At 50.2% G+C, this 135,929-nt stretch overlaps 2 protein-coding genes across 6 annotated transcripts; one reads left to right on the top strand and one right to left on the bottom strand.

Annotated features, from left to right (window-relative positions):
- The first annotated feature begins 29,453 nt into the window (after positions 1-29,453).
- MYH14 (myosin heavy chain 14) lies at positions 29,454-119,880 on the top strand. Of its 3 annotated transcripts, none has more exons than XM_060084631.1 (42): positions 29,454-29,495; positions 34,790-35,200; positions 39,922-40,078; positions 42,337-42,364; positions 42,492-42,594; positions 43,284-43,307; positions 45,092-45,184; positions 45,554-45,617; positions 48,260-48,358; positions 49,315-49,455; positions 59,953-60,048; positions 62,311-62,429; positions 63,659-63,811; positions 64,004-64,177; positions 64,488-64,661; positions 66,669-66,783; positions 70,153-70,340; positions 73,223-73,344; positions 76,095-76,164; positions 76,302-76,462; positions 77,561-77,669; positions 80,443-80,574; positions 81,412-81,618; positions 84,185-84,322; positions 86,153-86,276; positions 86,859-87,030; positions 88,959-89,171; positions 89,746-89,890; positions 90,548-90,754; positions 95,541-95,645; positions 95,733-95,885; positions 97,116-97,364; positions 102,167-102,379; positions 103,276-103,488; positions 104,665-104,826; positions 107,279-107,407; positions 107,997-108,085; positions 108,170-108,293; positions 114,963-115,171; positions 116,909-117,017; positions 118,696-118,868; positions 119,028-119,880. In XM_060084631.1, the coding sequence occupies exons 2-42, from the start codon at positions 34,793-34,795 to the stop codon at positions 119,185-119,187; spliced, it is 6,024 nt and encodes a 2,007-aa protein (XP_059940614.1). In that variant the 5' UTR covers positions 29,454-29,495; positions 34,790-34,792; the 3' UTR covers positions 119,188-119,880. The 3 variants fall into 3 exon arrangements, with proteins under 3 accessions (XP_059940614.1, XP_059940613.1, XP_059940615.1); XM_060084630.1 differs by lacking the exon at positions 29,454-29,495 and adding an exon at positions 31,690-31,712; XM_060084632.1 differs by lacking the exons at positions 29,454-29,495; positions 43,284-43,307 and adding an exon at positions 31,690-31,712.
- Positions 119,881-123,670: 3,790 nt separating this feature from the next.
- Positions 123,671-135,426, bottom strand: KCNC3 (potassium voltage-gated channel subfamily C member 3). Of its 3 annotated transcripts, XM_060084389.1 has the most exons (5): positions 134,536-135,426; positions 129,321-130,428; positions 128,776-128,778; positions 127,944-128,135; positions 123,671-123,807 (listed from the first exon to the last, which is right to left on the bottom strand). In XM_060084389.1, exons 1-5 carry the CDS (start codon positions 135,424-135,426, stop codon positions 123,671-123,673), a joined length of 2,331 nt encoding a protein of 776 aa, XP_059940372.1. The 3 variants fall into 3 exon arrangements, with proteins under 3 accessions (XP_059940372.1, XP_059940370.1, XP_059940371.1); XM_060084387.1 differs by lacking the exon at positions 128,776-128,778; XM_060084388.1 differs by lacking the exons at positions 123,671-123,807; positions 128,776-128,778 and adding an exon at positions 126,937-127,714.
- Positions 135,427-135,929: the final 503 nt, after the last annotated feature.

Genomic DNA, 135,929 nt, shown 5'->3' with positions numbered 1-135,929 from the left:
ACTCTCTCTCTCTATCTCTTTCTCTCTATGTATATATTATACAGAGATTGTTAATTTCGATTAAAAATGGGCAAAGGATTTGAATAGATATTTCTCCAAAGAAGATATAAGAATGGCTAATAAGTATGTGAAAAGATGTTCAACATCACTGAGCATTAGGAGAATGCAAGTCAAAACTACAGTGAGCTACCACCTCACACCCATGAACATGGCTACTACCTAAAAAACAGAAAATAATGTGTTGGCAAAGATGTGGAGAAATTGGAAACCTTGTGCACTGTTGGTGGAAATGTAAAATGGTACTGCTGCTATGGAAAACAATTTGGACATTCCTCAAATAATTAAAAGTAGAATTACTATATGATGAAGCAATTCCACTTCTGGATATACATCCAAAAGAACTGAAAGCAGGGACTGGAAGAGATCTTTGCACACCCATGTTCTTAGCAGCGTTATTCACAAAAACTGAAATGTGGAAGCAACCTATCAATTAACAAATCGGTAAACAAAATGTGGTATATACATGCAATGGGATATTATTCAGTCTTAAAAAGGAAGGAAATTCTGACATACGCGACAACATGGATGAACCTTGAGGTCATTATGCTAAGTGGAATAAAGCCAGTCACAAAAGGTAAATACTGTATGATTCCACTTATATGAGGTATTGAGAGTACCTAGAGTAGTTAAATTCACATTCGGGATATTTAACATTGGCTTGATCGGTTCAACCATATTCAGACTTTCGTAAATGCCTCCTGTCTCTTCTCTGCTTCTATATCACCTCCTCTGAGAAGTCCTCCCAGATTACCCCCTCCCTGTAAAGCATGCCTGCCTCTTTATTCTCTAGTTTAGGGATCAGCAAACACTTTCTGTAAGGAGCCAGGTTGTAAATATTTTCGGCTTTGTGGTCCATAGTTCTCTTGCTACTGTAACAGGAAAGCAGCCACCGACAATATGGAAATGAATAGATGCAGCTGTGTTCCAATAAAACTTTATTTATAGACACTGAAATTCGAATTGCATATAATTTTCACGTGTCACAAAATATTTTGACTTTTCAACCCTTTAGAGATGTAAAAGCCATTTTCAGCTGAGGAGTCATGGTTTGCCATTAACACTAATTATCCTGTTAGTTTCTGCCGTAGCTTTAATTACAATTTATAAACTTTTTTTTTTCTTTCTCCTATGTCATCCAATAAACCCCTTGAGGCAAGGAACCCCATGTATCTTGTTCACCAGTATGTCCCCAACGCCTAGGAGGGAATTTGTAATAGATTTAAACTTAGATTTTAAAAAATGGAGCTCAGTTCAGTTACTGGGAACCCTTTAAAGATGTTTGGAACAACTGAATTATGGGAATCTACCTCTTCTACTGTAAATGTTGTGAAATCTAAGTAGAGATCAAATGTTTTTAGTGAAAAAATTAGTGTCCGCATTGACCTGGGCTGTCCTGAGAACATTTTGAAGGCTTAGTACAATAAAAGGTAAAAAATCTCAATAATTTTTATATTGGTTGCACGTTGAAGTGATAGTTTTTTGGTCCTATTGAGTTAAAGAAAAATATTATAATTAGTGTCACCTGTTTCTTTTTACCTTTTTAATTTGGCAGAAAGCTTGAAATCACATGTGGGGCTCGAATTATATTTAAATTGGACATCGCTGGTCTAGCACATAGATGGTGCCTAATAGGTATCATTTGAATTGAATTAGGTGTGATTAAAGTAACGGGTTAATGGGGAGAATCACTCAAGTTGTAATGGGGAGATTATACCACAAGGGGGTGCTCACACCACAGTGAAATTCTCTTTTTCCCACTTGAGAAATCTCACTCTTGGCTTCCTGCTGCCCTCGTCTACCTTTCCCAGGATTAGCCACTTTTAATAATAGCTAATGCGCTGCAGATGATACTTTGAGATTCGAACCGAGATATGAACTTGCCCGTCCTCTCCCCTTCCCCCATTACCATGCCGCAGGCAGGCAGTGAGTCAAGGGGCTATTTGCCCTAAGGTAAGGAGTTGTCAGAATGGGTCCGAAAATAAATGTGGGGGAACAAAGGATGCAAATTCCTCCGCTTCTAAGCCCCAAAGCCTCAGGTCCACGTGGGAGGCAGGAAGAATCTGGAAGCAGAACCGGTTTTGTTTCTCTGATGATGTAGCCACGCTACAGGGCCATTTGGTAAAACTTCATTAACTTGATTACCTGCGGATTTCACAACCTGGCAATTCCACTGTCTTTGGTGAAGAGGCTGAAGAAGTCCTCACACTCGCCCATCCGGGGCAAAGATGTTTATCCCAGTGCTGTTTATAGTGGGGGCGGGGGGGAGAGGGTGAAAGGCAAGCTGGTGTCCATCACTGGGGAGGAGGAGGTGCAGGGGAGGGTGGGGGTCCCGGACGGAGGAGTCTGTGGGTGCAAAGCAACAGACCAGGCCGTGCACACAGCAAGAATGCATCTGAGTGAAAATAGTAAGAAACAACCCAATACTGTTGATATAAATGTAAAATTCATATGTCCCAAACAAAAATACACAATGTGTAAGAGCACCTACAAACGAAAGAACCACAATAAACATGATAAAATAGTGACTCTGGCTGGGAAGGAAAAGGAAGCAGGTGGTGAGGGCAAAATGGAGTAAATGAATAAGAAATAAATAAAACTAACACTGGCTTTTGTGTGAACCAGGTGGTTAAGTGTGCCTCTGAGGTCCGACTGCCCACTTTAATTAATTAATTAAAATTAAGCTCTGCCTCTTAATTACTGGGGCCCTCCGTGAAATTAGGTAATTTCTCTGTGCCTCAGCTTCCTCATCCATAAAATGGGACAACAGGAGTCCTGACGTTACATGACGGGGTCATCCCGACAAGAATGAAATAACATAAAATGGGGGCCTCCCTGGTGGCGCAGTGGTTGAGAGTCCGCCTGCCAATGCAGGGGATGCGGGTTCGTGCCCCGGTCTGGGAGGATCCCATATGCCGCGGAGCGGCTGGGCCCGTGAGCCATGGCCGCTGGGCCTGCGCATCCGGAGCCTGTGCTCCGCAACGGGAGAGGCCACAACAGTGAGAGGCCCACATACCGCAAAAAGAAAAAAAAATAATAATAATAACATAAAATGTATAAAGAGTTTACATAGTACATAGCAAGTGCTATTAACTGCTGGCTATTTTTTATACATTTTATGAACTGAAGATTATTTACTTAATTTTCTGCACCTGAGGTTGTTAGAAATGTAAGGGAAAAGGGAGGCCCTCTGAGCTGGAGGGGAGAGAGATGCGAGAAAGAGAGAAAATAAAAAATTTGGATGTGAATGCCTTCTGAGTCTGGCAGAGGTGAGATGACGTGAAAGATGCATGCTGTGTTAGTCACTGTGGGCTGGGTTATGCTGCTGTAACAAATAGCACAAATATCTCAGTGGCTTAAGACAACAAACTTATTTTTTTGCTGTGTCATTACGGTCGGCTGGTCAGAACTCTGGGGCGGGGAAAAAAGAGAACGCACAGCTGTTCTGAAATGCTTCCACCCTCAAATGACACCTGCTTGTTGGCCAAATTGAGTCACAAGGCCACATCACACTTCACAAGAGTGAGGAAGAATGATCTTTTATGGGCCCAGAAGGATTGAGAGTTGGAATATTTGTGAGCAGCTTGAATGATCAGCTCAAAACCCTCTTTAAACTTAGGGACCTGAGAGCTGAGAAAACTCATCCTGAAAGTCTGGGGCTTGCTCAGAAAGAAGACAAACCTGTCAGAGAAGTTCCCTCATGCCATCAGGGTGGGGTAGTGTAATAGTCACCTACTGCTGTAAAATAGTACCGCCCCCCTCCAAAGAAAAAAACACTGCCTAAAAACAACAATAAGCATTTGTTATCTCACAGTTTCTGTGGGTCAGGAATTAGGAAGTGGCTTAGCTGGACTGTTCTGGCTCAGTGTCTCATGACGTCAGCTTGGGCTGCAGTCATCCATCAGAAGGCAAGACTGAGGCTGGAGAATCTGCTTTGAAGATGGCTTACTGGCAAGTTGGCCCTGGCTCTTGGCAGAAAACCTTGTGCCCTTGTTATGTGGGCCTCCCCACAGGCTTCTCAAAGGTCCACAGTATAGTATCTGGCTTCCCCCAGAGTGAACATTCCAAGAGAAAGCCAGGAGGAAGTAGTCATGTCTTTTGTGACCTAGCCTCTGAAGTCACACACCATTACTTCTAGTATATTCTTTTTTTTTTTTTTTTTTCTTTTTTTGCGGTATGCGGGCCTCTCACTGTTGCGGCCTCTCCCGTTGCGGAGCACAGGCTCCGGACGCGCAGGCCCAGCGGCCATGGCTCACGGGCCCAGCCGCTCTGTGGCATATGGGATCCTCCCAGACCGGGGCACGAACCCGTATCCCCTGCATCGGCAGGCGGACTCCCAACCACTGCGCCACCAGGGAGGCCCTCTTCTAGTATATTCTGTTAGAAGCAAGCCATTGAGTCTGGCTCACATTCAAAGGAAGGGGAATCAGTCTCCACCCTTTGAAGGGATGAGGGTCAAAGAATTTGTGGATATATTCTAAAATGACCGCTGGCAGCCGTATGGTGGAATAGTGGTGTATGCATTTGGCCATCAGAAGGCTCCATAAATGTCCTATAGGCTCAGGGGCACAAAGGAAATGGGGTGGAGACTGCTGGTTGCCACCAAAATCTGATCTCCCCTTGAGCATGCGTTAAGTACCACACATCTTCCTAGCTACTCATATATGTTAATTGAAGTCATTCTCATGACAGCCACACGAGGTCATAGAACAATACCTTACCTTTATTGAGCCCTTACTAAGTGTCAGGCACAGTCCTAAGTGCTTTACATGTATCAACTCATTTAATCTCATGACTCAGTGAGACAGGTACTGTTTTGACTCCCATTCATAAATAGGAAACTGGATCAGAGAGGTTAAGTAACTATTCTAAGGGGGCACAGCTAGTTAGTGGGAGGGCTGGGCTTTGAACCTCGGCAGTCCGGTTCCAGAGCCCAGGCTCTAGAACACAACTCTGTATTATAAAGAAAAGACTTTATGCTTCATGCTCACACTGTGATTGTAAAAGGTGGTGCCTGCTGCTCAGATATTTTCAGAGGTTTTACTGTGCTCCATGAACCTTGTAAAGTAATTGACATAAAATAGTGTATTGCCCCAATGAAGGCATGACTTAGCACATTTAATGGGCATGCCTCTTTTTTTAAAAAAATCACCATTTGACAGATGTGGAAACTGAGGCTTAGCAGGATCAAGCCACTTGTGCTGGGTCGCGCAGGTAGAGACAGAAGCAGGAGTTGGACCGGGCAACCAGGATGGGGTCCTGACCATGAGCCCCGCTGGGCAACACTAATGACCCTGTTTGGCGTTGGCTGAGGCAGGCAGAAAAGAATGCCAGGGAAACGGTTGGAGGGATTTGGCTTTGAGCCCGGTGGAGGAGGAGGTGGAATTAGAAGAGGCGGTGCCAGCGCCTGGGGTGGGGATGGGGGAGGGGGGCTGTTTCCCACCATCCACTGTCCGTGCCCAGCCCCCTCCCCAGTCCACATCGCGTGGCTGCAGAAAGAGTGGCCTGTTCCCTAGCGCTGCCGCAGGAGGAGAAATTGGGACAAGCTCTTTGGAAACCTGGCAGGATCTACAAGAGCTGGCCGTCCGAGTGTCCCCTCTGTGTGTACCGGTGAGAAATGGGTGCATGAGGCTGCCAGGGGACACGAATGCCCACAGTCCCCACTCTGTGAGGATCCCAAGCTGGAAACCTCCCAAATGTCCGCCAACAGGAGACTCACTAGATAAACCCACTGTGGTTTTTTGTATGGATAGATTAAAGTGCATTCCTGTTTTCATGGGGTTTTTTTCCCTTTAAAACTAATAAGTGCTTCCCTTCGTTTTCTAGTAACTAGGTGTAAAAATCAGGTGTTGCAGCTATACTGTTTTTGAAAATATATTTTTTTAATTGAAAAATTTTAATTTTATTATTTTTTCATTGACATTGTCTTTATAAAATATTTTAGATACCGTATTCTTTTTTTTTTTTTTTTTTTTTTGCGGTATGCGGGCCTCTCACTGTTGTGGCCTCTCCCGGTTCGGAGCACAGGCTCCGGACGCGCAGGCTCAGCGGCCATGGCTCACGGGCCCAGCTGCTCCGCGGCATGTGGGACCCTCGCGGACCGGGGCACGAACCCGTGTCTCCTGCATCGGCAGGCGGACTCTCAACCACTGCGCCACCAGGGAAGCCCCATTTTCAGCATTTTTAAGTGTACAATGTGGTGGCATCTAGTACATTCACGTTGTTATGCAGTCATCACCACCATCTGTCTCCAGAACTTTTTTCATCTTGCAAAACTGAAACTCAGTACCCATTAAACACTAACTCCATTTTCCCCCTCCCCTCAACCGCTGGTATCCAATATTCTACTTTCTGTCTCTATGAATTTAACTACTCTAAGTATCTAAGATAAGTGGAATCATGCAATACTTGCATTTCTGGGACGGGCTTATTTCACTAATGCCCTCAAGGTTCATCCACGTTGTAGTATGTGTCAGAATTTCCTTCCTTTTTTTTCTTTTTTCTTTTGTGGCTGTGCCCAGCAGCATGTGGGATCTTAGTTCCCCGACCGGGGATCAAACCCATGTCCCTTGCAGTGGAAGCGTGGAGTCTTAACCACTGGACCGCCAGGGAAGTCCCTTCTTCCTTTTTAAGGCTGATTAATATTACATTGGTTGGATAGACCACATTTTGTGCATCCAGTCATCCATCAGCAAACATGTGGATCGCTTTGACGTTATGTGTTATGTCCTTTTCTGGATGTGTGTTGTATTTCACAATAAAAAAACTTCATAAATAAATAATGTGCATCATAAAACTAAAAGTAGAGTTGCCATATGATCCAGCAATCCCAATCCTGGACATATATCCAGACTAAAGTACAATGAAAAAAATACATGCACCCCTATGTTCATAGCAGCATTGTTCACAGTAGCCAAGACATGGAAACAACCTAAATGTCCATCAGCAGATGAATGGATAAAGAAGATGTGGCATATATATATGGATATAACTGAGCCATAAAAAAGAATGAAACGATGCCATTTGCAGCAACATGGATGGACCTAGAGATTATCACATTAAGTGAAGTATGTCAGACAGAGAAAGACAAATATCATATGATATCATTTATATGTGGAATCTAAAATATGACACAAATGAACTTATCTATGAAACAGAAACAGACTCACAGACATAGAGAACAGACTTGTGGTTGGCAAGGCGGAGGGGGGTGGGGGAAGGAAGGATTGGGAGTTGAGGATTAGCTGATGCAAGCCATCGTATACACAAGGGATAAACAACAAGGTCCTACTGTATAGCACAGGGAGCACTATTCAATATCCTGTGATAAACTATAGTGGAAAAGAATATGAAAAAGAGTGTATACATGTATATGTAAAACTGAATTACTTTGTTGTACAGTAGAAATTAACACATTATAAATCAACTGATCTGCAATTTTAAAATTAAAATTAATGTGCAGTGCTATTTGCTGAATTAATAGTGCACACACTGTCTCTCTCTCTCTCTCTCTCTCTCTCACACACACACACACACACACACACACACACACCCTGGCCTGGGCCTTGGTGTTGCACCGAGGTAGAGCTGGGGCCCATCACCTGGGGCATCTCTGGGGGCACTTCTGCCCTTGTTCAGTGAGTCTCACACCCACGGGGTGGGGCACTGTTACACCCACAAGCTACTGTTACACCCACAAGCTTCAGGCTCCAAATACTGTCACACCCACTGTCCAGGTTCCTCTCAACTCTTGTCACCCAGGCTGGGTGAGGGGCTATGACATTTCTGTTCGGACTTTGGCTCCGAGGCTGCTCCTGGGGCCAGAGCGCCCCACACCCTCCCCAGGTCCTTCCTGTTCTTCAAGCTCTGTCCCTCACTCTGTTTTTCTCTCTTTTTGTCTTTCCCTGTCCTCCATCTCTGGATCGCCATCTTCCTGTGTCTCTCCTTTTTCTTGGCTTACTTTTTCTTTTCTTTCCTTCCTGCCATCCTTTAACCTCTGTTCGGGGAGCCACCCACTTGCTGTGTGACCTTGAGCAAGCGCCTTTGCCTCTCTGTGCCTCAGTTTCTCATCTGTACCACGGCATTTGCAGGGCTGATGTGAAGCTGGAGGGAGTTTCCATGTGTCCCAAGGGCATCTGGGATATAGCTGGTGCTCAGTCAAGATCACAGCCAACATTGGCAACTCTGCTCCAAGCCCTGGGCTAAGATTTAAGACATAATGACTCATTTACCCCTCACAGTATCCCTATAAAGGAGGTAAGGTATTGCCCCCACTTTACAGATGAGGAGACTGAGGTTTACAGGCTAGACTTGCCCAAAGTCAAATAGTGAGTAAGTGGTGGGGCCAGAATTTGAATGCAGGTCACCTGGCCCGACCCCTAACCCTGAGCTGAGACTTCTATAGTATTAACTGTTATGTTTATCAATAAATACCAGAATTTCTGAGGTACTACTGACATTTGGGGCTGTATGATTCATCTTGTGGGGGCCGTCCGTGCACTGTAGGATGTTCAGCTGCATCTCTGGTTTCCATCCACGAGATGCAAGTATCACCCCCATAGACATAAGCTGAAAGCAGCAGGCGAGGTATTCCACTGATCTATTCAGAAATTCTGATTGGGGAGGACTCAGACTCTGTCCACTCCCCTAGCCTCCTCCCTGGCCTCCCTGCCTCCATTCTCCCCAACCAGCCCATTCCCTCCAGGACCCCAGAGCTGATCCTGCCCCTCCTTTGCTCACAGCCCTCTCATAACTCCCCAGTGGCCACAGGACAGCGCCCAGCCCTTCATTGGAGACACCTGGCATCACCCTCTCTTGCACGTCTACATCACCTATGCCCACGAGATGCGGGCACTCAGGGATAGTCTGACTCACATCTCCAGGCTTTGTCCAGGCAGGTCCCTCTGCCCAGAATGCCCTCCCCATTCTCTCCTTCCCCACCTGCCCAGTGGACTCAACTCCATGCCCGAGTCACAGCCTGGCATGTGCCCTTTGACCAGCTACTCCAGTCTAGGAGTTCAGCCTTCAGATAACAGTCACACATGAACTTGAAGAACCAAGCACATGGATATTCACCTCAGCACTGCTAATCCTAGCAGATTAGAGGGGAAATAACCTAAATGTTCATCAGGAGGGGACTTCAGATAGATCCCAGGAGGAGGCTGTAAAATAAACAAATTTGATAGCTGCCCACAATTACGAACAGAATCCTCTTCAAATACGTTACTAAGGGAAAAACACAAGGTGCAAAATCAAGCATACTCTGTGCTCTGCCGCTCCCTTGCTTGCTGTGTGGGCTTGGGAAAATCACCTCGCCTCTCTGGACCTCCATTTCCTCGTCTATAAAATGGGATATTCATAATCTCAAAGGTTGAGGTGAAGATTACATAACAAAACGTGAGGGGGAGAACCATATATATAAATATAAATATTCAGAAAATGTGAACTTTTAACGTTAGGGCAGAGGTTGGCCAACTTTTTTTGTAAAGGGTCAGTTAGTAAATATTTTTTGCTTTGCAGACTATATGGTCTCTCTTGCAATGACTCAACTCTGTTATCATTGTGCAAAAGCACCATGCGTCAAAGAATGGACGAGGCTGTGTTCCAATAAAACTTTATTTAATATAACAGACAGCTGGCCCATGGGTCATAGTTGACCCACGTATTAGCATTGAAGAAGAGGCAACTGTTTATTTTTGCAGGCTTTGTATGCCCCTCCAGCCTCCAAACTCGTTTCCCTCACAGTCTTTATCAGACAATATTGTGGTATTGGTTTCTCTTTCCCTTTAGGGGTCAGCCCTCCCCACGCCCAGACCTTGAACTCCTTGAACTCAGGAGCCTTATCTGAGCTCTGTGGGTCTCCAGAACCAGCCTCCACCCTTTTGCTAGGAGCACAGCAGAAATATTTGTTGAATTCATCCATTCATTCATTCGTTCATAGCGACAGGCATGCCAGGCACTGTTCTAGACACTGAGGCTATAACAGTGACCAACACAGACACAAACCCCTGGAGCTTATGTTCTAAAGGGGGAGACAGACCCTAAATAAAATAAACACTTAAAACATGTAACCTATTAGATGCTCTTATGCACCACAGAGAAGTAAATAAAGCAGGAAAAGAGAATGAGAGTGGGGGGGGGTGTTGATAATTTCCATAGTTCTGCCAGGGGAGGCCTCATTGATGAAGGTGAAGTCTGGATGGAGATGAGGGAGTGAGTCATGGGGATATCCCAGGAGAAAGCTTTCTGGGCAGCGGGAACAGCAAGTGCAAAGGCCCTGGGGTGCGAATGTGCCCGGCATTTTCAATGAACAGTAAAGAGACCAGTGTGATAGCAACTGAGTGCATGATGGAAAGAGGGGAAGATCTGAGACAGCGTCAGAGGGGAGATGGGGTGGGTTGTACAAGCCTTATGGTGAGAAGTTTGCTTTTACTCTGAGTGAGGTAGGAGCCGGGTGGTATCTTAGTCTGCTCAGTCCGCCATAAAAAATACCATAGACTGGGTGGCTCCAACAACAGGAATTTATTTCTCACAGTCTGGAGGCTGGGAAGTCCAAGATCAAGGTGTCAGCAGATACTTTCCCCAGTAAAAACTGTCTCCCTGGCTTGCAGACGGTGGCTTCTCCCTCTGTCCTACGGCAGAGAGAACACGAGCTCTGGTTTCTCTTCCTCTCCTTATAGGGCCACAACACGAATCCCATCCTGGGGGCTCCAGCCTCATGAACTCAGCTAAACCTAATTATCTCCAAAGACCCCACCTCCTAATGCTGTCACACTGGGGGTTTGGGGGCTTCAACAGATGTGTTTTGGAGAGACACAAACATTCAGTCCATATTGGGAGAATTTTGAGCAGAGGAGGGATGAGATCTGTTTGAGGTTTTAACAGGATTCTTCCGGCTGCCAGGTGGGGAATAGGCTGTGGATGGAAGCGAAGAGCCCAGCAAGGAGGTAATAGATACATCAGGAGGTGATGCTCGGCTGGACCAGGGTGGTGGCAGATGGGTAATGGGGAGTGGTGGAAACTGGAACATATTTTTGAAGGTACAGGCTACAGAATCTGTTGACAAGTTGGTTATGAGATGTGAGAGAAAGTGAGGAATCCAGGATGACTCCTGAGGTTTTGGCCTGGAAGGATGGATCTTCCTCCCCCTGAGACAGGGAGACAGAGAGGAGGAGGTCTAAGGATGGTGGGGTAGGCTGAATAATGACACGCCCCCCCATTAGGCCAGGGCCTAATCCCCAGAATCTGTGGGTATGTGACTTTACATGGTAAAAGGGACTTTGCAGTGGTGAATTACATGAAGGATCTTGAGGCGGGAAGATGATTCTGGATGACCTGAATGGTCCCAGTATCATCACAAGCGTTCTTATAAGAGGGACACAGGAGGACCAAAGACAGTAGTATGAGATGTAACCATGGAAACAGAGGTTGCAATGGGCCATGAGCCAAGGTACACAGGCAGCCTCTAGAAACTGGGAAAAGGCCAGGAGACAGATTCTCCCCTCAGAGCCTTCAGAGGAACCAGCCAACAAGCCGTCGACACCTTGATTTTAGCCCAGTGAGACTGATGACAGACTTCTGGCTTCCAGAACTGGAAGAAAATACATTTGTGTTGTTTGAAGCCACGAAATGTGTGAGAATCGGTTACAGCGGCAACAGGGAACGAAGACAGAGGGGGAGAGGTTAGGAGCTCGGTTTGGGACAGGATGAAATGTCTGTTTGACACCCATGGGGAAATGTCAGGTGGACAGGGGGGTAAGTGAGCCTGGGGTTTAGAGGAGAGGTCTTGTTGTGAACAAATGAATGAATGAAGTCATCTCGGTCACTCCAGAGTGATCAACGGCTCCCTATCTGCTCTCCCTACCCTGTCCCCCCCAGTCCAGTCTCCATTCTTTGTCGTAGGGACCCTTGTGATACAAAATCCCATCCTGTCCTCTCTGCTTAAAGTGTCCGGAGGCTCCCTGTGAGCTCAGGATTTAGTCCACATTCCTCACCCCTGAGCCGTGCCCACATCTCCAGCCTCACCTCACACTCCGTCCTGCTTGCTTCTCTCCAGCTGCACTGACCTTTCTGTTTTCTGCGTGAACCTTGTATCTTCCTGCTACAGGACCGTTGCCTATGCTGTTCCTTCTGCCTGGACCGCCTTTCCCTCCCATTCTACCTAACAACTCCTACTCACTCTTCAAGTCAAAGCTCAGTCAGGACACCTCCTCAGGGAAGCACTCTGGATGGTCCCAACAAGGTCAGATCCCTCTGTTATATATTCTCAGAGCATCATGCATTTTTCCATGGAAGCCCTCGGCAGGGAGGGGATTTTACATAAGAAGGAAGCCCTAAGAGGACAAGAACTTCCTGCCTGCTGTACCCCCAGCATCTAGACCAGCACCTGGTACACAGTAGGTGCTCAATAAATATTTGTTGGATGAATGAATGAATGAGCAAATGTATGAATGACAAAAATAACAAGGATGCATACTGACAGCCACGGACTCAGAGAGGAAGGGATAAATGTAAACCCTTTGGCAAAGGAAGTATGGGTTGGGGATGGTGTGAGGGGAGAGAAGGAGACGGATTTGGAGAGAAAGAATGATAACCTTGGCCGAGAGAAGGAAATCCAGCCAAGAGCGTGGAAGCTTAGTCCAGACCTAAAAGGACTCCACTTTTTTTTTTTTTAAAGAAGATGTTGGGGGTAGGGGGTTATTAATTAATTTATTTATTTTTGTGGTGTTGGGTCTTCGTTTCTGTGCGAGGGCTTTCTCTAGTTGTGGCAAGTGGGGCCACTCTTCATCGCAGTGCGTGGGCCTCTCACTATCGCGACCTCTCTTGTTGCGGAGCACAGGCTCCAGACGCGCAGGCTCAGTAGTTGTGGCTCACGGGCCTAGTTGCTCCGCGGCATATGGGATCCTCCCAGACCAGGGCTCGAACCCGTGTCCCCTGCATTAGCAGGCAGATTCTCAACCACTGCACCACCAGGGAAGCCCCAGGACTCCACTTTTAAGCTGCATTGTCCAATGTGGCAGCCAGTTGCTACCTCTCACTCTTCTTTTTTTTTTTTAATTTATTATTTTTTATTTATTTACTTTTGGCTGTATGGAGTCTTCGTTGCTGTGCGCAGGCTTTCTCTAGTTGCAGCGAGCAGGGGCTGCTCTTCATTGCGGTGCGCGGGCTTCTCACTGCGGTGGCTTCTCTTGTTGCAGAGCATGGGCTCTAGGTGCGCGGGCTTCAGTAGTTGTGGCTCGCGGGCTCTAGAGCACAGGCTCGATAGTTGTGGCACTGGGGCTTAGTTGCTCCGCGGCATGCGGGATCTTCCCAGACCAGGGCTCGAACCCATGTCCTCTGCATTGGCAGGTGGATTCTTAACCACTGTGCCACCAGGGAAGTCCTGCTACCTGTCACTCTTGAGCACTTGAAACGCAGCTGGTCTGAGTTGAGGTGGATTGTGAGTGTAAGGAACACGCCAAATTTCGAAGACATAGCGTGAAAAAAAAAGTGTCAAATATCTCATTATAATTGGTTATACTGATCACATGTTGTAATGGGAATGCTTTGGTTGTACCCAGTTAAATAAAATATATTACTGAAATGAATGGCACTTGTTTCCTTTTACTTATTTTTTAGTGTGGCTACTAGAAAATTTGAAATCATATATGGGGCTTGCATTCTGTATCTTCCGGACGCTGCAGCTCTAGGCAAAGGCAGGGGCAAGATAAGGAAAGGCACACCATGCAGGTGAGGCAGGAGATAGACGGGCTGCAGGCTGAGCCACTGGAATTTGTCCCCTGTGGACAGATACTCCAAGATGAAGACAATAACAGGAGAGCGGAGCTGAGCCCTGCCCAGATAAGAGATAAGGAGACCACATCTTTCTCATTCTCAAGGTCAAAGAGACCTTCCCAACTATACATGTACAGAAAGGCTCCTCAGAGGTCAAAAAGGGAGGGGGAGCCTTCCCATAGTAGGTGATGTCAACCTACCCATAGGCCTCTTTGCTAGAATCCATCTCGGCTAAGAGATGTGCGCGCACGCAGGGGAGGACCCTGAGATATACGAAATACGGTCTCAGAGCCAGGCAAAGCAAGATGATTGACCAAGGAAACCCAGAAGAATTGCCCCATATAAGTGATTCAAAACTACCACGAGGGCGCGACTCCCTCTCTGAGCCCACACATTTGAGTCTATTCACACTGTATCCTTTTTCCTCCTAATAAAAAATTTACTTGTTTCACTACTTTCCATCTCTTTGTGGGAATTCATTTCTACAAAGCTGATGGGCCAGGGCCTTGTCACTGGCCACTGGTCCCTGGTGGTCTAGTGGCTAGGACTCAGCATTCTCACTGCCATGGCTTGACTTCAATCTCTGGCTGGGGAACCAAAATCCTGCTTCAAGCCTCTGCAGGCTGAGGCCACCTGGGATCACAGGGACTTCTGTTTTGTTCAGTGCTGTATCCCCAGCGCCTGACACACAATAGATACCCAGTATATATATTTATTGGATGAATGATGAATGAATGCATGAAAGAATGAGTAAGTGCAGGAATGGAGTAACCAGGACATGTGCTTGTCTTCTGAAGATAGGAATGGAGGGTTAGAATCCTGGCTGTGTGGCTTCAGTCAGGGAACATCAGCTTCTTGGGTCCTGGTAGCCAAGGGGAAGAGAATTTGGGTAGATGGAAAACCTGTTTATAATGATCTGACCCTGGAACTTAACTCTGTTTTGCCCATAAACACAAAATACTTCTTGCTCAGTTTGAGTTATACCAACTGTTCCAGGGGTGTGGCTGGCATGTAAATTGAGAGATTTTGCTCCATTCTACTGGGATCATCAGAAGAGTTGACCGCCATTTTGGAAAAAATCCCACGTCTGACAGCAAAGTATCTCCTGGTTTTTGACTTCATACATATCCCCATGTCAGGCTGGGTTTATAGCTGTTGCTTTCATGTTGCTTTCATGTTGATTGTTATCCGTACATTGTTATCCATGCAAGCCCTGGCTATTTCTTTATGTAGGCTGAGTCTCAAACTTTAATGAACATATAATTCCTCTGGGGGGAGGTTGTTCAAAGGCAGATTCTGATTTACAAGGTCTGGGATGGGGCTGGAGAGTCTACATTTTTAACAAGCTTCTCAGATTTGCTATGCGGCCGGTCCATGGATTGTACTTCCAGAGTAAGGTTCTGGGGTGGGGTTTCTCAGCCTCTGCACTACTGACATTTGGGGCCAATGATTCTTCATTGTGGGGCAGCCCTGTGCATTGTAGGATGTATCAGCATCCCTGGGCTCTACCCAGCAGCTCTCCTTACCAGTCATGACAATTGTCTTAGTCTGTCCGGACTGCTATAACAAAATACCATAGACAGCTAGCTTATAAACAGCAGATATTTATTTATCACAGTTCTGGAGGCTTAAAGTTGAAGATCAGAGTATCAACACGGTTGGGTGAGGGTCACAGACTTCTCATTGTATCCAAACATGGTTGTAAGGGTAAGGGGGTTCTTGGGGTCCCTTTTAGAAGGGCACTAATCCCGATTGTGAAGGCTCCATCTTCATGACTTAATCATCGCCCCAAAGTCCCACCTCCAGATACCATCCCTTGGGGATTAGGATTTCAACATATGAATTTTGGAGGTACACAAACATTCAGACCTTAGCAACAAACAAAATGGTCTTCAGACATTGTCAAGTGTCTCCTGAGTGACCCAATTGCTCCCTGTGGAGAATCACTGATCTAATTAGAAAAAGATCAGAAAAAGTTTGACAGCTCTTGTTCTAGAATGTTATTAGCAGCCTTATTGTAATACCCCCAACTAGAAATTACACAAATACCCATTCACAGTTGGATGAATAAATAGAGTGTTGTATTCGTACAATGGAATGTCATCCAGCAGGGGCTGACAAACTTTTTCTGTTGAGGACCAAATAGTAAATATTTTCAGCTTTCTGGGCCGTATGGGCTCTGGCACAGCCATTGAGGCATGCAAGCAGCTATTGACAACAGTAGATGAATGGGAGTGACTGTGTTCCAATAAAACTTTATTTATACAAACAGTCAACAAGCTGGCTCTGACCCCCAGGCTGTAGTTTGCCAACACCCACCATAGAGCAATGAGAATAAACAATCCACAACATAGAACCTTGATACATTATGTTAAATGAAAGGGGTACAGACTGTCCAATTCCACTTATATGAAATTCAAGAACAGGAAGAACTGAAAGAAAAAAAAAAGAGAGAGATGAAAAGAGAAAAAGAACAGGAGGAACTAATCTATGGCAATAGAAGTGAGGACAAAGGTGACCCCTGAGGGAAGGAGCACAAGGAGGGCTATCCTGACTTTTTAATCTGGCTTCCTGGACATGCTCGCTTTGTGATAATTCATTGAGCTGTACACCTATGGAGTGAGCCCCCCTTTTGTGCGCATATTATTGTAAATAAAGCTGGCAGGGGCGTTGGCTGGGATACAGAAGCTGGGACTCACTAGAGGCCCCCTGACCTCTCAGTGGAATAGGGATCTGACGGCTTCACAGCCTCACAGCTGTTGGGGTTTCTCAGAACCGCTGACAGAGTGAATTCGACACGGTGTAAAAATTCTCAGATTCTTAGGAGAACCACACCCCCATGTGTCTACTCCCTCTTAATCTCACCAGTTTCAGACCAGGAAATGAGCAGGAAAAAAACAAATTAAACACCTCCAAGATACCAAGGAAAATGTCATAAACACCAGGCGGTGAAATGTATATTTGTTACTCATAGGAGAACACAGTCAACTCCTCTCCTTCAGGCTATGTATGACTCGAGTGACAGAGAGACCTTCCCAGACCACTCTATCTAAGGGAGCAGCCCCTCACCCCACCACTTCCTGTCCCCCTTCTCTGTTTGTGTTTTGCCTTAGTATGTGTGAGGAGTTGAACTGTGTGCCCCTCAAAAGGGTATGTTGTAGTCCTAGCTTCCAGTAGGTCAGAATGCGACCTTATTTGGAAATAGGGTCATTGCAGATGTAATTAGTTAAAATGAGCTCATACTGGAGCAGGGTGGACCCCAATCCAATGTGATCGGTGTCCTTATAAAGAGAACACCATGTAGAGACAGAGATGCACAGGGATAATGCCATGTGACAACAAACTTAGAGACTGGAGGGGCGCAACTGCAAGCCAAGGAGTGCCAAAGATTGCTGACAGCCATCAGAGGCTAGGAAGAGACAAGGAAGAATTCTTTCCTACAGGTTTCAGAGGGAACATGCCCCTGCTGACAATTTGATCTCAGGCTTCTGGCCTCCAGAACCATGAGACAGTAGATTTCTTCTTTTTAAAAAAAAAAATTTATTTAGGCTGCATCAGGCCTTGGTTGTGGCATGTGAAGTCTTAGCTGTGGCATGCATGAGGGATCTAGTTCCCTGACCAGGGATCGAACCCGGGCCCCCTGCAAAGTCTTACTCACTGGACTACCGGTGAAGTCCTGAGACGGTAAATTTCTATTGTTCTAAGCCATCCAGTTTGTGGTACTTTTATTTATTTTTTAATATTATTTATTTAAATTATTTATTTATTGGCCACTCACATGGCATGTGAGATCTTAGTTCCCCAACCAGGGATCAAACTCACGCCCCCTGCAGTGGAAGCACAGAGTCTTAACCACTGGACCACCAGGGAAGTCCCTGTGGTCCTTTTTTTAATGGCCATACCAGAAAACAAATAGAGTGTGCATTACCATCTGACTTATTTACCTTGTTTATTCTCTCCCCACTGAGATGTAAAATCCATGAAGGTAAGGATTTTTGTTTGTCTTGTCCACTCCTGCATCACCATGGACTAGCACAGAGATTGTCATTAGTAGGTGCTCAATAAATATTTGTTGAATCAATTAATTCATTGACTTTGAAAACGTAGAGTGAGCACTTTCTTTATATCAATGCACTGCGTGGACAGAGCGGGTGTCTAAGGCATTGATGCTGCCCTTGGTGAGCTCCCATCCTAAGAGGACAATTACAACATACAGACAAAAATAACTAGACAAGTCTGCATGAAATGAGTCTGGAGGACAAGGCGCTGGAGATTTAGGAGATAGAGTAGTGAGGGTTAGGCGATGAGGGAACACTTTAAGGAGGAATCTGGATTTCAGCTGAGCCTTGACAGGTTGAATTATGTCCCCGCCCCACCAAAGATGTTGGAGTCCGGACTCCAGGGACCTGTAAATGTGATCTTATTTGGAAATAGGATCTTTGCAGACGCTCAAGTTAAGTTGTGATCATTAGAGTGGACATTAATCCAATATGACTGATATCTTTATAAAAAAAAGGGAAACTTGGACACAGACACATACAGAGGGCAGATGATGTAAAGACATGGAGAACATCATCTACAAGGCAAGGAATGCATGAGACTACAAGAAGCTAGGAGAGAGGCCTGGGACAGATCCTCATAGCCCTCACAAGGAACCAACCCAACCTACACCTTGATTTTGAACTCCTACATTCCAGAACTGTGGGACAATACATCTGTTGTTTAAGCCACTCAGTTTGTAGAACTTGTTATTTGTCAGCCCTAGCAAACTACTACAGATGGGTGAAATTCAGGTATGTGGAAGAGAGAGTTTGGGCATTCAAGGTGAGGGAGCAGACTGGAGAAAGGTAAGGAGGCAGGAAACCACTGGGCTTACACAGAGAAGAAAGCACAGGTTAGTTTTATGGGCCTGTGGCATGCAGTATTATAGGGTGCTGCATCTCTAGGACACCTAACCCAGACATCTTAACCTTGCATCTCTAGGACACTTAACCTCCTTCTCAGTTCCAGACACATATCTCTTCTCCTGGAAGAGGGGATATTTGAGTTAAGTGTTAAAGGATGAATAGGAGTTCACCAGGGAGAGAGGGGGAGGGAATTCTGGGTAAAGGGGGCAGTGCTCGTGCAGAGATGAAAATTGAAGGGCTGGGATGTTGTCCTAGAAGCACTGGGGAGCCCTGGGAGGACTGAGCAGAGGATGAGTTCTGGGTGTAGAAAGACCTGGGACCACATGGGGGACAGGCCAGAGGGGAAATCTGGAGGCCTGGGAGGAGGATGGGGTAAGAGCCTGAACTGAGGCTGTAGCCATGGGGATGGAGAGAAAGGCTTGGGCAGAGATGGGGGCCAGAGGGCCCAGCTGTGGGAGAGGTGCAAGGAGAGAGGCAGTGATGATGGTGCCTCTGTTATCTAACCTAGACAACTGGATGTATGGAGAAGCCATTTACCAAGAAAGAAAATGCAGGTATTAGAGCAGGTTTGGCAGGAAAGATAATGAGTCTTGTTTTAGGGCAAGTGCACAGAACATTTATGAGACACTTCCTTCCAGAATGTCTGGCATCAAGAGATGTGGAATTTAAAGAGTTAATCCCTCTGCTATTTGGAAAAGAAAGGGCTTGGCTGGAGTGTCTTTCTCTCTTGCCCCTCCTTTATGTCTCTAGGAATAAACATATGTCAGGTAACCTAGTCAAGAAAGCACCTGGCACTCAGTAAATAATCATTAGATGGTAATTAAGTGTGTATTTTTTTTTAATGTAATGAGTGCTTATAAAGTGCCAGACAATGATTATTATGGTTGGATTTTCTTCTCATTCTTGCCACTTCTTTATTTCTTCTTCTCTTCACCCACAGTGGGAAGGCAGTTGTCTGGCATAATAACACATTTGTGTATTCTTAAGAAAGGCAGTCACTTCTGCAAGAGACAGACTGATTTCCCTGTAGATACTTCTAGAACTTTCCACAAAAGGGAAATGTTGCACGTCTGTGCCAACATGGTAGCAACCAGCCTCATGTGGCTGTTGAGCATTTGAAATATGGCTAGCAGGACTGAGGAACTGAATTTTCAAACTTATTTAATTTTAATTCATTTAAACTTAAACAGACTTATGTGGCTAGTGGCGACCATGTTGGGCAAAGTGGTCCTAGAACTAAACCTACTCCCCAAGAAGTGTAAAAATATACCCTGCTTTCCTCAAAGACACAGAAAGCCTCAAGGACTTCTGAGGTGGCAGTGGAGGGGAGATAAGAAAGATAGAAGAATAAAAAAGACGGACAAATTGGGAACTTTCTATGTGGATGACAGGAGTGTGAATTGAATCAGTCAAATAAAAAAGGCACACATCCCTCCTGGAACTCAGAAAGAAAAAGACAAAAAAACCCAATTCAAATATGGGCAAAAGATCTGAACAGACACTTCATGAAGGAGAAAATACAAATGGCCAATAAGCTCATGGAAAAATGGTCAACATCATTTGTCATCAGGGAAGTGCCAATTGAAACTGTAATGAGACACAACCCATCTGCCATGATGGTTGATATTAAAATAACTGACAGTGTTAAATGTTGATGAGGAGGTGGAGCAACCAGAGTGCTCATTCACTGATGGTGGAAATGTAAACGGCAGGCAGAGTAATATCCCCCGAAGATGTCCACATCCTAATCCCCAGAACCTGTGAACGTTACCTTACGTGGCAAAAGGGACTTGGCAGATATGGTTAAATTCAGGATCTTGAGTTGGGGGGATTATCCTGGATTATCCAGGTGGGTCCTGAATGTCATCACAAGGGTCTTAGTAAGAGGGAGGCAGGAGCGTCAGGGTCAGAGAGGAAGATGGAAGCAGAGGTTGGAGTGATGAGGCCAGGAGCCAAGGAATAAAGGCAGCCTTGAGAAGGGTTGGAAATTAAAGTTCCAGATCTGTGCTGCTGACATGGTAGCCACAAGCCTTGTGTGGCCATTGAGCATTTGCAATATGGTTAGCGACACTAAGGAACTGAATTTTCAATCTTATTTAATTTTAATTCATTTAAACTTAAACAGACTCATGTGACTAGTGGGCCACCATACTGGGCGGTATGATCCTAAAACTCAGTCTAAGGGATGGATTAGAGCCTCCAGAAGAGACACATTTCCGCTGACACCTTGATTTTAGACCTGTAAGACCCATTTCAGACATCTGACCTCCAGAACTATATAAGTTGTGCTGTTTTAAGCTACTAAGATTGTGGCAATTTGTTATAGCAGCAATAGGAAGCTAATACAGCCACCTCAGGAAAATGTGTGGCATTTTCTTAGACATTAAACCCACATCCACTCTGTGACTAAGAAATTCCACTCTAGAGAAATAAAAACATGTACCCACAGAAAAGACTGGTAAAAGAATATTTTTTGGGGGTAAATTTTATAATAATTTAATTTATTTTTTTATGGGTATCTTTTTTTTAACATCTTTATTGGCGTATAATTGCTTTACAATGGTGTGTTAGTTTCTGCTTTATAACAAAGCGAATCAGCTATACATATACCTCTATCCCCATATCTCTTCCCTCTTGCGTCTCCCTCCCACCCTCCCTATCCCACCCCTCTAGGTGGTCACAAAGCACTGAGCTGATCTCCCTGTGCTATGCAGCTGTATTGATAGCAGCTTTATTCATAATAACCCCAAACTGGAAATATGTGTCCAATAGCAGGAGAAGGGATCAACAAATGTGTACGTCCATACAATGGGATACCACCCAGTGATAAAAAGGAAGAGACTACGGATTCATACAACAACATGGATGAATATCAAAAGCACTTTTCGGAGTGAAAGAAACCAGACACAAAGTATTACCAACTGTAGGTTTCTGTTTATGAAAAGGTCTAGAACAGATAAAACTTAATCTATGGTGATAAAAATCAGAACAGTAGTTGCCTGGGGTTGGGTGAGGGGCGGGGTGGAGTCAGGGATTGACAGGGAAGGAGCATGAGGTAACTTTCTGGGGCATGAAAATGTTCTCTATATTTTCATAGTTGGGTATATATTTGTCAAAACGTATCAAACGGTATCCTTAGGACTTGTGCATTTTGCTGTATATACATTTTACCTCAAAGAAAGAACCATTGAAGAAATAACAAACTCTAGCTGATAATGTGTGTGATGACGTGTGTAGGATGAACTGGACTGATGTCTGCACATTATTTTAGCCAATGGGCAGACTGCCATGTTTCTCAACTTCAGCATTATTAACATTTGGGGCCAGAGAATGCTTTGTTGTGGGGGACCGTCCTGTAGGTTGAAGGATGCTAATAAGATTCTCTCCCACACACACAGGTTGCAACAATAAAAAAAGGCTTCCAGACAATGCCAGATGTCCCCCCAGGAGCAAATTTGTTCCTGGTTCAGAACCACTGAGATAGAGCGAAGGAAAAAGGGATACATTTGTGATAAAGCACACACAGTAAAATGGTACAACTGTGGGATCTAACTGTGTGTTCATTGCATACTTGTTTTCAATGTTTCTATGTGCTTGAAATGTTTCATAATAAAAATTAGGGAACAATGCACGTGCCCTACAATCTACCAGTAGTAGTACAAGTACTAGTATCCACTAGGGAGAAACAATTGCTCTGTATTCATAAGGAGACATATATGAGAACGTTCACCATTCCCCCATTTCCTTATTTATGATAGCAAAACGCTGGAAACGATCTAAGGATGTCTATCAATGTAAATGTCCATCAACCCCATCAACTGGGGATTGTGTAAAATAAGCCGTGATGCGTTTGTGTTATGGAATTCTGTGCTGCTTTTTTTTTTTTGAATGAGAAAGACATGAATGGACTGACACAGAGAAATTTTTAGGACCTATGATCAAATGTAGCGCTGCCTGTAGAACTAGGCAACAGAAACTACAAAAGGGGCAAGGGAATTTCAGGGGTGATGGATCTGCACTGTATTTTGATCGCAGCAGTGGTTACACCACTGTCAGCATTTGTCAAAACTTCACAGACTGCACACTAGGAAGAATGAATTTTACCTAGGAAAATTATACATATATCTATGATATGATTAAACATTTGTCTATAAATTATACCTTATAAACCCAACTTAATTATTCTGAGTAAGAGTTCGTAGGTTTTATCAGATGCTGAAGGGATCCACGACAAAGGAAGGCTTGTGTGGTGTGCAAAGGTGAGCTCACGTGGGTGAGGTGTGGGCATTGCCTGAATCACCTGTCACAGTGGGAATGGAAGAAGGGAAAAGAAAGACATTCCAAGGAGAGGTCCTTGCATGGGCTCAGGCTGGGGCTCAGAGGTGGGTCCTGGGACAGGTGTGCCCCCAGGAGGCTGGAATGCAGGGGAGGGGGAGACGAGGAGGCAGGAGGCAAGTTGAAACCAGATGGGGACTCTTGGCATATATGGTTTCCACCCTGTCACCAGGCTATTATCATATACAGTCTGCTATGTATTCGTTAATGATACACCTGCCTTATCTGCCCTCCCAGCCTGCATTTCGCTCAGGTTGGCAGACGGTTCTGGAGGCCCGAGGGACACCGGCCGCTATGTCGGGCTCTGAGGAACCCGAGGGGAACCGACCCTGGTCCCTGCCCTTGAGGAGTTTCCAGCCCCGCGGGGGAGATAGAAAGGTGAGTGCCCTCACCTGGGGAAGAGGCTACACTGGAAGGCCCCCAGGCGCTGGATGACAAAGCAGGAATTGCCCCTTGATCTGGGGCAAGTTGCTTCACCTCTCTGAGCCTAATACCCAAGACAGTTTTATCCTGCTGCATAACAAAAAAATTTAGTGACTTCAAATAACACATATTTATCATTTCATAGTTTCTGTGGGTCAGGAAACTCATAAAATTACACAGTAAACTTTTTGTGAATACAGACCAAAATATTACCAGGGGTACATCTGGCTAGGGAAATGAGATGGAGGATGCTGGTCTATAAAGGTACCTGCAGACATTATTCCAATCCAGTGTGATCAGAGCATCATCAAGAGAGTGAGCAAACTCTTGTGGGGCATAGGGTGGAGTGAGACCAGGAAGCTCTCTACACACTCTGAGCACAGAGGGGGGCCTTGAGAAGTTGACCTGGAGTTTCCTGGGGTGAAGAGATGGAGAGGAGGAGAAATGAGCAGAAGGCACAGCATGTGCAAATGTACGGAGGCATGAAAGATCCTTATCCATCCAACCATTCATCCGTCCATCCGTCCATCCATCCATCCATCCATCCATCCGTCAGTCCTTCCGTCCATTTGTCCAGCTGTTCCATCATTTATGCATTAATTGATTCTTCCATCCATCTGCCCACTTATTTATTCATTGTGTATACCTCCATGCATTCATTTATTAATCCATCCACTCAAACAAACATCTATGCCTTCATTCTTTCATTTATTCCCCCAGTTACGCATCCATCCATTCATGTGTTTATTCATCAGTATCCACGGTCATATGATCTTTCCACTCCAAACGTCACCTCCTCAGGGAGCCTTTCCTGACCCCCTTTCTGAAAGAACATACCCAACCCCTTCCCTCTCTTACCTTCCGTTGCTATTTCTTTGTAGCACTTACCCTGACTTGTCACTCTGCTCTGTAATTATGTGTTCACTTTGTTTGGTGTCTGTGTCCACCACCCAGAAAGTATTTGTTGAGGATCTACTGAGTGCCAGGCTCTGTTGTAGGCACTGGGAACACAGCAGGGGACAAGACAGACAAAAATCCCCACCCACACAGAGCTGACAGTCTAGTCAGGGGCTTCAGATAATAAACAATAAGTGTAATAAGTAAATTACTGGCAGGTTGGAGAATGCTGAGTGCTGTGGTCAAAGAAAATGCAGAACAGGTGAGGGGTGTCAGGGGTCCAAAGGAGAAGTTGCTCAGAGAAGTCCTCATGGAGGAGGTGGTATTTGAGTAAAAACTGGAAGGAGATGAAGGGGCCAAGGGAAGCGCATTCCAGTAGAGAGAGAATGGCGTGTGCAAAAGTCCTGAGGCAGGGCTGAGCCCTGTGTGTTTGAGAAGCATTGAGGAGGCCAGCATGGCTGGAGCAAAGTAATCAAGGGGGAGAGGGTGGGAGCTGTGGGTAGAGAGGGGACAAAGAGGGCCTGTGGGACCTGCTGAGGACTTTGCTTTAACTTTGAGACTGGACCCAGAGGTGGACCCTGTGCAGAGGAGGGACAAGATCTCACTTAGATGTGAACAGCTTTCCTCTGCCTGCCATATAGGAGTAGGTTAATATCTGAATTCTCTGAGGGCTGAGACTACATCATTGTTCACTCCATCTCCTCGGCTTCCAGAACAGGGGTCTGCAAACTACAGCCCACAGGCTAAATGCTCCCACTTCCTGTTTGTATAAATAAAGTTTTATTGAAACAAACCCACACCCATTCATTTACATATTATCTATGGCTGCTTTCCTTCTCTGCCACTAAGTAGAGTAGTTATAGCAGAGACCATCTGGCTCTCAAAGCTGAAAATATTTACTGTTTGGCTTTTACAGAAAAAGTGTGCAGACCCCTGGTCCGGAACAAGCCCTGGCACATAGTAGGCATTCAGTAAATATTTGTTGTCGCATAACTGAGCCTGTCACTCATCTGTGATCCACACAAGGCTGCCAGATTACTCTTGTCTCAAAGCCAGTTCCAGTCACATGAAGGAAAACAACAACCCAGGGACCAAAAATAAAATACTGGAACCAATCACATCTTTGCCACAGAGGAATTGCCCAGGCAGGAATACAGTCAGGACCCACAGAGAAATTTAACACACTCTTTGTCTCTTTCTTTTTCTCTATTAAGACTTGGGGCTCCTTAACCCCTGCCAGGCATGGAAACTGCTCCCCCATTTTTTTCTCACTTAAAAAATCCCCTAACCCTCTTCCATAGAGAAGCCCCCTCCCTGACTCTCATGTCTCCTCCCGTCTCAGCTCCAACGTTTCGTTTCTGTACATGAACTTAGCTCCCTGCTGGGTTTTGCCCCACACTTGTGCTGCCCATTACTAAGATTCTGCATAGTTATGAGGTAGTTATGAGTTACGAATAATGGGGCTGTTCCAGCTGGCAGGAATCCCTCTGGGAACTGAGAAAGCTCCCACACTCCTATTTCCTTTTCTTCTTATACACATTTATCCCAGTATTCTATCCATCCCCATTTTCCGAGATCCCTCTCTACTGCAGTTTATCCTGCACCCTCGGGACCCAGAGAGGAATCAGACCTGGGCCCTCATAGCCAAGGACTCACAATTTAGTGGAGACAATCCCAGTGCCTGGGGTGAAGAGATGGATGCATGGTGGGGATGCCTTGACCGTCAAGGGAATGAGTTTGAAGTTTTATCCTGAGGACCCTCTCTGGTAGACTTGGATGGAGGCCAGATGGAGGGCTCTGAGGGAGCAGAGTGTCTCCTTCTGACCTGGTTTCCTGGGTCTCAGCTACATTCTGGTGGTTTCACATAGGGATCCACAGCCCAAGCTCTGGGGCCAGACTGCTTGGGTTCAAATCCAGGCTCTCATGCTTTCTAGCTGTGCAGTCTTGGGCAGTTTTCCCTCGGTGTCCTCACCTATAAAATGAGTATGACACTAGTACCTACCATTTAGAGTTATTGGGAGGATTATGGGACTTAATACATATGAAGAGCTGAGAACGGTGCCTGGCACACAGTAGGCACTCAGTAAATATCAGCAACTATTAATGTGCTTAGTACAGGCATCCAGCTCATAGAAAACCTTCAGCAAAAGGAAGCTCAATATTATCCTTTGGTGATGTCATCAGTTACCCATATAGATTGAGCAGAATGAATAACATCTCCAGTTTAGACCCTCGGTGGGAATGATGACATCACTAGTTGCCGGGTAGATTTAATCCCAGAGGGTGTTGATGACATCACCAGTTACAAGGCAGAAAATGGTTAGAATGTGCATGCCAGGGGCTTCCTTCCTGTTTGAACTTCTGTTGTGTCCCAGGCCACACTCATCCCTGGGGCACATGAGATTTTCATCTATTTGAGCCTCAGTTTTCTATCAGTCAAATGCGGATAATAAAAGTATCAATCTCGTAGGATTGTTGAGAGAATCCAATGAGTGAAATACCTACGAAGGGCACAATGTCAAGCACACAGTCGGCACTCAGTAAACAGCAGCTCCTGTTAGCCTCACGGCAGGAGGCTTCCATGGTGGACACTCTGGCCAGAGTTACAGGTGCTCTCCTCTCTGTCTTGGTTAACATCACAGACTCAGGAGCCTGACCTACTGCAGTCTGAGCCCAGATCTGCCATCAGGGGCAGGTGGGAGACCCTGGGCACATTGCCGGACTGTAAAGTGAGGTAATGACAGTGCCAACTCATAGGACTGGCATGAGGAGGCATTGACATGACAGTCATGTTCCCAGCACACAGTCAAGCTTCATACCCGTGAGCTGTGTTATCACTGAGGATGTCCTTGGAAAGGTCCTCCCCTCCTTGGAACTCAGTTTCCCTGTCTGCAAAGAAATGGGCAGTGGCCATGGCAATCTCCAAGCTTCTTGCCTACAAGGACTCGCCTTTGCCATTGCTGAGCAAATGCGTTGGGAGTTGGATGCTCTCACTTGTGTCTGCTCTCAGCCCAACTCCAGCTCTCTCCTTCGGTCTCTTCATTTCCCACCTCTTACCTGTCTATTTTCCCCTTTCCCTGGCATCTTTCCCTTGTTCTGGACTTTCTCTCTCTTGTTTCTCTCCTGCATGCTGTCAGAAGGCCATTTGTAGAGCAATAAATAACAACAGTAATCATAATCATAATCTGTTTATTTAGTCTTTCCCCGAGGCCAGGACTGCTCTAAGCGCTTTGCATGTATTAACTCATTTAATTCACCCAATACAAGGACTTGTTACTATTGATTCAACAAACACTTATTGAGCGCCTACTGTGTGCCAGGCCCAGAGGAGCCAGCATAGAGCAAAACAAAGATCCTCACCCTTGTGGGGCTTACGTTCTAGTGGGGAGACAGAAGATAAACAGGTAAACAAGTAGAAAAAAAAAACAACCAAACAAACCTCTACTAGTGCTATGAGGAAAAAAATCAAAGCAAAGTCAAAGGGAGAGAGAGTGATGAGGGGAAATGTTTTCTACAGACTGGTTAGGAAACGCCTCCTGAAGGAGGTGACATTGGATCTGACCTGATGACGTGAGAGGGGGGCAGCCATGCAAAACCTGGGGGAAGAAAGATGCCTGGTGAAAGGAACAGCCAGTGCAAAGGCTCTGAGGTAGCACCATGCCTGGGGAATGTTTGAGGAATTGAGGAACAGCCAGAAGGCCTGTATCACTGGAGCTGAATGAAGGGGAAACAGTATCACACAGGGCCCCTGGGGACCACATCATGCAGGGCTTTGTGGGCCATAGTGAGAACTTTCGCTTTTACTCTGAGAAGGAGCCATGAAAGGTTTGGAGCACAGGAGGGGCACAGTCTGAATAAAGTTTGACAGGATCCCATGGGCAATAGGCTGTGGGGGGAGGGGGAGAGGGAGGTGAAGGTAGAGGCAGAGAGACCATCCTCCCCATTTTACAGATGCAGAAATAAATGGACCCTCACAAAAGTCCAGCAAAGCGGGCTCAAGCCCACACAGCTGTTGAGCAGCAGAGCCAGGCTGGCAGGCTGGCTGGGACTTGAGTCCCAAGCAGCCACCCCCACTGCCAGCCCAGCTGCTCACTCCTCCTGGAGCCTCAATGTACACCTGTAAAATGGGGGCACAGCTCAGTGGTGCAGGGCTCTCCAGCAACATGCTAGCTTCGGACGTGGACACCACCTCGGGGTTCAGTGGAGCCTTCACTCTGTGACCTTGGGAAGGTGCCTACCTCTCCTGAGCTTCAGTTTTTCCATCTGTAATTTGGGAAGCATTAACTAACGTCTGGGTGTAGCCTGGTGGTTAAGAGCGCAAGTTCTAGCGTCAGATTTGGCGGGACCTGAGTCCTTGCTCTGCCACTTGCCATCTCCATGACATTCCGCAATTAAACACCTTCTTTCTAAGCTTCGGTTTATCTCACCTGGAAGATGAAGCTCTTAGCACCAATTCCAAGGAGTCGTTGTAAGGATTAAATGAGATCATGCAGGTAAAGCGCTTAGCATAGCTTCTGGCATACATCGGGCACTCAGTAAATGATCATTATTACTGACAGTAATGCCCACACCTCTGGGTGGGTGAGAGCCTGGGAGAGTGCCTGGTGGTACGCGGTCGGCGTTCGACAAAAGTGAATTCTCTCTCCCTTCCCTCATGCCCGCCGGCTCCCGGGGGACCCAGGCATTCCGGCCTCCGGCCGCCCCCCCACGCCGACCCTTACAAAGGCCCTCATTCATGCCTCGCGCACAAAGCGGCCCATTCACCCGGGTCCCTTGGGCCTCCCGCCCCTGGCCGCCCCCCGAGTCTCGCCATTGGTCTCACCCCTTGCCTGTCAGACTTCGGGTCCCGCCTATGACCGCACTGCCTAGCTCCACGCTCCGGCGCCGTTCTTTTCCCACGGCTGGCACACTCCGGCAACTTCTGATTGGCCCCGTCCGCCAGCCGCTCCTCTTGATTGGCGGGCGCGTCCCTCGTGGGCGGGTCCATAGCTTGTCGCAGCGGGCGCCGATTGGCCCCTGCTGCGCTTGTGTGGGCGGGGCTTTCCTGACTGACCCGCCTCTCTTTCTCCTCAGGCCGAAGCCTCTGGACGGCCCTGGAAGCCGGTGAGTGCCCGGGGCTCAATACCCGCCTGAGGCGGCGAAGTGGGACTGGGCCCGGGGAGGCTGGAGCTTCGGGGCTCCGGTCGGGGCTCCGGAGGCCGGCGCGAGCCGTGGGGGAGGGGCGGTGACGCGGACACACCTCGGGCGAGCAGCCGGACGGCAGCGGGGGTCGAAGGGAGGGGGGTGGGGCGGGGCGCCTACACTCCCCCAACTCGAACTCCTACTATGTGCGAGGCCGGGTCGGGGTCCTCGCCGGAGCCCCAAGCCTACTCCGCAGATGGGGAAGCTGAGGCTCGCTTTGGGACCTTGGACGCTTTAATACCTGAGTCATTGCCTTCAATCCCCCACTCCCAGATGACAGTGTTTCTATTTTCACGGGTAAAAATTGCGGACCAGAGACAGGGATCATCATGACTGGCGGAACAGAGGGGTGGGGAAAGACATCTTTGAGCCCCCACGGTGTACTTGGGCGCTTTTATTTTTATAACTAAATAATTACCTTTAATTATATTAACTCGAGATGGGTTATATTGTACCCATTTTACAGGGAGGGTAAAACAGGCTAGACAGAGGCGGAGACTGCAGGGGGACAGGGTTGAGAACAACACTTCAGAGACCAACTGTGTGCTGGGTTCCTTAACCTTTTTAATCCCACAGTAGTCCCCCAAGGAAGGCTGTAGTCTCTAATAGATGGGGAAGCAGGCTGAGAGAATTACCAGTTGGGAGGAGGAAATTGACATCTTTGAGGACCTACTACATGTTGCTCTCAAATCCCCTCTTTAGAATGACAGAAAATGGTCTGGGCTTGAATCCCATTTCTCCCTTTTACTGACTGTAAGACCTTGAGCAGTTTACTTCGTTCACCTCTCCATGCCTCAGTTTCCCCATCAGAGAAGTGGAGATGCTGACTGTCCCTATCTTACTGGTTTTTGAGATCATTCTATGAATTTGGACAGCTGTTCTAAAAGCAGGAAAACACCCGGCACATAGTAGGTGCGCTTACCACTATTTAGTCCTCAGTTCACTCCTGAGAGAACTGAACTGAAGCTCCAGAGCCTAGAAAAACATTTTGTCGTCTTCTTTAGTACTCCTAGTGCTCTCTGTGGATTGTGTGGTCCCATTTCCAGGGTCGGGAAACTGAAGTTCAGCGAGATTAAATGGTGTCGTGAGGCATTACTTGTTTAAGCGCTGGGCTGGGCACTTTCTCCCACATCTTATTCATTTCATTGGCCTCATTTCGCGGAGAGGAAAGCCGATGCCCAGAAAGCTTGAGCGGGATTTGAACCCCCGGAGTCCTCAGCCCTCTCTGACGCGGGTCCTTGACCTTTGCTCGCCAGAAGAAGGAGGGGTCCCTGGCGCTGCTGCTGCCGCCGCTGCCGCCCACCTGGCAACAGGCTTATCCCCGCCTCCCGCCATCCCCCTGTCTAGAACCTTGCAGCTCCAGGACCCGCCCCCTTCCCAAGCCGGGCAGGTGCTGGGTGACATCAGAGCCGGGCTCCCTCCCGGTGACGTGACGTGGCCCCGCCCCGCGCTGGACCGCGGAGGTAGCCGCACCTGAGAGCTCGGAAGAGGACGGGGGATTCCCGTGCCTCCTCCCCATCTTCCCGCTTCCTGTACCAAGCCGGCGCCCCCAAGGTAGCCCCGAGGATCCGCGGGTTGAGGGGACAGCTACACTTGGGTCTCAGGGAGATGGGAGTTGGGTGCTGGGATTCCGAGATCTGAGGAGAGGGGCTGGGGGCCAGGAATCGCAGGTCTGATTAAGGACTGCTCTGGGACTCTGGGCTCCTAGATCTGGAGTGAGGAAGGCACTGGCGCCAGGACTCTGTGTCTGGGAGCCTGAATTTGTGGGTCTTGAAGGAGGAAGGGGCTGGGAACCTGGACTCCTGGGTCTGGGGGCCCATATTTCCGAGTCTGGGGGCAGAGTGGACCCCTGAATCCTAGCACTAGACTTAGGTCAGAGGGCCAGATGCCAAGGGCCCCAACCCCTGCCCCAGGGGCGGATCCCTGGCTCCTTTTCCTTTCCAGCTCAGCAGTCTCTGCCCCTCCCAGGGCAGGTGCTTTCACCTGCGCTGGTGACAGAAATGAGCCCTGGCAAAGGTGTTCCTGCAGGCTAAGGAGGGTGGGGCTGCCAAAGGGGCAGGCCCACCTCATCAGAGCTGTTATCAGCCCTCAGAATCTGGATGTGCCAGGCGTCCTCAGCTCTAGCCCGCCTGCAGTAAGGTGAGGGGGCTCGGACTCATGGGTCCAAGGGAGGAGGGACTGGGGGCCCAGATTCCTGGCTCTAGGGAGGGGAACCATAGGGCTGGGTGATTGCAAAAAAACTCCCAAACCCTTCCTGGTCAAAGGCCGAAGGCTGGAGAGGAAGTGGGTGGGGTGAGGGTGGGGGTAAAGTCCCAGGGATGGGACTTGGCTGTGAATGGATCAGGGCCGCACGGGAGGCCTGGGGTGAGCCTGGGCAACTTGGGGCCTGGGAAGTGGAGAAGTGGTATCCAACGGTGGGAGAAGCCTGCTGTTTGACTGCAGGGGCCTTGGGTTTGAGGCCCGAGAGCATCAGGACCAAACGTCACGGGGTGGGCTGGGGGCCTGGGACTGCTGGTGGTGAGGAGAGGGTCTGGGGGGAAGAGGGACATGTGGCCTGGAGCTGAGTTTCTGGGTGAGGGAAAGACAAGAGCCTGATGGGACCAGATTTCGGGAGGCCCCAAGAGGAGCTGGGTGTCTGGAGGGACTTCTCCAGGGATATGTCGGAGGTCGGGGGGCCTGGAGGGCAGAGTCAGAAGCACCGAGGTGGGAGAGACAACATCGGGGGGTTCCTGTGACAGGGGTGGCGGAGGCCAGGCAGTGATGTGGCCGTTTGAGGAGAGAATAGAGGCCGACTTTTTCCCTGACCTGTGCTTAGACTGCTGTAGAATTGCCGTGCTCTCTTCACTACTGGTCTGCAGCCCCTTTAAGGGCGGGGAGGGGTCTAGCACAGGCTGGCTCCCCCAGTGCCTCTGCTATCAGCTCACAGCTCATCTTGGGTTCTGACTGTCTGAGACTAGAACTGTCCGAGACTAGATCACCCCCAGACCAGGAGCTCCTCAAAGCAGGGCCCTGTCTGACTCATCTCTGGGTCCCCAGACTCACTCTGGGCAGAACCTGGTGCTTGAGTAGCCTCAGGGAATGTTGAGTGAATGCAGACGTGAATGAATGGGGCCAGTCTCCCCATTATAAAGAGCAGGAAGTCAGGTCACAGGGAAGGAAGCCACTAACGGAGGGATGAGATTCAGGTCTGTTCCGGGGTACACCAGAGGCGGTCAGGGAACCTGAGTTACAGGAATCAGATTGACACCCTCCTAGGGCTCACATCGATGAGATCAAGGTCCTCATCACAACACAATCTGACCCCTTTGGTCCCTAATCTTGCCTTACCTACCACCCTCTCCGCCTGGATCACCTGGCACCAGCCACACTGGCCTCTCACAGTGCCACAGACATACAGGCACACACCTGCCCCAGGGCCTTTGCAGGGAGCTATTTTCCCAGCCTGGAATGCTTTTCCTCCTGACGTTCCCATGGCCTGCTTCCTTCATCTCCCTCAGATCTTTATTCTGATGCCACATCAAAGAGGCTTTCCCTGGCCACCCCAATTAAAACTTCAGCTCCCCTCAACTCTAACATCTCCTGTTCCCTGCTTCATTTTTCTCCTTGGCACGTATCATCATTTAACATACTATATAATTTACTTATTTATCTTTGAATCCATCTCCTGGCATTAGAGCAGTGCGAACTCATACAAATACAATGCAAGCCAAATGTGTCATTTAAAAATTTCTAGCCACTTTAAAAATAAAAAAGTAAAAAGGAACAAGTGACATGAATGTTAATGATATATTTTATTTAACCCAATATATCCAAAATATTATCAGTGCAATATGTCATCAAATGTAAAAAACACGAATGAGCTTTTTGCTGTACTGTCTTTGAAACTGGGTGTGTGTCTTATGCTCAGAACCCACCTCAGTTTGGATTCTCCATTTCAACTTTCCAGTAGCCATACAGGGCCATGGCTCCCGAAATAGCCAGAGCAGGGCTAGAATGTAAACACCTTAGGAAGGCAGGGATCTTTTTCTGGCTTGTTTTTGGCTATATGGCTGATACCTTGAATAGTGCCTGGCTCACAGCTTGGCTTATTAAAGAATTAATTCTTTTTTTTTCTTTTCTTTTCTTTTTTTTTTTTGCTGTACGCGGGCCTCTCACTCTTGTGACCTCTCCCGTTGCGGAACACAGTCTCTGGACGCGCAGGTCCAGCGGCCATGGCTTACGGGCCCAGCCGCTCCGCGGCACGTGGGATCCTCCCGGACCGGGGCACGAACCCGTGTCCCCTGCATCAGCAGGCGGACTCTCAACCACTGCGCCACCAGGGAAGCCCTAAAGAATTAATTCTTAAAAATTTATTTTATTGAAGTATAGTTGGTTTACAATGTGGTGTCAATTTCTGCTGTACAGCAAAGTGATTCAGTTATACGTATATATATTCTTTTTCATATTCTTTTCCATTATGGTTTATCACAGGATATTGAATATAGGTCCCTGTGCTATACAGGAGGACCTTGTGGTTTATCCATTCTATATATAATAGTTGGCATCTGCTCATCCCAAACTCCCAATCCTTCCCTCCCTCATCCCCCACCCCTTGGCAACCACAAATCTGTTCTCTATGTCTGTGAGTCTGTTTCAGTTTTGTAGATAAGTTCGTTTGTGTCATATTTTAGATTCCACATATAAGTGATATCATATGATATTTGTCTTTGTCTGACTTACTTCACTTAGTATGATAATCTCTAGGTCCATCCATATTGCTGCCAGTGGCATTATTTCGTTCCTTTTTTAATGGCTGAGGAGCATTCCACTGTATATATGTACCACATCTTTGTCCATTCATCTGTTGATGGACATTTAGGTTGTTATTAAAGAATTATTGAATCAGGGATTCCCTGGGGGTCCAGTGGTTACGACTCGGAGCTTTCACTGCTGTGGCCAGGGTTCAATCCTTGGTCAGGGAATTAATATCCAACAAGCCACGTAGTGTGGCCGCACACACACACACACACACACACACACACACAAACAGAATTATTTAATGAATGAATGGATAGAGAGGTGAATGGATGGAATGAGTAAAGAAAGATCTGTGGATCCGTTTTGCAGACGTGTAAATCGAGGTATGGTGGAGAAAGGCAGTGGCCACTGCCTGGGGGATCTGGGGTGGGGATGGAGCCCCCCCTCCCTGACCCTCGCCCTCTGCTCTCTCCCTGCAGACCATGGCAGCAGTGACCGTGTCGGTGCCCGGGCGAAAGGCACCCCCCAGGCCGGGCCCAGTGCCCGAGGCGGCCCAGCCGTTCCTGTTCGCGCCCCGTGGGCCGGGCGTGGGGAGTGTGCCCGGGGGCTCGGCCATGTCCCCGCAGGTGGAGTGGACAGCACGGCGCCTGGTGTGGGTGCCTTCGGAGTTGCACGGCTTCGAGGCGGCGGCCCTGCGGGACGAGGGCGAGGAGGAAGCCGAGGTGGAGCTGGCAGAGAGCGGGCGGCGGCTGCGGCTGCCGCGGGACCAGATCCAGCGCATGAACCCACCCAAGTTCAGTAAGGCCGAGGACATGGCTGAGCTGACCTGCCTCAATGAGGCCTCCGTGCTGCACAACCTCCGCGAGCGATACTACTCCGGCCTCATCTATGTGAGTGGCCTCCTTCCCCGGGAGGGCATTGCCCGGGGTGCGGGTCTGGGTGTCAGCACCACAACTTGAACCAACCTGAGGCTATTTATAATCTTCATCCCATGTCGTATGACTCTGCCTACGCTTACTTGCCAAATGATAAACTGTTGCATATCAAGAGTGCCGCAGACCCCATTGGGGGCGTCCTGTAATATTATAGGGTAGATGCTCCTTATTATTTTCCTTAAGTTAAAAAAATTCTGAATCCTCAAATATAACACATCCAAAGGTTTTGAGAAAGGGATATGGATCTGTAGTGATAATTAATGGGAGCCACTGAGTATGGAAAACTTCATGCCTGCCTCTGTGCATTTGTTTCCTTTCATCTTGCAAATAGTAGAGTGTTTTATACCTAAAAGGAAACTGAGGCCCAGAGAGATTTAATAACAATAAAAACTAACATTTATTAAGCATATACTAGGCACTCTAAAATATATTGTTTCAATACATTTGCACAATTATAAAGCATTTTGTCCCCATTTTACAGATAAAGAAACTGAGGCACAGAAAGGTCAAGTTCCTTGACCAAGGTCACCCAGTTGGACTTGGCAGACGTGGGTAGTCTGGCTCCAGGCCCCACCACTTTGCTATGACGCCTCTTGGGATTAAGACGGGATTGACGATAGTGAGGTCGACTATGGTCTAGTCTCTGTTAAGCATTCACTGTCTAACATTAAAAGCAAACAGGTGGAGTAGGGCAGCAGTTCTTAACTCTGCCTTCAGGTTAGAATCATGTTAGGAATTTAAAAAAAATACCAACACTCAAGCCCCGCCTCACCTCATTTAAATCAGGCTCTCTGAGGGTGTGACTGGTCTTTTTAATAAGCTTCCAGGGTGGTTCTAAGGAACAGCCAAAGCGTTATTCAGAGCAAACAAGATTAGAGAGAGTGACAGGGAATATGGACAATAATAATGAGAAATAATGATCATGGGTGGCTAGCAAATATTTATCAAGCACTTGTGATGTGCCAAATACTGTTCTAAGTGTGGGTTATCAGCTCACTTCTGGGGTGGATCTTGTTCTTATCACCTGATGTTTCAGGAATGTTAAGTGACTTGGGTCCCAGGTCACATGGACATGAAGGATTTGAACCCAGGCAGCTGACCCCAGAGTCATGCTCCGAACACCAGCTTAGAGTGCTGGGGCCTCACTACCTTACTCATTTCAACTGACCCCACAAGAAAAACTACAAAATACCTTGCTAAAACCCTAAAAGGAAAAGTGCTAGTTTTATATATTTTTAAAAACCACAAAACTTTAATGAGAGTAATAAAAGAATATTTCAATAAATGATGAGATGTGTCAAAAATAAAGATAAATAAACTGGCCCCAGTATCCACCCCATTAAGGGTCACAAGCACAAGATTAGAATATTTTTTATGAAATCTGATTCCTGTTTGGGGAGGAGACTGAAGTTGTGAGAGGGCCAGTGGCTGGCTCAGGGACCCTCAGCTTTTGGTGGCAGGGGTGGGATTTGAACTGAGGACTGTCTGGCCCTGGATGGAGGTGGCAGCTTCTCCAGGCTGTACTGGGCCCTTATGATTCCTCACTAACCTTTGCAAGTCCTGGGAAAGAGACCTCTATCCAGGCCACTCCCCTGGACCTCACCAAAGACAGGGGATCAGAGGGGCACCCAAAACACTGAGCCACCCTTTTCCTGTTAATAAACGCTCTGAACCCTCACGGCAACTTTGTAAGGTATTTCCTATCATCCCCATTGTGCAGCTGGGGACACTGAGCCTCAGAGAAGGGCCAGGATTTGGACAAAGCCCCACCAGCTACAAACCAGCCTAACTAGGATTTGAACCCAGGCCATCTGACTCCAGACCCTACATCCTATCCACTGCATTAGGAAGATTATTGGGAAAGTTCAGGGGAAAAAATGGTAAGGCCTGAGCTAAGGCTATGGCCCGAGAGCCAGAGAATTGGGACCTGACAAAGTGAGATGGAAGATTCCAGAAGCCCAGACAGGAAGCAAATAGGGCCTTAACAATAATCATTAGCAATTAATGAGGGCCTGCTTCCTCCATCAGGAGCTGTTCTAAACTTCTTTCCAACATGATCTGTTGACCCCCGTCTCCACATAAGGCTGTGAGGTAGGGGTTATCACCTCCTTTGTCCACGGCTTGGAGAGGAGAAGCCATTAGCCCAGGAGTAGCTAACAGCTAACATATTAAACACACACAGGGAGCTCGCTGGAGGTCCAGTGGTTAAGACTGCAGTGGCAGCGCGGGTTTGATCCCTGGTAGGAGAAGTAAGATCCTCGCGTGCCGTGCGTAAATAGATAGATAGATAGATAGAGAGAGAGATAGATAGCATGCACAGGGCTCCAGGGCCCACGCTGAGCTCTGTACTTGCAATGGGAACTTGTGGATGGCTCCCAGCAGCCCTCTGTGGAAGCACTGTTCCCGTCCCTGTGTGATGAGAAAATGGGACCCAGAAAAGTTAAGGTGCTTGCTCAGGCCACGCAGCTAGAAGATTCAAGCTCCACCTTGTTCGTCCTCGGGCCCTGCTTAATAAATACTAACTGGCCAACTGGTGATGGGGAAGACGGCGCTTCCCAGTGCAAGGAGTGGGGGCCGTCCGGGGTTCTAGAAACCCAGTTTCTGTCGCTAATAGACTATTTGGCCTTGAGTGGCTCACGGTCTCGGTCCCTTCACTGGGATGCTCAGGGCAGGAAGGGAACCCATCTGCCGGACAGTGGCCACGTTCTCTGCTCCGTGAGGCACTGGAAGATGCATGGTGGCGTGCCACTCTCAGAATCCTTCTAGACTGTGGGGGGGTTACAGCTCCATTTTACCAGGACTGGCAACTGAGGCTCAGAGAGGGCGAGCCCCTTGTGCTAAGTCACACAGGGCTCGAAACCCAGGATGACGTGGCGTCCGAATCTGATTGAACTCTTAGCTTTCAGGTGGGATGGGAACGTGAGCGTCTTGGGACCCATGACTGGAGTGCCTTTTATGGGGCCCCGCCTTGGGCTGGCTGGTTTTTATTCATTATCATCCTTAATCCCCACAGCCTCTGTAATGAGATGGGGAGGGTTTCTCAGGGAGAAAACCGAGACTGTGGGGAGAGTCACGGGGCTGAGGAGAGGGGGAGGCAGGGAGTTGCACCCGGTGGGTCTGCCTTCAGAACCCCGAGGGCTGGAGCAGCCACCCCAGACCCTTCCAGCCAGGTTTTCCGCAGCTGTGCCCTGGCCACTCAGGTGTCCCCGACCCTCTCTAGGCACACCAGCCTCTGCCCTTTGCCCCCTGGCCTTGGCAGCCAGCTCAGGTTCCATCTGGGGTGTCGCCCTGGCCACAAAGTATGGTTGGCAGGAGGGGGCTGAGATGGGAAGTGGCACGGGTCGGGGAGGCTCCTCTGTCAGCCAGGAGTGGGGGCCTGGGCGCCAGCAGCCATGAGATACCCTCCCTGGGAATGTGGTCCGGCCGCCCTGCCCTGGAGAGCTCCTGGGAGCTGCTGGCAGGGAGGGCAGACACCCAGCAAACCGGTTGTCCTGCTCCGGACTGGCCACCCACCCTCCCATCCTTAAAAGCTTGGCACCTGGGAACCAGGCAGCCTGTGGTGGCCACACCCTCGCTCTGCTTGAGAAACTCTAGCCATCTGAGAGCTTAAAGCAGTTCTGCTACCAACCAACAAGTAACCGGCTAGCCATTTAACTAGCTAAGTAGCTAACTAGCTGGCCAAGTAGCTAACTGGTTTCATAGTTAACTAGCTAAGCCCCTAAGCAGCTAACTCTCTGCTGGATTAGCTAGCTTAGTTCAGCTAACTTAGCTCGTTAGCTCTCTGGGTTGGTTTAGCTAGGTGATCGGTTAGCTCTCTAGCTGTCTTAAGTGCCTCTATCCATCCTAAGTGCATCTTGTCTACCCGAGGCTCTGTCCGAGCTGGAACACTTCTTAAACCATTACAGGGTCCTGCACTCAGGCCCAACAGCTGTGTGGACAAATTCAGGGTGTCCATGAACTTGGATGCAAAAAAAAAAAAATTACATCTTTATTTTCACTCACCTTGAGAACCTGTTTAGCATTTCCTCCAATAAGAAGGAACCACCAAGACGGTTGTGGAAGCAGGTCCTGTGAGTCTGTTATGAACAGAAACTGCAGACAAGCTCTGTGTTTCAGTTGCTACAGATACTGGGAGCACCCTTCCAGAAATATTCTGTGTGTATTCAAGCAAATTCATAAAAATATTATTCTTGCACCCCTTTCAATGCAAACAGTTCTTACCTTGTCTCCTTTCCGTGATAATGTTTTGGAGATAGTTCTCCACCTGTATACAGTACACCAGAAACATCATAGGAATCCATGGTATGACCGTGCATCCAGATTGTCTCCAGTCTTTTGCTGTTTTAAAAATGATGCTACAGATGAACTTGCACATGGTCCTTTCACGCATGTGCGAGTCCAAGCAGTGACAGGGCTACAGAGCCTACATTCTCTCTGTGTGTGTGAATCCTCATCTGTACAGCACCTTTGTGCAATTTGGAAAGCTTCTTTTCAACCATCAGCCTGAAACTGTAACAAATGTTCAAATCTACATTGTCACGGTGTGAATGGCAGCCCCTTTGTCAGATGTCCTTGTGCAGTGCACAACCTGCCCAGCTGTACACGGCAGCCCCATACTGCCCTCTGGGCCACAGGCAGGCAGCTAGCTGAGGCCCTCTCCTTCTTGCCCACTGCAGACCTACTCCGGCCTTTTCTGTGTGGTCATCAACCCGTACAAGCAGCTTCCCATCTATACGGAGGCAATTGTGGAGATGTACCGGGGCAAAAAGCGCCACGAAGTGCCGCCCCACGTGTACGCAGTGACTGAGGGGGCCTACCGAAGCATGCTCCAGGGTGAGTGTGGGGCTTGGGCTGCTGGAGGCGCCTCTTCAGTGGGGACTGGGCTGGGGGGTCAGGATCGGATGACAGGTCAAGGATTTCAGACACTGTGAGGCTTCTTCGTGGGGCAGGAGGTAACACAAGTGGAAGGCTGAGTGGGCAAGGCTCTGGGTCCTACCGGACAGGCCCCTTTTCATCTGTCTCTCTGTTCGCCCCTTCCCTCAACAAGTCTCATTTGGGACCTCACTGTTGCCAGCTCTTGCAAAATTCCTCTTGAAACAGTGATTCTTAAGACTGTTGATTCATTCAGCATTTATATTGTTGACACGATCTACATTGTCATGGGTGAATGGCTGCCCCTTAGACGATGGGCAGCGTGGGGTCGCTGTGTACAGCTGGGCAGGCTGAGCACTGCGCAAGGATGTTCGTCAGAGGGGCTGCCATTCACCCCATGACAATGTCGATCAGTTCTGACAAAATTCCATAATTCCCGTGTAGTATTCATACTATACTCATTAGGTATTTATTATGTATACATACATACATATATATATATATATAATACCTGCAAATACCTGCATTATGCACTCAAAAATATTTATATATAATGTTTTTATAGTCACATTATAAATTTGTATTTAGTCAGAGGTAACATTTTATTTGGTTATATAATCTAATTTGTTACATACTTTTTATACTAGTTAATATAACTTAGGAATAAATGTTCAAGAAAATAAGAGTGAGCGCCTACTCTGGGTCAAGCACTTTTCAGGGATGAACACATTTAACGTCACAGCCACCTTATGAAGGAGGTGTGCTCGTTATCCCTGGTTGCCAGATGGGGAAACTGAGGCATAGAGCAGCACAGTCACTGCCCACCATCCCACTGGTGGGTCAGTGGCTGAGGTAGGATTCGAACCCAGGGCCCCCAGCTGCTGCTTGCATGTAGGTCGTACTGTGTATCATGTCCTCGTCCTGGGCTGGGCACTGTTGAGTTTTGACATGTGACCCTCCTGGATTCTAATACCTGACCCCGACTCAGCCTCTTGCTTGCTGTGTAACCCTGGGAAAGTGGCTATCCCTCTCTGAGCCTCAGTGTCTTTTTTATCTTTTTTTGGGCCACACCATGAGGCTTTGCAGGATCTTAGTTCCCCGACCAGGAATTGAACGTGGGCCCCAGCAGTGAAAGTGCCGAGTCCTAACCACTGGACCACCAAGGAATTCCCCCAAAGCTTCAGTTTCCTTGACCTGTAAAATGGAGACAATAAACTCCAACTGAACAGAATGTGATTCAAGAAACTTCAATTTGAACCCCTACCATGTTCCTCCTTTTGCTGAGCATGTGAAATTCAAAGACGTGAGAGCAAGATTCTGGATCCCAGGTTCAGCCCTGGATACAAAACAGGCCACAAAACTGTATTATATACTAGCTGGTATATTATAAAAAAAATTGTTTTTGAAGATTCTCTCTGAGTTCTGACTATGGCCCTGTGAGGTAGGGGCTGTTTTGAGCCCCATTTTTCATCTCCGAGATTCTTTTCTTTTCTGGCCACGTGGTGCAGCTTGCGGGGATCTCAGTTCCCAGACCAGGGAGTGAACCCAGGCCACGGCAGTGAAAGCCCAGAGTCCTAATCACTAGGCCACCAGGGAACTCCCCTAGTTTATGTGCTTTTATCCCCCACTCAAGCAGATGCTCCATGAGGGCAGGGACCTTGCAAATTCCCACTGCCCTCAGTGTCTGACACTTAGTAGGTGGTCAGTGTGCATTTGTTGAAGGGTTGTATCAAGCCCAGGGTGAGCGCAGGAGGAGATGGTGGGGACTGAGCTGTGCTCTCTGCCCTCAAGTTGGGCAGATGACCCACCAATGGGCCACCAGTCACCATAACTACGATTCTGTGGCCTGTTTTCTATTAGAGGCTGAGCCTGGGGTCCAGGATCTCACTCTCATGTCTTTGAATTTCACACACTCAGCACAAGGCAGCACATGGTAGGGACTCAAATTGAAGTTTGTTGAATGAATCACATTCTGTTCAGTTGGAGTTTGTTGTCTCCATTTTACAGGTGAGGACACAGGCTCAGAGAGGGGTAGCTGCTTTCCCAGGGTCACACAGCAAATAAGAGGTTGAGTTAGGGTTAGGTATTAGAATCCAGGAGGGTCACATGTCAAAATCCAAGCTTTTCCTTAGCCCTTGGGAAGGATTTTGAAAAGAGGGTGGCCAGTGTCTCGCTGGAGAAATCCTCCCAGGTGACACATCCCCCTCTGTCCCCTACAGATCGCGAGGATCAATCCATTCTCTGCACGTGAGTAATCCTGAAGGACTTTCTGGAGGAAGTGGGGTCCCGGCTGGGCGTGGCTCTGCTTGGAATGGGCGGGGCTTACCTCGGAACATTGCTGACCCTTTTTGTTTCCCTTTGTGCCCCCCCTTAGCGGGGAGTCTGGGGCTGGGAAGACAGAAAACACGAAGAAAGTCATCCAGTACCTCGCCCACGTGGCATCATCACCAAAGGGCAGGAAGGAGCCGGGTGTCCCGGTAAGTGACCTGCCTTGGGACATACTCTGGACCCTGCCACCAGTAAGTCCCCCTCCATCTCAGGTTCTGCTTCCCCCCATAACTAACTCCCTGCCTCCCTCATGGAGGGACACAGTTGTGGGTCTTCTTCTGGCTGCCCATGCCCCCCTGTGTCCCTACTGTGTGCCTGATACAGTGCTGGGAGCAGAGGCAGGGTAGACACAAAAATGTGAAGGCCAGTCCTTGGCCTCATTGGCCCTTGGAACAGCACCTGGCCCACAGTAGGTGCTAACATTCCAGAGCATCCACTATGTGTCAGGCCTGTTTAGGTTCCGGCAATGCCCAGGTTTGCTCTATAAGTGAGCATTTATATAGTGCTGGTCCCTTTGCTTCTATTACTGTAACACTCCAGTGAGGTGGGTGTGGTCTTCCTGCGTTAAAGACAGGAAACCAAAGTCACAGCTGGGGTGAATTGGTTGTCCGAGGCCGCACACCCAGGAAGGGCCAGCCTGGATTCAAACCCCAGGTGCTGTGGGTACCCCCCCGATGCCACCCCACTCCACATGGCTAGTTTCCCCAGCCCCTCGTCTCTCCACCTCACCCCACCCACCACCTGAGACCACCAGTTCACCTGTGTGTCTGTCCACGTTCCATGTGCTGTGTCCTGGTCCGTGTCCTGGTCCGTGTCTCGTGTCCTGTGACTTCCTCAGGCCTCCACCAGCACCGTGTCTTATGTGAGTAGTGGGGAATTACCTCGAGTCCTGTCACCCCTAATACCACCTGGGTCACCCCAAACCACAGTCTTCCTGGCAGACAGGGCCCCCTCAGGCACTGATGGTCACCCCTGCCAGGAAGCCACGTTACCACTTAAGACAGTCCTGCTGTGTGCATGCCCAGCCCCACACTGTCATTTCACACAACCCTACTGTGTGCACACAGGCCCTCCCCACCCCGCTGTTGCTTATGGCAGCCCTACTGCATGCACACACCTAGGGCCCATGCTGCCATTTAGTGTGGTCCTACCGCACATGTGCAGACCCCAACCACACAGCCGTTTCTGTTAGCCCTACTGTGTCTGTGCAGACTGGCCACAGATCCCACCGTGAAACAACCCAGAGGCCAAAACTACCATTTATTGTTGATCTGCTAAATATATGCAGACAGAGCCCACAGACACCACGAGTTCACACAACCCACAGACCCACACTGACAGTTATGGTAGGCTTAATGTGTACACCCAGCTCAGGCTAGTGTCTGAGGGCTCACAGGGCATTTAAAGAAATAGTTGGTGTCTTTGAGAGCCTGGCTAGGAAAGAGGGGAAGGGGATTGCTGTTGACTGAGCACCTACTATGTTCCTGGCTCTGACACTGAGGTGGCTGTAGGGAAGTTCAGAATAAGATCCCTACCCATGGGGGTGGGGGGAGGGATAAATTGGGAGTAGGGGATGAATAGATGCACATTACCATATATAAAATAGATAAACAGGGCTTCCCTGGTGGCGCAGTGGTTGAGAGTCCGCCTGCCGATGCAGGGGACGCGGGTTCGTGCCCCGGTCTGGGAAGATCCCACATGCCGCGGAGCGGCTGGGCCCGTGAGTCATGGCCGTTGAGCCTGCGCATCCGGAGCCTGTGCTCCGCAACGGGAGAGGCCACAACAGTGAGAGGCCCACATACAGAAAAAAAAAAAAAAAAAAAAAAGATAAACAACAAGGATTTACTGTATAGAACAGGGAACTATATTTAGTATCTTGTAATGAACTATAATGGATAAGAATCGGAAAAAGAATATAGGTATATACATATATATGTAAACCATATCATTTTGCTGTATACCTGAAACTAACACAATATTATAAATCAACTATACTCCGATTTTAAAAAAAGGTTCCTGTCTTAAAAAAATAAAAAAATAAAAAATCCCTACTCATGGATCAGCCTGACTGGGGGAGGAAACTACCAAACTGCCAAACAGTTTGAAGCACTTTACATAGATGGTATAGATTTTTCTTTAATTCTACAAGTGATACATGAGTACATATTCACCGTAACAACAACAACAGCAACAAAAATCAGATAAAGTGAAATTCCCCTTTCCTTCTCTCAGTCCTCCTTCCTTGGAGTGTCTTATGCTGTTGACAGTTTGGTGTGTATCCTTGCAGACCTTTCTCTAAATGTTTACAGACATGTGTCTATCCTTATAGAAATAGGAGTCCTGTTTTGTGGTGTGCTTTTCCCTCAATTTATTTTTTATTAATGGGATCACACTGTAGGTATTTTCCTGCAACTTGCTTTTTGTTTTGTTTTGTTTCCACTAACAATGTATCCTGGAGATGTTTCCTTGTTCCCTTCACAGTAGACTGAAGGGCAAGACCCAGATGCGGGAAAGAGGGCACACACCCGGACACACAAAGGCCCCTCACACACAGACACTCAGCCAGCTGTGACACAGACCCACCCCCCTTACAGCTGGGCCAACCCCCCTCCCCCCACTGACGGGTCATCCCCCGCGCCCCTGCAGGGTGAGCTGGAGCGGCAGCTTCTTCAGGCGAACCCCATCCTGGAGGCCTTTGGCAATGCCAAGACAGTAAAGAATGACAACTCCTCCCGATTTGTGAGTGCTGGGGGAGGGCGGTGCCTGGGCCTGAGTCAGTGAAACAGGAGCTGGGAGTTGAGGAGGATGGTGGAGGGGAGGCAGGATGTGTGGGTCTGTTGAAGGAGGAGGGGCCTGGGGCCCGTGGCTCCTAGGGCTGAGGGATGAAGGAGCTGGGGACCTGGGTCCCGAGGAAAGAAGTCAAAGGGGCCTGGACCTTGAATTCCCCTGGGAACCGTCCCCCGAACGGGAACCTCACGACTGGAGTGGGGTCCAGTGGAGGGAGAAAGCAGGAGGCGGCCCTGGCTCTGGGAGGGGTGAGTGGGGGTGGCGGTGCTCCCTGGGCCCACGGGATCCTTGGCTAAGTCCCTCCACCCGCTTCCCTCGCAGGGCAAATTCATCCGCATCAACTTCGACGTTGCCGGGTACATCGTGGGCGCCAACATCGAGACTTGTATCCTCTCACCGCCCGGAGGGGTGCCTGGTGGGGGGACGAGGGGTGGCAGCCAAGGAGGGTGGCTCTTGGGGTCTCACCGCGTACGGAAAACAGGCGTCCACACTCTCTGGGAAACCTGGCTCCCTGCAGCTCAGAAACTGTGCCTCAGTTTCCCCCTCTGCAGAAGGGGAAGGATCCTAGAACCTCAGGAAGGGGCAGAGGCGGCATCTCCACGCGAAGGGGGGAGGGCGGGGCCTCCCGGACCGTTTAGGAGGCCAGCCCAGCCTCGCTATGGGGCGGGGTGGGGGGGGGGCGCGGTGGTCGGCTATGACTTAACCATAGAGGAACGTCGCGAGCGCAGGCAGCAACAGGGGAAGGCGTGTGGGGCTGAGTGGGGGGAGCGGACAGCGCCAGCTTCCAGAGCCTTGCCCCGTGGAGGCACGTGGGACGTGCTTAATTCCCAGGTATGCCAACACGTGTGAAATGTTTTCTACCAGGCACGCTCATCAGAGACTCCGCGCCCAGGGTTTTTACTGGGGGCTGATCACATAGGCACCCTCTCTCTGGCACGTACCCAAATTCCAGAGTCCCCGAAGGAAAGCGGGTGTTCAGAAGAAACCATGTCGTTTTGCACAAACAGTTTAGGTGCAGGGAGCCCCTCCTATCAGCCAAGGAAGGCTGGGAACCCTCCCGAAATCCAGATTCCCAGACACCAGCCAGAGGCGGGCCTTGCAAGCCGGCTGACTCAGGCCAGCTGTGTCAAACCTTTCCCGTGCAAACCTTTCGGTAGGAATTTAAAAGATAAAACCCAGAAGCTCCAGGAGTGCAGAGCTTAAGAGAACAGAGCGAAGAAATCACACCCACCCGCGTTCGAATCCCAGCTCTGACACTTTGAGGCTCTTGAGCACGTGACTTGACCTCTCCGGGCTTCTTTTTCCCCCTCTATGGAAGGGGACGGATCATTGAACCTACCCTGGAAGGGTCTGAAGTGAGGCAGGTTCTTAGCATGACCCCTGCCACATCGTAAGCACTCAAGCATGAGCTGTCTGGGAATTCCCTGGCAGTCCAGCGGTTAGGACTCAGGGCTTTCACTGCCGAGGGCCCGGGTTCAATCCCTGCCTGGTCGGGGAACTGAGATCCCACAAGCCGTGTGGCACGGTCCAAAAAAAAAAAAAAAAAAGAGCTATCATTATTAGAAATGATTAAATTAGCAGTGTCCTTATAATGTTAATATTTTTAATAATTATTCATTGCAATGTGGTTGATATTCATAACAAATTATATCCCCATCCCCGCGGTATCTAAGCTCACTGTCCACGCCCCCCCCACCCGGTAATCTGGGGGAGGGTTGAGAAGCAGTGTGTTGGTGAAGGTTTTTCCTAAGAGGGCTTAGGGAGCAAGGAAACAGGGATCTCGCGGTCAAGCAGCTGGGCCCCATGGACTCTGCTACCGCCTGGTAACTTCTTCCTTGGGCTCAAAGCCTCATGTCCCCTTCTGCCACCAGCTTCTGGTCCTCACAGTTCCTGCGGCCCATCACCCCTCTGCATCACGGTTCCTGCTCACACAACTTCTTAGAGCTCACGGCTCTCCCTGCCCCATCCATCCTGCCATCCCAGGCCTCCACGTGCCCTGGCATCTTCTCTGCGTGCTTCCAAACGCTAACTTTCTCCCATCCACACTCCCCATCCAGTTGGGGCTGCCCCCACCGGGCACGGCTCTCCTGCCTGGCTGTCTCTGCCTTGGGGCCAATGACCAGCCTGTGGTCATTGGTGCTCGCGGGGCAGGTGCCACCCCCGGGGTCAAACAGATGGATCCCGGGCTTGGTCTGACCCCTCACACCAGCATCAGCATGTCCAACATTTCTTGAGGGTTTACTGCGTGCCTGGCAGTGTCTTGAGAACTCTCCATATGTTAACTCAGTTCCTCGTCTCTGTAACCCTGTGAGGCAGATGCTGTTATCATCCCATTTCACAGAAGAGGAAATAGAGGCTCGGGGCTGTCATCACTCAGAGTCTCACAGGTCGTGCATGCTCCCTTCACCCCACCTTGCCCTGTGGGACCTCCTCCCATGGGTCCTCCCTGTCTCACCCGAGCAGGTTAGCGCCCCAGGGTTTTGGGTCAATGGTTTGCAGTCCATCTTGGACGAGGCTCCCCAAGGCAGGTCCTGCATTATGGCCGTTGTGCAAAATATGTGCTCGGTGGTCCATGAGTGTAGGACACAGACGGCTACACCAATTATCAGGTGTTTTATTTTCCTTTAAGGCATCTCACCAATTTTCAGTATGTAAACGTGCCATGTGGCTTTCCCAGAGGGAGAAGCTGAGAGCCCCAGTAGTCATATGGGGAAACTGAGGCTGAGAGGGTCATGATAGCAGGAGGTATTCTTATCCTTGGTAACAAAAAACCAGGCACAGCTCCAGTGTTTGACACATAATAACTCACTTACCCCGACAGCACCTCATAGACTCATGGACGGGTGTTAGTATCGGGCCCCTTGCACAGATGAGGAAACTAAGGCTTGAGGCTTAAGTGACACATGTCCAAAGCCACTGGTTCAGTTAGCGACCAGGTCGCCGGCCGGGGCTATGAGTGACTCCACTGCTCCACGAGATAGCAGGGGCGTCCTCTCCATGCAGCACCTTGACTCACCCCCCACCCAGACCTGCTGGAGAAGTCGAGGGCCATCCGCCAGGCCAAGGACGAATGCAGCTTCCACATCTTCTACCAGCTGCTGGGAGGCGCCGGGGAGCAGCTCAAGGGTTAGTGTCCAATGGCTCCCCACACCTCCCCGGGGTCTGGGTGGTAGCCGCGTGTGGACCCCCTGGGGTGGAGGACATGGGAGGCACTAACCTTTGTCAAGCACCTGCTTTGTGTCAGGCTCCTGCTGGGTGGTGGATTCTCTCGCCTCCCGGATCCCACCGCCCCTGGTTTCTGCCGCCTCTCGACTCCTGCCACCCCCAGACTCTGCTGCCCTCTGGTTCCCGCTGTCTCCCGGGTCTTGCTCATGCCAGCTACGTGGCCACGTGTCTCCTGCCCACACTCACTTCTCTCCTGAAACTCCGGGGCTCTGCTTACTCCAGCGGGTGCTGTAACAACTCCAGCTTTGCCATCTCGTGGTTCCTGAAGATTGTGGTTTGCGTGGCTTGTAGGTTCCTGCTGCTTCATGGCTCCTGCCTGAGACTCCTTCTGTCTCCTGCTCTGCGCTCCTCCAGCCCTCTGGCTGTGGAAACGCCCCAAGGCTGTCTCCTCTACAGTGGCCCCGCTGCCCTGTGGCTCCCTGTCATTCTGGCTTCTTCCACCCCGTAGCTTGGGCCACCTCCCGGCCCCTCCGCACCCAGCCTCCTGCTCACGGTGGCTTCCGAACCCTCTGCCACCGACCCCTCCTGTCCCATGGCTTCTGCTAACTCAGGCACCTGCAGCCCTGTTGCTTCTGCTAGTGGGCGGCTCCTGCCTTCTCTGGGCAGCTCTGCGACTTGAGAATCATTATGGAAGGAGGGAAGAGGAAAGGTCTAGTATGTGCTAAGTACCCACTTCACGCCCGGCCCTTCCCACCAAACCCTTGAAGAATGGATCCCCACTCGTTTGACAGAGAAGGAGACCGAGGTTCCTAGTGGGGAAGTGATGCTCTTCCTGGGGTGGCTACTGAGGAAGCCGGGACTTGAGTCTGACTCTACAGCTCATTCTTGACCTTGGCCTCCGCCCGTTACTCCTACAGCCGACCTCCTCCTGGAGCCGTTCTCCCACTACCGCTTCCTGACCAACGGGCCATCATCCTCTCCGGGCCAGGAACGCGAGCTCTTCCAGGAGACACTGGAGTCCCTGCGGGTCCTGGGATTCACCCACGAGGAAATCACCTGTGAGTGAGCCATGAGCCCAGAGCCCCCCATGAAGGATGGGGGTGGACACCTGGCCATTCATTGCTTGGTTTGAAAACTAAAACAGGGAACGGAGGAAGGAGGAAGCTTTAAATAGGGGATCGGGAAGGACACAGTGAGATGGTGATGTTTGTGGAAAGGCCTGGAGAGCCAAAGGTGTGAGCCTTGGTGCTATCTGGGAAGAGCGGTCTAGGCAGGGGGAAACAGCGTGTGCAAAAGCCCTGAGGCAGGAAAGGCGTGGCATGTTTGAGGAATTGAAACTTCTCAAATGGATTCAATTAGTGGGTGACCCAGGGGAGTGGGGAGATGGAGCCACAGAGGCAGGTGGGGGTCTCAAATGCCAGCCTGAGGGGCTGGGATTTGTCCTGAGGGCACTGGGGAGCCATGGGAGGGCTGGGAGCCATGGAGGAGCAGCTCTGGGCCGTGTGGAGGATGGACTGGAGGGCAGGAGGAGGCTGAAGCAAGGGTGCAGGGAAGACCCTGCCCCTGGCCCAGGGTCTTCCTTGGTTGGTCTGGGCTTGGGGTCACTGGGATGAAATACTCAGCTCATTATCCGTGTTCTGCTGCTTTGCCCCCCACCTTTCTCACCAAACAGTACATCTTGACAGTAGTCCCGTTGCAGTACTGTATTCGTGTGGCAGGGCTGCCATCACAAAGCACCATAAACCGAGTGCCTTAAACAAGTGAATTGATCATCTCCCAGGTCTGGAGGCCAGAAGTCTGAGATCAAGGTGTTGGTGGGGTTGGTTGGTCCTGGGAGAATCTGTTCCCTTCCCCTCCCATAACTTCTGGTGGTTTCCTTGTTAGAAACATCACCTGATCTCTGCCTTCAGCTTCATGGGGTGTGCCCGCCTCCTTGCCCAAGCATCTGTATGCAAATCTCCCCTTTTATGGGACACCCGTCATTTCGGATTAGGGGCCACCGCACTCCTGTGTGATCTCATCTTAACTTAAATAATTACAGCTGCAACAACCCAATACCCAAATCAGGTCACATTCTGAGAGGTCCCAGGCATTATGATTTTAATGTATTTTTGGAGGGAGGAGGGGGACACGATTCAACCCATTACACGCACATAGAGGGGAAACCTCAGTCTTTTTTCTGGCTACCTGGCATTTCATTGTCTGGATGAATTGTGATTCCTTTCACCAGTCCCGTGGAGACCCTGATTTCCAGTTCTGAGCGGGGCCGGGGCTGGGTCTCATTCTCCTCTGGTCTCCAGGGCTGTGGAAGGCCTCGGGAGCCACTGTGGGCTCCGGGGCCAATGGGGAGGGCTGGAGACCCAGTGCCAGGTTGGCTGTCCACCCAGGCAGTGAACAGGCCAGCGTCCTCAGGCATATTGACACAGGGACCCAGGCCTCCCTGCTAGATTTCCCAACCACGGGTTGCGTAACTGCCCTGCTCCTCCCTGGGCAGCTGACAAACAAATTCAGATGGAGGCCACAGTGGGGGCCTGAGCCCCTCAGGTACCACCTGCCCTCCTGACACAGGTCACCTCAAGTAACCCTCCTGCCGTGTGGTGGGCGTGGGTAGCAGCTCCGGTTTTTCCAGTCCCGAAACAAAAATTTTGCAGCACCGTCGGCATGTAGTGACATAATCTGAATATGATCAAAGGTCATCATGTGAAAACTGAGTCGCCCCAGGCCCCTCTGAGCCCAGTTTTCCACTGTTAAGCTTCCTGCATCTCCTGCCAGAAATATTTCAGACATGTAAGAAAAGACACACATTATTCTCCAGCTCCAGGGCTGATGTTCAGCTGTAATGTTGATCAAAATGTTACCGTATTTCTGGGACTTCCCTGGCGGTCCAGTGGTTAAGACTCTGCGCTTCCACTGCAGGGGGCATGGGTTCAATCCCTGGTGGGAGAACTGAGATCCTGCATGCCACCCGCCCCCCGCCCCCAAAATGTTACTGTATTTCTCTCCTGATTTAAAAATTCCTGCGTAGTGGTTGACCCAGATGGGCCTCACCTCCCTGACCTTCCTCCCAGGACCGGCTCAGAGGCACCAAATAACGATGAAAACACCTGGCATATCAGGCCCCACACCCTGGCCTGGGTCCTGGGCGGCACTGGGGTAAAGCACTCAGCTCATCGCCCCCGTGCTAGCATGTGCTTTGTCCCCTACTTTTCCCACCAAACAGCATGTTTTGACAGTTATTCTGGTTTTGTAGGTATAGGTGAATTTCAGGTTTTTTTGTGGTTGCAGAAGGTTTCACTGTTTAGATGAACTGTGATTCTTGTAACCTGTCAGTCCCTTGCAGACACACCCTTCGGGTGACTGCATCCTATTGCCGTTGGAATCAAAAAGTGCCAAGAATATCCTTATAAGTAGATCTTGGTGCTCATGGGTGAACAGAACTGCAGGATCAGTTCTTAAGCCACAAAATGCTGAGTCCAGGGAGAGGTGCAATTTTTGGTTTTATCCAGCTTTAACGGAAATTTAACAGCTTTATTGAGATATCATTCACATACCAAAACATTTACCTATTTAAAGTATATGTCAGGGAATTCCCTGGCGGTCCAGTGGTTAGGACTCCGCACTTTCACTGCCAAGGGCCCAGGTTCGATCCCTGGTCGGGGAACTAAGATCCCGCAGGCCGTGTGGCGTGGCCAAATACAAGCCAGTGGCTTTTAGTACCTTCAGAGCTGTGCAGCCATCCCCACAATCAATTTTGGAACATTTTCAGTGACCCAAGAAAATAACTTGCGCCCCTTTGCGGTCGTCTGCCGGTTTTCCAATGCCAGCCCCTGGCAACCACAGATCTGCTTCCTGTGTCTATGGATTTTCTTATCCGGGACCTTTCATATAGATGGACTCATACAATATATCCTTTGTGGCTGGCTTCCTTCCCTCGGCATGATGGTTTGAAGTTTCATCCATGTGGTCGTATGTATCCGTGCTTCCTTCCTTTTTACTGCTGAATAATTTTGCTTTTTACCTTTTTCTTACGGAACCTTTCAAACAGGTATGCAAGTAGAGAGCAGAGGGTCGTGAACCCCCCACCCCTCCCCCCTCCCCCAGGAACCTGGCACCAGATCCAGCAGTTACGGGCTCATGACTTCTTGGCTTTCAGCTCTTAACCCCCAGCCCCTTTCCCTTGCCCCAACCCCACTCTGTTTTTTTAAGTTGTACTGAATCGACCTCACCGCTGTCCAGAAGGTGGCGCTAGTTTCCAGTTTCTTCCACCCTGTCTCTGGAGCACCTGTTCCCCCGACGACGTGGTTGCCAGCACCCACTGTTGTCAGCTTTTTTGCTTTTGCTGGTGTGGCAGGTGGATGGGGTCTCATAACAGTGTGATTTTGTGTCTCACTTCTAAGGAGTGGAGCCAGCCGGTCACCTTTTTTCTAGACTCTCCTTTGGAAGAAAGAGGAGACAGAGATGAGGAGTTCCCTGGAGGTCCAGTGGTTAGGACTCGTAGGTTAGGGATGGCCCTGGGTTTGATCCCTGGTTGGGAAACTAAGCTCCCACAAGCCTCATGGCGCGGCCAAAAAGAAAAAGGACACAGAGGTCCAGGGAGGTGGGGTGTCTGCCCTATAGGACTCACTGCCTTTGATGAGGTGGTGGTGGAACCCGGGTCTGACTCCAAAGTCAGCCCGTGATCCATTTCCAGAGAGGCAGGTGGGCGCCTCTGGGTTGCCCATGGGAAGCCCAGGGCAGAGAGCGTTCGGGGCCAGTGGAAGCAGGACCTCCACCCCCCTCCTCACTTTCCATCCACGTTGGCGCCGTAAATGCCACCAGGGAGGTGGAACAGGCAGCCTAGCATGCAGGGAGGTGAGCTCCTGCTCACGTGAGGCCGTCGTAGCCTCTCCAGCCCCACGCCTCCACCCACGCAGGTCGGGGCTTGCTGGGTTGAAGTCACCAGCCAGAGCTGACGCCAGCCCCTCAGGCGTCAGGTTCACCGGGTGCTCGGAACCCACACAGGTTCCGAAGCCAACCATAATAGGCCATTTTAAAGGCCACCAGGGGAACTCGAGTCTGGGTCAGGTCTGAGCTGATGTTAAGGATGAATAATCATCCAGTTTGTTAGGGGTGATGATGCCCTTGTGAGTCTATCAGGAAATGTGCTCATTTATTTATCTTTTGGGAGGTGCCTCGCTGCCCTGCCGCAAAACCTCCCAGCGTTTCTGGGACTCAGGGCTGTTCCCGACACCCCAGCCCCCTGACCTCCCGCCCAGCCCCTCCCACTGCCCAGCAGGGGAAACCCAGGCCCAGGAGGCCACTGGCTTGCCCCAGGTCACGCCTCAGTAATGCACCCCCCACTAGTTAACTCTTGGCCATTTGTTCATTCGTATATGGGTTCATTCAACACATGATGGAGTCTGCGGGCCAGACCCCTGCAGACGCTGGGAGAAATGAACCGTGACCAAGACAGAACAAGCCCCTGCCCCCTGGAGCGCTGAGACCCAGGGAGCATCAAATCACACAAGTGGATTAAAGTTGATCCCCTGGAAGAGTGATGGCTGGAAGGTGCATGGAGCAGTGACTGTGGGTCACGGGGGTGGGGGGTGGGGTCTCGGAAGGGGCGGGGCAGCCCCTGGAGGAGGCGGCGCTTGGCTGAGCCCTGATGGTCAGGCAGGAATTAAGCAGGTGTAGGTGGTCCTGGACCGCCTCTATGGGGAGGGAACTCCCAGGGCAAAAGCCTGGGGGCAAGAGAGAGTGTCAGGTGTTGGCGGGGATGAAAGAGGTTGGCCTGGCTGGTTGGAGTAACTGAGGGGACCCGGGGCTGGAGCAGGTAGGAGGATTGGGGACAGGGTGCCAAAGACCTTGATAAGGGATAAGATTGAATCCCAAAAGTAGTGGGGACTGTGGAAGGAATTCTTCCCCCCAAAGTGGCAAGCTGAAGTTCATTCATGAACACATTTATGGAGTGCTTACTGTATGCAGAGGATACAGTTAGAAGGTGAATAAGGAACAGATACTTTCCACAAGGAGTTACGATCCTGATGGAGATGGAGAAGAAAAATTCAGATTTGTTGCACACCCCGGCGTGCCCCGAAAACTATACCAAAACCTTTTTTCTCTGGGGGACTAGAATTCATGGACTGTAAAATTCGCCATTGTCAAGTATACAGTTCAGTATTTGTAATATAGTCACAAGGTGGTGTGAATCATCACTGCAATTTCACTGTCTAATTCCAGAAACTGAGTCTTTTTCAGCAGTGGTCTTTTTTTTTGACTACATTTCAAAGGGTATGAAATTCAAAAAGAACTAAAAGTCTATGATCATTCCAGTGTCCCGGGCTCCCAGGAGGCCACCTCTGTTAGCTGTTTCTTTTTTTTTTTCTGCGGTACGCGGGCCTCTCACCGCTGCGGCCTCTCCCGCTGCGGAGCACAGGCCCCGGACACACAGGCTCAGCAGCCATGGCCCACGGGCCCAGCCGCTCCGCGGCATGTGGGATCCTCCCGGACCGGGGCACGAACCCGTGTCCCCTACATCGGCAGGCGGACCCCCAACCACTGCGCCACCAGGGAAGCCCTGTTAGCTGTTTCTTATGTGTCCTTCAGAGTAAGGCTTCTTGAAGCTGTCAGGCCAGTGACCAACACCCCCCCCTCCTGTTTTCAGGGATTTTTTTAACCTCTTTTTTTTAAAAAAAAATTTATTTGGCTATGCTGGGTCTTAGTTGTGGCATGCGGGATCTTCGTTGCAGGATGTGAGATCTTTTTAGTTGTGGCATGCAGGATCTTTTAGTTGTGGCATGGGGAACCTTTAGTTGCGGGATGCAAACTCTTAGTTGCAGCATGTGGGATCCAGTTCCCTGACCAGGGGTTGAACCTGGGCCCCCTGCATTAGGAGCCCGAGTCTCAACCACTGGACCACCAGGGAAGTCCCTAACCCCTTTATTTTGAATAATTTCAGATCTACAGAAAAGTTGTAGAGTACACAAAATCGCTGCATACCTTCTCCCAGATTCCTCAAGCGTTACCATCTTGCCACATCTGCTTTATCCTTGTCTGTCTTTCTAATTACTTGTTCTGAGCTGTTCGAGAGTAGGGGTGTAGCCCAGGGTGTTCACCCTTTGTATTTCCGATGACCACTGTCACAAATGACCACAAATGTAGTGGTTTATGACAACACACATTTATTCCTTCACAGTTCTGGAGGTCAGAAGTTAAAAATCAGTCTGGTTAAAGTCAGGGTGTCAGCAGAGCTGGTCCCTTCTGGAGGCTCCGGGAAGAATTCGTTTCCTTGCCTTTTTCAGCTTCCAGAGGCCACCCGTATGCCTTAGCTCATGGCCCTTTTCTCCGTCTTCAAAATGCATCACTCTAGGGACTCCCCTGGAGGTCCAGTGGTTAGGACTCTGCGCTTTCACTGCCAGGGCCTGGGTTCGATCCCTGGTTGGGGAACTAAGATCCCGAAAGGTATGCGACGTGGCCAAAAAAATTGAAAAAAAACCCAAAATGCATCACTCTAACCTCTGCTCATGTGGCCTTCCCCCTCTGCCTCCCTCTTATAAGGACGCTTATGATTACGTTTCGGACCCACCTGGATAATGCAAGATTAATCTCCCGTTTTAAGATCCTTAATTTCATCACATCGGTAAAGTCTATTTTTCCCTGCAAGGTAACATTCACAGGATTCAGTCCGTGGACATTTTGCGGAGAGGGGGCATTACTCATCTTACCGCCCACCCCCCCGAATCTGCCTGTGCTTATTTCCTAAGAACATTCTATGACACAAACACAGTACAGTATCATCATTAGGAATTTAACATTGGCACTATTAGTACTATTATGTAATCCACAGACCTTATGCCAACTGTCCCAATAATGTCCTTTATAGCAAAAAAAAATTTTTTTTAAGTTAAACAAACACACACACACACACACACACACTTCCCCAGTCCAGGATCACACACGTTGCATCTAGTCATCACACTTTACTCTCCATCCATCTGGAACCGGTCCTGAGTCTTTATCGTTCGTGACCTTGACACTTGGGGAGATTACAGACCAGTTGTTTTGTCAACGTGCGTGTGTTTCCTCGTGATTAGATTCGGGTTACGCATTTTTGGCATGGGTCTCCCAGAAGGGCTCCCCGTGCACCTTCCGCCACTCCCTTTTCCTAAGTAAACTTTGTGCAGAAGCTTACGCGTAGTAGCATAGACACCAGAAAATGAGCACGGCGCCAAAGCACCCAGCTCGGGAATTTCTGCAAGTGACAGCCCGTACCACCAGCACCTCGAAGCCCCTTCCCCTCACCGCAACCCCCATCACCATTATGTTGGCATCTAACAACATGGAGTTGTTTCGCTCGCTCTTGAATTTGGAACAAACAGACCCATACAGTCCGTGCACTTTTGAACCAGGCTTCTTCCTTGCAATCCTGTGAGTGTGAAATCTGTCCAAGTTCAGTGAGTGGCCGGAAGGGGGCTTCTGAGGGGCTGGCCCACTGGTGTGTTCATTTTGTAAAATCTCACCGAGCTGGATGGAGGTGATCTGTGTGCTCTTCTGTGTGTGTGCTCTACGTTCGTACGAACATGCGAATTTTATGCTAAAAGTTGGACGAAAAGGGCTGCACGGCTGTTAAGAATACGGACCCCAGGGTCAGACCGCCGGGGGTGTCTCAGCCATGCCGCTTAGGAGCTGGATGATCTTGGGTAAGTTGATGACCCGGATGTGCCTCGGTTTCCCTGTCTGTCAAATGGGGGTTTTACTGTTTCCCATCGCAAGATGCGATTGCAGGATTTGGCTCAGTGAGTTGTTCCAAAGGTGACATGAGGTCATTTGTGAGCGTTTGGAACAGGACCTGGCACGGAGTAAGTGAAAATAGGTCAGTGTCCTTTTCAATCCGTAAATCGTGAAGACTCTTCTAGGAGGAACGTGGATGAGGTAGCTGGGTGTTGGCGCTGGTCTGAAGCATCACCACGAAAGCAGCAGACACAAGCCCAGCCTGATGTAGGCGTGTTATAGGGTCCACTCCAAGCCGAGGGCAGCTTTGCAGGTGGAGACAAGGAGGCTTTGACACGATGACCAAATCTTGATAAAGTTCTGAACAAAACCAAGACCAGCCTTCCCTCGGATTCCTCAGTGACAACCCACCTGGAAAATGCACTGTGTATTAAAACCAAGCACAAAACACTTTTGTGTGTATACATAAAACAGCTGGGATTAGTCTCAGTGCATTCCAAACCATGATTTCACAGACGTGAATGTCCACTGGGAAGTTTCGCAGTCAAACGGAATGTGGGCAACTCTGTGATACAGAAGGGCATCTCCTCTGGTCCCCACCTGCCCAGTCTCTGTGGCATCCAGAAACGTTGCCAGGGTGGCCCCCATCATTATGCTAACCAACCCCTGCACGTTCCCGAGACGTCCTCTAGGGGGCAGCATTGCCCACTCATGGCGAGATTTCTAGCCGCTTTGCGCAGACGTGCAAATATTAATACAATCGATCTTCTTTTACGGTGTCTGAGTTGGAGAATTCACCTACACACGACATTTATTCGTAACCCCCAAACCAGCAATCCTGGTGCTTTCGTGGTCATTGCGGTCATTCATAGAGGAGTGAAAGTTTTGAGTTGCCCAGTGTGCACCCAACTGAAGTCTCACGGGGTGACATTCTGCCTTCTTGTTCCAGCCCATACTGTAAACCACTGTCCTTTCTACAGTCTGTTGAGTGCCACGCTTTTCACGTTTGGGGTGCTTTTTGGTTGGTGATTTCACTGTCTGAAATGTCCCCTAAATGTAGTACTTAATGCTGTCCGGTGTCCCTAAGAGCAGGAAGGCTGTGATGTGCTTTACAGAGAAAATACGTGTGTGAGAAGAGCTTCCTTCAGACTCCAGTTATAGTGAATGTTGGTTGTGAGTTCAATGTGAATCAATGCTATATATCAGATAAGATGTCTTTTTAAAAAATTTTATTGAAGTATAGTTGATTTACAATGTTGTGTTAATTTCTGCTGTATACCAAAGTGACTCGGTTATGTATATATATGTGTGTGTGTGTGTGTGTGTATTCTTCTTCATATTCCTTTCCATTATGGTTTATCACAGGATATTGAAGAGGGTTCCCTGTGCTCTACAGTAGGACCTTGTTGTTTATCCATCCTATATACACTAGTTTGCATCTGCTAATCCCAAACTCCCACTCCTTCCCTCGCCTACCCCCCTACCCCTTGGCAACCACAAGTCTGTTCTCCGTGTCTGTGAGTCTGTTTCAATTTCATTGATATGCTCATTTGTGTCATAGTTTAGATTCCACATATAAGTGATATCATATGATATTGGTCTTTCTCTTTCTGACCTACTTCGCTTAGTATGGTAATCTCTAGGTCCATCCATGTTGCTGCAAATGGCATTATTTCGTTCTTTTTTATGGCTGAGTAGTATTCCATTGTATATATGTACCACATTTTCTTTATCCAGTCATCTGTCAATGGACATTTAGGTTGCTTCCATGTCTTGGCTGTTGTAAATAGTGCTGCTGTGAACATAGGGGTGCTTGTATTTTTTCAAATTAGAATTTTGTCTGGGTATATGCCCAGGAGTGGGATTGCTGCAATTCTATTTTTAGTTTTTTGAGGAACCTCCATATTGTTTTAGGTAGTGAAGCACCAGTTTACATTCCCATCAGATAAGGTATCTTTAAACAGAAACACACATAAACCAAGGTGATGCATTGATCAGTTGATGAAAATGTGACCAGAGCCTCCCAGGAACCAAACCTGTATTCCCCCATAGGAGCATTTGTTCACATTTGATAATTCAGTGTTTCAGGTGACCCTGTAGAACATAATTACCAAGAATAAGGCAAATTGACTGACCTTGACATTTTCTGCCTTTTTTTTTTTGCATAGATAGTGGTTGCCATATATACCATTCTGCACCTCGAATTTTTTACTCGATATTCTAGGAATCTTTCCATATTGCTAAAGATCTTCATTCATTTCTCTAAGTCCTTTTAAATCTTCTATGCATTGCTCTATAAAATGGACATGAGCAGACACGAAATGGCGATAAAGCAAACTTTGAATATAAAATACAGAATTCAGGGACTTCCCTGGAGGTCCAGTGGTTACAACTCCGCTCTTCCACTGCAGGGGGTGTGGGTTCAATCCCTGGTCTGGGAACTGAGATCTCTCATGCCACACAGTGTGGCCAAAAAATAAAATACAGAATTCACTTATCCATTCATGTATTTAAGACCTGCTTGGTGTCAGGTGGTGGTATAATTTGACATAAGGTTTTTAAGCTAGATTTCTTTTTTTATTATTTTAGTTTTTAATTTAAGTATAGTTAATGTACAATGTTGTGTTAGTTTCAGGTGTACAGCAAAGTGATTCAGTTATACATATATATACATATATCTGTTCTTTTTCTGATTCTTTTCCATTATAGGTTATTACAAGATATCGAGTATAGTTCCCTGTGCTATACAGTAGGTCCTTGTTTAAGCTAGATTTCTGAGGGGCTATAGTTCAGACCACATGTCAGGACCCTGAGCCTCGCTGATCTGTGTCTCTGCTGCCCCTTAGCCATGCTGCGGATGGTCTCAGCCGTTCTCCAGTTTGGCAACATTGTCCTGAAGAGAGAACGGAACACCGATCAAGCCTCCATGCCTGACAACACAGGTATCACCACAGGGCCTGCTACCCACCCACGTACAGAGCATCCTCCCTCCCCAGCCAGACCCGCCTCCCACCCAGGACCACCCTGATTTCCTGCCCTTTGCTGAATCTTTACCAAAATAACACCGTCCACTCTTTTCTTGATTATAAAAAGTGTAAGCTCTGCTGAAAATTTGAACAACAGCAGTGTGCCAAGGTGGAAGGGCGTGCAGACAGCAGGGTCCTCCATCATCCCAGCCCCTCCCGGAAAACCACCATTAGCACTGGGCGTATCTCCTCCTGGCCTCTGTGCTCTGCATATATATATATATTTTTAAATTTTTCCTTTCAGTAGAAGTATAGTTGATCCTCCTTTGTTTGTCGAAATGGAAATAGCTCTGCTTCTTTATTATTATAAAATAATACACTCTGAATGGGGAAGAAAATATGGCAAGACAGGGAAGTATAAAGGCAGCGAAATTACCCATAATTACTGCTAACATTTTGGGGGGCATTTCTCTCTGGGCTTTGTTCTACGTCTGTATCAATGTGGAAATCACAGAAATGGAATCTTGCTTTACACCGCCTTCCCCTCGAGATGGGAAGAGCTTTCTGTCCTGACTATGAAACCCTATGGGCTATTTTCAAAAGCTGTACAACACAGAACATATGAAGGAAGGGGCATCTCTCATGATGTCACTGATCTGAGCTATCCCTGTGACATCTGGGGGCCAGGTTCACACACCCAGCAGGTGTGCCATACATACTCATTCATTTGATTGACAAAATTGGGGTCAGACCTTATAAACTGTTTTGAAACCTGCTTCCCCCCCCGCTTAATGCAATGGGGGTAACTTTTCAAGGTTATTAACTAGAACTCTACTGGTTTCTTCACCTGGGTTCTGTGAGGAGAACTGTATGTCAGTATAATTAATCTCCTTTGGAATCCCTTGTATTTCATTTTCTGCATTTGCAAACATTAATTGGAGAAGCAGCCCCCAGGCTCCACCGGCTGGCAAAGTACACACCAAGGGCTTAGAACCCTGTTAAGTCACCCTGTTACTGGCAGCATAGTACTCCATGCTGTTTTTTCAGTTTTTAAATATTCCCATATAATGCAAAATCACTGTAGAAGAATTAGAAATTGCAATTGCATCAGAGGGAGGGAGAGAGAGAGAGAGAGATTGATTTAAATCCTCATCACCTCTCAGAAATAACCACTGTTGACATTTTAATGTGTCTCCTCCTCAGTGTTTTTCTCTTTTGCTGGAGCTGAGTATTTGTAGTAACTATCTTCCTGTGACGCAAGTGATAGAGGCTCAAAAACACTTCTTAATGATCATTTTAATTCAGAGGCGAAAGAAGAAATACACCTGCCCACACAGCCCTTCCTCCATCTTCTGCCAAAACAGCTATTAACATTTTGGCAATTTTTTTTTCTACAAAAATAGGGAAGAGCAATGAATTTTTAAAGATGTTTTTTAGGTTTGGCCACCTCACTGAACTCTTATTCCAAGAGTTTTCCCCTAGCATTTTATTGAGACATTTTCCAACATACAGAAAAGTTCAAAAAATTTTATACCGAACACCCAGATCCACTACCAAGATTCTACCACTGACATTTTACTACACTTGCTTTATCGAGTATCTTTCCATCCTCTGTTCGTGCATCTGCTTTCCTGGCGCATTTCAAAATCGCAGATATTGGTATAGACCCTTCAGCCTGTATATCATTTACTGGCGTCCAATATTTGTTTACAGTTCTTTCATGGACTTGAAGTGAAACATACAAATCATGAAATGTACACATCTTAAGTGTACCGTGTAATAATTTATAATAATCATTATTTATTTATTAAATAATTATTTATAATGCTTATATTATTAATTAGTAATAATAATGTTATAAATAATAATTATTTATAATAATAATATTTAGTGACTGCAGAACATTTGTTCAAATGGATGCACCCTGACTCTCTAACCAATCCCTAGCTGTTGGACATTCAGGTTGCTTCCTGGTTTTCTCCATTGTAAACAATGCTGTGATGAACATCCTCCTAGTCCAGCTTTTGCCCACATCCAGAATTATTTTTGCCAACTTAGGGTTCCAGGAGGAGAATTATTGGGCTGGAGAATACACACACCTTTAGGACCCGTAATGCCTCTAGCGGGAAAGGCTGGTGTTCCACCAACAGTTGGGGGGTGGCACCCTCTCCCCCTCCCCCACTCTGCACTGTCCCCACCTCCCAGTGCTGATCACATCTTGGTGCCTCTCGCCCTCAGCTGCGCAGAAGCTCTGCCGCCTCCTGGGCCTGGGGGTGACAGATTTCTCCCGCGCCCTGCTCACCCCCCGCATCAAAGTTGGCCGGGACTACGTGCAGAAAGCACAGACCAAGGAACAGGTGGGCAAGGCTGGTGGCAGGTGGGCGCAGGGAGGGCCCTGGATTTTCAAGCAGCTTATGCCAGTTTTTTCTCCCTCACTCAACAAACTTTTGCTGAGTGTCTGTTCAGTTACAGACTCTGGTCTAGGTGCTAGAATAAAGGCAGTCACGGAAACAAAGACCACGCCTTCAGGGATCTCAGGCTGTAGTAGGGAATCAGATAATAAAGGAAGAAACGGGTGCTTTCTTCAAAGGAGAGGATTGAGGTTCTCGGGAAAGTCTTCTCAGAAGAGGTGACATTTGAGTTGAGATTTGGATGGTTCAAGACAAAGGGAATATAGCATGTGTAAAGGCCCTGGGGCTGGAACAAGCTTGGCAAGTTGGGAACATTAAGGAGATCAGTGAGACTAGACAGTGGGGGAGAGGGTGGTAGAAGCTGCAGTCAGAGAGGTTGGAAGGGGACAGATCACACGAGGTCTTAGGAGCCACAATAAGGAGGTGAGTTTTATGCAGAGTGCAGCAGGAGGCCAGTGAGGATTTAAGCCAGGGAATAACTTGGTTCAGTTTGTCTTTATAAAGATTCCCTTGTCCAGTGTGTGGAGAATTGGGTCCAGGGGGCCCCAGTGGAAGCAATGAGACACAAGGAGGCCGCTGTCATAGTCCAGGCGAGCGATGACAGCAGCACAGATAAGGCTGGTGGCAGTGGGGGTGGGGAGAGGTGAACACAGACCAGATGTTGTCAGAATTCCAGTTTTGGGGCAGAGGCCGCTGCCTGACTCCAGGCTGGGCTCTCGAGGTGCTAGGACAGAGAAGGCACAGTGAGGGATATGAGATTGGGGGTCACACTGACCTGGGTTCTGCTCTCAGTCAAGGTACTATTGATAGGATCCATTTTACAGGTGAAGACACTGAGGCACAGAGAGGTTTATTCATGTGCCTGAGGTCACACAGCCTCGAAGTAGCAGAGCTAGGATTCCAATCTAGATGTTGGTCTCCAGATTCCACCCTCTTACCTGTTCTGCCGTGGAAATTGGTTCAAGGGTTGGGTGGAATATTCATGAACTAATGTGCCCCCAAGCACTTCACACAGTGCCCCACGCACAGTAGAGCATCACTAATGATCTGCTCTTGTTAATGTCACTGCTCTTGATGAAACATGATGGGGCTCCGTCCACACCCAGTGCCGGCAGGGCGGGGTCGGGGGGCACTGATGTGCAGGCTGGGCCCTCACTGTGTGCCCTGACCTGCAGGCTGACTTTGCGCTGGAGGCCCTGGCCAAGGCCACCTACGAGCGCCTCTTCCGCTGGCTGGTCCTGCGCCTCAACCGAGCCCTGGACCGTAGCCCCCGCCAAGGCGCCTCCTTCCTGGGCATCCTGGACATCGCCGGCTTCGAGATCTTCCAGGTCTGCGCCTTGTGCCTGGCTTGGGGCTGAGAGGGCTCCATCACGCTGGCCCTGTCCCCCTCTCTCTGGGTCTCTGTCCCCCTCTCTCTGGGTCCCTGTCCGCCCCTCCCTGGGTCTCTGCCCCCCTCTCTATGGGTCCCTGCCCCCTCCGGGTCCCTGTTCCCCTCTTTCATGTGTCCCTCCCCTCCGCAGCTGAACTCCTTCGAGCAGCTCTGCATCAACTACACCAACGAGAAGCTGCAGCAGCTCTTCAACCACACCATGTTTGTCCTGGAGCAGGAGGAATACCAGCGCGAGGGCATCCCCTGGACCTTCCTCGACTTCGGCCTCGACCTGCAGCCCTGCATCGACCTCATCGAGCGGCCGGTGAGCCCACGGCTGCTCCACCCTCCGCATGACCTTGGTCCACCTCCTCACCCCACCCGGCCTCAGGCCTCTCCATTGGTTAAATGGGGAAAACGGCATAGATCTGTGTGGCTGCTGGATGGTTAGAACCCAGAACATGCCTGCCACAGGGCGTGGCTCGAATCAAAGGGCTAATCGATGGCTCTAACGGTTGTTCTCGTGTTTGCTCGTAGGTCCCAAGTGGCACAAGAACTAAAAATTAGCAGCAACCTAAGTGTCCAGTATTTGGGGATCTGACTTAACTCTTCTGCCCTCTTCTGTTAATGGTCAGGCCAACCCCCCTGGGCTCCTGGCTCTGCTGGATGAGGAGTGCTGGTTCCCAAAGGCCACAGACAAGTCCTTTGTGGAGAAGGTGGCCCAAGAGCAGGGTGGTCACCCCAAATTCCAGCGGCCAAGGACTCTGCGGGATCAGGCCGACTTCAGCGTCCTGCATTATGCGGGCAAGGTAGGGAGCAGGGGCCAGCCTTGGGGGCTGTGGGTGGGAGTGAGGATGAAGGGAGGGTGCAGAGGGAAAGCAGGGGCTGCCTGGTGTCCACGGGACAAGCCACAGCCAGGCCGGGGGCAGGAAAGCCCAGGGAGGAGCTAGGACTCTGTCTGATGAAGTCAGCAAAGGCTTCCTCAAAGAGGGGATATTTGCAGTGGGTTTCGAGAGATGGATAGGAGTTCACCAGGTGGAGAATTAGGTGCATTTTATTCACTCACTTGGCCAACATATGCCTTTTGTGGGCTCAACCCTGTGCTGAGCAAAGCTGGGGACCCACGTCAGGTAAGATTCTGTCCTCACAAAGTTCTTTATCTGGGAGGGAGACGAAAACAGACCATCGGGATATAAGGCCGATAAGTGCTTTAATGGGGCCAGCTATGGATAGTGTCAAAGTCCAGAAGAGGAATCCCAGGGAAGGTCTACACAGAGGAGAGTGATGCTTGATCTGAACTCTAAATCAAGGGTCAGCAAACATTTTCTGTGAATAGTTTCAGTTCTGTGGGCCAGTCTCTGGCACAACTACTCAATTCTGCCATGAGAGCATGAAAGAAGCCACAAGTTCACACATAAATGAAGGCCGTATTCCAATAAAACTTTATTTATTTTATTATTTTTAAAAATATTTATTTATTTATTTAAATTTATTTATTTTTGGCTGCGTTGGGTCTTTGTTGCGTGTGGGCTTTCTCTAGTTGTGGCAAGTGGGGTCTGCTTTTCGTTGTCGTGCTTGGGCTTCTCATTGCAATGGCCTCTCTTGTTGCAGAGCACGGGCTCTAAGCACACAGGCGTCATGGCGTGCGGGCTCAGTAGTTGTGGCTTGCAGGCTCAGTAGTTGTGGCACACGGGCTTAGTTGCTCCACGGCATGTGGGATCTTCCCGGACCAGGACTCAAACCCGTGTCCCCCTGCATTGGCAGGCGAAGTCTTAACCACTGCGCCACCAGGGGAGTCCTATTTATTTATTTTTGGCTGCATCGGGTCTCAGTTGCCGCACCCTGTGTGGCCTGTTTGTTGTGGCGGGCAGGTTTACTTGTCCCGCAACACGTGGGATCCTAGTTCCCCAACCAGGGATTGAGCCTGCGTCCCCTGCATTGGAAGGCGGATTCTTAATCACTGGACCACCAGGGAGGTCCCTAAAACTTTATTTATAAAAGGAGGTGGATTTGGCCAGGAGGCCATTGTTTGCCAATCCCTGGTCTAAATGATGAGCAGGGACTTCCCTGGTGGTCCAGTGGGTAATGCAGGGGGCCCGGGTTCGATCCCCGCTCAGGGAACTAGATCCTGCATGCCACTACTAAGATCTGGTGCAGCCAAATAAATAAATAATATTTTTTAAAAAATAATAAAATAAATGATGAGTAACCCATAGCCAGCAAAGAATGGGTGGAGGGAACAGCATACAGAAAGGCTGAGGGGTAGGAGACCCATGTGTTCTGTTCTAGAACTCAGTTGTTTTCCAGACATTTGCTGAGATTTCCTGTGTGCCCAGTCCTCTGCTGGCTGTGAGTCAGACTCAGACCCTGGCCTCTGGAAGCCACCATCTGGTGGGGGGGGAACGCGTGCAGGGAATCGTGGTGGTCAAGACTGTGACTCCGTGGAAGGGAGCTGGCCACGTGAAAATCCACAGAGAGGGAATCACAGGTGGCGGAAACGGCAGGGGTCAAAATCCTGAGGTGGAAATGAGCTTGCACGTTTGAGGACCAGAGTGGCTAAATGAATAAGGAAAGAAGTGTTGGTGGATGAGGTCCCAGAGGGACAAAGTCCTCTTAAGGGAAATACAGAAAGGGAGAGGGACCATGCAGCGGGTGGGTGCAGTTCAGGATATGGGCACAAGGTGCCCACCAGTGCTCTCTCCTGAGTGGTGAGCCCCAGAGCTGGGAATCTCAGAGCTTCTGGGAGGTTCCTTGGGAAATCAGCAGTGCTGGTGAACCCACCATCCCACCAGCCTCCTGTGCCCAATTTCATTCAGGTTGACTACAAGGCCAATGAGTGGCTGATGAAAAACATGGACCCTCTGAATGACAGTGTCGCAGCCTTGCTTCACCAGAGCACAGACCGGCTAACGGCAGAGATCTGGAAAGACGGTAAGGACCAGCTTCCCCAGGCCCTGTCCCTGGAGCTCGGTGCATCCCTTTTCCCAACTCACAGTGTGAACACTTTTGTTCCAGAGTCTGAGTTCTGAGCCTCAGTTGTCTGCTCGGAGGCAGAACTGGTGCCAGTAGGCCAGACAGCCTTACAGTAGTGATTGCAATTAGTGATTGATTGATCTCTCAAACCAGCATCACACTCAATGATTAAACACTCCTCCTTAATCAGAAACAAGACGAGGATGCCCACTGTCAACACTGCTGTGAAACACTGTTTTGGCGATAATAGTTTATGCAATCAGGCCAGAAAAAGAAATAAGTATATGAATATTCAAAAGGAAGCAATGAAGTTATTAATTGTAGATGGCAGATGATCCCCCCCCAAAAAAATCAAGAGATTCGACTGAAGAAGAATTAATAACAGCAAGAGAACTTGGAAGGGCAGTATTTACAGGTTAGTCAACGTTTAGGCTTTGCTTTCATTGATCTGTCCCTAAGTTCCCTTCAGGGATTCAGGGAAGAAAAAAAGGAGCAAAAACCGAGGTATAGTTTTGGAGTTTTCCTGCTCCAACAAGGCCCATGTGAGTTTGGCCATCAGTCTTTTCAGACTGACACTTTCAGACCAGCAAGCCCTGTCCATCCTTGCCCTCCATCCTTAGAGGAGGTTTGAGAGATGATTTTATAAAATGGACAGAAGCAGCATCTTGGTTTCCTGATTCTGGGTTTCCAGAATCTGTCAGTTTGCCTTAATCTTTTATTGAAGTGAAAAGCATAGTGGTAGAAGCGCCAGCCCATGCAATTGGATAAAAGAACAAAATAAGCAAGATGAGTCATTCCCAAAACAAACTCACAGAGTGAAAGGGCATAGCACACCTTGATATAGTGAGCTGATTTTAGACAGAGAAATTTGATGTTAGCATCTCATATAGTTTATACAAGAGGGATTGAAAAGCATTGTTTGATGTTCAGTAACAGAACCAGATTCTGCCAAGAATCATCTCCTTCAGACTGAAAATCTCCCCCATCCACTTCTTCAAAATTTGTGCCATGTTCATGGGCACATGATGTTCCCCCTAATCCTTCACATGCTCCACCCTATATATGCTCGGCTCTCAAAGTGTTCCAAGAGAGAAAGTAGAAGTGGCAAAGCCTCTTGAGTCCTAGACTGGAACCCCGCACAGTATTATTTCCTCCACAGTTCTTCTGAACAAAGCAAGTCACGAGGCCAGCCCAGATTCAAGGAGCTGCAAGTCACAGAGAGGGGTGGGGGATTGGGGCCATTTCTGCATCAATCTCTACTACAGCTGCCCTGAGCCCAGAGTTGGCTTTGCTTTCGGGCATCCTGACAGCCCAGGGTTGGGTACCCAACATCCTGGCAGCCCAGGGGAAAAGGCAAATGAGACAAGCTCTCTTCAGAGAGGCAAACACAATAAGCTGGGTGGGAGCCTTGAGTTAGTCCTTGAGCTTCCTGGCGGCCAGGGCAAAAGGGGATACCTAATAAAACAGATACAGACTCATCCTCTAGGGAGAGAGGTTTTTCCCCCTGGGTATTAAATTCGCAGAGGACATTCGCCCTTTCAACAAACATCGATGCCCTCACTAGTCAACATAAAGCTGAACAGGACAGTCTCCCTGGCTTTAAAAGTTCATGGCCAGGATCAGGTTTCTCCTCCTGCTTTGCTCTGTGCTGTTGACTAATAACCCTTTCTTCTTTTTTCTTCCTGCCTTTTCTCATGCTGCTCCCTTTGCATCTCCCATCCCATCTCCCTGCCTCTCCCCCCATCTGTCCTCACCCCCACCCAGAACACGGGGGCTTGCAGCAGTTCTCTTTCCTTGACTCCTTCCCACCGTCGCCCCCAGGATCTTCAGGGAGGCACGGCTCTGCCATTTCTCCGTCAGGGGGTGGGTGTTGCTGTGCATCAACGGGTGAGATTTGCCAGACAAGGAGGGTGGGCCCTTTGGACCGGGAACCTGGTTCTGAACGTCTATCCCCTTTCCTTACCATACAGAGATCTTTCCCTCTTCTTTCCCGTCCCCACCCCTTGTTGGCTCCCTTAGCAGTTTCCAGACTCTTTGTAGCAGCACAAGGCCTTCTTCTAACTAAACCGCATGTAAAAGTGCAAACAACTGTGATAGTATCCACTGGCATTAATTGAACCCATACTGTGTGCTATGCACTGTGCAAATCCCTTTTACCATTATTAACACATGGAATCCTCCAAACAACCTAATCAGGCAGCTGTTAGTACTCTTACCCCTGTTATACAGATGAGGACATGGAAGCACAGAGAGGTTAAGTCACCTGCCTGTGGTCACACAGCCAGTAAGGGACGGAGCTGGGATTTGAACCCAGAGCCTCTGCTCTTACCTGTGCTATAAGAACTTAATAAATGATAATTATCCTTTTGACAATAACTAGGAGCATGGCGGTAGGAGGGAGACTTGAACCTGGGGAGGAAAAATGCCATATCTGAGCCCCCACTGTGTGCCAAGCACTGCCGTCAGAGCAAGTTATCTAGTTGACCCTGATAACCCTCATGATTGGGGATTGCAGGCCATCAGATTCTGCCCCAGCTGCAGGTTCTTGAGAAACTGGGAATGATTCAGTACATAGAATTTGAGACAAAGGAGTGCATATTTCTCACTAGTTGAAGTGACTGCATCAAATGACAATAGGGAAAAATAATTATCATGAAATCAGGCCTTTCTGGGAAAATGGTGACTATGGAGGCAGTTTGCCTTATTTTATTTTGTTTTTCATTTCTTTTTATTTTTGTATTTTTAATTTTTTGCCTTATTTTAAATATTGCCTTATTTAAAATATCGTAATAAAGCCAGACTTCAGTACATTTTTAATGTGACACTGTTTCAAGTTCCTGAAAATGCAGCTGTGGTTATTACCCTTTTCCCTCTCTGTGCCTCAGTTTCCTCATCTATAAAAATCTATAAAATTTATAGGCTTATAAATAAGCCGATGTATGTCAAGTGCTTTGAGCAGTGCCTGGCAGAGAATAAGTGCTAAGGAAGCATTTGCTATCTTCATCATCATCATTTGCTGATAAGGAAAATGGAAAAGAAGGGTCAGAGACCAGGGTTCGAGAAGATTCATACTGCCTGGGTTCAGATCCTGTGTCTTCAGATCCTAAGCTTTGTGGCCTTGGGCACAGTCTTCCATCTTTCTGAGCCTCAGTTTGCTGGTCAGTCCAATGGGCTGATAACACCTACCTTACTAGGCTGTGAGAGGTGTTTCATATGTAAAGTGCCAGGTCCTATAAATAATAAGATTCTTGACCTTTGGCCAACCCAGCTCCCTAAAACTGACCTTTGACTTTACTCTCTCTCTACATCTGTTTCCTCCTCCCACAGTGGAGGGCATCGTGGGGCTGGAGCAGGTGAACAGCCTTGGGGATGGCCCGCCTGGTGGCCGCCCACGCCGGGGCATGTTCCGGACGGTGGGACAGCTCTACAAGGAGTCCCTGAGCCGCCTCATGGCCACACTCAGCAACACCAACCCCAGCTTCGTCCGCTGTATCATCCCCAACCACGAGAAGAGGGTGAGTGACCCAGCCCGGGGAGGGAAGGCAGCTTTGGCAGTGGGTAAAGTCCCAGTCGCTGGATGTGGCTGGAACCATGTCTGGCCCCAGGCTTACTTCTGACTGGCTGTGTGACGTCGAGCAAGTTGTTTTCCCTCCCAGGCTCAATGCCCTGTTAGGAAAATTCATTCATTCATGGGACTTAAGTTTTACTGAGCACCTACTAAGTGCCAGGTAGTGGGAATACAGTGAAGTCAGGGAGGGCTCCCTGGAGAAGGTGAGGTCTGAGCTTGGAAGGATAAGTGGTATTCTAAGCAGAGAACAGCTTGTGCAAAAGCCCAGTGGTTGGTTGGAGCATGAAAGGTACAAGGGATGGAAAAAAGACCATTGGAGCCGGGAGTGTCATGTAAGTGTGGGGAGACCAATCCTGCCCTTCCAGGCCACCAATAAGTTTTCTTGTTGGGAAAATCAGAGAATAGGCCCTGTAGAGAAGGGTCAGCGTAGTAGAAGGTGAAAGGTGCCTGGGGCTTATATTGTCCTCAGAAAGTAGGAGCTGTGGTTATTGAGTAGGTAGATCTGTGTGTTTCTCATAGCTGTAAATACCATATTTTATCAAATCTAAGACACATTTATTGTGACATTTTAGCATCTCTGAAGTTGGGATGTGGCTTACAATCAAAGGCCTGTCAGAGTTTAATTGACAAGAGTTTTTCTTTCTTGGTGGTATATAAGATAACAGTGTGTTTTACAATTGATAGTGGCTTTTATTTGATGAAATATGGCATACATGGACTCAGCCACTTCTCCAAGGAGCCTTGGTCCTTTTAAGTGGAGAATGGTGCTTACAGTCTATGATCTGGGTGCTAGGTGTGCTCCATGGTATCAAGGTGTCACTCCCAGGACCTCTCAGTAAATAGAGCTATGTACGTACACACTAATGTACATGCATGCATACACATACGTATATACATGTACACACATATATGTGTACACACACTTACATCTATGTTTATTTCTATAACTATCTTTATATATTGAAACCATGAGTTCCCACCAGTTTGTCAAGTTCCAGTCCAACATCTCTTTTTAGCAACAGTGAGATCCTGTAGTATAGCACACATTTACTAGTTCTCTCAGTCCCCTTTTATGTAATCAGTCTCCTGACCTTGCTGGGCACCTCCCCACTCAAGCCTGCCACATGTCTTGTTGCAGGGTGGAATGGAGGAAGGAAGGAGGAAAGGAAGGATAGAAGGAAGGAAGGAATGGAGGGAGGGAGGGAGGGAAAAAACCAAAATGTTACTGTGAGACCATCCTATATATTATTTCCAATTTCCAGCTATTTTCAGCCATTTCCTTGGGGCTCTTTTGAGAGAGCCACTAAGGTGGCTTAAGCAAATATGAGAATGTGTCAGGAATTCCCCGGCGGTCCAGTGGTTAGGACTCCACGCTTTCACTGCCGAGGGCCCGGGTTCCTCCCCTGGTTGAGGAACTAAGATACCACAAGCCACAGGGCACGGCCCCCCCAAAAAAAGTGAGACTGTATAGATTCACGTAATTGAAGATTCCATGATCGGGTTCAGGCACAGTTGGATCCAGGTGCTCAAACGGTGCCGTCAGGAGTCTTTTTCCTTTGCTTGGCTCTGCTTTTCTGTGTGTTGCCTCCTCTCTGATGAATCTCTGTCTCCATTCTCAGGGTGGCACGGCAGCCACCAGTGGCTCCAGACTTTCATTCTTTCAGTTCAGCAACCCTAAAGGAAAGAGAGAGCCTCTGGCAGCATGGATGTAGCAGAAGTCCCAGGGCTGGCCTTCACTGGCCTAGGATGGCTCTTGTGCCCACCCTTGAACCAGCCTGATTGGCCTGGCCTGAGTCACATGACCATGTCTGGAGCCCGGATGAGGTCAGTCCTAGCCACTCATGGACTGAGCGCATAGGGGGAGGAATAGCGCCCTCCCTCCCACAGAATGGAAGCGTTATTACCAAGGAATAGTGAACATATATAATAATAAATAAACAGAAACTCCCCTTTTGCTGGGACATAAACATTCTGAGGGCAGGGGCTTTTATCTCCCTTTTTACTGCTGAGTCCCCATTGCCTAGAACACATTGTGTGGCATACAGTGAATATTCAATAAACATTTGATGGATGAATAAATACATATATGCTTAGATAGCCCTTGAAGAAGATACAGAATGGTGGTTCTCATTTTTTAACCCTCCTCCCCACCAGATATTTATATTCTGCCCTAGCCTGGGGCCAGGGCTTTTTTTGGTTTTGTTTGTTGTTTGTTTTTGCTTTTTTAAGCATGTGAGGGGACTCCAGTGTGTAGTCTGGGTTGAGAACAACTGATCTAGAAGGCTCCATAAAAACCTGGGTATTGTGTTGACCACTCTGGGGCCCTGGGCAAGGCAAGAGTTGTTTTTCAGAATGTATAATTTGAATTTTTTTGTAGCGTTTAGATTTTTACCATTTGTGTATTACTTTGGGGAAAAAAAGCAGGTAAAAGAAAGAAAAGGCAATGAAAGTTAACTACCAAAAATAATGATGTACGTACTTTGTTCACACGTCACCTTCCCAGACTATCCTATGCAAATTCAGCACTCCCCGTCCTCCCTCCCCTCTGCTCTTTGCCCCTTAGCACTTAGTACTCATTTACTTCTGACGTTTGTGATGTCTTGACCTCATTTATTGTCCACCTCTCCCAGTGGATAGTGAGCTCCCTGGGGCAGGCATTTCTGCCTGGCACGTAGTAGGTGCTCAGTAAATTATAGGTTGAACCAGATGAAATTGCCAACCATTTTTGACCTGCCCAAACTGCCATCCACCCGAGTTCCCCTGACAGCTGCCATCCAATGAGTGGCGCCTCCGCCACTGACCTCGCATGTCTGTGACTGCTCTTTGCAGGCTGGGAAGCTGGAGCCTCGGCTGGTGCTGGACCAGCTGCGCTGTAACGGCGTCCTGGAGGGCATCCGCATCTGTCGCCAGGGCTTTCCCAACCGCATCCTCTTCCAGGAATTCCGGCAGAGGTGAGCGGCGTGGGGTGGGTTGGGCTCGGGTGCCTGCATCCAAAGCGCCCCAACTGCTACTTCTGGGAGGGGTCAGGGGTGGGGCCTCAGCGCGAGTGGAGGGGCGGGGCCTCTGGGCAAGTTCCTTTGGTTACTGAGTCTCAGCTTTCTCCTCTGTGATATGGGAGAGCAGTGCCCCATTCACTGGGCTCCCCAAGAGAAGGGCATAGAGTACTATGTTGCGATCTGGGTATCGCAATCGGCATTTCTTATAAAAATGCAGTCGAGGACTTCCCTGGTGGTACAGTGCTTAAGAATCCACCTGCCAAAGCAGGGGACACAGGTTCGAGCCCTGGTCTGGGAAATTTCCACATGCCACGGAGCAACTAAGCCCGTGCACCACAAGTACTGAGCCTGCGCTCTAGAGCCTGTGAGCCACAACTACTGAGCCCACTTGCCACAACTACTGAAGCCCGTGCACCTAGAGCCCATGCTCCACAACAAAAGCCACCGTAATGAGAAGCCTGCACACCGCAACAAAGAGTAGAAGCCTGCACGCAGCAACAAAGACCCAATGCAGCCATAAATTAATTAATTAATTAATTAATTAATTAAAAGTTTATTTTTAAAAAAAGTCGAATAGGAGAGAAGAAAAAAATATCAACATATAATAAGTCAGTAATATGGTGAATATTATAACAAAAATTATGCTTCATGCAAGCTGTATATAGCAGCACCATGCAATAGAAAGAGAATGTGAGCCCCATATACAATTTAAAATTTTCTAGTAGCCACATTTTTTTTTTTTTGGCGGTATGTGGGCCTCTCACTGTTGTGGCCTCTCCCGTTGCGGAGCACAGGCTCCGGACGCACAGGCCCTGCGGCCATGGCTCACGGGCCCAGCCGCTCCGCGGCATGTGGGATCTTCCCAGACCGGGGCACGAACCCGTCTCCCCTGCATCGGCAGGCGGACTCTCAACCACTGCGCCACCAGGGAAGCCCCACATTTTTAAAAGTAAAAAGAAATAGGTGGAAGTAATGATAACAAGAGTTTATTTAACCCAGTACACCCAAGATATTAGATCATTTTAATATGTAATCAATATAAAAAATTAGTAGTGAGACATTGTGCATTCTTCTATTCCTACCGAGTCTTCGAAATTTGGTGTATGTCTTACACCTGTAGCACATCTCAATTCAGACACTAAATTTCCAGTGGTCAAAGTGAAATGTAGTCCTATCTAAACAATGAAATTGTGGGAATTCCCTGGCGGTCCAGTGGTTAGGACTCCCTGCTTTTACTGCTGAGGGCACATGTTCAGTCCCTGGTTGGGGAACTAACATCCCCACAAGACGAACGGCCAAAAAAAAAAAGAAAAGAAAGAAATTGTGTTGAACAGAAAAATATTTTACACTGCTTCAGTTTTATTTTTTTTAATATTTATTGATTTATTTGGCTGTGCTGGGTCTTAGTTGCAGCATGCAGGATCTAGTTCCCTGACCAGGGATCGAACCTGGGCCCCCTGCATTGGGAGCGCAGAGTATTAACCACTGGCCCACCAGGGAAGGGAAGTCCCCCCTGCTTCAGTTTTTAAACTTAAATTTCACTTAGTTAAAATGAAACGCAGTTAAAAATCCAGTTGCCCAATTGCCCCAGCCATGTTTCAGGGGCTCAGTAGTTGCATTGTGGCCAGTAGCTGCTGCACTGGACAGTGCAGTTCTGCAGTTTAATACTCAAAGTGTGGTCCCCAGACCAGCAGCATCAGTATCACCTGACAGCTTGTTAGGTATGCACATTTTCAGGCCCCACCCCAGACTTACTGAATTAGTATCTGCATTTTTTTTTTTTTTTTTTTGCGGTTCGCAGGCCTCTCACTGTTGTGACCTCTCCCGTTGCGGAGCACAGCCTCCGGACGCGTAGGCTCAGCGGCCATGGCTCATGGGCCCAGCCGCTCCACGGCATGTGGGATCTTCCCAGACCAGGGCACAAACCCCTGTCCCCTGCATCGGCAGGCAGACTCTCAACCACTGTGCCACCAGGGAAGCCCTAGTATCTGCATTTTAACAAGATCCCTGGTGACTGAGAAACTCTGATACACACACACACACACACACACACACACACACACACGTTTCTCAATCACCAGTCAAAAAATATCGCATATTAATATATGACATTAATATATAATATTATGTATATGATATATGTGTTTGTGTATATATGTGTGTATATATGTTGTATATCTAATATGCATTATTTTTAATGAAATGTCAGGATCCAGGGAGAGGGCACAGCAGGAGAAAGGCTCTGAGGACAGACACATGTGTGCTTATGAAACGTACTTTTAAACTTTGGAGTTGCGCTGAGAAATGTGAAAGAAACAGCTGTAAAGCACTTAGCTCAGGACCTGACACGTAATAAGTTCAAGAACATCAGCCCCTATTTGTTGTTATTCTCACACTTCCGAGACACACCTTTCTTTTACGTCTCAATGACCTATGGTGTTGGTGTAATTAAACACTCGTAATCAGCACGTGGTGTGTCCTAGGAGTGGACACACCTAGGACATATTGATGATGTTGCCATCGGTGGTGGTATTAATGCTCTCAGCCTTGTGTGTGGCCCTCGGTAATACTTAAATATTTGTTTTTTTTACTGTTCCTATTGTTATTGTTATTACTGCTATTTGTCACTCTGAACCAGTGCCTGGCCATGGTAACAGTTTGCTGTTACTCTTCACCCCTCCCCCACCCCTCCCCACCCACTTCAGGTATGAGATCCTGACACCCAATGCCATCCCCAAGGGCTTTATGGATGGGAAGCAGGCCTGTGAGAAGATGGTGAGTGTGGGGTGGAGGCTGAGGGTGTGTGCATGAGTGTGAACGTGTGTGCACAGTCTCAGGTGGTGGAGGAGGTTGAACTGGAGCCTCCCGTTTCATCACCCTTCCTCCTCATGACCCCTCCCCCACTCTCACAGATCCAGGCCCTGGAATTGGACCCCAACCTCTACCGCGTGGGACAAAGCAAGATCTTCTTCCGGGCAGGGGTTCTGGCTCAGCTAGAAGAAGAGCGGGACCTGAAGGTCACAGACATCATTGTGTCCTTCCAGGCAGCTGCCCGGGGATACCTGGCTCGCAGGTGCGGCTCCACACTATCTCCTGGGGTCACGTTGGCCAAGGCTGGTTCAGGGAGGGGTTGACCAGATGGCCCCAGGGGCTGGGTCAGGAAGGAGGTTGACCAGATGGCCCCAGAGGCTGGGTCGGGGAGGCTCCAGGATGGTAGAAGATCAGTTGGCTCCAGATGTCAGGGCCTCCAGGATGGCAGAGGGGCTGAGAATAAAAGGATGGAGCCACTGGATGATGCCCAGGCTTCTTGGTTCTACAGTCCCTGAGGCTCCTGAGCAATGCTGGGGACACAGAGAAGAGCTAGACTCAGCCATAGGGTGACCAACCATCCCGGTTTGCCTGGGACTGGAGGTTTCCCGGGATGCATGATCTTCTGTGCTAAAACAGAGAAAGTCCCAGGCAAACCAGGTCCGTGTGATCACCTTAGTGGCCAATCCCTCAAGGGACTCCAGTCTTGCGGGGGAGACATACACGGGCACAAAGTGTCACAGTCCAGGGCAAGATGTGCTTTGATGGGGGTCATACAGGTACAGCAAGAAGCCCTTCAGACCAGGTAGATGAAGGAGGATGGGAAAGGTGTTCCAGGCAGGAGTGACAGCTTGTGCCAAGGCCCAGTGATATGAGAGCCTGGTACCTTTCAGGAATGCAGGGAGTTTTCAGGAGAATCTCCTTCTCCCTTGGAACTGGCCCAGAGGAAGGATCAGAGAATAAAGGACTCCTCAAACACCAGGCAGAGGGGCAGGAACCGTATCCAGGGGCACTGAGGAGCAGGGGAGGGGTGGGTCAGCTGTGGACATAGAAAGCCCTCTCTGGAGGCTGGGAAGCTGGGGAGGAGGCTGGGGTGAGGGTCCAGTGGGTGGAAGATGAGGCTGGGGCTGAACTGGGGCTGGGGCTGTGGGAACAGAGAGGAAGGAACAGGGCAGAGAGAGTCAAGGGCAGAGAGACTGATAGACGGAACCCAACAAGATTTACTGATAATAGAGCAGTGCTTGCACACAGTAGGCATTTAATAATGGTTGACTAATTGAAGAGAGCTTTGCTCCCTTGCTAAGGGGACAGGGCCTGAAGGGGCTGAGTCTCCATTGTCCCACCCGCCCGTCTACCCACCCAGGGCCTTCCAGAAGCGCCAGCAGCAGCAGAGTGCTCTGAGGGTGATGCAGCGGAACTGTGCAGCTTACCTCAAGCTGAGACACTGGCAGTGGTGGCGGCTCTTCCTCAAGGTGAGGCCACCTGGAGAGGTGGCCCAAGTGGCAGGGAGACAGGTCCTTGGGGCCAGGTCTGCTTGGGCAAGTGACTGACTTGGTTTGGGCCTCAGTTTTGTGCATCTGTAAAATGGGACTAATCAGCCCACCTTTTGTTCATCAGGATTCTTGAGGTAACAAGCGACAAAAAATCTGACTCAAACCAACATGGATAAAAGATATGGGACAGCTTTAGGTGCAGCTGGATCTAGGGTTGAGTTGAGGTCCCTCAGACCCCCTAGGATTCAATGATTCCCTGGAAGGACTCACAGAACTTAGAAAAGCTGTTATGCTCATGGTTATGGTTTATTACAGTGAAAGGATAGACATTAAAATCAGAAAAGGTAAAAGGCACACAGGGCAGAGTCCAGGAGAGACCAGACACGAGCTTCCAATTGTCCACTCCCAGTAGAATTGTACAGATAGGGCTTAATCCTTGTAGAAATGCTGTATGACAGCACATATGGAATATTGCCAACCAAGGAAGCTTACCCAAGCCTTAGCGTCTAGGGTTTTCATAGGCATGTGATTGACCCCCTTGACTGTCCACATGGTTGACCTTAGTTACTCCAGCCCCTCCAGAGGTCAAGGTAAACAAAGGACTCTTTATCAGGCAGGATAATCCAAAGGTTTAGAGATAATCTCCCAGGAACCAGCCAAGGGCCAGTCCTTTCCTTAAAACGTGCAGGGTTTGAACAACCCAGACCTGCTGAGTTAACCCTTTATTGCACAAGGGCCCAAACAACGTTAGTTATCTGACATTCTGTGCCTCCCATGTGACTTTCCTCCATGATGATCCCTGCAGACTTTTCCCACATGGCAGCCACCAACTAGGCCAGTGTGGTCTTTTCTTATCACAGAGCTCCAGCCAGAGTCCCAGGTTTCACTCTCACTGGCCTGGCTGGAGTCATATGACCATCCCAGAACCAGTCAGTACACATCAGATGAGCCAGGCTGGCATCACATGCCTGCCCAGTGCAGAGGGGCAGAGCCCAGTGTGTGAGCTTCGAGGCAGGGTGTTCTCCCAATGGGAAGTCGGAGAGCAGGAGGGAGGATGGAGATGTGGAGGCAAAAACACAGCTGTTCCGTGTAATTCTGAATAGGACGTCTGAACTGTCAGTCTACACGTCCTCAGCCCATGTTAACTGAGCACCTACTATGTGCCAGTAACTTTTGAGGGTACAATAATAAAATGGTAAATAAAAACAGACAGTGCCCCACCAACAAGGACCTACTGTATAGCACAGGGTACTATACCCAATATCTTGTAATAACCTATAATGGAAAAGAATCTAAAAAAGTATATATATATATATATATTAGAATATATAAGAATATATACAGTTATATATAACTGAATCACTATGCTGTGCACCTTAAACTAACACAACATTGTAAATCAATTATATACTTCAATTAAAAAAAAAATACAGTGCCCTGCCCCGTGGAGCCCACAGTTTAGGGCAGGGGTTGGTAAGCTATGGCTCATGGGCCAGACACGTGTTTTTGTAAATGCCCATTGGTTTGGTTACTGTATTGTCTGTGCCTGTTTTTGAGTTACAGCAGCTGAATGGAGTAGTTAAAACAGAGACAGGATAGCCTGCAAAGCCTCAAATATTTCCTAGCTGGCCCTTTAAGAAAAAGTTTGCCTATCCTAGGTCTGGGGACAGGAGGTGTGGTTTGCCAGGTGTCGACTGAAAAAAAATACACAACCTACAAGTTGAGAATTATGTTTTGTTTGGGGCTTTACTGAGGACTTTTGCCCAGGATACGGCCCTCAGATAGCTCTGAGGGACTGTTCCAAAGAGGTAAGGGAAGAGCCAGGATATATAGGAGTTTTGAAACAAACAAACAAACAAACAAAACCAGGTAGTCAAACATCAAGATTACTGCTAATTAAAGAAAAACCAGCCATCTTGAGTTAATGAACTTAGCGCTTTTCTCTGAATGGGAAGATGCAAGCGTCTGGGCTGAATGAACTTATCCCTTTGATGTGCACCTTAATGACGTGGGGCCAGTATCCTGGTTTCCTCCATCCTGAATCCCCCGAGGGTGCACCGTTGGGGGCAGCTGCAGTGGCTCACGGCTTGATGGCCTCAACGTCCTCTGTTTACTGATATGTCAGGCGATGTCCGGCAACATTCTTTGTCCACACAGGCATCAGTGAATGAATCCCACAAATAAACAGAAAGTGATATCTGTGATAAGTGCTAGGAATTAGCTCAGAAAGGAAGATCGTAAAATAGAAGAAGAATCAAATACAGTAGAGAAGTTGAGAAGAATCGGAGTTGAGGAGGACCAAAGAAAAAGCAATAGAACAGACGTGAGCAGAGTATATCCCCGCTTAGCAAAGTGGAGGGTGGTTTGGTGAAACTTTAATTTCGGTTATTCATGTGTGTGAGGGGCTGGCCTGTCACTCCAGCCTGGAATCACACAGTGTAAAGTGCATCTCTCACTATGGACCTTGGACTAAGAACTTTGAGGCACAGTGTCTCCTGTAGGCAAAGGGACCCTGTAGCAAAAATGGGACACATTTAGTGCTGCTTGTAATGTACCCTGGACTGTTCTAGGCTGTTGGCAAATGTGAAGTCATTCACTCATTCCGACTGATGAGGTCACAAGGCCAGTAGTGGAGGAGCTGGCGTGTGAACCCAGGAATGCGGCCCTGCTCAGAGCGTGAGTTCTTAGCTCCTGAGCCCAGCGGCCTCCCACGGTGGGAGCCAGTCACCCACCATCCCTCCTGTCCCCCTAGGTGAAGCCACTGCTGCAGGTAACGCGGCAGGACGAGGTGCTGCAGGCACGGGCGCAGGAACTACAGAAAGTGCAGGAGCTGCAGCAGCAGAGTGCCCGCGAGGTGGGCGAGCTCCAGGGCCGGTTGGCGCAGGTAAGGGGCGAGGTCCCCGGGTGAGGGCGTGGCGGTGGGAGGAGCCGATGGTGGGCGGGGCTTCAAGCTGAGCTGGGTCGGGGGCAGGGGTAGGTTGCGGGCTGGCGGAGAACCGAGGTTTACTGGGGCCGAAAGGGGGCGGAAACTGGTGTGGTTGGGCGGCGAGATGCTGGGAGCGGGGGCCCTGGGGATGTGGCCAGGGTATTGAGTGGGGGTGGGGCTGGTTGCTGCAGAGCCAAGATGATCAGGAGGCTGGTCCAGCATCGGGGCAGGGCAGGGGTTGGGCTGTCCTACACAGGCGGCGGACTTTTAACTGTTGCCAGTATTTCTGGAATCTTAAAATAACGCTGAAGCAAACCCCTTCTTGAGCATTTTTCTGTTTGCTTTTTCAGAATTATTTCCTTTGGTTAAATTTCTAGGCGTAGGAGTATTAAATGCACTGTGAGCTGATAGAAAGTCCTCCCTGGGGCTATTTGGAGGATGGATTGGAGATGGAGAGACTGGAGGCTGGGAGACCAGGAAGAGAGTCCACTGGGAGAGGATGAGGCTCAAGCCTGTTAGGGTTATGGGAGAGAGGAGGGGGGCAGGAGGGATGGAACGGGGGACTGATGGGCTGTAGGGAGGTGAGGGAGAGGGAGGCACCCAGGGGTCTGACTTGGTGACTAGGGGTCATCCTGAGATGAGGAGCAGGATGGGGGACTGTCTTCCATCTCTCCCTCCTGCCCCCCAGGCCTCAAAGGGCAAAGTGACTCAGGGGGCTGGAGGGACCTGGTGCTCCACTGGGGGCCATCCTGGGAGCATTACCTAACGGATGCTGACCTCCCACCCCATCCCCAGCTGGAAGAGGAGCGTACCCGCCTGGCAGAGCAACTGCGAGCAGAGGCAGAATTGTGTGCTGAGACTGAGGAGACCCGGGGGCGGCTGGCAGCCCGAAAGCAGGAGCTCGAACTGGTGGTGTCGGAGCTAGAGGCCCGTGTGGGCGAGGAGGAGGAGTGCAGCCGCCAGCTGCAAACCGAGAAGCGGAGGCTGCAGCAACATATACAGGTCTGGCCCCGTGCGCCGAGGCCACCTCCCCCCACCCCTGCTGTTTACCCCACGCACCTTTGCTTCAGCAAACCCTGCCTCTTTTGGCCATGAATGTGAAAAACTGAAACAAAACAAAACTCAGCTCAAAGTGTCTTAAGCAAAAAGAATACTTTCTGTTTTGCTTTCAAATTAATGGGAGACTCTAGAATGTGTAAGCTTCAGGCATGGCTGGATCCGGGTGCTCAAGCAGTAGCTTCAGTACTCTGCGTCTCTCCATCTCCTGGCTCCGTTTGCCTCTGGGCTGCTGCATTCCAAGGCAGGCTGCCCTGCCCTGGTTCCCCTTCAAAATCCATTGTGTAGTTTACGCTTAAGGCACGTCTCAATTCAGATGCTAAATTTTCATTGGCAGGACTTCATCTGCATGTGTGTTTCATAACTTCTTCAGTGAAAAAAAGTTGATTAACATCCCCACGTTGATCCAAACATACTTAAAAGTTCCTCAATAATTAATTGAGTGACTGGTTTTAAATTTAAAAGAAATGGAATTAAATTGAAAATTCAGCTCCTCAGGCTGGTCACATTTTAAGAACTCAGTAGTGTTTTAATCACCTCCTCTTGACCCCATTGGTGAGGGGGGCGGGGATCCTGCCCTGTGGTTATGGAGATGGCCTAACACACCACACCTGATCCTGGACAGATGAGATAGAAAGCACGTTATTAGTCACAAATATTCACAGGCTGAGGGAGGCAGACACCATGGCACAGAGAGTCACAGTGGGGTTGCATTCAGGAATGGCATGAACAAGCTGCAGCTGTGAGAGGCAAGCTTAGTAGTAACAAGAGGATGAGGTGACCCCTGGTTCCTACAGGAAGATGTGATTGGTTTGTTTATTTTATTTATTTATTTATTTTTTGGCTGTGCCACACGGCATGCGGGATCTTAGTTCCCCGACCAGGGATCGAACCCATGCCCCCTACAGTGGAAGCACAGAGTCCTAACCACTGGACCATCAGGGAATTCCCGATTGGTTTGTTTTAAATAATTCCAAGGACTAGCGGTAACTGAAGCCTACTAGATAGGGATAAGCAGGTACCCTGCCTGGTCCCCAGGATACAGAGGGTTATTGGTTAGGGGACCTTATCTTTGGTAGCAGGGCAGGTAGAAGGACTTGTGATTAGGCCATTATAGGGACTCCCCATGTTACCAGCCATCAAGGCCACATGTAATACTGAATTTTTTAAAATTGAAGTGTAATTGACATATAACATTATATTAGTTTCAGGTGTACACATAATGATTCGATATCTATATACATTGCAAAGTGATCACCGCAATAAGTCTAATTTACATCCAGCACCTTAAGTAGTTAGAAAAAAATTTTTCTTGTGATGAGAATTTTTAAGATCTACTCCCTTAGCAATTTTCAAATACACAATACAGTATTATTAGCTACAGCCGCCATGCTGTACATTACATCCCCATGACTTATTTCATAACTGGAAGTTTGAGCCCCTTCACCCATTTCTCCCACCTCCCTACCCACACACCTCTGGCAACCACCAATCTGTTCTCTGCATCTATGAGCCTGTGGGTTTTGTTTTCTTTTGTTGTGCCACTCAGCTTGCAGGATCTTAGTTTCCCCATCAGGGATTGAACCCAGGCCCTCGGCAGTGAGAGTGCCAAGTCCTAACCATTGGACCACCAGGGAATTCCCCGAGCATGCGTTTTTTGGTTTTTTTGGTTTTTAAAATTATTTATTTATTTTTGGCTGTGTTGGGTCTTCGTTGCTGCGTGTGGACTTTCTCTAGTTGTGGCGAGCGGGGGCTACTCTTCCTTGCAGTGCGTGGGCTTCTCATTGAGGTGGCTTCCCCCTGCTGTGGAGCACGGGCTCTAGGCACGCAGGCTTCAGTAGTTGCAGCAGTTGGGCACAGTAGTTGTGGCACACGGGCTTAGCTGTTCCGCGGCATGTGGGATCTTCCCGGACCAGGGATCGAACCCGTGTCCCCTGCATTGGCAGGCAGATTCCCAACCACTGTGCCACCAGGAAAGCCCTGAGCTTGTGTTTTTTTCTTTTTTTAGTTTTGTTTCTTAGATTCCACTCATAAGTGAGATTGTCGGGTATTTGTCTTTCTCTGTCTGACTTATTTCCCTTAGCATAATAACCTTGAGGTCCGTCCATGTCATTGCAAATACTGAATCTTAATTTCCAGTCTCACACCACAGATTGCCACACTTGCCTGGTGACTGCCGTAGTGGACAGTGCCCATCTCTGTGATATGTTTATTTATGATGTTTATTGTTTATAATCTTCACACACACACATAAGAATGTGATTTCAATGTGATAGACAAAGATTTTTATCTATCCTAATACCTCAAACAGTGCCTGACCCCCACCAGGTACTCAATCAGTGTTTATTGACCCAATGAATGAAAAGTAAACGTTGGATCCTTCGCAGCCCCACCCATATTGTGGACCTGTCTGAGCCACGAGCCCCCGTGAACCATCCCCTCCACCCATCCTTCCCATCACACGCCAGTCCCCAGCCGCTGAGTCGTCAACCCTGCCTTCTCCCCACTACAGGAGCTGGAGACCCACCTCGAGGCTGAGGAAGGGGCCCGGCAGAAGCTGCAGCTGGAGAAAGTGACGACGGAGGCAAAGCTGAAAAAGTTGGGGGAGGATCTGTTACTCTTGGAAGATCAGAATGCCAAGCTGAGCAAGGTGGGTGGGCTGTGAGCCCCAAGGGCAGGGGGAGTGGGCTCACTGGTGAGCACGGGTCCTTCTCTGCATCCCCCCCTAGCTGGCCCCACCTCTAGGGGTCTTCGAACTCTCGGTCTTGGCTGTGTCTCCTTTGAACCCTTTCCATCTCCTTGCGTCTCTGTCACAGCTTCACTCAAGCTGGTATTAATTGAGCAGCTATTTATGTGTCATTATCTATCTCTGGATCATCCGACACCCCAAAGCCGCATCGCTAAAAACAACCCCCGTTTCAATTACATCCCATCGTTGTGTGGGTGGGCTGGGCTGTGGTCCCCTTAGGCAGTCGCGGTGACGTAGTGGCGGGCGCTGGAGGGCTGGTGTCTGGGTTCTCTTTTGCGTGACCTCTCTGCCCACGGGAGAGCCTGGGTTTCTCACCTGGCAGCTCAGGGCTCCCAGAAAAAGAAGTGGAAGTGGGCAGGTCTCTGGAAGGCTTAAGGCTGGAACTGACACAGCATCACTTCCCTTGAATTCTATAGATAGGTGTTGGCAAACGTTTTCTCTAGAAGGCCAGATAGTAAATATTCGGGCCTTGGCAGGCCACTCTGTTTCTGTGACAACCACTCAACTCTGCCATTGTAGCATGAAAGCAGCCCTTCTGCCATTGTAGCATGAAAGATGGTCTGTGATCAAATGGGCATGGCTGTGTCCCAATAAAACTTTATTTATAAACACAAGCAGTGGGCCGTATTTGGCCTGCAGGCTGTGGTCTGCAGATCACTGAACTTAAAGCAGACTCAGTCTAGATTCAGGGGTTGGGGAGTTAGACTCTGCCTCTGGCTGGGGACATGGTGAAGAGTCTGCCACCATCTTTAACCTGGGACAGCCAGGACTGGACTAGGCACAGGGGATATGGCATTTAACTAACTAGAAAACCATTTCTGTCCTCACAAGGGCATGGGGGGAGAGGGAAGCTAGATGAGTCACCCCAGGAAATCAACATAACCACACATCATGAACTAATTACAAACTGTCAGAAAGGAACAGAAAACCATGGAAGTAGGGTGGCCTGACTTGTGCTAGGGGTAGCCAGGGCAGGCTTCCTGGAGGCAGTGGTGCCTGAGTTGAGAGCTCAAGGATGCACAGTTTTCTGCAACATTCCTTGGATGCAGTGGCTCTTCTCTCCTACTCTGTTCTATTTGTTCCTTTTTGAGGTAGTGCCGCCCCACTGCCTTGATTTCCAAAACCACTCACAGTTTGAAAAGTGCTGCTCAAAAATAAATTAAAAAATAAAATAATAAATAAAAATAATAAACAGAAAGAAAAAAGAAAAGAGCTGCTCCAGGCCAGTGCTTCTCAGACTCCAGTGTGCCCAGGAATTATATGGAGAACTTGTTAAAATGCAGATTCTGATTCAGTGCATCTGGGGTGGAACCTGAGATTCCATTCCTAGCAAGCTGCCATTTGGTGCTGATGCTGCTGGTCCATGAGTTGGACCTGTAGTAGTCACAAGGCTCCAGAACTCACCCATAAGTGCAGCACATGTGCAAAGATGTTCACTGCAGTGTTGTTTATAATAGCAATTGATTTGAATCAACCTCAGTATCCAGCTGTGGACCAATGGCTTAATGAATGGGAGTGTCCTTCAAATAGTGGGAGTCTCCACAGTTAACAGGTGTGAACCCGGTGGGGGTAGGACGGGTCCCTAGACCCTAAAGAATGCAAAAGGAGGGAAGGGGGTGGGAGCAGGAAAGGTCAGGGAAGGATGGAGATGAGCAGAAATGCAGATGAGAACGATATCAAAGATGAGGGTCGGGCCCCTGACACCCCACCCCCACCTCCTACCACCCTCAGGAGCGGAAGCTGCTGGAGGAGCGTCTGGCTGAGTTCTCGTCCCAGGCGGCTGAGGAGGAGGAGAAAGTCAAGAGCCTCAATAAGCTTCGACTCAAATACGAGGCCACGATTGCAGACATGGAGGGTGAGCACCTGCCCCTCAATGGGGGCCAGTGCACACTCCAGCGGGGTCAGGGGGTACCTTGGGTGACCCTCATGTGCTGTGGGGCCTCAGTGGTCATATCTGTTAAATGGGGGCAGGAAAGAAGACTCGGGACAGGTTAGGTGTCCTCCCAGCTCTTAAGTTGTTTCTGTCTCTCTCCATCCAATTCTCTTACTCTCTCCTAAGTGTCCTGGGTCACTCTCTCAATCTGACGGTCCCACTAGCTGTTTCAGACACTTTTTTATCTCTGTCCCTTGCTGTGGACTCAGAAGCAGAAACAGAAGGGAGAGAGCACAGGAGGAGGCCGGGGAGGCAGGGAGGAGAGGACAGGGCAGAGAGAGCCAGTGAGCAGGAGCAGGGGCTGTCCCTGGGGGGCGGAGGGGAGAAGGCATCTGGGGGTCTGGGGACCAGTGGGCGATCCCAGGGATGGGGAAGCTGGGAAAGAGCGGGAGGGGTGGAAAGAGATGCTGAGCTCAGCCTGACTGCGGGGCCGTGGGTCTCCCTGGGTGTGTGGGTCTGGCTCCCTTGTGCATGCCCCACCCCACCCCCACCTCCCGCCTCCAGATCGCCTCCGGAAGGAGGAGAAGAGCCGCCAGGAGCTGGAGAAGCTGAAGCGGCGGCTGGACATGGAGGGCTCAGAGCTGCAGGAACAGATGGTGGAACAGCAGCAGCGGGGGGAGGAGCTGCGGGCCCAGCTGGGCCGTAAGGAGGAGGAGCTGCAGGTCGCCTTGGCCAGGTGCGGGGTGGGCCGGGTGGGGTGCAGAGCACGGGGGCGCCACCTGCCAGCGTTGGGGGTGCCCGGCGAGACCCTCCCGCAGGTACAGAGCTCGGCCGAGCCGCTCACCAGCTGTGCACACCCACTCTGAGCCTCAGTGTCCCCTTCTGTAAGATGGACACAGAGTTCCAAGCCCACCTGGTTAAGGGAAAATTGAAACCGGGCCCTACGTGTCTGGTAACTTACACAGTTTCTTGCACAGAGGCAAGGAAATGCTATTTCTTCTTCTCCCACAACCCCAGCCTCTCAAAACCAAACAGCCCAGAATCCGCTGTGATTGGATAGGTGGTCTGGCCATCTTAGGAATCATAATCATCATAATTACAGTCATTCACAATTATTGAGCACTTACTGTGTGCCAGATATGATGCACAGTGTTTCAAATGCTTTTCACCCATGGCGCTCCATGCGACCTGAGGTGCCCTTGTGTATGGGCGCAGCTTGATTTCAGAGAGGTTACAATGTGGGGAAAACGTGCATCTGAGAATCGATGGGACACGGGGTTGGTGGAGGGGGGTTAAGAACATGTACCCTCCAGCCTCACTTCTGGGTTCAAATCCTGGCTCCTCCCCTTTTTGGCCATGTGACCTCACCTGGGTGACATCACCTCTTGAGCCTCAGTTTCTCTATCTGGAAAAAGGGCATGATTATAGAAACTCTCCTAGGATTAGTGTAGGGATTAAATGAGAAAGGGCTGAGGACATGCTTGGCACACCCTAAGCCCTCATTAGATGCTGCGTGTGTCTGTTCCTACCTTCCGTTATTGCCGTTGTTATTTTTTTCCGTTTTCTTTTGTATTGAGGTGAAATTCACATAACAAAATTAACCATTTTAGGGAGTTCCCTGGTGGTCTAGCGATTAGGACTCCGTGCTTTCACTGCCGTGCTTTCACTGAGATCCTGCAAGATGCGTGGCACAAGCCAAAAAGAAAAACAAATTAACCATTTTAAAGCATACAGTTCAGTGGCATTTGGTATGTTTGTGATGTTGTGTAGCCACTACCTCTATTCAGAACATTTTCATCACCTCAAAAGAAAAATCCTATTAAGCAATCACTTCCAATATCCCTCCTCCCCTCAACCCCTGGCAACCACCAATTTGCTCTCTGTTCACATGGGATTTGCCAATTCTTACTCTTTCACGTCAGTGGAATCATATAACGTGTAGCCTTTGGCGCTACATTGCCATCCTCGCGGCAGCCCTGTGAAGGGGGGCAGTCACGCTTTCTCACAGACCAGGAGCCTGCAGTTCAGAGAAGCTGTCACTTGCCAGGGCAGGTGGCCGAGCAGGGGATACAGACCATGGTCAGTGCATCTCCCTGAACCATTCTTACAGGGGTTTTTTCTTTTCTTTTCCTTTCTTTTTTTTTTTTTGGCCGCCACTGCACGGCTTGTGAAATAATTCCCAGACCAGGGATTGAACCCACGCCCCCTGCAGTGGAAGTGGAGAGTCCTAACCACTGGACCACCTCCCTGAGCCATTTAACCCAGAGTCCACGCTGCCGCTCCATTCAGCTTCTCTTTGCAAGAGGTCGATCCCATAGGGGTCAGGAGGAGGAACTCTGGGGTCAGCCACCCACTGACCATGTGACCAGGGCAAGCACTTTCCTGCTCTGGGCCCCAGTTTCCTCGTTTGGCGTAAACGTTACACAAAATGATGAAGTGCTCTCAAGTGGCAGGAACTTAATAAGTGTCCCTGTGATTACTGGTGGTGTCATCCCCATTTTACAGCTAAGAAGGCTGAGGCTCTGAGTACTGGAGACACATGCCCAAGGGCAGAGCTGGGCTTTTAACCCGGGACGGGCCATGTCTGACCCCTCCAACCCCTAGAAATCATCCCCACCCCCTGCCTGCCCCTATACCAACCCCCTGGTCCTCATCCACCCCCAGGGCAGAGGAGGAGGGCGGGGCCCGGGCCCAGCTGCTCAAATCCCTGCGGGAAGCACAAGCGGGGCTGGCTGAGGCCCAGGAGGACCTGGAGGCTGAGCGCGCAGCCAGGGCCAAGGCAGAGAAGCAGCGCCGGGACCTGGGTGAGGAGCTGGAGGCGCTGCGGAGCGAGCTGGAGGACACGCTGGACTCCACCAACGCGCAGCAGGAGCTCCGGTGAGGCTGGGTGGCCTGCAGCTGGCACAGGCCGGGCACGTGGGGGTCTGAGGGCGGGGCAGGGAAAAGGATGTGGGTCCAAGCTCTCCACCTACACAGTTGTTTAGTCGTTCAACAGTTGTTTATTGGACACTGGCCCTGGGCCCAGCGTGGGCCACGCTGGGGACAGAGATGAGTCAAGACTCAGGCATTGCCCTCAGGAACTCCCAGTCCAGGGGTAGGCAGATTCGGGCAAAGACAGACACAGTCCAGAACAAAGTGACCTTTAATGGAGTACGACAGGGCATCGTGGATGATCAGAGAAGGCCCTTGTATCACTCTATGGGAGGGAGTCCAAAAAGACTTCTTTGAGAAGGGGACTTTTGAATAGGGTTTCGAAAGATGCGTAGGAGCTCACCCTTAAAGCCACCCTTCTTCTGCAGCATCACTGCCCAGATCCCTTGGGGAATGTAGAGTGAGGTCCCCGTCCTTGGAGGGAAAGAATAAAAGGCACAACCAGCAGTCAGGGGCTCCCTCAAAGTTCCAGCCTTCCTCTATTCTGAAATTCTGTTCCCTTCCCCTTCCCCAATAAAAGGTCCAAGAGAGAACAGGAGGTGACAGAGTTGAAGAAGGCTCTGGAGGAAGAGACGCGCGTTCATGAGGTGGCGGTGCAGGAGCTGCGGCAGCGCCATGGCCAGGCACTGGGAGAGCTGGCAGAGCAGCTGGAGCAGGCCCGGAGGGTGGGTTGAGATGGGGGAGGGGTGTCTGGGGAGCCGTGGGGAGGGGAGGCAGGATGCTGGGTTGGAGGAGGTACCTCTGGCTGGTTCTAGGCCAGCCCATTTTTCTCCTCACGTATTCATGTCCCTGATCCATCTTGCATTCAGCAGGTGTTAATTGAATATGTAGTATATTCCCGGGTTGGTACTGGGGGCCCCAGCTGTGAGCCAAGCAACCAACACCCACTTCCGTCATGGAGCTCACGTTTTAGCAGGCAAGGCAGAGAGTAAACAATCTAAACACTTTCATAATATATAGTGGGGTCATAAGTGCTATGGGAAGATGATGAACAGGAAAGGGGTTTCACAGTGCTAATGGCCAGGCGGGGGCGTGTTGTGAGTTGAAATAGAGAGGCCTTGGAGAGATTCAGTGAAAAGATGACATCTGAGTAAAAAACTGAGGGAGGTGATGGGTGAGCCATCCTGGCATCACAGGGAAACTTGTTCCAGGCAGAGGGAATAGCCAATGCAAAGGCCCTGAGGCAGGAATGTGCCTGGGTCTTTAAGGAACAGTGAGGAGTTTCGGAGGGAATAGACAGTACAAAGGACTTGGGGCATTCATGTGCCTGGTCTGGTAGAGAAAGGGAATCATAAATCATTGCTGTCTCTGTCCCCCACCAGAGCAAAGGTACATGGGAGAAGACCCGGTTGACTCTGGAGGCCGAAGTGTCTGAGCTACGGACGGAGCTAAGCAACCTGCAGACCACGCGTCAGGAGGGTGAGCAACGGAGGCGTCGCCTGGAGTCACAGTTGCAGGAGGTGCAGGGCCGGGCTGGCGATGGGGAGCGGGCACGAGCAGAGGCTACTGAGAAGCTGCAGCGAGCCCAGGTGAGTGGGGCGGCTAGGTCAGGGGTGGTCTCTGCTGTGTGACTTTGGGTGAGATGCCTACCCTCTCTGGACTTCAGTTTGGTCCACATCAACCCTACTGTCCTTTCCAACTTTTCCAATATAATCACACATTAATAGCTAGTATTTGGTGAGTGATTACTATGCAGCAAACATCCTGTGTATTTTGCCAAAGGCTCCTCCTAATGCTACTTTGAGGGAAGTGCTAATATTGTTCCCATTTTACACACAAGGAAACTAAGGCCCAGGGAGGTGAAGTGATTGTTTTAGGTCCCTCAGAGCCAAAGCGTGAACCCAGGCATGACTGATCCTGTAGCTCTTAACCCTGCCACAGCGCCCACCCTCCACCCTCTTATCTTCTGGTCTTAAATAATCCATGGTCTGATTAGAAAAACCCAGCGTGAATACTTGGACCTGTGTGAGGACAATATCATACTATGACTGTTAGAAGAAATGTAGGTTTTTTTAATTTTAATTTTATTATGTTTTTTAACTAAACGACCAATACCTGTTTATTACTGAGAATACAAATGAGCAGAAAGAGGGTAAGAATGACTTTTAATTCCCCAACCCCAATGGGGGGGAAAACACTGTTACCGTTTTTAATTTCAAGATTAAAAGAGTGTATAGTTAAGGTGAAAGTTAAGTCGATATAACCAAGAGACTCTAGAATTCATCAGCTTGAATAAAAGACATGTGTCTTCTGTCTCAGGAAATAGGCTCAGAGTAAACAGTGGAGGCTGGCGGGACACTTATGCTCCATGAGGTCACTCCATTATCCCTGAGGGCATTGACCTCATCTTCAGAGTGAAATCTGGATTGTGGGCACCTGTGTGCTCCAGCTTAGGAAGGGGAAAAGAGGATGGGATGGAATTTGCATATATCACTTTGCTTGCATTCCATTGGCCATAACATAATCACATGACCACAGCTAGCTGCAAAGGAGACTGGGAAATATAGTTTCTGGCTGGCAGCCATGGGCCTACCTAACAGCCTGTCACAGTGGGACCGGGGAAGAAGGGATCTGGGGGGACAGCTAGGGTCTGCCCCCATGGAATTATGCTATGTAGTGCTCATTGTCCTAAGCACTTTACATACTACAGAAATAAAAGTGACACCAAGAGTAGAGTCTGGTGGCCGATAGCAGGAGTTCTAGGTTGCACTGGTCAGTAGAACTTTCTTCAGTGATGGAAATGTTCTGTAATTGCTCTATCCACCTGGCATGTGAGGAGTACAACTGAGGAGCTGGATTTTCATTTTATTTAATTTTAATGACTTTAAAGTTAAATAGCCACCTAAGGCTAGTGGCTACCATATTGGACAGGGCGGCTCTAGAGCCATTCTGCCTGGACTAAAGTCTCAGTTCCACCACTTGTAGCTGTGGGATCTTAGGCAAATTGCCTAACCTCTCTGTGCCTCGGCTTCCCTTTATGTAACCTTGGACTAATAATAGTATCTACCTCATAGGGTCGGTGTGTGAATCCAGCGAGCCTAAACTTGGAAAGCTTTTAGAATAGTTCCTGACCTCTCAGTAGGCTCTCAAAAATTGTCAGATGTACCTATATATTGAGCACAGGTATATGCCAGGCACTGAGCTAGTCACTTTACATTCATTATTTCATTGACTCTTCAAAGCAGCCCTGGGAGGTAGGTCCTGTTATCATCCCCATTTCACAGATGAGAAAAACTGAGGACCAAAAAGATAGGAATCAGGCACTTCCCTGGTGGTCCAGTGGGTAAGACTCCATGCTCCCAATGCAGGGGGCCCGGGTTCGATCCCTGGTCGGGGAACTAGATCCCGCATGCATTCCTCAACTAAAAGATCCCTCATGCCACAACGAAGATCCTGCGTGCCACAACTAAGACCTGGCGCAGCCAAATAAATTTTTTTTTTTTAAAAAAGATAGGAATCATTTGCCCAGGTCACACAGCCAGGAGGTACCAAGGTCAGCTCAAAATATCATTTTCACAAGTTCAAAGCATGACTGTCATACAAAGACATAGTAAGCCCATGTCAAAGATTTATTTAAAGCATTAATGAACCGTAAAAAAGAATGAAATAATGCCATTTCCAGCAACATGGATGAATCTAGAGATTATCATACTAAGTGAAGTAAGTCAGACAAAGACAAATATCATATGATGTCATTTATATGTGGAATCTAAAAAAATGATACAAATGAACTTATTTACAGAACAGAAACAGACTCATAGGCATAGAAAACAAACTTATGGTTACCAAAGGGGAAAGTTGCAGGGGAGGGGTAAATTAGGAATTTGGGAGTACACACTAATATATATAAAATAGATGAACTCCAAGGACCTACTGTATAATACAGGGAACTATACTCAATATTTTGTAATAACCTATATGGGAAAAGAATCTGAAAAAGAATATGTGTATAATGTATGTATAACTGAATCACTCAGCTGTACACCTGAAACTAACACAACATTGTAAATCAATTATACTTCAATAAAAACATAAATATTAAAAAAATGCATTAATGAGGGATCCAGCAGAATGTCAAAGATGTTCAAGGAGAGAAACAACAACAAATTGGTGTGTGTGTGTAGTCAGCAAAACAGAGAATGCCAGAACGAAATAGTGCAGAGACAAAACTGGTTAATGTCCCAAAGGGCAATGAAATGTAAGCTTTATAGAAGTGTAGTTGATTTACAATGTGTTAGTTTCAAGTGTACAACAAAGTGATTTATTTATTTATTTTTGGCTGTGTTGGGTCTTCGTTGCTGCACGCAGGCTTTCTCTAGTTGGCGGCGAGCGGGGGCTACTCTTCGTTGTGGTGCGCATGCTTCTCACTGCGGTGGCTTCTCTTGTTGCGGAGCACGGGCTCTGGGCACGCAGGCTTCAGTAGTTGTGGCATACGGGCTCAGTAGTTGTGGCTCGCGGGCTCTAGAGCACAGGCTCAGTAGTTGTAGTGCACAGGCTTAGTTGCTCTGCGGCATGTGGGATCTTCCCGGACCAGGGCTCGAACCCGTGTCCCCTGCGTTGGCAGGTGGATTCTTAAGCACTGCGCCACCAGGGAAGTCCCAGTCCTGTCTTTTCTAAAGGATGCCTGACCACTGCCTTTTCTTATTTCCAAGTTTTCAGATAAATTTTCTTACCAGCCAGAATTTGAACCCAACCTTGTTGGTTAAGTGAACCTCAAGAAGGGAGAGAAGAAGGTTCAGGGTAATAACACACATGTACTGGAGGCACTCACCCAACAAACATTTCCTGAGCACCTACTGTGTGCCAGGCCCTGTTTTGAGCCCTGAGGACACAGCAGGGAACAAAGCAGATGAGATCCTACCCTATGGAGGCAACAGCCCAGGGGGGAGATGGTAAACTGCCGCCCGATTCCTACCGTGAAGGAACGTGAGACCAGGAGCTGCACCCAGGATCATTGTGGTGGTGATTTGCGTGCCGGGGGAACAGCTTTATTGTAATATAACTCACATACCGTATAATTCACCCATTTAAAAGGTACAATTCGAGATTTCCCTGGTGGTCCAGTGGGTAAGACTCCGTGCTCCCAATGCAGGGGGCCTGGGTTTGATCCCTGGTCAGGGAACTAGATCCCACATGCCACAAGTAAGAGCCCACATGCCACAACTAAGACCCAGCACAGCCAAAATAAATAAATGAATATTTTTTAAAATAATAAAATAAAATGTACAATTCAGTGGTTTTTAGTATATTCATAGAGTTGTACAGTCATCACCGTAACCTAATGTTAGGACATTTTCTTCAGTCCAGAAAGAAATCCTGTACTGTCCAGCCATCATCCCCCAGTCCCATCCCATGCCCCGGCAACCACTAATCCTCTTTTGTCTCTCTAGACTTCCTATTCTGGACATTTCATAGAAATGGAATCATACAATATTTGTCCTTTTGTGTCTGGCATAATGTTTTCAAGGTTCATCCATGTTGTAGCAGGTGTCTTCATTCCTTTTTATGGCCAAATAATATTCCATTGTCTGGATAGACCACATTTTGTTTATCCAGTCATCCGTGGATGGACATTTGGGTTGTTTCTGCCTTTCAGCAATTGTGAATAATGCTGTCGTGAACACCCCTGTACAAGTTTTTGCCTAGACTTCTTTTCATTTCTCCTGGGTACACACCTAGGAGTGGAATTGCTGGGCTGTATGGAAACTCTGCATTGAACCTTTTTTTTTTTTTTTTTTTTTTTTTTTTGCGGTACGCGGGCCTCTCACTGCTGTGGCCTCTCCCGCTGCGGAGCGCAGGCTCCGGACATGCAGGCTCAGCGACCATGGCTCACAGGCCCAGCCGCTCTGCGGCATGTGGGATCCTCCCGGACCGGGGCACGAACCTGTGTCCCCTGCATCGGCAGGCGGACTCTCAACCACTGCGCCACCAGGGAAGCCCTGCATTGAACCATTTTAAGGAGCTGCTAGACTGGTTTCCATGGCAGCTGCACCTTTTTTTTTTTTTTTTTTTTGTGGTACGCGGGCCTCTCACTGTTGTGGCCTCTCCCGTTGCAGAGCACAGGCTCCGGAGGCACAGGCTCAGCGGCCATGGCTCACGGGCCCAGCCGCTCCACGGCATGTGGGATCCTCCCGGACCGGGGCACGAACCCGTGTCCCCTGCATCGGCAGGCGGACTCTCAACCACTGCACCACCAGGGAAGCCCAGCTGCACCTTTTTACATCCTCACCGGCAGTGGTTGTAGGAATTAGAGGCCGAGGAGCAGAGGGGTTGGCTGGTTGGAAGCCGCCATTAGAAGGTGTCCCTTCCCTGCAGGCTGAACTCGAGATTGTGTCTGGGTCACTGAGCGAGGCCGAGTCCAGAGCCATCAGGCTGAGCAAGGAGCTGACCAGCATGGAGGCCCAGCTCCACGATGCCCAGGTGACCCCAGCCCACCCCTCACCACCGGGCCCCCCCAGGCCTCCCCACGCTCCCGCATGTAACATCCATTCTCCCATCCATCTTCAGGAGCTGCTGCAGGAGGAGACCAGAGCGAAGCTGACCCTAGGGTCCCGGGCACGAGCCCTGGAGGCAGAGGCGGCAGGTCTGCGGGAGCAGCTGGATGAGGAGGCGGCCGCCAGGGAGCGGGCGGGCCGCGAGCTGCAGGCTGCGCAGACCCAGGTGAACAGCCCCGCAGGGAGATCTCAAAGGGATGCCCAGTCTCCCAACCTGTTCCTCCTGGGTTCCCCCGCTCCGGGGTGGCCCCATTGTCCAGCATGTCATAGGCCAGACCCCTGCAAGCCATACTCGCCTCTGTCTCTCCCTCAGCCCCAGAGCCTGTAGGTGCAGACCCCCATCCCTCCTGTCCCCAGCTCTCTGTTTCATTCCCGGCTCTCTGTCCCCACAGCCCCAGCCACCCGGATCCTCAGCTCAGCCTCCCTTCAAACCTCCCTGCCCCTAGTCTCTCCCCTTCCAGCTCATACTTCACATGGTCTTTCTACACCCTGAGTTGACCCTACCCTTCCCTAGCTCACAGACCTCCCATGGCTCCCCAGCTCCCCCCGGACAAAACCCATGCCTCTCAGCTGGGTGTCAGAGGCCCTGCACTCTCTGGTTCTTCCTTCATGTTTAGCTGTATTCATCTCTCATCTCTTTTTTCACTTCGCTTGGGAACACCCTTTTCATTTTTCAGGACTTAGCATCAGCCTCTCCTGTTCTGGGAAAACCCTGACCATTCGGCTCTGGGCTCCCACAGCCCTTCTTTCTCCTTTGTCCCCACTCCAATCACCCTGGCTGGAACTGTCTTTGCCCATGAGTCCCCCCATCAGACTGGGAGCACCTTGAAAGTGGGACCCCATCAGAGTTAGATCTGGATCCCCAGCATAGGCCCACATAGAGCCTGACATATAGGAGACCTTGAGAAATGCCTGTTGAATGAATGAGTGATGAATGTATGCTTGCAAATATCCTCTTTAACTGGAAAAGTCCTATGCATACTTCAGGATCCATCACAAATGCCCCCTCCTCCAGGAATTCTCTCTTGAATGTTCTAAAGTAGATTTTTGAACCCCTCCTGTGGACTCCCATGGGTCTCATACTTCTTTTACCTTAGCCTCCATCACCATGGCTGTGATGTTCAGTCTCCCCCACCAGACTGGGGGTTCCCCAGGACAGAGCCCAGGTCTGATCCATCTTCTGGGCCCTGGTGGGAACCATTTTAATCTCCTGGAGGAGTTGGGGCTCATAGAACTCACAACCTCATCCCTACTCATGAGGCAGAAGTGCCCAATGGAGTGAATTATTTCCCCCTTCAGGCCTCAGTCTCCTTATCTGGGAAATGGGGCCCCACCAACTCACACCTGGATCGCAGCCATGAGTGACACCCTCCCTCTCTCTCCTCCCCCACCCCAGCTCTCAGAGTGGCGGCGGCGCCAGGAAGAGGAGGCGGGGGCATTGGAGGCAGGGGAGGAGGCACGGCGCCGGGCCACCCGAGAGGTTGAGGCCCTGACCCAGCGCCTGGCAGAAAAGACGGAAGTGGTGGAGAGGCTGGAGCGGGGCCGCCGGCGGCTGCAGCAAGAGCTGGATGATGCCACGGTGGACCTGGAGCAGCAGCGGCAGCTCGTGAGCACGCTGGAGAAGAAGCAGCGCAAGTTCGACCAGGTGAGGCACCTCGGATTACCCACCTGGGAAATCGGGATGCTGATCCATGCTGCCCATGGTGATTGTGAGCAATCAGTAACATGTGATGTCACAGCTCAGCTATGAACTTGGGAGGACCTTAGGGCCAGATGCCTCTTCCCTCTGAGCCTCTATAAAATAGAGCAACCATCCATCCTGGCTTATGTCTCTTGCCCCAAAATAATTATTGGTGGTACCAACTTTTACTCCCAAAAGAGTCCTGAAGGTACACCAGAAGGTACTAAGAAGATGAAATGAAATAACACGTCTTGCTTCTGCTGACTCCCTGTGGACCTTAGGCAAACTGCTTGTCCCATTTCAGCCTCAGTTTGCCCATCTAGGAGATGGGGATAATATTAAGCAGCTGGCAATCTGAGGATGGAATAAAATTCTCAGAACCCCAGAGCATTAAGATCAGGCAACCCTGAGGTTCAAATCTCAGCTGAGGCCCTTTCTGGCTGTGTGGCTTGGGCAAATTGCCCGACCTCTCTGTGCCTCCATTTCTTCATCTGCAAAATGTGAGAGTCCTTATTTTGTCTTCATTTTTGAAAGGTATTTTCACTGACTGTTGAATTCCAGGTAAACAGTTTTATTCTTTCCACACTTGAAAGAGATCATTCCATGATCTGTGGCCTCCATTGTTTCAGATGAAAAGTTAGTGGTCATTCAAAGCATTGTTTCCCTGCAGGTAGTGTGATGTGGTTTTCTAGCTGGTTTAAATTTTTTCTCTTTCTCTTTGGTTTTTAGCAGTTTGACTATGATATCCAGCTGTGGGTTTTTGTATTTATCCTTGCCAAGCTTCCTACAGCTTTGGGGTGGTGTTTTTGATCAGATGTGGAAATCTTCAGCCATTATTTCTTCAAATATTTTTCTGCCCCATTCTCTCTCTTTCCTCTTCTTCTCAGACTCCAAATACATGTGTGTTTGACTGCTTAATACCATTCCATAGATCATCAAAAATTTTTTAAAGAATTAATTTTTGTGTATCTCCTAGAGTTCTATATAAATTATTTTTATATAAATCTCATTTTTGACTGGCTTCTTTCACTTGGAAAAATTACTTTGAGATTCATCCATTTTTAAAATAAATTTATTTATTTTATTTATTTATTATTTTTGGCTGTGTTTATTCATTGCTGCGCGTGGGCTTTCTCTAGTTGCGGCGAGCGGGGGCTACTCTTTGTTGCGGTGCAGTGGCTTCTCGTTGCAGAGCACGGGCTCTAGGCGCATGGGCTTCAGTAGTTGTGGCACGTGGGCTCAGTAGCTGTGGCTCGCGGGCTCTAGAGCGCAGGCTTAGTAGTTGTGGCACACGGGCTTAATTGCTCCACGTCATGTGGGATCTTCCTGGACCAGGGCTCGAATCCATGTCCCCTGCATTGGCAGGCGGGTTCTTAACCACTGTGCCACCAGGGAAGTCCCTCATCCATGTTTTTGCATGCATCAATAATTCATTCCTTTTTTTTTGAACTGCTGATTATTATTCCTTTATAGACCACATTTTGAAAAGTACTATACTGTTGATGAAATTTGAGTTGCTGTTTCTAGTTTTTGACTGTCATGAATAAAACTTTAACCTTTCCAATAGATGTAGTGGTTTTAATTCACATTTCCCTAATAAACAATGATATTGAGCATCTTTTTATGTGCTTATTTACCATCCATACATCTTCTTTGGTGAAGTCCCTGTTCAAATCTTTTGCCTTTTTTTTTTTAAAAAAAGGATTGTTTCTTTTCTTATCATTGAATTTCAAAAGTTCTTTATATATTCTGAATATGAGTTCTTTATCAGATATAATGCTCGGCAAATATTTTCATCCAGTCTGTGGCTTGTCTTTTCATTCTCTTAGTAGAGACTTTCAAAGAGCAGAAGTTTTTGTTTTGATGAAGTTCAATGTTTTAATTTTTTATTCTGTGGATTGTGCTTTTGGTGTTGTGTCTGAGAAATCTTTGTCTAACTTAGGTTCACAATGGTTTCCTTCTATGAGTTTTTTTCTAAAAGTTGTCTAGTTATAGGTTTTACCTTTAGGTCTATGATCCAGTTTTCTTTTAATTTTCTGTGATCCATTTTGAGTTAATTTTTTTTTTTTTTTTTTTTTTTTTTGTGGTACGCGGGCCTCTCACTGTTGTGGCCTGTCCCGTTGCGGAGCACAGGCTCCGGACGCGCAGGCTCAGCAGCCATGGCTCACGGGCCCAGCCGCTGCAAGGCATGTGGGATCTTCCCAGACCGGGGCACGAACCCGCGTCCCCTGCATCGGCAGGCGGACTCTCAACCACTGTGCCACCAGGGAAGCCCTTGAGCTAATTTTTATATATGGTGCTATCATAGCTCAAAGTTAATTTTATATGTATCTGGATATCCAGTTGTTCAAACACTATTTGTTGAAAAGACTCTCTCCACTGACTTGCTTTGCATAGATATTGAAAATCAGATAGCATTAGTTCTCCAATTTTTTCTTCTTTTTCGAAGTTATTTTACCTCTTCTTGGTCCTTTGCATTCCCATGTGTATTCAATATTTTACAATCAATTTGTCAATTTCTACAGCAAAAAAAGTCTCCTTGGTTTGAGATTGTTTTGAATCTATAGATCAGTTTGGGAAAAATTGACATCTTCATGATATTGAGTTTTCTGGCCCAGGAACATGATATATATATCCAATTATTTAGATCTTCTTTAATTTAATCTCAGAAATGTTTTATACTTTTCAGTGCCCATCTTTCACATCTTTGTCAGATTTATTTCCACGTATTTCATTTTTTTTTTTTCTGGTACGCGGGCCTCTCACTGTTGTGGCCTCTCCCGCTGCGGAGCACAGGCTCCGGACGTGCAGGCTCAGCGGCCATGGCTCACGGGCCCAGCCGCTCCACGGCACGTGGGATCCTCCCGGACCAGGGCACGAACCCATGTCCCCTGCATCGGCAGGCGGACCCCCAACCACTGCGCCACCAGGGAAGCCCCACGTATTTCATTTTTGATGCTATTTTAAATATTATTTTTATTTAATTTCTGATTGCTAGAATATGGAAGTGTAATCAATTTTGTATATTGATCTTGTATCCTACGATCTAGCTACACTCACATTTTGGTGCTCGTAGGTGTTTTATAGATTCCATTGGATTTTCTACGATTATGTTTTCTGTGATTGAAGACACTTTTACTTCCTCCTCTCCTTTTTTTTTAACCTGTCCTCTGGGACTCCAAATCCATGTATGTTTGATTGCTGGGTACTGTCTCACAGGTTATTAAAGCTCTGCTAAGTTTTTTTTTTTACAATATTTTTTCTTTGTTTAGATCATCTCTATGGACCTGTTTTCAAGTTTACTGATTCTTCTGATATGTGTCCATTCTGCTCTCAGTTTCATCCAGTGACTTTTTTATTTCAGATATTGTATTTTGAAGTTCTGGCATTTTTCTTTGGTTCTGTTTTACAGTTTCAAATCCCTCCTGCAGTAACCCTGCCTCTTCACCCATTGTATCCATCTTGTCCTGAAACTTACTTAACACAGTCAAAGTGCTTGTGTGACAATCCCAGTATCTAGGTCATCTGTGGGTCTGTTTCCATGGACTGATTTTTCTCTTGACTGTGAGTCCCATTCTCTTCCTTTTTTGCATGTCTTGTAAGTTTCATTGTTTGTCAATTGCTGTGTCTTAAAAAACAGTGAAGGTTGAAGTACATTTTAAAAATTTATGTATTGTTTTCCTGTCATTACCCCAAGAGGAAGAAAGGGACACCATTTCCTCAGTCGTTTATCTAGAATGAGGGGCTGATCAGTTGATCCATTTAAGAGATTTTTTTTTTCAACTCAAAATTTCCTTTCATTTAATTTTTAAAAATTGAGGTATAGTTGACTTACAATGTTGTGTTAGTTTCAGGTGTACAGCAAAGTGATTTAGATATATGTGTGTGTGTGTGTATATATATATGTATGTGTGTGTGTGTGTATATATATATATATATATATATGCACATATACACATTCTTTTTCAGATAATTTTCCATTTAGGTTATTTCAAGATATTGAGTATAGTTCCCTGTGCTGTACAGTAGGTCCTTGTTGGTTAACTATTTTATACATAATAGCATGTATCTGTTAATCCCAAATTCCAAATTTATCCCTCCCCCCTTTTCCCCTTTAGTAACTGTAAGTTTATTTTCTATGTCTGTGGACCTGTTTCTGTTTTGTAAATAAGTTCATTTGTATCATTTTTTTAGATTCCACATATAAACAATATCATATGATATTTGTCTTTGTCTGACTTGTTTCACTTAGTGCGATCATCTCTAGGTCCATCCATGTTGCTGCCGATGGCATTATTTCATTCTTTTTTATGGCTGAGTAATATTCCATTGTATCTATGTACCACCTCTTCTTTACCCTTTCATCTGTCGATGGACATTTAGGTTGCTTCCATGTCTTGGCTGTTGTGAACAGTGCTGCTGTGAACATAGGGGTGCATGTATCTTTTCATATAGTAGTTTTCTCTGGATACGTGCCCAGGAGTGGGATTGCAGGATCATATGGTGACTCTGTAGTTTTTTAAGGACCCTCCATACTGTTCTCCATAGTGGCCGCACCAGTTTACATTCCCTCCAACAGTGTGATCCATTGAAGAGTTGGGCTGCTTTGGGACATGGTTGCGACTTTAATCCCTCTACCTCCCTCTTGTGTCTCTGCCTCTGTCTGTCTGTCTGTCTCTGCCCTTGGCTGCTCTGTCTTCCCCATCCCCCTGTACATTCCTTTCAGCTAACCTGTCTCCCCCACCCCATCTCCCTCACCCCGGAAGCTCCTGGCGGAGGAGAAGGCAGCCGTCCTTCGGGCGGTGGAGGAGCGCGAGCGGGTCGAGGCGGAGGGCCGGGAGCGCGAGGCCCGGGCGCTGTCCCTGACGCGGGCACTGGAGGAGGAGCAGGAGGCGCGGGAGGAGCTGGAGCGGCAGAACCGGGCTCTGCGGGCCGAGCTGGAGGCGCTGCTCAGCAGCAAGGATGACGTCGGCAAGAGCGTGAGCAGCCCCCGTCCGGGGACATGCAGGTGGCAACAGCACGCACCCGTGATGCTGGGGCGCACGTACACACGTGTGTGCTCTCCCACACGGGGGGTGAAGGGAGCCAGCGTCAAAGCCCCACATTCACGTACCAGATGTACGTGTTCATGCACACACGCAGAACGTGTCTTTGAGAATTCATAAGCCCAGGTCTGCTTTCACGGGATATTTGGGGTTTTCATTTACACCTCCCTGAAAGGTCTGGAAAGCCCCACGCTGAGAAAAAAAAATAGTAGTCGCTAGTGGGTTGGTAATATCCTGGGGAGTCTGGCAGAAACCAACACTGCTAACTCTGGAGCTACGTGCCTTCAACCCATTTCCACACGGGATTCCTGAAGATGAAGCCACAACGAAGTGAGCTCACAAACCAATCACAAGACCAGGAATTCCCTGGAGGTCCAGTGGTTAGGACTCTGAGCTTTCACTGTCAGGGCCCCGGTTCAATACCCGGTCGGGGAGCTAAGATCATGTAAGCTGCACAGGTCCCAGCCCAGGAAAAAAAAAAAAAAGATCACAAAACCTATGAGGAAATAATCCACCATGAGTGAGAGTCAGCCGACCTAACAAACCCTGGAATTGGATTATCAGGAGCTTCAGATAATAGAATTACGGTGCATAGGTTATTAATAAAATATGTTCTAGGATGATCCAGAATGAGACACATAGTAAGTAGGTGCTCAGGAAATGTTGAATGTATGAATGAATGAATGAACTAGGATGGGCACGTCAGCTTGCTGCCTCCCCCTCGTCTGTCAAAGCTTCCCTCCCCTCTAGCCTAGGATAGATCTCGGGTCCTGGCTTCCCCACTCCTCGGTGCCCCAGGTGCCCCAGTGCTCACTCTCCCTCCCCTCCAGGTGCACGAGCTGGAGCGAGCCCGCCGGGTGGCCGAACAGGCAGCCAATGACCTGCGAACACAAGTGACAGAGCTGGAGGATGAGCTGACGGCGGCTGAGGATGCCAAGCTGCGCCTGGAAGTGACCGTGCAGGCCCTCAAGGCGCAGCACGAGCGGGACCTGCAGGGCCGAGATGAGGCTGGTGAGGAGAGGCGGCGGCAGCTGGCCAAGCAGGTACAAGCAGGGTGCCCGTCCAGCGGGGGATGCCCTGGTGCTTGCAGGCAGCAAGAGAGGCCGGAAGTCTCACCCACCCACCCACCTGCTACTCGGTGTTTCTACCCAAGTCCCTCCTGCTAGCCAGCCAGCCTCCTGTTCCCCAACCCACTCACCTATCATGACCCACGAACCCACACGCACATCCTGTTGACCCATTCAGACACCCTCTATCCGCCAAAACCCTCCACCCAGCCACCACCCCATCTACTGAGCCACCCAGCCACCCATACACAGCCTCCCCAGCAACCAGCACTTCTGCATAACCAGCTCTGCATCTGACTTCCCCTCCATGCACCCAATACCCACTTCCAATCAACCTCCTGTCCCCAGCGCAGTCACTCCACTCTCTAGCCCTCCACACCCACAGCCTACCCAGGCACTCATCTGCTCATTCATTGACCAGCTCGTCTGCACCCCGCTTCATCCACGACCTTCCTCCCTATTCATTTACTCCTTCACCTGCTTCCTCATTCATTCCAGCTCTCTCTCTCTCCCTCTCTGCACCATTCATTCAGTATTCATTCAGTGGAGGAATTTCCTATGGTCTGCAGTGGGCAAGGCTCTCCACTAGGTGATGTGTCCTGAGCCTGGGAGGGGCGGGTCAGCTCTGAGTGTCAGAAAGACCCCTCTGGGGCCATGTGGGCAGCAGACTGGAGCGGGGGAGACTGGAGCTGGGAGGCCCCGAGAGAGAGATGAAGACGTGATCCAAGGCTGGGGGGCGGGGGCGTCTCTGGGTGTTTTTGTGATCTCGCCTGGCTCCACTGATCCAGCCATGGGCTCATCCAAAACTTTGTCCTGGGGGTACTGGGGAGCCGCAGGAAGGCCATGAGCAGGGGAGGGGTAGCGTCAGCTCTGATCGTAGAAGGACCCTTCTGGAGCCATCGGGAATGGGCTGGCGAGGAAAGATGGGAGCAGAGAGGAAGCTGGGTCAAGGTGGGAGGGTGAGGCCTGAGCTGGGGCTGTGGGGTTGGAGAGGATGTTGGGGTTCGGTGGTGGAGAGAGGCAAGGGGCAGGAGGAGAGGGGCTGGAGGCCTGGGCCAGGGCTGGAAGGTAGACATCTATGTCACTAGCATGTAGAGGGAGCCTGGGCCTCCCGTCCCCTGAGCCCGCCCCTCCCGGCCTCCCCCGTCCCAGCTGAGGGATGCAGAGGTGGAACGCGATGAGGAACGCAAGCAGCGTGCTCTGGCCATGGCCGCCCGCAAGAAGCTGGAGGCCGAGCTCGAGGAGCTGAAGGCCCAGACCGTGGCCAGCGGACAGGGCAAGGAGGAGGCGGTGAAGCAGCTTCGCAAGATGCAGGTAAGGGGTGGAGCTTAAGCTTCGGACCAGGGAGGGCCCCACCTCCCTCCGGCTCCAAAACCAGCTGGGGCCCCGCCCTCTCGATCCCAGGAGCTGCACCCAGTGTAGGCAACAGCTTTATAAACATCCATGCCCCAAAGGCTCATTGGGTTCTTTTTCTGTTTTTTACTTCCTTTATTTAAAATGCATAATGTTTAAGTGCAATTTCCTCATTGTATTTCATTTTTGAAGTGGAAATACCTTAGGGTTCCCCCCCAACCCCATTATGAAACTTATACATGGTTGTTTAAAAAGAATTTTTTTTGGATGATGATGTGTCAAGGTAGGTTCATCATTGATACCTACCATCAAGGTAGGTCCCACTCTGGTGGGGAATGCTAATAATGGGGGAGATTGTGCATGTGTGAGGGTAGGGGCTGTGTGGGAAATCTCTGTACCTTCTGCCCAAAACTGCTAGGAACCTAAAACTGCTCTAAAAAGTAAAGTCTATTTTTTAAATATAAATTTATTTATTTATTTGGCTGCATTGGGTCTTAGTTGCTGCGCTCGGGCTTTCTCTAGTTGCCGCAAGTGGGGGCTGCTCTTCATTGCGGTACGTGGGCTTCTCATTGCGGTGGCTTCTCTCGTTGGGGAGCACGGGCTCTAGAGCACAGGCTCAGTAGCTGTGGCTCATGGGCTTAGTTGCTCCTCAGCGTGTGGGATCTTCCCGGACCAGGGCTCGAACCCTTGTCCACTGCATTAGCAGGCAGATTCTTATCACTGCACCACCAGGGAAGTCTCTATTTTTTTTTTTTTTAAGTATAGACCTGGCCTGTCCAATACAGAGGGTACCAGCCCCATGTGGCTACTGGGCATCTAAAATGTGGCAGGGGGAAAAAGAAAAGGGAATTCCCTGGCAGTCCAGCAGTTAGGACTCTGCTCTCACTGCTGCGGGCCCAGGTTCCATCTCTGGTTGGAGAACTAAGATCCCACAAGCTACCTGGTGAGACCAAAAAAAAAAGGTGGGTGGGTCCAAAATCCAAGTTACATGCTACATGCAGAAGACGTCATAAAGTAAAATATCTCAATAATTTTTACATTGATTATAAATGGAAATAATAATATTTTGGATATATTAGGCTACATAAAATATAGTATTCAAACTAGTTTTACCTATTTCCTTTTACCTTTTTAATGTAGTTACTAGAAAATATTAAAGAACATATGTCCTTGCCGTGTATTTCTGTTGGGCAGCACTGGTGTATGAAGATTCCTCCCAAAAGTAAAAATTATAAACCATGTCATCACTGAGCAAAACCCCCTACACTGAAAACCTATTATTATCAAGCAGATAATAATAATATTAGTAACAGTGATGGTAGTTGTCCTTCTACTACCAAGCCTGCCCGCTGTCCTCACTATATCCGCAGTCACTCGCTACACCATTGTAAAGATACAGAGTGGGGATTTTTTTTTAACAGCGATGGACATTTCGTTTGTGTTTTATTTTTCTTTATTTTTTCTTTATTTATTTTTTAACTTTTTTTTTTTTTTTTTTTTTGCGGTATGCGGGCCTCTCACTGTTGTGGCCTCTCCCGTTGCGGAGCACAGGCTCCGGATGTGCAGCCTCAGCGGCCATGGCTCACGGGCCCAGCCGCTCCGCGGCATGTGGGATCCTCCCAGACCGGGGCATGAACCTGTGTCCCCTGCATCGGCAGGCGGACTCCCAACCACTGCGCCACCAGGGAAGCCCTATTTTTCTTTACTTTAAGCACCATTGAGGAGAAAGACCCTTTTACCGGCATCCCTACACACTCTTAATAATGTGACCAGGTAGCTTGGGACTTTGCTAGCTGTCCAGTGGTTTCGACTCTGCGCTTCCACGTCAGGGGGCGCGGGTTCGATCCCTGGTCTTCGAACTAAGATTCCGCATGCCACCTGGAGCGGCCAATCAATCATCAATAACGTGGCCAGGTATCGAAGTGGCTAAAAGGGTGAACTCCAGGGCCAGACAGCCTGGGTTCAGGTCCTGGCTCTGCCACTTACCACCCTGAGCACGTTGCTGATCTCGCTGTGCTTCAGTTTCTCCATCTGTAAAACTGGGGAGGAAAATAGTCCCCACCAGCTGGAGTTGTGAGGATTAAAGGAGTCAGTGTGTCTGTAGAATAGAGCCTGGCCCAAGGTAAGTGATCGGTGTTTCCCATCCCTGTTATTACTGCAGAGCCCAAATATTATCCCCATTTTAGGCTTACTTTAATTTTGATGTGCTTCTTTTTTAAAGAGGTGAGGCCCCGATATGGGAAGGGGCTGGCCCAAGGTCACACAGCCGGCGGCTGGGGGCGGGGTGCAGAAGCCCGGGTCCGCAGGGCTCCGCTTGCTCACGGGGAGTCCCCACAGGGCTGATGCGAGGGTAGGGGGCGTCCCCGTGAGTCACGATCAGGCTGGGTCCACTCACTCACTCAGTTCCTCCCAGGCCCAGATGAAGGAGCTGTGGCGGGAGGTGGAGGAGTCGCGCAGCTCCCGGGAGGAGATCTTTGCCCAGAACCGGGAGAGTGAGAAGCGCCTCAAGGGGCTGGAGGCGGAAGTGCTGCGGCTGCAGGAGGTGATGCCAGGATGAGCGGGGCCGTGGGGGAAGGGAGGGTGGGGAGGGGCCGTGGGGGAAGGGAGGGTGAGCGGGGCCTGGGGGAAGCTTGGGAGCCCAGAGAGGGTCCTGAGGCGCAGCCGCAAGGTCCTCTCTGGGGCGGTGTGGGGCATGGACTAGGGGGAGAAAGGAGGCAGGGAGGCTGGGGAGGGAGGATGAAGCCTGAGCCAGGGCTGTGGGACGCAGAGGAGGGACCAGGGCAGAGTAAAAGGGCAGGACAGACAGGGCTACGGATGGTCAGGGGGCCCGATGACAGGGGTAAATTGGAGGAGGAACTGGCTTGAAAGGAGATAGTGTGCTCAGTGAGGAGGCCATGAGGGTGAGGGGCCTTGAGGGGCAGCAAGAGGTGGACACGGACCAGGGGCTCCGGAGACGGATTTAGGAGACATCTGCCTATGGACTGAAGTTCATTCCAAGGTTATCCAGGGGCAGCATGTTCAAGTGCAGTGAAGAAAAGGCCAAGAGACTTGAGGTGTGAGGGGCAGGGAGACCAGTGCCCAGACAGCCTCCCCTCACCACAGCTGACCACCCCCTCTCTCGCCCATCACAGGAACTGGCCGCCTCAGACCGTGCCCGGCGGCAGGCCCAGCAGGAGCGGGACGAAATGGCAGATGAGGTGGCCAGCGGCAGCCTGAGCAAGTGAGTGGTCCCTGGTAATGTGGGGCAGGGCGCCCTCCTCTGGCCATCCTGCCCTCTCACTGCCCCCGTGCCCGTTCTCCCTAGGGCTGCCATTCTGGATGAGAAGCGTCAGCTGGAGGGGCGCCTGGGGCAAATGGAAGAGGAGCTGGAGGAGGAACAGAGCAACGCAGAGCTGCTCAGTGAGCGCTGCCGCCAGCTGCTCCTGCAGGTGAGCACAGCTGGGCCGCCCCCTGCCAGCCTGGGTCCTCGCTGACCAGGGACCGTAACACCTCCAGTTCTCTAATTCAACAGACATAGGAAAAGGGAATATTTGAGTTGGGTTTTGAAGGTTGAATAGGAGTTCTCAAGGTGGGGGGAGACATGGATGCATTCTCTCACTTGTATTTCTGAAGCTTCTCAAAGGCTGGATTCAGGGATAAATTATGTGGGGTCTCTATCCTGCAGAGTTCCCTGGGGAAACAGACAGGGAGTTACTCCATGACATTACAGAGTGACATGTGATAATATAAGTATCCAGGGCCCAGTAGCGAGAGGGAGAGAACTCTCTGCAAGAGAGAGGGATTTGCAAGAAGGGGCATTTGGCTGGATTTTAAAGCATACATAGGAGCTAGGCAGACAGACAAAAGCATATTTCATTGGTTTATTTATTTATAAATATTTATGAGGCTTCTGGAGGCTCATATCCTATTCTGGGTGGTGCTAGGGACCTAGAGATGGATCATTCCAGGTCTCCGCCCTTAAGGACATCCTAGTCTGATGGAGGAAACTGCCTATCCCAATACAGAAATTCAAATGAAAATGGAGGAAGCACAGGACACTGTGAGAATGTAGAGGAGACTGGATCATTATCCAGCCTGGAGGCTGGGGGCTATCAGGGAAGACTTCCTGATAGAGGTGATTCCTTAAGTGGTCTTGTAGGAAGTTAAGAGTTTGCCAAGCAGGCAATAGAGGGGTGAGATTTCCAAAGAGAGACCTACATCTATATTATTTCATACATTTTAAAAGATACATTTTGAGACCTCTCATGCTGGGGACTCAGAGAAGAGTAAGAACCCAGCTCAGCCCTTGGGGAGCCCCTAGACCAGTAGGAGAAGCAGTCATACACCATGATGATGCACTCCCATCTCACTCAGAGTAAAACCTCAGTCACCAACAAGGCCCCACACTCTAGACCCTGGCTAATTCAGACCTTAGTTATCTCTAACCCTTTTTCCCCTAGTTCACTCTGCTTCAGCCACACCAGCCTCCTCACTATTCCTTGACTATGCCTAGTTTATTACTACCTCAGGGCCTTTGCACTTGCTGTTTCCTCCTCTTGGAAAGCCCTTCTCCCAAACCATCACACATCTCACTCCCTCAAAACAGCCTTCCCTGACCACCCTGTGTGAAACAGCCACCCTCCCTCCCATAATTTCTCTCCATTCTCTCTGCTTTAATCTCTTCGTATCACTTACCACTGCCTGGCATTCTATTATATATTTACTTATTTGTCTATGGTCCATCTTCCCAACAGAGTGTAAGCACCTTGAGCATAGGGCCTCTGTCTTAGTTTTAGTTCTTAGTTTTTACCTAAAACTGTACTGAGTGCTCATTATAAATGAAATAAATAAGCCAGTACATGCCTAGTGGAGAGCCCGTAGGATACTACAGTCATATAAAGAATGATGTGACTTAGCCCAGCCCACATCTTTGGCTGTTGGTGAAAAGGAGAACCTTTTAAAAAAATAAAAATAAAACCTTTTTTTTTAAACCTATTTCCTGTTTATTTATTTTATTTATTTATTTTTGGCTGCATTGGGTCTTCGCTGCTGCACACGGGCTCTCTCTAGTTGCATCGAGTGGGGGCTACTCTTTGTCGTGGTGTGCGGGCTTCTCATTGCAGTGGCTTCTCTTGTTGTGGAGCACGGGCTCTAGGTGCGCAGGCTTCAGTAGCTGTGGCGCGCGGGCTCAGTAGTTGTGGCACACGGGCTTAGTTGCTCTGCGGCATGTGGGATCTTCCTGGACCAGGGATCGAACCTGTGTCCCCTGCATTGGCAGGCGGATACTTTTTTTTTTTTTTTTTTTTGCAGTACGTGGGCCTCTCACTGTTGTGGCCTCTCCCGTTGCGGAGCACAGGCTCCGGATGCGCAGGCTCAGCGGCCATGGCTCACGGGCCCAACCGCTCTGCGGCATGTGCGATCTTCCCAGACCGGGGCACGAACCCGTATCCCCTGCATCGGCAGGTGGACTCTCAACCACTGTGCCACCAGGGAAGCCCAGCAGGCTGATTCTTAACCACTGCGGCAGCAGCGAAGTCCCCAAAATAAAACTTTTAAAAGACACAAAAGGAATTCATAAGAAAATGGCAAATATTGAAGACAGGCAGAGAAGATCCAACATATGGATGATAGGAGCCCCCAAAGAAGAAAATCAAAGCAAGGGGTCAGAGCAAATAACCAAAAACCATAATGCAAGAAAACTCCTGAAGCAGAAAAGTTTGTAGCCACTGTGTACCTGAAGATTTTGACCCATACTAACTCATACCATGACAGATTCTAATAAAAACTCTTGGACTAAGAGGGGGAAAAATTCTTTAGCCATCCAGGAAAAAATGAACAAGTGATATATAAGAAAAAGAAAATTAGATTGTCATCAGATTTTTCACAGCTAGACTTTATGCTGGGAGAAAATGGAGGGATATAGTTATGATACTCAAAGAAAGAAAATGTGAGCCAAGGATTTTGTATCAAGCAAGACTTACTTTCTTTTCTTTTTTTTTTATGTGCAGATATTTGGTGTTTTTTTTTTAAATATAGTTGATTTACAATGTTGTGTTAGTTTCAGGTGTACAGCAAAGTGATTCAGTTATATATATGCATATATATTCTTTTTAAGATTATTTTCCACTACAGGATATTGAGTATAGTTCCATGTGCAATACCGTAGGTCCTCGTTGGTTATCTATAAGATATAAGACTTACCTTCATGTAGAAGGGACATAAACAAGTTGTGAGCATGCAAGAACTCAGGGACTGTTATTCCCAGGAGCCCTTCCTGAAGAATCTAGCAGAGCAGCAGTCCTCAAAGTGTGGCCCCGAGACCAGCAGTATCAGCCTCACCTGGAAACTTGTTGGAAATGCAAGTTCTGGGGCCCCAACCAAGCGAATGAGGAACGAATGAATGAGGAATCCTGGAGGTGGGGAAACCCAGGAATCTGTGTTTTAACAAGCTCTCCAAGTGGTTCTGAGGCATGAGGAGTCAGAACCACTGCCCTGGAGATCCAGGTTCAGATGATCAGGGTCACTAGAGAGACATCAGCTCAAGAGAGTAACGAGCATACAGTCTGCCCATAGCTCTACAACTAAGTGAAGGCTGAAAAGGAGTATGAAGGATAATTGGCTAAATGCTCAGTTATTTATAACACAACTATTTTTTAAATGGAGAGAATGGGCAAATATGCAAAAAAATTTTTATTACTGTATTCAGTAATTATATTGGTAATAGTAATATTATGTGTATAATGTGGGATAAAGTAAATGATTAAGGATGGAATATTCTAATTCTATCATCTCTACCTGTGTTCATAATCTGAGGATCATCAGCACATGAGAACCAAGATATAGATGTCATGGAGAACAGGCTAAGTTAAAAACAAACAAATAGGGAGTTCCCTGGTGGCCTAGTAGTTAGGATTCTGGGCTTTCACTGCTGTGGCCTGAGTTCAGTCCCTGGTTGAGGAATTAAGATCCCACAGCTGTGTGGCACGGCCAAAACAAAACAAAAAAATACCACACAAAAACCCTGTAGTCCCAAATTTGACTTGGATGTATTCATATGAACTTATGGGGTAATTTATATAGATCCATCCTATCTCTGTCCACCGAAAAGGCCTCTAAACAATAACTAACCCAATAGCAATGAACATCCCTAGTATATAAATCGTGTTCTAGAAATACCATTTCCCCCACTAAAAGAAAATGGGGCTTTTTTTTTTTTTTCAAAAGAAATGGCTCATTCCAGATCTGAATCAGGAAATGAATCAGAGTACCCTGGACCATCTTGTCATACCATGCCTTAGTCTGCTCAGGCTGCTATAACAAAATACTATAAACTGGGCAGCTTCAATAAGAGAAATTTATTTCTCACAGTTCTAGAGACTGTGAAGTCCAAGACCATGGTGCCAGTAAGATAGGTTTCATTCTGAGGCCTCTTCTCTTGGCTTATATGCGGCTATCATCTCATTGTGCACTCACTGGCCTAGACTTTTTGTGCATGTGGGGGTAGAGAGAGAGCAAGCTCTCTGGTATCTCCTTACAAGGGCACTAATGCCGTCGTAGGGGCCCCACCCTCACATTTCTCATCTAATCCTAATTACCTATCAAAGGCCTCATCTCCAGGTACCATCACATGGGGATTAGGGCTTCAATGTATGAATCTGGAGGGGACACAAACATTCAGTCCATAACACACACTGGTTATCTCAAAAGCACTTAGAAGTCAACCTGGAAAGGCTCCTACTGGCCCCAAATGCAGCAACTTGAGCTTCAACAAGGGTCAGAATCGCACTGCTTTAAATCCATCAAATCTGTTTAAATACACGAGTTCACAATGATATTTTAAAAAATACTAATTAGTCACTGTATTAATTTCCTGAGGCTACTGTAACAAATTGCCACAAACTGGGTGGCTTAAAGCAACAGTAACTTATTCTCTCACAGTTTGGAGGCTAGAAGTCCAAAATCAAGGTGTCATCAGATTGATTCCTTCTGAGGGAGCATCTGTTCCAGGCCTCTCTTCCAGCTGCTGGTGGTTGCCAGCAATCCTTGGCTTGTAGATGCATCAGCCCAATCTCTGCCTCTATCTTCACACGGCCTTCCCTGTGTCTACTTTATGTGTCTGTGCCTCCTTCTCTTCTTGTAAAGACACCAGTCATATTGGATTTTGGGCCCACCCCAATCCAGTATGACCTCATCTTCATTTAACAAATTACACCTCCAAAGACTGTCTTTCCAAATAAGGTCACATTCTGAGGTTCCAGATGGGCATGAGTTCTTGGTGGACGACTGTTCAACACGGTAGAGTTGCCTTCACAAAATGAAACGGAACCATCTCATTACCTTGAAAACTCAGAGAGAAAAAGAATTAATTCCCTGGACCAAGCTGCCTATTTGAAGGAAACCGAACAGAGAAGCATGCTGAATTAGACCATGAATGTGTAATCAGGAAAATACAGATGCAGAGAAACTTTGTAGGTCAGACAGCCCAGATTCTTCAGCAGATAAATTGTAAGGAAATAAAAGGGATGGAGTAGGGAACTGTAGATTAAAAGAGACTTAGAAGTCATATACAAATATTTTTAAAGATTTTTTTATTTTTATTTTTTTAATTTATTTTTATTTTTATTTTTATTTGGCTGCGTCAGGTCTTAGTTGAGGCATGTGGGATCTTCCGTTGTGGCGTGTGGGCTTCTCTCTAGTTGTGGCATGCGGGTTTTCTCTTCTCTAGTTGTGGTGCACAGGCTCCAGGGTGCGTGGGCTCTGTAGTTTGTGGTACGCAGGCTCTCTAGTTGAGGCACTCGAGCTCAGTAGTTGTGGTGCATGATTGCCCTGCGGCATGTAAGATCTTAGTTCCCCAACGAGGGATCGAACCCATGTCCCCTGCATTGGAAGGCGGATTCTTTACCACTGGACCACCAGGGAAGTCCCTTAAAGAGTTTTTTGATGTGGACCATTTTTAAAGTCTTTATTGAATTTGTTACAATATTGCTTCTGCTTTATGTTTTATATTTTGGTTTTCTGGCTGTGAGGCATGTGGGGTCTTAGCTCCCTGACCAGGGAGCGAACCCACACACCCTGCATTGGAAGGTGAAGTCTTAACCACTTGACCACTAGGGAAGTCCATACAAGTTTCTTTTTTCTTTTTTTAATGGGCAGGATTCAACTATAGGATCTAGGGATGCATCTTTGAGTAATAAAACTCGAAAAAAGAGCAAGGAAGTGATCACCCCCAAAGTCAGGATGACATACTATTTGGGGGAAAAGGAAGAGGTTGTTATTAGGATAGGTGCGTAAAGTTCTGTTTTTTGACCTGGGCAGGGGCGACAACGGTGTCTGCCTTTTATAAACCCATTAAGCCATATATTTGATCTGTTTTTTACTTTTTCTATATCACGGTTTTATTTTCCAAAAAAGGTTTAAAAAAAAAAAAAACATATGCTGATCACCACATCGATGTCTTCCTTTGAGGGTGAAATGAAGTAAAGTATGAATCAGACTGGATCTGACTAATTTCGGTGTCCCCGGCATAGGACCTCACTCAGAGTATGAGCTGAATAAATAAACAGGCACTATTATTAGAGGTATGTTTACACATTCCCAGTGTAGTAGCTCCTGAGCCAGCATTTCTCAAAACCGTCCTGCATATCATTTGTTTCAAAACCACCCGAGATGCTTGTTGAAAATGCGGATTCGTGGACCCCATTCCAGACCTGCTGAATCAGAATCTCTGGAGTGGGGGGACCCTGCAGTCCACAATTTTTTAACAAGCTCCCCAGATGAGCCTGGTATGAACAAAAGTGTGATAACCCTTGGAATAGACTCATTCACAGTCAAAGGTAGAAGTTATAGCGTTTAAACAAGTTTGTGATAGTCTTGTGGCCTTATTAAAATAGCAAAAACCTATCTAAAAGGTTAAAACCCAGGGCTGGCACTGCTGTTGGCTGATGAGCCAATTGGAGAAAAATACATGCTACCATTTGTTGAGTATTTAGTATATACCAGGTTCTGTGCTATTTATTTAACAATCATCAACTCACTTAGTTGTGGGAGGTGCCTGCATTTACCTCCCACCTTCCCTCTGAGACTCCACCATGACAGTCCTGCCTTTCCCACTGCTGCAGGTGGAATCACTGGCCACAGAGTTGTCAGCTGAGCGCAGCTTCTCAGCCAAGGCAGAGAGTGGGCGGCAGCAGTTGGAGCGGCAGGTCCAGGAGCTCCGGGGACGGCTGGGTGAGGAAGACGCTGGGGCCAGGGCCCGCCAGAAGATGATCATCGCTGCTCTTGAGTCTAAGCTGGCCCAGGCTGAGGAGCAGCTGGAGCAGGAGAGCAGGTAGGTGGGAGAGGAGGGCACAGCGGGAGGGCAATCCTCACATTCTGGTCAATGAGATGAAGGGGAGCTGTGTTACAAGCACATGGTTTAGAAACATCCAAAAGGCATCATAATATTAATGGTTGATGATTTCCTATGTCATTTAGGATGCTTTGTGCTGCAAGTAACTGCATTCCCACTATATAATTTAAACAGTAATGTAGCAGTTAGCTATAGCTGCATAACAAACCACCTTAAAATTTAAGTGGCTTAAAACAACAATTTTTTATTATTGCTCATGAGTCTGTGGGATGGCTGGTAGGTTCTGCTGATCTGAGCTTGGTGGGACTCACTCATGCATCTTTGCTCAGCTGAAAGTCAGCTAGATGGATTTGCTGATCTTGGCTGGGCTCTCGTACGTCTCCATCCTGGCCTGGGACAACAAGGCTAACTTGTCTCTGCTCCAGGCTGGCCCAGGATTGTTCACATGACAAAGTGAAGGTTCCAAGAGTGAGGGCTTCTTGGGGTCTAGATTTGGAACTGGTACAATGTCACTTCTGTCACATCCTGTTACTAAAGCAAGTCATGTAGGGAATCCCCCGGTGGTCCAGTGGTTAGGGCTCCTCCGCACTTCCACTGCAGGGGGCATGGGTTTGATCCCTGTTCTGGGAACTAAGATCCTGCATGCCACACATGGCACGGCCAAAAAAAAAAAAAAGCAAGTCATGTGGCTGGCTCAGATTTAAGGGAATGTCCAGTCATGGCTGCCAAGCACTGCCCATTGCTAGGGGCCCCATCACATGGACTTCACCCAGGTGTGGATGAGCAGGGACCGTGGGGATGGGGGAAATTAAGGAGACAGGAGGGAAAGGATTGGAGGGGAGAGAGGAGGTAAGGATGGCCTCAGGTGTCTGACCTGCATATCTAGGTGGATCATGGGGGATTAGGAGGAGGAGCAGGTTTGGGAGAAGGCATTGAGCCCAATGCAGGGTGTGCAGGGTCTGGGGATAGCTGATGCTGGGGGCTGAACCAGGCTGGAGCTCAGGAGACAGATTTAGCAGACACCAGGCTGTTGATGGTTGTAGAAACCTGGGGCACAGCTGAGCTTGTCCAGGGAAAGTGTGTGAGTGAGAAGGAGAGAAGACAACAGAGATGGTTGGAGATGGAGCTTTGGGCTTCCAGACTGTTCCACAAACACAGAAAGCTAGAGAAAGAAATTGAGAGAGAATTCCAGGCCAGGTAGAGGGAAGGTCAGGTGGGAGATGATGAGTCCTGAACTGAGGGCTAGGGCTGTGAGGCTGAGGAGGGGACAAGACAGAGTCCAGGGGGCAATGGGACAGGGTTTGGTTACTAACAGGCTGGGGGTGGGGCAAAGGAGAGAGAAGGGGTGAGGACAATGCCTGGTGGTCTGACTTAGGGACTGGTGGTCAGTGGGTCAGTCCCCTGAGAGGAGGAAGACTGGGGGCGGGGTGGTGGGGGAATACAGTTGAATATGAGAGACTGAGTGGGATATGGAAAACTGGTATAGACACGGAGACACTTTTAGGACCTTCAGGCATCTTACTAGAAGCTAAGTTACTAGATTCCCTGGTGGGAGCCTGGGTGCCAGTGTCTGGCCTGAGTAGACTGTGGGAGCTAGTTGTGGGTGGAAAAGAGGGCAGAGGCCACTCTGAGAACAGGTAGCCACTGGATGAGGCTTGGGGGACTGAGCCCCAGGTGAGCAGCTCTCCTGATTCTCCCATTCATACCTCTCCATAGGGAGCGCATCCTCTCTGGCAAGCTGGTGCGCAGGGCTGAGAAGAGGCTTAAAGAGGTGGTGCTCCAGGTGGAGGAGGAGCGGAGGGTGGCTGACCAGCTCCGGGACCAGGTGAGCAGCTGATGTCATTGAGGTGCAGTGGGAGTGGTGGGGGGACCACTGACAGAGAAGTAGCACATGCCATCTCTGGAGGCAGTGAGTTCCCATCACAAGAGAACGTGTGGGTGCTGGACTGGAACTGAGTGCAGACACCATCCTGGGGCTTGGTGCATCAGCAGAGAGCTGGAATCAGTGACTTTGTGATCCATAAATTCTGGAATCCAGGAAAGGCCCTGGTGGGGACCTTAGACAGCCAGGGAGAGGGAAGAAGTTAAACCCTACCCAGAGGCTAGGCCACAGCTAAAATAACAACACCTGCTGTTTACTGACTGCTTTCTACGAGCCAGGCACTATGCTAAAGACATAACATATAGTACACTTAATTCTTATCCAAACTCTATGAGGTAGGTTAAACTATTATTTTCCCTCTAATTTTGGTGAGAAAACTGAGACAGAAAGGTGAATTAACTTGCTCACAATTATTTATTTAGTAAGAAATAGAGCCAGAGTTCACACTCCAGCACTCTGGCTGCAGAGTCTGTTTTCTTAATTATTTATTGAGTAGTTACTGTGTCCCAAGTACTATGCTACCTGCTTTTTAAAAAATACATGCTTATGTTCTCTCATCAGCTCCATTTCACAGGCAAGAAAATGGAAACTTTAAAAGGGGATATAATTTGCCCCAGAGTCACACAGTCAACAGAGAGAGCCTGGATCAGATCCTCTTGCCAGCTTCCACCCCAGGCTCAAATGTGACTGAGTCTAGTTGCTGTGCCCTTAAAAGCTCAGCTGTGTTTTATTCAGCATTCATCTCACAAAACAATTGTTGAGCACCCTCTATGTGCCAGGCACTGTGCAGGGCATTGGAGATGTGACTGTGAATGACACAGAGAAGGACTGTGCTCTCAAAGAGCTCACATTTTCAACGTAGGAAAAGAAAGATACCATAAACCTATAAACAAGTAAAGATAATTACAGATTGTGACAGGGGCTATGAAGAAAAAAGAGAATGAAGAGAGAGGGAGACACAGAGGACTGGGGAATCCCCCCTAGATTGGGGGTGGGGTGTCAGCAAGACCTCTCTAAGGAAGTGACATTTGAATTGATACTGAAGGGTGAGAAAGAGCCAGGAAGAGGGAACAGCAGGTGCAAAGACCCTGGGGTATGGAAATGACCTTGGTGAGTTCCAAGCAAAAAAGCAGACCAGTATTGCTTGAGAGAAGAATGGGGTTGGGGGGTTAAATGATAAGAAATGTGGTCAGAGTAGTTGGCAGGAGGCAGATTATGTATGTCCCCTCCATGGAGAGAGAGATGGCAGGGTCTAGGGAGGGTCTCAGTGAAGATGGTCTGATCAGTGTGTTTATGGGAAGAAGACCCTGCAGGGCCTGGAATGCCAGGCTGAGGGGCTGAGACCTTGTCCCAGGGGTACTGGGGAATCACGGAGGACTTTGAGCAGGGAAGGGGCAGGGTCAGCCCTGAGCATAGAAAGATCCCTCTGAGGCCGAGTGGGGGATGACCTCACATTTGAATCTGAGGTGGAGGCTGGTGAGAGGATCTAGGAGAAAAGCACAAAGCATGAATAGATGGCAGGGCACAGGACAGAGTCAGGATGTAGGAGGGATGAGCTGTGGGGAGCTCTGGGTGAGGGTAGCACCCAGAGAAATGACCCAGCCCCCCTGCTCACACCAAGCTGGAGAAGGGGAACCTTCGAGTGAAGCAGCTGAAGCGGCAGCTGGAGGAGGCCGAGGAGGAGGCGTCCCGGGCTCAGACGGTCCGCCGGAGGCTGCAACACGAGCTGGAGGATGTCACAGAGGCCTCCGAGTCCATGAACCGGGAGTTGAACACGCTGAGGAACCGGCTTCGGTAAGGCCACCACCCCGCACATGTGCACCCTCGCTCCATAAACCCCAGGATCTCGCTGTCCCCTCATCTCGCTGTGCCCTCCTCCCCATTTTATTCTGTCTCTCGATATCTCCCTATCTCTCACTTTTCTCTCTGCCCCCTGGTCTCTCCTCCCCGCAGACGCGGCCCCCTCACCTTCACCACCCGCTCAGTGCGCCAGGTCTTCCGACTGGAGGAGGGCGTGGTGTCCGACGAGGAGGCGGCGGCGGAGGAGGCGGAGCCGGGGTCTGGGCCACTGCCCGCGGAGCCCGAAGGGTCCCCTGCGGCCCCACCGCAGTGACCCTACCCTGCCTGCAGCCACCGGGCCCTCCCTCCCTGGCCCCCTTGGTGCCTGTCCCACGAACAACCCTCTGGCTTCTTGCACTTTGGAAATGGTGCCACCCTCTGGCATGACAGCACTTATCAGCCCCACGGGGTGGGGGGCAGGGGGTCACCTGAGACTTCCCGTGAACCCCTAAACAGAGGAGTGGGCAAGCAGGGAGAAAAGGACTGGGGCGCTCTCGCTTGGGAGAAATTCAGGTGTAGTTGGCAAGCTGGGGTCCCATCCAGCTCCAAATCCTTCCTTCAGTTATGAATGATCTATATTAGGAAGGGAGCATGGCTCCCCTGCCCTCCTCAGCCAGGGCTTCCCACGCCCCTTCCCCCTCCCTCTCTCTCCTCCCCCTCCCCCTTAAGTCTCCCCCTTCCCCCTCCGGCTCCCTCTTTCCCCCTCTCTCCGTGTCTTTCTCCACTTAGCCACTGACCCCAGAACTTCTGAGCAATAGCACCCTGAGCCCCAGGCCACCACCAGCCTTTGACCCTTGCAGAGGGGCAAGATAAGGGGACCTCACTCACTCCCCTCCCCCCATGCTCCCTTCTGGTTGCCCTTGTGTGATCACAGTTCATTTGGAGTTTCCCATGGGAGTTGGAGGAGGCCCCCATACCCTCCCAGACTCCAGACTCTGGCAGAAATAAACTCCAACCCCGACTGGACCCCTCGGGGGCTGTATGTGTTCCTGCAGGGGTAGGGGGACAGGATGGGCAAGGGGCAGCGAGTGGAGGGGGGCAGTCTGCTGGTTCTAGTCCAACTGGCCAGTGTTGGGGGACCTCACGTGTACCCAGCATTTAATGTGGAAGAACTCATTTTCCCCTCACCCAACCTTCCTCCAAAGTATCCCCTGCATTATACAGATGGGAAACTGAGGCTTAGTGCTCCAGGGTCCCTTGCTCCAAGCCTCTCCGTCAGCGAGTGGCAGAAGGGGTGCTGCACTCTAGTTGACCCTCAAGTCTTTGCAAAGCAGTGTTAGTAGTGACTGTTGAGCTGTTTGCTGAGTACTATTTGTTTAGCTGAGCTCAACTTGGGACATTAGTCTCAACCCTCAGCACAACCCTTAGAGGCAGGGATTTCATTGCCTTCCAGCGTCTAGAACAGTGCCTGGCACGTAGTTGGCCTTAGTATGTTTGCTGAATTAATAGATCACCCCCCGCTCGCCCTTTTAGAGTGGTGGAAACAAGCCCAGAGAAGTTGAGAGACTTGCCCAAGGACACACAGCTGCTAAGAAATTGAACCCAGTCTGGCTTCAGAGTGGGTAACTCCCGAGCCCACACTCCTTTTCTGGGGACTAGTCACCAGCACATGACCCAGGAGCTCACATGACCCAGGAGCTCACATGACCCAGGAGCCCTCCCAGACTTTCCAGTTAGGGGTGCGGATCCCCATTTTTACCATCAGGGAAACTGAAGCAGGTACTTGCCCCCGCCACAGTCACAGGGTGAGAGCCGCCGATGAAGGGGGGTGTCTGGACCCTCAAAGTGGACCCTTGCCGTCTTCACACGACCCTGCTCTTCTGTCTGCCCCCAGAGCCCCTAGCCCCATCAGGAGACCTTCTCTGGAGACAAAGAGATGAAACTTTTAAATGAAAAGGAAACTTTTATTTTGGTGGGGAGTGAGAGGGCGGGTGGGAAGGGGGCATGACACTTTTTATTTGGGGGGGGGGTGACATGCGGCAGCTTCTGCAACGGGCGGTTCATGCACCCAGGGTGGGCGTGGGAGAGGCTTGGGGGAGAGGCCGTGCCGACCCCTCCCTCCCTGCCCTGGGGGTGGGCTGAGAAGACCCGCCATTAGCACCAGAGTTGGACGATTTGCAGACCTCCCCTCCCCAGACTGACTCCGGGCACCCTCCCCCATCCCTGAGAGCGCCCCCTTGCCACTCCCCCCCACCCCAACAACAGGCCAGGCCCGCCCCGCCCACTTTTGAGTGAAAGAAACTTATTGCTGTGTGTGTGTGCTGGGGAGGAGCCGCTGTATTCAGAAAGACCCCCCGCCATTCATTCCTCCCCAATCACCCCGCCCCCGCCCCGTGTCCGTGCGTTCCCGGAGCGCAGGAGGGGCGCGACATGCGTGTGGGGAGCGCGTCATGCAGCGCATGCGTGTAGTTGCAGGCACCCTGGCGGCCGGGGGGAAAAGGGGAGTCGGGACTTGGAAGTTGTCCCTTTAGCTCTCTCTCTCCCTCCCCGAATCCCTCACTGTTGACTTGGGGGATGGGGAACGAGAATAACGTGTGTAGAGGTTTATAATGATTGTGACTATTTTTAAAAGCTGAACTAAAAAGCTGGGTACGTGTGGCAGATTGGCGAGCAGGGGGGAGACGTTGGGAAGAGGTCCGTACCCTTTAGAAAAATCCTCACCCCCTTTCCCTGCACCGTTCGGCTTCCGTGAGGGTCAGGGGTATCTGGGGGTTTGTTTTGTTTTAAGAAGTTAAACCCTTTGGCAATATAATCAGTCTCCAACCCCGTACCCTGGTGTTTAAAGCCCCTAGCCCTTTGCCCCGCCCCACCCCGCTCCCGCCAGAACCCGCCCCACCCCTCACCCCTGGTTCGCTAGGGTTTAGGGTCCAAGGGAAGGATGGGCGGGCTCAAAAATGCCCCTTGCATAGGAATCGTTGCATCAAGAATCGTGCTCAATGACACCCCCCCACCAGTCCTCGGGCGGGGGGTGGGGGGTTCCTGAGGCCATGGGAGCAGAGGGAGGGAGGTTGCTAATTCCATGGGCCCCCAGCTCCAAAAGGGGTAGTCCCTTAAGGATTCTGGGACCGGTGTGGTCCCTGGGCTTGGGGTAGGTAGCGCATCCTTCTTGAGCCAGGATGGGGTATGAGAAATGATTTTCCACCCGCGAACGTGGGGGGTTGAAGAACGCCGGGGAAGGGCGAGCTGGGATCCCAGCCCAGGTGGATATGTGGTTTCCCAAGCTTCTGATGTTCCAGCGTCCCTCCGCTAGGGAACAGCCTCTACATTTTAAATGTAAACACCTCTGACCTAAATAAACGGTGTCCTGGCCAAGCGGCAATATCTGGACCTGCCGGCTTATGTGCGAAATGCCAGGAAAGACAAAACTTTAAAAATAAGTGTTTGTCCTTGTACTGCCTAAAACCTTAGCACATCGCCAGGGGTACAAATATGACCCTCCGGGAAACATTGGCGTCCGTGAAGGTGCCTTTGGGGCACCATTTAAAGAAAGGGGCTCTTGGAGGGGCAGGGTTAGGCGTAAGAAGGGGGGTGCCCCGGGAAGGTCTGGTTCCCTGGAATTGCAGACAGGTTGAGCTTATCTTGAAAATTCTAGCGTCAGGGGAACCTGAGGAGGATGTCTGATGTCAGATTTAGGGGTGTCCGGGAAATGTCCAGAGTGTGGGAAGGATTTGGAGCATCCCAAAGGCTGAAAGTGAGCTGAAGGGCTGGATCAAGTCTTGGACGTCTGAGGTGCTGGGATGCAGCTCAGGGAATGGGTGGGTGGTGGGGCTTGGGCGGGGGTGGGGGTGGGGGGTGCGCGGTGCGGACAGTATCCGTGTGCAGAGGTTAAGTCCCAGGAGCGTGTGGGGATTTGGAGGATGCGGGATGCCAGACTCAGTCTCAGGAATTCTGGGGGCAGTCCTCATGTGATGGGAATCTGGAGGGGGTGTTGGGGAATTTTGTGTGCTAGGGCCAGAGCATCCCAGGAATACTGGGATGGGAGGTCCGAGTCCATGCAGCAATACAGGCGAGCAAATCCCTGGGGGTGGGTTGGGGGGTGGGGGAGGAGGAGGAAAGAGTGAAATTCACCCGAGGGATGCTCCTAAAGGCTGAGGGAGCAGCTGTCCTCAGCCCACCCCTCCCCCCGTGCCTCCGCTTCTACCGTCCGAGCTCAGCTCCGGTTTTTGGCTTGGGTGACTGTTCCTGCTTCCCTTTTTTTTTTTTTTTTTCCGTGATGGGTTGCCCTCCTGGGGTGAAGGGTAGGAGGCTAGGAGGCTAGGAGACCCTCCGGTAGCTTAAAGGCCAGCCCGACCCACATGGAGGTCCCCACCCGCTTCCCAGAATGCCCCTTCCCTCGCACGCAACATGCAGCCCCTGGCGGCTTATTGCTGAGGTGGAGTTGGAGAGGGCGGGGATCCAGTTTGGGGGAGGCATGCAGAGTAGTGGGGAGGCGCCCCAAAATGTAATTGATATAATTTGGGCGTATTTACACGAGTCGATTGCGGGGGGGTCCTATGGTTCATGGAGACCTGAGAAGGCTTTTTTTCAGGAGGGGCGAGTAGTTGGGGGGATGGGCTTTGGCTCCTCCCCCCTCCATCCTGGGGTCCCAGGTGGAGGTGAGGGGCCCGGGGGTGTCTGCTGGCGTCGTCGTCTCGGTTGCATATTATTAATGACTGTTTGATTTTTTTTTTTAAACCCTTTCCCCCACCCCCCACCCCCAGCTCCTTTGACCTTCTTCCCTGTCACCCCCGAGTCCCCCCACGGGGGGGAGGGGAGTGCTAGAGGATGGAGGGCAGGGTTGGGGGAGCGCGGCGGGCGGCCCTGGGAGAGCCAGGGGGAGTGGCAAGGGGGGCGAGGCGCAGGGACACCCCGCTCAGGCCCGCGATGCTGCTCAGGCTGCGGGATTTCTCGTAACCTGGGGGGTGGGGGTGGGGGGTGGGGGGGCGAAGGGCAGAAACACGGGGAGGAAGCGAGGAGATAGGGGTGCAGGGGGAGGGTCCAACAGACAGAGGGACCCCAAGACCGAGAGAAGCAGGAGGGAAACAGAAGGGATATGAGACGGAGAAAGAGAGAAGACAGAGACAGGAAAAGGCAGGAGACAGGAAGAGATGGAGAGGGCGAGTCAGAGAGAGAAGGCAGGTGACAGAGACGGTGAGGGAGACAGAGAGGATAAGAGACGGAGAGACAGACACCAAGACACAAAGTGACAGATGGCAAGAGACGGAGAGATGGACAGAGGCGGACCAAGGAGACGGAGAGAGAGAGAAGTGAACAAATTGGACAGTCAGTCGGCATCAAGGAGAAAGGTTCAGACATGGGGAGGGGGGAGAGACCCAGGGTTAGGAGGCGGGGTGGCAGCCACCGAGCCTCCCCCACCCTACCCCCACCGCGGCCCCCCTCAAATCCCCTCCCCCCTGTTGGCCCCCTTGTCTGAGGCAAAACGGTGGGGGGCAGCGAGGCAGATGGTGGGCAGCACGGGCGTGGGTGGAATGCCAGTGGGGGAGCAGCCGGTGGAGAGGCCTTGGGAGGGAATGGGTGGGGCTGCAGTGGGTAGGGGGCTAACCTAGATGTAGAGAGATGAAGACAGGCGGGTGGGGACGCTGTGAGGGGCTGAATGGAGCGCAAGTTGGCAGTGCCCCCTCCCTGGGCGGGGCGGGAGTGGTGCAGGAGGACAGCCCCAAGAGCAGTCTGATGAGGAGGGCAAGACAGCTGAAGGCTGTAATGGGGTATCTTTAAAGGGTCAAGAAGCCTTTAAACGAGAACCTTCTGATGGGAAGGTCCTGACAATGTCTGGATAGTCCAAGGGATCTAAGGATTTGGGGCACACGTGGGGTTTCTTGAAAACTTAGGAATGTCTGAAGAGTTCTGCCAGTGTCTGGGCTCTTCTAGGGCTTTGCTAGGCAGTACCAAGGGGTCTGTCTGGACGAGGGCATCTTGACTGACGGAGAGAGGGCCTGGGGGAGGTTGGAAGCCCAGTGTCTTGGGGACACCCCCTCCCAGCCATTCCCAATTGCTAACCTGGGGGGAAGGGGCAGGGGGGGACCGAGGGTCTCGCGAGGTCTCAGGCGGTGACAAGAGCTGGGGACAGAAATACACAGAGTCACGGGGGGGGGAGGGTGGCCAGGGGGAACCCCCCAACACAGCCTCACTGTTGGGGGGACGGAGAAAAGCCGAGATCTCTTCCTCCTCTCTGGTGTTTTCCGGGGGAGGGGAGCAGTGAAATGGGGGCGGCCAGAGACATCAAATATGGAAGGAGCTTCCGGGGTGGCTGAGGGGGAAGGGGAGGATGAAGGAAGAGAGGAGGGGGAGGGCTGGGGAGGACGGGGGAGCTCGGGTCAGGTGCGGGAATCAGGTGGTTGGTGAGGGGAGACGGAGAAGGGAGGGGTCATGGGGTGGGTGAGGGTCAGGTCAGGAGGAAGGATCTTGGTTGGGGGTGGAATAGTGGAGGGTGGGTCCTGGAGGAAGGTTAGAGAGGAAGGGAGGCACGTGGAAGGGGGAGGGATCCAGGACCTTGGGGGAGGGAGTTCAGTCAGTCCCATCAGCTCCAGCCATAATTTGAGTTCAATGAATGGATTTTGGCATCCGAGGCAAGAGAAGCAGAGAACTCCCCCCAGCTGCACCCCCCAGTCCTCCCTCACCCACATTCCCGAATCCTCCCCCCTCCCCCTGCCCCTCAATTCCATAGGGGCCCATCCAGACCTGGGAGTGGGGAACAAAGGGAGGTGGGTAACAGGACTGGGTGCAAGCAGGGGGTGGGGGGTGAGATGGGAGCAGGGAGGCAGGGGGTTGGTAATGAGATGAAAGTGGAGGATGATGGAGGTGGGGGGCGGGTTGCAACAAGGAGAGGTCCGGGGATGGAACAAGAGCCAGACAGTCCCCTCTGGACTAGGAGCCCAGAAGCCTGGGTTCTTGTCCCCCATCTGCTCTGTGGCTGGGGGTTGGCCATGGACCTCCCTGAACTTCTGTAAAACAAGGGGGTTTAGATGCGGCTGTCCTTGGAGGCTCCCTAAGTCCTGTGGCATATCCTTAGGCTGCGGGTAGGGATTCTTTAGGATGTATCTCTGTATTTCGAAGGGAGATTCCACAGGCATGTGTTGAATGAATAAGCGATGGATCAAATGCTTTCAGGTGGCCTCCCATCATCTTTAAGATCAAATCCAGCCTCTCACCATGGCCAAAAAAACCTTTCCCCCCAGACTCCTCCCCTCTCCCTTAGGCCACTCAGCTCCAGCCACACTTCCCTCCTCGCTGTTCCTTTAACAGACCAAGCTCATCCCACCTCAGCACCTCAGGCAGCACCTCAGGGCCTTTTCACTTGCTGTTTCTTCTGCCTGGCTGGAGCTTTTTCAACTTTCAAGTTTCATGTCACCTTCTCAGAAAGACTCTCACCCCCTAATCTGACCTGGCCAGAGTAATTATCCTCTTGCTTGTTTTCTGCTTCCTCCAATCATGGAGTGGCAGACATTTGCTGTAAAGGGCCAGATGGTCAATATTTTCGGGGCTCTGTGGGCCATACCATCTCGGTCGAAACTATTCCAGTCTGCGGTTGTAGACAGTGGCTGTGTTCCAATAAAGCTTTATTTACAAAACAGCTGGTGGACACATTTGGCCCATGGCTGTAGTATGTTGACCCAGGCTCTAGAGTAGCAACTCTGTGATGGCAGATTCTTGCTTTGTGCCCTGCTAAATCTCCAGTGCCTAGAATTCTACCCTCAATCATTAGTTGCTGCATGCATGCATGCATGCATGCATGCATGAATGAATGAAGTTAGGGGTTAGCTGGGGTTGTTGTGAGGATTACAGAATATATGTTAGATTCCTGGCACGCGTGGAACGTGCTTCGTTGTGTTTGCGGAATAATTCATCTACTCTCTCCTCACTCTATCTCCCTCACCTTCCCCACTGGCCAGTCCTGACCCTGCCCTCTTGACCCCTGCCCCCCCGACTCTCCCTGTCTCTTTCCTTCTTCTCCACCCCCATAGCCCTGACCCCAGCTCAGGCTTTGTCCTCTCCCCCTGGACCCTCATCCCAGCCTCCTCCCCAGCCTCCTGACCTGCAATCTCCCCACTCCAGTGCATCCTCACAAAGCCCTAGAGCAGACCCGCCCCTCCCCAGATCCGGGGACAAGGCTCCTCAGCCCAGCCCTGCTTTTCGGCCTCAGTTCTAGGTCTGTGTCTGCCTCTCCCCCAAACTGAGAGCTCATGGAGGGTGGGGGTGCGGTTGGATCGCTCACTGTTGAATCCCCTGGGCCTAGCACTGTGCCGGGAGCCTGTGTGTGCTCTGTAAGTGCTGGCCAATCCACAAGTGACTGGATGAGTGGCTGAGTCTTTCTCACCCCAACCTGCACCCAGAACAATGTCCTGGGTGTGTACCCCATTTTCTTGATTAAATAAACAAAAGCAAAACCAAGGGGGGAGGCAGGGAGAGAGATGTGGATGGGGCTGAGAATGGGGGTCAGTCATAAGGGCGGGGAGGGAGGTCAGGCACATGGTGGGGAGGGTTGGGCTTAGTTCTAGGGGTTAGTGAGGGGCACCGCAGGTCCTGGGCAGGTGGGTGCGGCGCCAGTGTCAGGGCTGGGGGTTAATTGGATGGAGCTGTTTGGAGTGAGGGGACAGGAATCTCGGTCAATGGGGGCTGCATGTTCTCAGATGGGTTAGTCAGGAGGGAGGGGGTTCAGAGGGTGGGGGTTACTTACCCTGGGGGGAGGGGGTTCGTCCACTAGGGGGATATCCAGGCTGCAGCGTTGGCGTTGAGGTCGGGCAAGAAGCTTGGGGGGCCTGGCTTACGCCAGTCTTGGGGGGGCAGTGGGGGAGCACCAGTGGCTGGGGGTGGGGGAAGAGGCCAGAGGGTGGGGGGGGACATGGAGATGGAATAAAGACAGGTGAAGGGTCAGTGGTGAGGAAATTTGGGGGAGGGCGTCTAAGAGGGAGGGAATTTGGGGCCAGGAGTTGGGGGAAGTCCAGCACCTCCTCCCTCATCTCCCTCTCCTCCCCTCCCCTGGGGGAGGGGAGGAGAGGGAGGGTCCCAGGGGGCCAGTGGAGGGCACCTCACCTTTCCGGATGGAGCCATCAGGGGAAGGGGCATAGTCAGTGAGGAGGAAGCAGGCTCGGTCCCGGCTGTAGCGGCCCCGGCTCCCGGGGGTGATGGGGCTCTTGTCTTCTGGTGACATGGCGGGCTGGTCAATAGCCGGGCAGTCCTCGTGGGCAAGCGCAGCTGCTGCAGGGTCCCCGTTGGGGCGGGGATCTGTGTCCCGAGGGTCAGACAGAGACACAAAGGAGAGAGTGAGGTGTGGGAACTCTTGGAGGGCAAGGTCAGCAAGGAGAGGTGATGGAGGTGCAGGTTGTTAGCGGGTGTGGCTGGTGGGTTTGGGGAGCGGGTCCTGGGTGGGGAGGGTGTTGAGTGTTGGGAAGGACAACAGGGTAGGGAAGGGCGTTGAAGGCTAGGAAGTGGGGGTCAGGCGGGGTGTTGGGTTCTGAGAAGGGCAGGACTGAGGTAGGGTGTCGGGTGTTTGGAGGGACAGGGACGGGGGAAGAGGTGGTGGGGAAGTGAACTGGGTGCTGGGAAGGAGGCCGAGACAGAGTGGAGGGTGGGATGGTTGCTTGAAGTGGACCGAATAGGGCACAGCTGGGGAAGGGTGCATGGTTTGGGATAGGTTGGGAGGGCTGGCTGGGAGGGATGCAGGAGGCTGGGAGGCGGTAGTTTAGGGAGGGGTGTTGGACGCTGGCAAGGGCACAGTGGGAGGCGTTGGGAAGGTGACAGATGAGGGAGGGGAGAGGGGGGGGTCCCCCAGGCTCTGACTTTAGCTATTTTTAATTGGTGTGAAACTGGGTCAGCGGCTGAGGGAGCAAGATGGGGGCCGGGCGGCCCAGCTCCCTTTCTTGACCTACTTAAGGCATGGGGGTGGGGCCCCCCAGCCTCTCCCTTCCCCGGGACTGATGCCCCAATCACTGCCTCTGAGACACAGACTCCCCTGGGGGGAGAGCTGAGCACAGGCTCAGTCCACTTTCCTCTCCCCTCACCTGCTTCATCAGACACTGCAACAGTGCCCTGGCCTCTGTCTCTGGCCCGATTCCCGCGTGAGACTCTCTCCCCGTGCTCTGAACCGCCCCCCATCTCTCTTTCTCCGAGTCCCTCTCACCATATGGCTGATCACTCTGCCCCCCGCCCCCCTGGTTCCCCTGAATACCTTGGCTGCAAGTCTGTCTCTCCCCAAAACTCTCTTTCACACGAAATCTCTGTTTCTCCATCACTGTCTATTTCCGTGCCTCTTCTCTGGCCTCGGCAATTGCTATTCACTTTCCTCTCTTCCGTCTCTGTTGCTGACCACCCCATCTCTCCGGAGTCTCAGCAACTACCTCCTGCCCCCCCCAACAAAGTCCCCACCTCTGCCTGCGCCCCCCACCTCCACCCCTCGCGCCCCCTCCTCACCTGCCCGGTTGATCTCAATCACTTCCTCCTGAGCCAACGGGCAAGGCTCCCCAGGGGCAGGCAGAGGAGGCAGCCCCATGATCCCGAGCCCACCCGCTCCCCCCCTGAGCAGCCCGGGGTGCGTGTGGGGCCCTGGTGGGTAGGCGCCTGCCACAGTCACCCCCATGGAGGGCGGGGTGATGGGTGGTGGAGGGCTGATGCTGCCGCTGCTGTGGTGAGGATGGGGCGGGGGCGGGGGCGGCGGGTCGGGCTTGCAATAGTTGGGTGAGCCGGGCTGCGGGGGCCGGGGAATATGTTTATTCTTCTTCTTGGGCAGCTTCTGTTTGGCCATGGCCAGCGAATAGTACATGCCAAAGTTGTTGACAATGACGGGCACGGGCATGGCGATGGTGAGCACCCCAGCCAGGGCACACAGCGCCCCAACCAGCATCCCTGACCACGTCTTGGGGTACATGTCTCCGTAGCCCAGGGTTGTCATGGTGACCACGGCCCACCAGAAGCCGATGGGGATGTTCTTGAAGTAGGTGTGGTTGGAGCCCAGGATGTCATCGGGGTCAGCGCCAATGCGCTCAGCATAGTAGATCATAGTGGCGAAGATGAGCACACCAAGCGCCAGAAAGATGATGAGTAGCAGGAACTCATTGGTGCTGGCGCGGAGAGTGTGGCCCAGCACGCGCAGCCCCACGAAGTGCCGCGTGAGCTTGAAGATGCGCAGGATCCGGACAAAGCGGACGACCCGCAGGAAGCCCAGCACGTCTTTGGCGGCCTTGGAACTGAGGCCCGAGAGCCCCACCTCCAGATAGAAGGGCAGGATGGCCACACAGTCGATGATGTTGAGGCTGCTCTTGAGAAATTCCACCTTGTCTGGGCAGAAGGTGATGCGCATGAGAAACTCAAAGGTGAACCAGATGACGCACACACCCTCCACGTAGGTCAGGAAGGGCTCCGTCTCCACCTCCACATTGGTGATGTTCTCCGGCGGAGCCCCAGGGATCGGGGAGGCCTGCGTCACTGTCTTGTTGCTGATGTGGATGAAACCCTCGTGGGTCTCCAGGCAGAAGGTGGTGATGGAGATGAGGATGAAGAAGAGGGAGGCGAAGGCCACATACTGCGGGGCAGGACAGGAGAGAGAGGGCAAACGGTGACCCAGGCATCTGGTCAATTAGCCATCTCCCTGAGACCCTCCCAGGGGCCCCTTTCCCAGACACAAACTCCAGGGAAACCCAGGTGTCCCAACCCCAATGCCTCCATCCCCTCTTGCATCCTGTTCTCTCTAAATCTTGCAGAAGGATCCGAGGCAGCTCTCCCCCAGCTCGGGAGAAGAGCCGGCCCCAGCAGCAGCAGCAGATGGGCCACTTCTTTCCTGGAAACAGCAACTTCTGGCTCCTTGCCCTGTCTCCTAGACCATCCCCCCCCCCACCCTCCTGTTCCCTGTGTCGTATCTCAGGGGTCCCTGGCAGGGTCCAAGCATTCTGCTGGGGGATGTGGGTAGGGAGACTAAGATCATACATCCTGTGTCTCAGAGGCTTTGGGGCTTAGCTTGGAGCTGAGGGAAGGCGAAGGGGAGAAGGTGGGTCGGAGGCAGAACCAGGAGGTGGTTAAGAGTAAGAAAGCCTGGGTTTGAATCCAGCTTTTCCCTGCCTAATTGGGCAAAGAGATTAACCTTTCTGAACCTCAAACTTTTTACAGGATTATTGTAAGGATTACATTAGATGAGTATACAAAGGGCCTGACTCCAAAACCAGTGCTTGGCCTAGTGTTTGGAACTTAGTAAGGCTTGAGCCGTTATTAGGGTGTTGGGGCATCAGTTAAAGGTTGAGGCCTCAGACAGGTGCCGGTGTTTAAGGACCTTGATGCTAATGACTGGGTCTCAGAAAAGGGAGAAGGCTGGGTGAGGCCCTCACCCTGAGAGAACAGCACAGAGTTGGACCCACAGAGGGGAGGAGGGGTGTTAGGTCCCTGAAGGAAGAAGGAAGTGAAGGGTCAAGACTGAAAAAAGGGAAGATGATAGGGGTGGGGTTTAAGGCTCTGGAAAGGAAGGGAATGTCAGGGGCTTGAACATAGGGCAAGGGGAGAGGGCAGGGCTAGGCCCAAGGAGAGGTGAAGGGGCTTGTCAGAGGTTCAGAGATATGGGGGCGGGGGTGCCTGGTTCATTTCAAGTTGGGGAAGGACCAGTGTCCTGAGCCCAATGGTGTGGGTTTTGATGAAGGCCTTGAGAGGAGACATGGTCAAGATCTTGGAGAAGGCCCCTAGAAATTGTAGTTGGCTTTATCAGATATGTAGAAGGGAGGTGGAAGGAGTGGGGTTGGTCCTTAGAGAAGGGAGCGGATGGGCTTTGAGGCAGAGGGGGCTTTAATCAGATGGGCAGAGGAGAGAGAGCCTGGGGTGCAGAGAAGAGAGGAGAGCCAGAGTTGGCTCCCGGGCCACCACCGTCCCTCTCTGCACTCTCTTTCCTCCACGGGATGGGGGGCAAGGTCCGGGCTTGGGAGACCTTGACTTTCATCTGAAGTGCAGAGCCGAGAGGCGGGCCAGCGTCCGCCTCACAGGTGACCCTAGATGCTGGGGTGGGCTAGGGGCTCAACTCTGGCCCTCTGCCCCGCCCCCTCTTCGTTTCTCCGCAGTGGTTTAAGAGGCCGGAGGCCTCCGCAGAGCGCATGCCTGGTGCTCCCCCGCCCCCCTCCGAGCCGGGCGCAGGGCGCAGGTTGCGGCACCGCAGTGGGGGCGGGCCGGATGGACCAGGGGGCGGGGCGCGCGGGGGGCAGCACCACGGACAGCTCCCCCACCGCAGTGCGCAGCCGCAAGGCCTGAGCGAGGTCTTAACCCATTCCAGGCCGTTGCCGAGCAGGCAGCGCGCAGCCGCAGTGCCGCTTCACAGCGGGAGGCCACAGGCCAGTAGCTTGATTAACTCCTTCCCTCCCGGGACACAGAAAGAAAGGTGGGCACCCGTCGCAGTGCGCAGCTTAGAAGCTGGACAGCGTCAGGACCCCCTTGTCCAGAGATGCTTCAAAAGCAAAAGGGGTAGGAGAGCATGGAGTCCCTGTGAGAAGGAAAGAGGAGAGTATGGGGAGAGGAGTGAGGGGGAGGTAGAGCCGGACCCTCCACTGTGCGTTGGCCTCAACTCTCAACTCTCATTTGGCGGCTAGAAGATGCTTGGCGCTACGTGGACACTCAAAACACATCCGTAAAGTAAATGAATGTCCCCGTAGCTGTCCCAGACCCCTAGTTTCACCTCAGAACACTTCAATGGGGTCACAGGAGGGAAGGGCTCCCCAGGCCATGGGGGGAGGGTGCCGCTCAGAGGCCTGAGGGGGCATATAGGGCCACGTCCTATCTGCACCTCCTCTCCCCCACCTCCCCCCACCCAACCCCAAATCTTGCCAACTCAGCGGTTCCCGGGGACCAAACTTTATGCGGTGCCTCCGGCCCCCCTCCCCCTCGCTCCCTCCCCCAGTGCAAATGCGGCACTGCGGGTCCTCCGTGTCCTTCCCGGCCCAGGACGCGGCACGGTGGGGGGAGGGTGCCGGACCGCCTCCTCCGGGTGTTTGGGTCCCCAGGAGGCTAGAAAGGGGGCTGGAGTCTCTCCTCTTTCCCTCCTCTCTCTAATTTCCCACCCCCCATCTTGAACTGTCCTCTCTCCTCCAACACAGGAAGGAAGTTAAGAGGAGGAAGAGGTTCAAATGAGAACCAGGGGGAAGGGTAGCTATTAGCCTGGGAAGTTACAGATGTTTGAGGAAAGTTTTTTTTTGGGGGGGGGGGAGACGAAGAGAGCTTTGGGGGAAATACGGAATTTTGAGAGAGATAAGACTGGAGAGAGGAGAAGGCTGGAGTGTGGGCTCTTTGGTTCACTTTGCGGGGGGCAGAGGGGGGTCTGAGAGGCCCAGTCCTGTGCTTTGGAATGGGTAGTGGTGGGGGGCGTTAGGAAAGGGGAAGTGAGCAGGGCTTGGGGAGGGAGGTCAGTTGGAAAGATACCAAGGTAGGTCAGAAAGACCTGGGAGCTATTTTGAGGAGGAAGCTTTGGGGCTGATAACTTGAGGAGGGTCCCCAGGATTGAGGTTAGGTAAAGTTCTGGAGCGGGAAGGAAAGTCATTTACCCACTAGGAAAGAGGCTGGGAGGCTGAGGGTGGGGGGAGGGTGTCCCAGAGATAGAGAGTGGGCTATGCAGTTTAAAGATGAAGGAAGAAGCTGGGAGAATCTGTGGATGAGAGAGAAGCTATTTTGGAGGGCATATGGGAAGTTCTGGAGAGGAAAGGCATATCATGGGGGTTCAGGACTCTTCTGGAGACACTGAGGAGGAGTGTGAAAGCCTTGGGGGAAGTCTGGAGCTGTATGGGGAAATCCTCGGGAGGGGAGTTGGTGTGGAGGATGCAGGAAGGGATGTGAACACAGAGGGGGCGGCAGGGTCCCAGGAGAGAAGATGCCCCAAGACTGTTGCAGTAAGGGGGAAGTATCCTAGCCAGAGCAAGTGGTGTGGAGGTTCAGAGGAGTCCAGGGGACTCTGAGATTGGGGTGGGAACTATTCTGAGACTTTAAGGGCAGAATAAGCAAGGGGGGTTCAAAGGTAACCAGGAGACTCAGACTTGGAGAGAGGGAGGGGATGTGGAGACGGGCAGAAGGAGAATCAGAGGTGTTGGGAGAGGATTCAGGACTCAAGGCTGGAAGCTGGAGAGCAGGCTGCAGAGGGTCTGCAGGGGGTGGAAACAGTATTCACAGGGCCTGGGACACTTTGAGGGTCAGGAAGAGATGTCTTCTGAGGATCTAAGGAGGTCCAAGAAACTGAGGGCTGGACAAGGGTCTTCTGCGGGTCTGAGGGGTGGCCAAGAGAGGTGAGAAGAGGTTAAAACGGGCTAGGAAGACTCAGGGTAGAGGAAATGTCTTCTGAGGGCCTCAGGAGGGGTCCGGGAAAGGCAGATGTGGGGTTGTTCAGGGGGTGTGTTTAAGAGATTCACGGTCGGAAGGGAAGTTTCTAAGGGCCTACGATGGCCTAGATAAGCAGGGTGGGGTTTAGAGAGGTCTGGAGTATTTTGAAGGTTGCAGAGAGACCTTCTGAGGATCTGGGGATGGCCGGGAGAGGGGGGTGCGTTCAGAGTACGGGAGACTAAGAGTCTGGGAGGCCGAGAGACCAGGAAGGGCTGGGAAGGGCCAGGGATTAAGGGCGAGGATGGGGCGTTTCTGAGGGTCTAAGGGAGGGGGATGGGGGCTCCGAGAGCACGCTCACCCTGGCGGCCCGCGACGAGTAGGGGTCCTCGAAGAGCGCCCACACGCGGGGCTGCCAGCGGCGCCACCACGTGCCGCCCGCGCCGCCCGCGCCCCCTGGCGGGCCCCCGGCGCCGCCGCCAGCGTCCTGGAAGCAGAGGCGCTTGAGCTCGCCGCCCGCGCCGTCCAGGCCGCCGCCGCCCGCGCCCGCCTCGTCGTCCAGGCCCGCGTCATGGGCGCCCGCAGCGTTGGCAGCGTTGGCGGCGCCCGAGGGGTCGGGTGCCTCGAAGGAGTCGAGCGCTTCCTCGGCGTCCCGGTGCTGCCGGTAGGTCATCCAGCAGCAGGCCTCCACGTCGGTCTCGTCGATGCCCCAAAAGCCGAGCTCCTCCTCGAAGAGCGGCCCGCACACGTCGGCCGGGCAGTGCAGCTTGCCAGTGCGGTAGTAGTTGAGCACGTAGGCGAAGACACCCGGATGCCGGTCAAAGAAGAACTCGTCGGCGCCCGGGTCGTAGTCGAAGCGCGCCGCCGCCTCGGGCTCCGTCAAGCCGGCCAGCCGCGTCCCCGGCAGGGTGCGCAGCGTCGAGCGGTACGTCTCATGGCGCACGCCGCCCACGTTGATCACGATCTTGCCACTGTCGCCACCGCCGCCGCCGTGCCGCCCCATGGCCGCCGCCGGCAGCCCGGGGCATGGCTCGGCGCGCCGGCCCCCGGGCCCGCGGGGTGCCGGGGGGCCCGCCGGGGACGCGGCGGGGCCGGGCTGCGCAGGCTGCTGCTGCTGCTGCAGCGGCGGCGGTGGCGGTGGCGGCGGGGGCAGCGGCAGCGGGGACTCGGACGTTTGCGGCGGCGACACCGGCTGCTGTTTGCTGGACCCCAGGCGCCCGCGGAAGGATGAGACGCAGACTGAGCTCAGCATTGGATGGGGGGCGGAGAGGGAGGGGCGGGGTCCCAGGGGGCGGGGCCGCAGGGGAGAGAGATGTGATTGGGTGAGAGGAGGTGATGGAGGGAGAGGGCGGGACCGCAGGGAGGGAGAAACTGAATTGATTGGCCTGGAAAGAGGTGGGGGGCGGGGCTAAAGCTGAGAGAAGGGCCCGGACTCCAACTCTGCCTAGCTGGTCGGGGCGGGGCCGCAGATGGAACACACCGATTGGGTCTTTCTGAGATAAGGGGCGGGGCCCAGAGAGGTGTTAAGGTGGGATGGGAGGCTAAAGTTGCCTGGTTTGGCAGCACTGGGAGAACAGAGGAGGCGGGGCTAAATATAAGAAAGAGATCTGTTAGAACTAAGAAAAGGAGCGGGTCGGCAGAGGAAGGGGACAGGTTCGAGCTATTTAAAGGGGCTTGACTGTCCGTGACTGACGGAGTCAGGGGCAGGGCCACAATCGGGGCGGCCGTCTGGATTGCATAGAGACGGACCTAAAG

The sequence above is a fragment of the Mesoplodon densirostris genome, chromosome 19 (genome assembly GCF_025265405.1).
Source record: "Mesoplodon densirostris isolate mMesDen1 chromosome 19, mMesDen1 primary haplotype, whole genome shotgun sequence".
Taxonomy (NCBI): domain Eukaryota; kingdom Metazoa; phylum Chordata; class Mammalia; order Artiodactyla; family Ziphiidae; genus Mesoplodon; species Mesoplodon densirostris.
This window is presented reverse-complemented; position numbering and strand designations above follow the sequence as displayed.

Coding starts and splice junctions, on each gene's coding strand:
- MYH14 (XM_060084631.1), top strand. CDS start 34,793: ATGGCAGCAGTGACCGTGTCGGTGCCCGGGCGAAAGGCACCCCCCAGG. Junction 70,341..73,222: donor TCCCCAACCACGAGAAGAGG/GTGAGTGACCCA, acceptor TGCTCTTTGCAG/GCTGGGAAGCTGGAGCCTCG. Junction 77,670..80,442: donor GGTGGCGGCTCTTCCTCAAG/GTGAGGCCACCT, acceptor CTGTCCCCCTAG/GTGAAGCCACTGCTGCAGGT.
- KCNC3 (XM_060084389.1), bottom strand. CDS start 135,426: ATGCTGAGCTCAGTCTGCGTCTCATCCTTCCGCGGGCGCCTGGGGTCC. Junction 130,429..134,535: donor ACTCGTCGCGGGCCGCCAGG/GTGAGCGTGCTC, acceptor CCTGCCCCGCAG/TATGTGGCCTTCGCCTCCCT. Junction 123,808..127,943: donor TGATGGCTCCATCCGGAAAG/GTGAGGTGCCCT, acceptor CCCACCCCCCAG/GTTACGAGAAATCCCGCAGC.